The 111812-nt window shown below is 35.5% G+C and overlaps 5 protein-coding genes across 15 annotated transcripts; 3 read left to right on the top strand and 2 right to left on the bottom strand.

The window, feature by feature from the left end:
- Window positions 1-55621: 55621 nt before the first annotated feature.
- LOC308702108 (uncharacterized protein) lies at window positions 55622-85770 on the bottom strand. Of its 5 annotated transcripts, none has more exons than XM_081384765.1 (5): window positions 85640-85770; window positions 84899-85012; window positions 57476-57781; window positions 57105-57239; window positions 55622-56096 (listed from the first exon to the last, which is right to left on the bottom strand). In XM_081384765.1, exons 3-5 carry the CDS (start codon window positions 57747-57749, stop codon window positions 55876-55878), a joined length of 630 nt encoding a protein of 209 aa, XP_081240891.1. In that variant the 5' UTR covers window positions 57750-57781; window positions 84899-85012; window positions 85640-85770; the 3' UTR covers window positions 55622-55875. The 5 variants fall into 5 exon arrangements, with proteins under 5 accessions (XP_081240891.1, XP_081240893.1, XP_081240892.1 ...); XM_081384767.1 differs by having other exon boundaries at window positions 57105-57212; window positions 85640-85741; XM_081384766.1 differs by lacking the exons at window positions 84899-85012; window positions 85640-85770 and adding an exon at window positions 67820-68068.
- On the top strand, window positions 59296-73397 carry LOC308702107 (uncharacterized protein). The gene is made up of 7 exons (XM_081384763.1): window positions 59296-59732; window positions 60568-60906; window positions 61520-61840; window positions 62239-62301; window positions 65319-65435; window positions 66990-67289; window positions 71071-73397. The coding sequence occupies exons 1-7, from the start codon at window positions 59702-59704 to the stop codon at window positions 71271-71273; spliced, it is 1374 nt and encodes a 457-aa protein (XP_081240889.1). The 5' UTR covers window positions 59296-59701; the 3' UTR covers window positions 71274-73397.
- A 3250-nt stretch (window positions 85771-89020) lies between the features above and the next one.
- On the bottom strand, window positions 89021-110013 carry LOC308702642 (uncharacterized protein). 6 transcript variants are annotated; one of them, XM_081385652.1, is made up of 5 exons: window positions 109916-110013; window positions 96791-97096; window positions 96485-96619; window positions 95213-95442; window positions 90468-90936 (listed from the first exon to the last, which is right to left on the bottom strand). In XM_081385652.1, exons 1-4 carry the CDS (start codon window positions 109938-109940, stop codon window positions 95222-95224), a joined length of 687 nt encoding a protein of 228 aa, XP_081241778.1. In that variant the 5' UTR covers window positions 109941-110013; the 3' UTR covers window positions 90468-90936; window positions 95213-95221. The 6 variants fall into 6 exon arrangements, with proteins under 6 accessions (XP_081241774.1, XP_081241773.1, XP_081241776.1 ...); XM_081385648.1 differs by lacking the exons at window positions 95213-95442; window positions 96485-96619; window positions 96791-97096; window positions 109916-110013 and adding exons at window positions 89021-89506; window positions 90312-90419; window positions 91407-91709 and having other exon boundaries at window positions 90631-90936; XM_081385647.1 differs by lacking the exons at window positions 95213-95442; window positions 96485-96619; window positions 96791-97096; window positions 109916-110013 and adding exons at window positions 89021-89506; window positions 90312-90446; window positions 91407-91595 and having other exon boundaries at window positions 90631-90936.
- LOC308702641 (uncharacterized protein) lies at window positions 98696-103067 on the top strand. 2 transcript variants are annotated; one of them, XM_081385645.1, is made up of 5 exons: window positions 98696-99070; window positions 99884-100222; window positions 100611-100919; window positions 101253-101369; window positions 102796-103067. In XM_081385645.1, the coding sequence occupies exons 1-5, from the start codon at window positions 99040-99042 to the stop codon at window positions 102912-102914; spliced, it is 915 nt and encodes a 304-aa protein (XP_081241771.1). In that variant the 5' UTR covers window positions 98696-99039; the 3' UTR covers window positions 102915-103067. The 2 variants fall into 2 exon arrangements, with proteins under 2 accessions (XP_081241771.1, XP_081241772.1); XM_081385646.1 differs by having other exon boundaries at window positions 102763-103066.
- On the top strand, window positions 103676-110945 carry LOC308702643 (uncharacterized protein). The gene is made up of 3 exons (XM_081385653.1): window positions 103676-103956; window positions 106130-106417; window positions 110531-110945. Exons 1-3 carry the CDS (start codon window positions 103788-103790, stop codon window positions 110635-110637), a joined length of 564 nt encoding a protein of 187 aa, XP_081241779.1. The 5' UTR covers window positions 103676-103787; the 3' UTR covers window positions 110638-110945.
- Window positions 110946-111812: the final 867 nt, after the last annotated feature.

The following is a 111812-nucleotide window of genomic DNA, read 5'->3' as shown; positions in this document are numbered from 1 at the left end:
CTTTGTATGAACTTTCAAGTGCCTCTTCAGATTTTCTGCCCTAAGAAATGTTTTGCTGCATTGATCACAGTTATGTGGTCTTTCTCCGGAATGAGAACGCAGATGAAATTTAAGAGTGTATGCACGTGTGAAACTCTTCCCGCACTGATCACATGTGTGTGGTTTCTCTCCAGTGTGGATTTTCAGGTGATCATCAAAGCTTCCTTTTTGTGTAAAACTGTTGCCACATTGATCACATTTATAAGGCTTCTCTCCAGTGTGGATCCTCTCATGTATTTTCAGAGTCCCAGACCGTTTGAATCTCACATCGCAGTGTGAACACTTGTAAGGTTTTTCTCCAGTATGAATTCTTTGGTGCTCAGTCAATGTGTCACGTCTAGTAAAGGTCTTCCCACAATCAAAGCACTTGTGATCCTTCATACCATTGTGTCTTTTCTGGTGTATTTTTAAAGCACTCATCCGTGAAAAACTCTTTCCACACAGAGAACACACGTGAAGCTTTTGCTTTATATGAACTTTTAGGTGCATCTTCAAAGATTCTGCTCTAAGAAATGTTTTGCTGCATTGATCACAGTTAAATGGCATTTCCCTAGAATGAGAATGGAGATAATTTAAGCGAGTTTGCTCGTGAAAAACTCTTCCCGCAATGATCACATGTGAGCCGCTTCCTCCAGTGTGAATTCTCATGTAAGACTTTAAGTCTTTTTTTGTATGAGAAACTCTTTCCAAGCTGAGGCCAGGGGAAATATTCTCTGGCTCTTTTATTCAGTGAGCAACTTGAAGATTTCTCCAGTTTTGACAGGATGATGTTTCTCTTCCACCTTCATCAGGTCTAAAATTAAAGATAAAAAGATTTCATTTTAAGGACTGTAATAGAAAATTTAGATTTTCATTGATTTACAGTATTGATTTTCATTTATTTGCAGTAAGACATTGAAATTTTACTTTTGCTGAGCTGTCTATGGTCTGCAGGAAACTTTATCTGACTGATGGGTGTGTTTTTTTTTTTTACACTGAAAAGTAATGAGACATCAGGGAAGACAGCTGACCCCTAGGGTCAGAGGTGGTCTGATTTAGGACCAGAGAGATTTGTAAGCATAAACTCAGCAGAATCAGATCACTAGCTAAGAAACCTTCCCTTCTTTAGATAAGAGAGCCTGTAAGCAGAAACCTTGAGAAATTATATAAATGGTAGCCTTGTCCTTCCCTGATCGTCGCACTTGCTCCACAGTGTAACTTCTGCGTGACATCTGTGTGGGCAACTGGGCCAATTCTTGCAAGAATAAATGCTTTTTAAAAGACAATTGGATTCAGAGTGTCTCTCACGCAGTGATGATGATGTTCAATACATTTTTGCCACAACAGAACTTTTATTTTTTACGGGCAGTGTTGAGAACACAAGCGCCTCATAACACAGTGCTCACATTTTTCATCTTCATTAATTTGTGGTCCTTATTTAACTGTCTAATACGTTATTAGATACACAAAGAAAGAAAACCTTAAGTGTATATAGCGTTTGCTTTTATATTATTGGTAACAGAAAGGAACGAAATAACATCCTAAACCTAAATGTCCTAAACGGACAAACATGTTGTTCTTAGTGCAAAGAAGCTCGCTAAAATCAGCAAATAAAACAATGACACAATGATGAGCATTCTCTAACATTCACATTTACTGTCAACATTCAGCAAATTCACATCTATGTTATTAAAACAAATCTTTATCTAGTAAAGATTTAATTTCTAATAAACATTTAATTTCACAAACCTTGCATTTTTAATCAAATCCAGGTATAAGATCTTCTGAATTGTGCATTTGTAGCTTGTATTTATTTTGCCTTATGTCTGTTCTAGAGACGTTACAGCTTTTTGATAAAGCTCGAATTAGCTTCCTTTGGAAATATGTTTCAAATTCACACTGAATGCATTTATAAATGTAAAGCATGTATGTGTGTGTCAAGATTATCAATCACTAATCACAATACTGCAAACTTAAAATCGCAATACTGATCAAAGTCTATTTGTCCATATTACACAGTCCTATATCGGACTCGTTCTGAGAAAAAAGTACCATCGGCTGTAGTGGAAATTACAATCTGAATTAAGCGCTATTCTGATTATGCACTGAAGACTTTAGCTTTTTTGGTTTCTACATGTGATCCTGTCCGGTATCGCAGCTTGACTCATAGAAACAGAGAGTCTGGTAGAACAAGGCTAATTTTTTTCTGCAGGTGAGACCAAATTTTGTTATAGGTCGCGCTGGCGCTGCCGCAACATTTGCCCTGCAGCGAATGGTAAAAAAATAAAAAATTGAAAGCAGAACGAAACTGCGCTACTCGTTTGTGCTTACGGACCGTTTATTAGTTCGGACTATTTCAGATATTTCATGAGTCAGGAGGTGTTTTGCATAAATGTTAACATAATATCCCAAACCGTTTCTGTGATTTACTGTATTATATATATATTAGACTACCATAAAATTAACTATTTGTGCAGGTGAGGTTAAAGGGTTAGTTCACCCAAAAATGAAAATTCTGTCAGTAATTACTCACCCTCATGTTGTTCCAACCCCGTAAGACATTCGTTCATCTTTGGAACACAAATTAAGATATTTTTGATTAAATCTGAGAGTTGTTTAACTCCTCCATAGGCTTCTAAGGAACCGAAACTTGCTGGCCCAGAAAATGTATTAAAGACATTGTTAAAGGTCCCATGACATGAAATTTTCACTTTCTGAGGTTTTTTAACATTAATATGAGTTCCCCTAGCCTGTATATGGTCCCCAAGTTTCTAGAAATTTCAATCGGTGTAAATCGAGCTTTTGCTATCTTTCTCTGCCTTTGAGAAAATGGCAGCTCAATCGCGCTGATCTTGAATCTCCTCCTTGTGACGTCATAAGGAGGAATGTTACCTCCCCTGTCTCTGCTTTGCCTGCCCAGAGAATATTTTCCGCCCATGAGAAAATGAGCTAGGAAGTAGGAACGCGCGACCGCGATTTTAGTTTGTCCACGAGAGATATCATGGCTTTTGAGCGAGCGAAGCATAACAATTGCTCAATAATTGGATGTACAAATGAACACCGAAGGGTTAATACAGAGCTGGGCTTGCTGGACGTCTGAAACTTAAGTCTGGATCACTCTCTTTGGCTCAGCTACACACCTCGGAACAGTAAGTCAACTAATGATATATAAGTGTGTTGCTTTACTGTTTATGGTTGCCTAGACTGTTACACGTAGAATGTGGCTGTCACATTAGCTATGCAGTTACTTGCGCTAATGTAAAGGTAGACAGCATCAAGTATGTGTGTGAATACACACACTGTAACGAGAGTGTTGTACACTTCTTTGTTATTTGGATAACCGTTTTCCTGTTGGTTATACGGCGCGCGCGATATCCGCATTTCAAGATCGCAGAGCTTGATGATGTAATTGTAATAAGATAAATTACAGATGTTACAGATCTCTCATGAAAAGGCAACAGTAGGTTAGCGTTAGCTACATGATAATAACTGTAAACCATCCGAATAAAGTACCGTATCCAGACATAATATTTTAAACTAACCATTCGGAAATGTCCTGCTGGAACCGCTGAGTTGTTGCTTCTCCATCCGGATCAGATTCTGGGTCAAACTGAAATGCTTGAACGTGTCTTCGTGCCATTGCTATATCCAACGTAAACATGCACGGACCGGGACCGTTGCGCAAGATGGTCAAGGCCACACCCACCCTCCACCTTGCGCCGCCTTTCTCCTCCTCATTAACATTTAAAGCTACAGACACCGAAACGGCCTGTCTGAAGGAAGCTCATTCTGGGACTGGCTTGTAGTGGCTATAATTTTGCACCGAGGCTGAATTTTTGAAAAGAGATTTCAGATACAGTACTAGGGACCACTAAGGCCTATATTAAAGCCTACAAAAAATAGCATGTCATGGGACCTTTAATATAGTCCAAGTGACTCCAGTGGCTCAATCTTAAGTTTATAAAGCGACGGGAATACTTTTTGTGCGCAAAAACAAACAAAAACAACGACTTTTTATTTCCTTCTCTCTGGGCCTCGGGTCTTTTTACGTAGTGTTTAAGCTTAGCGCGTCTGTGTTGCACGTCACCACGTAGGGTCACTATTGGCCGACGCTGGTCATGTGTGATAACACAGACGCGCTACGCTTAAACACTACATAAAAAGACCCGAGGCCCAGAGAGAAGGAAATGAATAGTGGAGTAAAGTCGTTATTTTTGTTTGTTTTTGCGCACAAAAAGTATTCTCATCGCTTTATAAACTTAAGATCGAGCCACTGGAGTCACTTGGACTATATTAACAATGTCTTTAATACATTTTCTGGGCCAGCAAGTTTCGGTTCCTTAGAAGCCTATGGAGGAGTTAGACAACTCTCAGATTTAATCAAAAATATTTGAATTTGTGTTCCGAAGATGAACAAATGTCTTACGGGGTTGGAACAACATGAGGGTGAGTAATTACTGACAGAATTTTCATTTTTGGGTGAACTAACCCTTTAATGCACAATGAAAATAGGCAAGTATCAGGAAGGAGACTAACTTTACCTGATTCCTCACCTATGGCCTCAGCTTTAAATACTTAAGTAATGCTTTATGGCCGTGCCTTTTTGCATAATGAATATAAATCCTGTCTGTAAGAACGAATCTTCAGTTTTTGATCATATTTGGAATGTATTGTGAGTGTATTATTGTCACTTGGAGGGCAGTTTATGTGCTCTCTATATTAAGGCAGTTAATGTGTTTGGCTCAGGTTTGCTCTGTTACAAAGTTGCTCTCTAAGCATACTCTAAGATTACCAATTTTGTAATCACGTCAGTGAAATTTTTAAAACGTGATTTTGTTTGTTGTACTTGACGAAATTACATTAAGTTGCTATTTTTCTTTCAGGGTCACATAACGAACAGCCATCTGTCAGACCGAGAATTCAGGAATCCTTCTCCAGGCCATCTGGCAGAACCAAAGAGACATTGCATTTGTTTCTTGTTTAATGTCCTTCATAAAGGTTTTTTTTTTTTTTTTTTTTTTTACCATATAGTTATGGTAGTCCTTTCTTACCTTAAATATGTTTCACCCATTTGTTTTTAATATCTCCAGTTCCAAATTCTGCATTATCATCCCAGTCCCAGAGGACACCCCATTTTATGTGAGAACTTTGTGATTTGCCTCTTATTTTATACACAATATACCTTAAATACAAACATAAATTTTTAGAAATAATTGTTCATACAGTTACAAATATAAAGCCTATAATGTCTATCATTGCTCAAGAAAAAGTTAAAGTACAGCCAGCTAATTTTATAGTAACTAATGCAGTATTACACTGTGAAGTGTACATTTGAACATCAGTCTTATCACTTCACAATTAAAAATATGTAGACCCGGTGTACCCTGGTCCTCCAGAGCCACTGCCCTGCTTGTTTTCCAACTATTCCTGCCCTTCCAGCTTCTGACTGACAACACACCTGATCCATTATTAGTCAGCAGGAAGTAGGGCAGGGATAGTTTGGAAACAAGCAGGAGAATGGCTCTTGAGGACCAGGGTTGGCTACCTTGGATCTAGTCATTGTGAATGATTATTATATGGCTACAATAGTTGACTATGTCCAATTGGATTACAAGAAGTCTAAATCTTTGCTACATCCACAAAGTAGTTAAAATAAAACAGTATCGTTTACTGTTTTCATTTAACTACCCTCTTATTTAAGTTTGTGTTTTGTTTTCATTAACAGAATTTCCTAATGTTGTCTTGCCTCTTGACGGCTGCATTCGGGTGAGAGCACAGAAGTGAGGGTATGTGTGTTAATGGTCTTCTCCAGCCATGGGGTTGTCCTATCCAAAATTGAACTTACATTTTACAAATCTTTACATTTTGAAATAGCTGCTGGCACCAGACTCTCAAGAAGCGCTTACCGCATGTCAAGTGAAAGTGAAAGTAATAAATATTATATATTTCTAATTATTGTGAACAGCATGATTTTTTTTTTGTAGGATAAAATTAGAGATTGATTTGGTAAATATGGATGATGCTAAAAGACTGAGCTGGCTGTTCACATGTGAAACATATAAATTAGCCAATTATCTTGAGAAAGCCTGGGAGAAGAGGAAAAAAGCTCTTTATCGAGATGATCTTTAGATGAGGATTTGTTTGTATATGCTGTGTGTGTATGGATATGTTTGTATTCATGTATTTCTCCAAATGATTGGTATATGCGACCGGAAGATGTTTGCTAAATAAGTTTGTGGTGTCTTGTAATCCCATGTGGGATGGGCCAAATGTTTGGCATGACACAGAAATAAAATTTAACTAACTATATATGGTGTTTAAAACACTGGCTTATTTGGAGTTTGTTGTCAACCTTTGTTAGAAGTACAAGTATTTCTGATTATTGATACCATTGTTTTCGCTCGTTGTCAATTCAGTCTCCCCTAAATTGACCTTTACTTGGAATTTTTTTTTTTTTTTTTTTTTTTTTTGAGGTGAAGTAATCCTGTGTAATTTCTTTCACAGAATCATGTCAAATGCCTTAATGGCGATTTTCAATATGAGGAGTGGTGGCCAAATTCAAAAAGTCGCTACATGGACGCTTTGTACAATGTAATTCAATGTAATTTTGGCCTTATGACATAAAAAAAAAAATCTCTTGTTCCTTGTCTAATATTAATGTAATTTGTATTGTTAACTTTTATCTATTCAGGGGACATTCTTTAAAAGACCATCTGTCTTTATCAGAAATGTCCTTTTCACTTTTACAGTTACACACCTAGTGAAGGGTCTTTCTTAAGGGCTCAGTATTGAAGAGGGCAAATGCTGTTTTTTTTTTTTCTTTTTACTATTCGAACACATTTAATGCAGAACATCTTTTATTGGCATAAGATTATTATGCAGTAAAATAACATGGTTATTTTAAAGTACATCATTTACCTAGAAATTAGCCTTTTTTCTTTAAAAAAACAAACAAACATATTCTCTTCCCTCAGATGCTGTGATGAGGTGGAGCCCAAATGCTACAGACTCAGACATTGATGCAGCAGTGGAGGAACACCTGAAGAAAGCTCCAGGAACGGCTGGATTTAAAAAATGAGCCATAAACAAAACAAAAACCATAAAGCCATAAACTTCATAGACTCTAAAAACTTTTATTTATGGCTGTTTAACAGTAATGCAAGACTGACTGAAACTTAGTATACTGCCACAGCTCTGACTTATTCATCAATGATGGAATATTATAGAAAGACTCTAAAAATAGAATGCGTTGAATCTTCCTGTACTTTTGTTATATTCTGGTTTGATTAATGTCTGCTTAACCTTAATGTGAAAATGCCATTACCACAGAATTTACCACATTGTGCTATTTCTAACAACTGGAAGACATTTCAAATGTAATATTCACAATAAAATGTTGTGGTAAATTATAGCACTATTTTTTTGCTTCAGTCCACAAATAATGTGGTGATGTACAGGTGATTTACCGGTTTTATAGACGTTCAGGTCTGATCGGACCGATTTTGGACCTTTTTAGAACCTTTGACAAGTTCAGATGTGTAAAAATAGCCTAATGATTGCCTTTCACGATGTTACACAATATGGGTGAGATTATTTTATATGCATGATATATATATATATATATATATATATATATATATATATATATATATATATATATATATATATATATATATATATAGTTCATAGTTCAAGTTCTTTATTCAGTCATAATGTTACTACAGACACAATAATAACATCACATCAACAAAATAATAACATTCAATGCTGAATAGGAGCATGAGGAAGACCTAGTCTTATAATTTCATGCCCCTTTTTTCAATAATCTAAACTAATTTGAAACAAATGGCTCGCCGTTTTTTTTTTTTTGTTGAGGTACAATATTAATTCACATCTAAATAAATTCAAATTTGTCAAACCTTGGTTCTTAGGCTTCACTGCCTTCATATTTTCTAAGTACATTTTTTTTATACAATTTATTGAATTGAACAATCGTCTTACATGATTTTTGCACAATGTCCAAAGAGTTCCATAATTTGATCCCAATTACAAGAAACCCTTTTTGTTTTTGTGAGGTACGTGAATATGGTACACAAAAATTACCTTTTCTTCTATTGTTACTATCTGTGATTAGCATGAATTTGTTTTGAATATGTATTGGCACCAAATTATTTTTCACTCTCCACATCGTTTGTAGTATTTTAAATTTGACCAAATCTTTCAATTTCATGGTCTGTAATTTTATAAACAGATTGTTTGTGTGATCACGTAAACCTTTGTAAGTCACAATTCTTATCGCTTTCTTCTGCAGTAAGAACAGCCTATCTATATAACTGGTGCATGCATTACCCCACACTTCGATATAATATGTTAAATATGGAACAATTAAGGTTAAATATAGAAGCTGTAATGAAGCTTCATCCAATGTATGTTTAACGTTATAGAGAATACCAATATTTTTGCTAACTTTACCTTTGATATACTCAATATGAGACTTCCAGCTAAGTTTGCTGTCTAGGATAACTCCCAAAAATTTGATTTCTGAAACACATTCAATATTTACATCCTCAATAACTAATTTTGTGCATCCCTGTTTTCCCTTATTTCCAAAAACCATATAATTTGTCTTATCCCAATTTAGAAACAATTTATTACAATCAAACCATTTCTTTAACTCTGTCATTTCCCTTTCAATAATGACCATTAATTCATTTAAATCTGTCCCCGTCTTGAACACAGTTGTGTCATCAGCAAACAACAAAAAATTTATGTATTTGGAAGCCTCAAATATATCATTAATAAATAATATAAAAAGTTTAGGGCCAATTACAGAACCCTGGGGAATTCCGCATACAACAGTTTTATAGTCCGAGACATGATTTTTAAATTGAACATATTGGCTTCTATTACTTAAATAACTTTCAAGCCATTTATATGTCTGACCCCTTAATCCATAGTGTTGTAGTTTTGTTAACAATAGGTTATGATTGACAGTATCAAACGCTTTCTGAAAGTCCAGGAATATACTTACAAGATACTGTTTTTTGTCCATTGCAGCAAGAATTTCTTCAGTTAAATGAATTAGTGCAGTGGCAGTTGATCTATTGGAACGAAATCCATATTGATAATCAAAAAGTAAATAATTTTTTTCCAAAAATAAATCTAATTTATAAGTAAACCATTTTTCTATTATTTTAGAAAACTGTGAAAGTATTGAAACGGGTCGATAATTATTAAACTCGTGTTTATCTCCTTTTTTAAAAATAGGTATTATCTTTGCAGTCTTCATCTTTTGAGGAAAAACACCTGAACTGAAAATATATATCATGCATATATCATAAACATCCAGAAGAACTAAAAAAAAAAAAAAAAAAAACATTCAAACGTCCAGGGACGCGCAATTTTTCAACCATGATGGGACATCTCGGACGGACGTCTTTTCATCGGTCATTAAACGTCCAAATGTTTGCTGGGATGAAATAAACCATCTTTTAAATAGTTAATACTTACAGTAACATGCGCGAAGCAACGTACGCTTTACATCTGTACCTGTTCAATTTCAAAGAGAGCAAAAGTTCAGGATTCTATCCTCGATCAGAATCAGCTTAACATAAGAAAAAGGACAACTGAAACGTGGGCTACGACACAAGAGGATAGAATGACGGTCGCTAACATAGGCTACAGCTAAACAAAACACGAGATAGCTGCTAGCCTATCTATGTTAGCAATTTCTCAAACTCAAAACAGCAAAGTTCTCGACACATCTTGATTAAATGAAAAGTGCACTCATCATAAATTACACAATACAAGATACCATGCATTTAAACTAAAGTTTTAACAGGTATATCTCAAATTTGCATTGCGCTGACGCGAACACATACCTCTCTCAGTCAAGTAGAATGCAGACAGAGAAAAGAAGAACGCGAAAATTCAGTATGACCACCACTCTAGTTCCTATCCAATAGAGGGCGCACTTACACAATAAATAACTCTGCTAATACCTATAAGCTACCATGACATAACTGGACAATATAATATTTTGGTGAAATAAACTCACAAACAATAGAAAATAGAAGATGAAAGGTTGCAAAAATATTTGCCATTCTTTGACCTGTTACACATGCACGCGCGTGCACAAGAGGGAGAATCAGATTCTGTCAGGGAATCGATTTTCGACACTATATGACAGAAAAAAAAAAAAAACCCGCTGGTCAAAAAATTGTAACTTACCTTCATTTAAGCTTGATTTTGGAAAAATGTTAATAATATTAACACATGCGTTTACATTTAGCTGACGCTTTTTATCCAAAGCGACTTACAATTGCTATATATGTCAGAGGTCGCACGCCTCTGGAGCAACTAGGGGTTAAGTGTCTTGCTCAGGGACACATTGGTGTCTCACAGTGGATTCCAACCCGGGTCTCTCACACCAAAGGCATGTGTCTTATCCATTGTGCCACACCACCCACATGCAAGTATATTATCATATTAAAGCAACAATATCAAAAATATCAACAACACAGTGTTTGACCATTTAAAAATTAGGAACAGAATTTGACGGCAAAAAAATAGCTGTCGGAATCCGTTCCCCCTCTCCCCATTTAGAGAGATGTTGATGTAATGGCTTAAAAATGCTGATTTTATTTTTGTTTGTGGATGGAGCTTAACTTGCATCAGTTTAAAGAATATATTTTTTTATACTATAAATAAAGTTTGACGAAACGGGACTTCAACTAGGGTCGCCCAAAGCTAAAAAAAAATATTGCCAGGGCACTGACCGCTTGGCTATTGGGCTGTGTAATTAGCTGAAAAGTGATAAATAGAACCTCATTGTGTAAGAAACATAACAGAATTCGACGGCAACAAAACAGCTGTCGGAATCCGTTCCCCCTCTCCCCATTATGAGAGATGTTGATGTAATGGCTTAAAAATGCTGATTTTATTTTTGTTTGTGGATGGAGCTTAACTTGCATCAGCTTAAAGAATATATTATTTTGCCTTTTATTATGATAGGACAGTATACTATAAATAAAGTTTGACGAAACGGGACTTGAACTTGGGTCGCCCAAAGCTAAAAAATAGATTGCCAGGGCACTGACCACTTGGCTATTGGGCTGTGTAATTAGCTGAAAAGCGATAAATATTAGAACCTCATTGTGTAAGAAACATAGGGGGAACAGAATTCGACGGCAAAAAAACAGCTGTCGGAATCCGTTCCCCCACTCCCATTATGAGAGATGTTGATGTAATGGCTTAAAAATGCTGATTTTATTTTTGTTTGTGGATGGAGCTTAACTTGCATCAGCTTAAAGAATATATTATTTTGCCTTTTATTATGATAGGACAGTATACTATAAATAAAGTTTGACGAAACGGGACTTGAACTCGGGTCGCCTAAAGCTAAAAAAAAGATTGCCAGGGCACTGACCACTTGGCTATTGGGCTGTGAACTTAGCTGAAAAGTGATAAATATTAGAACCTCATTGTGTAAGAAACATAGGGGGAACAGAATTCGACGGCACAAAAACAGCTGTCGGAATCCGTTCCCCCACTCCCATTATGAGTGATGTTGATGTAATGGCTTAAAAATGCTGATTTTATTTTTGTTTGTGGATGGAGCTTAACTTGCATCAGTTTAAAGAATATATTTTTTTGCCTTTTATTATGATAGGACAGTATACTATCAAGAAAGTTTGACGAAACGGGACTTGAACTCGGGTCACCCAAAGCTAAAAAAAAAGATTGCCAGGGCACTGACCACTTGGCTATTGGGCTGTGTAATTAGCTGAAAAGTGATAAATATTAGAACCTCATTGTGTAAGAAACATAGGGGGAACAGAATTCGACGGCAAAAAAACAGCTGTCGGAATCCGTTCCCCCACTCCCATTATGAGAGATGTTGATGTAATGGCTTAAAAATGCTGATTTTATTTTTGTTTGTGGATGGAGCTTAACTTGCATCAGCTTAAAGAATATATTATTTTGCCTTTTATTATGATAGGACAGTATACTATAAATAAAGTTTGACGAAACGGGACTTGAACTCGGGTCGCCTAAAGCTAAAAAAAAATTGCCAGGGCACTGACCACTTGGCTATTGGGCTGTGTAATTAGCTGAAAAGTGATAAATATTAGAACCTCATTGTGTAAGAAACATAGGGGGAACAGAATTCGACGGCAAAAAAACAGCTGTCGGAATTCGTTCCCCCACTCCCATTATGAGAGATGTTGATGTAATGGCTTAAAAATGCTGATTTTATTTTTGTTTGTGGATGGAGCTTAACTTGCATCAGCTTAAAGAATATATTTTTTTGCCTTTTATTATGATAAGACGGTATACTATTAATAAAGTTTGACGAAACGGGACTTGAACTCGGGTTGCCTAAAGCTAAAAAAAAGATTGTCAGGGCACTGACCACTTGGCTATTGGGCTGTGTAACTAGCTGAAAAGTGATAAATATTAGAACCTCATTGTGTAAGAAACATAGGGGGAACAGAATTCGACGGCACAAAAACAGCTGTCGGAATCCGTTCCCCCTCTCCCCATTATGAGAGGTGTTGATGTAATGGCTTAAAAATGCTGATTTTATTTTTGTTTGTGGATGGAGCTTAACTTGCATCAGCTTAAAGAATATATTTTTTTTGCCTTTTATTATGATAGGACAGTATACTATCATGAAAGTTTGACGAAACGGGACTTGAACTCGGGTCCTCCAAAGCTAAAAAAAAAAGATTGCCAGGGCACTGACCACTTGGCTATTGGGCTGTGAACTCAGCTGAAAAGTGATAAATATTAGAACCTCATTGTGTAAGAAACATAGGGGGAACAGAATTCGACGGCACAAATACAGCTGTCGGAATCCGTTCCCCCACTCCCATTATGAGAGATGTTAATGTAATGGCTTAAAAAATGCTGATTTTATTTTTGTGTGTGGATGGAGCTTAACTTGCATCAGTTTAAAGAATATATTTTTTTGCCTTTTATTATGATAGGACAGTATACTATCAAGAAAGTTTGACGAAACGGGACTTGAACTCGGGTCGTTCAAAGCTAAAAAAAAATTGCCAGGGCACTGACCACTTGCCTATTGGGCTGTGTAATTAGCTGAAAAGTGATAAATATTAGAACCTCATTGTGTAAGAAACATAGGGGGAACAGAATTCGACGGCAAACAAACAGCTGTCGGAATCCGTTCCCCCACTCCCATTATGAGAGATGTTGATGTAATGGCTGAAAAATGCTGATTTTATTTTTGTTTGTGGATGGAGCTTAACTTGCATCAGTTTAAAGAATATATTTTTTTGCCTTTTATTATGATAGGACAGTATACTATCAAGAAAGTTTGACGAAACGGGACTTGAACTCGGGTCGCCCAAAGCTAAAAAAAAGATTGCCAGGGCACTGACCACTTGGCTATTGGGCTGTGTAATTAGCTGAAAAGTGATAAATATTAGAACCTCATTGTGTAAGAAACATAGGGGGAACAGAATTCGACGGCACAAAAACAGCTGTCGGAATCCGTTCCCCCACTCCCATTATGAGAGATGTTAATGTAATGGCTTAAAAATGCTGATTTTATTTTTGTGTGTGGATGGAGCTTAACTTGCATCAGTTTAAAGAATATATTTTTTTGCCTTTTATTATGATAGGACAGTATATAATCAAGAAAGTTTGACGAAACGGGACTTGAACTCGGGTCGCCCAAAGCTAAAAAAAAATTGCCAGGGCACTGACCACTTGGCTATTGGGCTGTGTAATTAGCTGAAAAGTGATAAATATTAGAACCTCATTGTGTAAGAAACATAGGGGGAACAGAATTCGACGGCACAAATACAGCTGTGGGAATCCGTTCCCCCACTCCCATTATGAGAGATGTTGATGTAATGGCTGAAAAATGCTGATTTTATTTTTGTTTGTGGATGGAGCTTAACTTGCATCAGTTTAAAGAATATATTTTTTTGCCTTTTATTATGATAGGACAGTATACTATCAAGAAAGTTTGACGAAACGGGACTTGAACTCGGGTAGCCCAAAGCTAAAAAAACGATTGCCAGGGCACTGACCACTTGGCTATTGGGCTGTGTAATTAGCTGAAAAGTGATAAATATTAGAACCTCATTGTGTAAGAAACATAGGGGGAACAGAATTCGACGGCACAAATACAGCTGTGGGAATCCGTTCCCCCACTCCCATTATGAGAGATGTTGATGTAATGGCTGAAAAATGCTGATTTTATTTTTGTTTGTGGATGGAGCTTAACTTGCATCAGTTTAAAGAATATATTTTTTTGCCTTTTATTATGATAGGACAGTATACTATCAAGAAAGTTTGACGAAACGGGACTTGAACTCGGGTCGCCCAAAGCTAAAAGAAAGATTGCCAGGGCACTGACCACTTGGCTATTGGGCTGTGTAATTAGCTGAAAAGTGATAAATATTAGAACCTCATTGTGTAAGAAACATAGGGGGAACAGAATTCGACGGCACAAATACAGCTGTCGGAATCCGTTCCCCCACTCCCATTATGAGAGATGTTGATGTAATGGCTGAAAAATGCTGATTTTATTTTTGTTTGTGGATGGAGCTTAACTTGCATCAGTTTAAAGAATATATTTTTTTGCCTTTTATTATGATAGGACAGTATACTATCAAGAAAGTTTGACGAAACGGGACTTGAACTCGGGTAGCCCAAAGCTAAAAAAACGATTGCCAGGGCACTGACCACTTGGCTATTGGGCTGTGTAATTAGCTGAAAAGCGATAAATATTAGAACCTCATTGTGTAAGAAACATAGGGGGAACAGAATTCGACGGCAAAAAAACAGCTGTCGGAATCCGTTCCCCCACTCCCATTATGAGAGATGTTGATGTAATGGCTTAAAAAATGCTGATTTTATTTTTGTGTGTGGATGGAGCTTAACTTGCATCAGTTTAAAGAATATATTTTTTTGCCTTTTACTGTATTATGATAGGACAGTATACTATCAAGAAAGTTTGACGAAACGGGACTTGAACTCGGGTCGCCCAAAGCTAAAAAATAGATTGCCAGGGCACTGACCACTTGGCTATTGGGCTGTGTAACTAGCTGAAAAGTGATAAATATTAGAACCTCATTGTGTAAGAAACATAGGGGGAACAGAATTTGACGGCAAAAAAACAGCTGTCGGAATCCGTTCCCCCTTTTTTTTTTTTTTTTTTTTTTTTTTTTTTACCTGGTATTCCCAGGCGGTCTCCCATCCAAGTACTAACCAGGCCCGACTCTGCTTAGCTTCCGAGATCAGACGAGATCGGGCGTTCTTTTTTTTTTTTTTTTTTTTTTTTTTTTTTTTATTATAATCATCTCTGCATTCCATTTAATACATTTACAATCATTTTGTAATTAAAAATAAAATAAAATAAAATCATCTTTCCATACATTAAAAGTTGTTCATTCATAAAATCCCCATCTCCTCTTTAACACATTCCTAACACAGATTTAAACCAAGAAACTAAAACTAGACAGGTTCATCCTCTTTTGGCAAGTAAAAGTGCTTTTGTTTAAAAACACATATAACATCTTTTGTAAAAATTTTGTAAAATTCCTCCATCTTGTTCTCCATTATAAAATAATTGTACAACATTTTTACATAATCTTCCACCATCTGTTTAAAAAGCACCCATAGATTTAGAGTAAAATCTCTGTTTTTTACTACATTCCTTCTTTTCCATATTGCTTTTTTCGCCAGCATTAAAATCAAATTTACCAGTTTCTTATTTTATTTGTTCTCCGTCATTCCAAGCATAAAAAATCTCTTCCATTCAGTAACCTCTTCATTTTCTCTTAATTCTTTGACCATTTCTTTCAGTTCATTAAAAAATGGGTTCAGCTTTTCACAGAATAAAAACAGATGTAATATCCCTTCATCATCTTTTTTACAGACTTTACATTGGGCATTTCATTCTTTCTGCATTAAACACAATCTCATTTCTGTATAAATCACATTTTGTCTAATAAAATAATCTAAACATTCTAAATCCACATCCAACCATTTCCATGTTCTATTCTTCCAGATGTCTTTCTCTTCAATTCCATTAAAATTCCTTAGCCAGACCTGGTTAGCCACAGGTTCTTTAAAAACTCTATTTATAAAAAACTCATAAAACATTTTCACCGTGCCCAAATTGAAATCTACCTTCTTGTCTTTACATTTTAAGAACACCATCATTTTGTTTTCTTTTTCTTCTTTTTGGGTAATCTCATCTAGCCATTGCCTTGGGATTGCTTTCTTGACATCTTCATACTGTTTTTTTAAAACCATCACATTAAAATCCTCCTTCTCCTCCTCCATCGCATCCATAATCACTTGGAGCGGTAAAAATCCCTCTTTCAACTCCCATAAAACATCCCTCACTTTTACAATCCCCACTTGTAGCCACTTCTTAAAATAGATATCTCGCTCATGTATCTTTATTTTGTCATTTAAAAACAGAGGCTGATTTAAAATCCTTTCCCTCCCCTCTGGATTAAAATCCACCTCTGTTAAAAAAAGCCTCCAAGCATTTAAAACCTCTTTATAAAACTGTGGAATCCCCTCTATCATCCAAATTTTCAACTTCATCCATAAAATGTTTTCCCCAAGTTTAAAATTCCCACATTTATTTAAATAAAAACCCATCAATTTCTTCCATTCAGCTCTATTCTTGTCATTCTTAAGGAATATATTCTATTCTTGTCAGCTTAAAGAATATATTTTTTTGCCTTTTATTATGATAGGACAGTATACTATCAAGAAAGTTTGACGAAACGGGACTTGAACTCGGGTCGTCCAAAGCTAAAAAAAAAAGATTGCCAGGGCACTGACCACTTGGCTATTGGGCTGTGAACTCAGCTGAAAAGTGATAAATATTAGAACCTCATTGTGTAAGAAACATAGGGGGAACAGAATTTGACGGCAAAACAACAGCTGTCGGAATCCGTTCCCCCTCTCCCATTATGAGAGGTGTTGATGTAATGGCTTAAAAAATGCTGATTTTATTTTTGTGTGTGGATGGAGCTTAACTTGCATCAGTTTAAATAATATATTTTTTGCCTTTTATTATGATAGGACAGTATACTATCAAGAAAGTTTGACGAAACAGGACTTGAACTCGGGTCGCCCAAAGCTAAAAAAAAAGACTGCCAGGGCACTGACCACTTGGCTATTGGGCTGTGTAATTAGCTGAAAAGTGATAAATATTAGAACCTCATTGTGTAAGAAACATAGAGGGAACAGAATTCGACGGCAACAAAAACAGCTGTCGGAATCCGTTCCCCCTCTCTCCATTATGAGAGGTGTTGATGTAATGGCTTAAAAAATGCTGATTTTATTTTTGTTTGTGGATGGAGCTTAACTTGCATCAGTTTAAAGAATATATTTTTTTGCCTTTTATTATGATAGGACAGTATACTATAAATAAAGTTTGACGAAACGGGATTTGAACTCGGGTCGCCCAATGCTAAAAAAAACGTTTGCCAGGGCACTGACCACTTGGCTATTGGGCTGTGAAATTAGCTGAAAGTTGATAAATATTAGAACCTCATTGTGTAAGAAACATAGGGGGAACAGAATTCGACGGCAAAATAAAAAAATCCGTTCCCCCTCTCCCCATTATGAGAGGTGTTGATGTAATGGCTTAAAAGATGCTGATTTTATTTTTTTGTGTTGTAGCATATTCGACTCTGGGTAAATGTGAATTAGCTCAAGAATATGGGGAATTTTGGGAATATTAATAGTTATGACTCATGGTCATAATTCATAAGTCACATGTACATTTATTTTATCATTTATCGAGATTACCTTGTTCTGTAACTGGTCTGACCAACATTTAATTCGTCCAGCAAATAAATGTAAGATCTTTAAGAAGGGGTAATGCAAACAATAAACAAACAAACATATAACCAAACAATAACATAAGTGATCAGAATGAAATGAAATGAAAGAAAGAGAGAAACAGAGAGAAGGGAAAATTAGTAATTATTACATACAGAAACCTTTGTTCACGAGACCCCTGGAAACAGCTTTTATCAGCTCAATATACTTGCAGAATTCTGTGCTCTTTCGGGTGAGGCAGGAAGCGGACAGCGCGGACGGTGTCCTGTTTCTGCTGGGTCTTCCAGTGCCACGAAGCTTAAAAGGCTCACTGAATGTAACGTTACCGAGAAAGTTTAGATTCGTCTCCCGGGGCGGGAGAGGCACGTATGAGCTTAGTTGAAAAGACGGCAGGCAACTCTACATGACGCGGAGGTTTGCGTCCCAGAGGCCAAGGCAAGGCCTATCCAGCTGGAGCAGCGCTGCACGTGGAGAAGGAGGAGGAGGACAGGGACCGGAGAAGCGAGGAAGTGGGATCAGCGGGATCGATGAGAGAAGAGAGCGAGGAAACAGGGTCTCTTGCTTTTTAAAGACATCTGTTTACAATTTTGACTGTTCATAGCAGACTTAGCGGCACCATGCACAGACTGTTGTTTAAGGAGACAACGAAGGATGTGTTTGGAGACAAGGATTTACTAATTGGAACAGCATGTGACCGCATGTCGGGCATTGTCGCTACATAATACATTGTCTTATAATACATTTATTACAATGTAATAATACATTGTGTTATTATACATTTATTACAATGTAATAATACATTGTATTATTATACCTTTATTACAGTGTAATAATACATTATTATTATACATTTATTACAGTCCCATAATACATTGTGTAATTCTACCTTTTTACAGTGCCATAATATATTGTGAAATTATACCTTTATTACATTGTAATAATACACTGTGCTATTATACCTGTATTACAGTGTATTAACACATTGTGGTAGTATACCTTTATTACAGTATAATACATTGTCTTATTATACCTTTATTACAGTATAATAATACATTGTGTAGTATACCTTTATTACAGTATAATAATTCAATGTGTAATTATGCCTTTATTACAGTGTAATAATACATTGTTATTATACATTTATTACAATGTAATAATACATTGTGTTTTTATACCTTTATTACAGTGTAATAATACATTCTTATTATACATTTATTACAGTCCCATAATACATTGTGTAATTCTACCTTTTTACAGTGCCATAATACATTGTGAAATTATACCTTTATTACAGTGTAATAATACACTGTGCTATTATACCTTTATTACAGTGTAATAAGACATTGTGGTATTATACCTTTATTACAGTGTAATGATACATTGTCTTATTATACATTTATTACAGTGCCATAATACATAGTAAAATTATACCTTTATTACAGTGTAATAAAACACTGTGCTATTATACATTTATTACAGTGTAATAACACATTGTGGTATTATACCTTTATTACAGTGTAATGATACATTGTCTTATACATTTATTACAGTGTAATAATACACTGTGTTATTATACCTTTATTAAAGTGTAATAACACATTGTATAATTATACCTTTATTACAATGTAATGATACATTGTCTTATTATACCTTTATTACAGTGTAATAAAACATTGGCTTATAATACATTTATTACAATGTAATAAAACATTGTGTTATTATACATTTATTACAATGTAATAATACAGTGTGTAATTATACATTTATCACAGTGTAATAATACATTGTGTCATTATGCCTTTATTACAGTGTAATAACACATTTTGGTATTATACCTTTATTACAGAGTAATGATACATTGTCTTATTATACATTTATTACAGTGTAATAATACACTGTGTTATTATACCATTATTACAGTGTAATAATACATAGTTATTATACATTTATTACAATGTAATAATACATTGTGTTATTATACATTTATTACAGTGTAATAACACATTGTTGTATTATACCTTTATTACAGTGTAATAATACATAGTTATTATACATTTATTACAATGTAATAATACATTGTGTTATTATACATTTATTACAATGTAATAATACACTGTGCTATTATACCTTTATTACAGTGTAATGATACATTGTCTTATTATACCTTTATTACAGTGTAATAATACATTGTGTTATTATAAATTTATTACAGTGTAACAATACATTGTGTTATTATACATTTATTACAATGTAATAATACATTGTGTTATTATACCTTTATTACAGTGCAATAATACATTCTTATTATACATTTATTACAGTCCCATAATACATTGTGTGATTCTACTTTTTACAGTGCCATAATACATAGTAAAATTATACCTTTATTACAGTGTAATAAAACTGTGCTATTATACCTTTATTACAGTGTAATAACACATTGTGGTATTATACCTTTATTACAGTGTAATGATACATTGTCTTATTATACCTTTATTACAGTGTAACAATACACTGTGTTATTATACCTTTATTACAGTGTAATAATACATTTTATAATTATACCTTTATTATAATGTAATGATACATTGTCTTATTATACCTTTATTACAGTGTAATATACACTGTGTTATTATACCATTATTACAGTGTAATAATACATTGTCTTATAATACATTTATTACAATGTAATAATACAGAGTGTAATTATACATTTATCACAGTGTAATAATACATTTTGTCATTATGCCTTTATTACAGTGTAATAATACATTGTGCTAGTATACCTTTATTGCAGTGTAATAATACATAGTGTTATTATACATTTATTACAATGTAATAATGCATTTTGTTATTATACATTTATTACAATGTATAATACTCTGTGCTATTAAACCTTTAATACAGTGTAATAACACATTGTGGTATTATACCTTTATTACAGTGTAATGGTACATTGTATTATTATACCTTTATTACAGTGTAATAATACATTGTCTTATTATACCTTTATTACAGTGTAATAATACACTGTGCTATTATACCTTTATTACAGTGTAATAATACATTCTTATTATACATGTCTTACAGTCCCATAATACATTGTGTGATTCTACCTTTTTACAGTGCGATAATACATTGTGAAATTATACCTTTATTACAGTGTAATAATACACTCTGCTATTATACCATTATTACAGTGAAATAACACATTGTGTATTATACCTTTATTACAATGTAATAATACATTGTGTTATTATACATTTATTACAATATAATAATACACTGTGCTATTATACCTTTATTACACTGTAATAACCCATTGTGGTATTATACCTTTATTACAGTGTAATGATACATTGTCTTATTATACATTTATTACAGTGTAATAATACATTGTCTTATAATACATTTATTACAATGTAATAATACATTGTGTCATCATACATTTATTACAATGTAATAATACATTGTGTTTTTACACCTTTATTACAGTGTAATAATACACTGTGCTATTATACCTTTATTACAGTGTAATAATATATTATCTTATAATACATTACAATGTAATAATACATTGTGTTATTATACATTTATTACAATGTAATAATACATTGTGTTTTTATACCTTTATTACAGTGTAATAATACATTCTTATTATACATTTATTACAGTCCCATAATACATAGTGTGATTCTACCTTTTTACAGTGTACTAATACACTGTGCTATTATACCTTTATTACAGTGTAATATTACATTGTGGTGTTATAGCTTTAGTACAGTGTACATTGTCTTATAATACATTTATTACAATGTAATAAAACATTGTGTTATACATTTATTACAATGTAATAATACAGTGTGTAATTATACATTGTGTCATTATGCCTTTATTACAGTGTAATAACACATTGTGTAATTATACCTTTATTACAGTGTAATAATACACTGTGTTATTATACGTTTATTACAGTGTAATAATACATTGTCTTATAATACATTTATTACAATGTAATAAAACATTGTGTTATTATACATTTATTACAATGTAATAATACAGTGTGTAATTATACATTGTGTCATTATGCCTTTATTACAGTGTAATAACACATTGTGTAATTATACCTTTATTACAGAGTAATGATACATTGTGTTATTATACATTTATTACAGTGTAATATTACACTGTGTGATATTATACATTTATTACAGTCCCATAGTACATTGTGTGATTCTACCTTTTTACAGTGCCATAATACATTGTGAAATTATACCTGTATTACAGTGTAATAATACATTGTGGTATTATACCTTTATTACATTGTAATAATACATAGTGTTATTATACATTTATTACAATGTAATAATACACTGTGCTATTATACCTTTATTACAGTGTAATGACACATTGTGGTATTATACATTTATTACAGTGTAATAATACATTGTGTTATTATACATTTATTAATATGTAATAATACATTGTGTTATTATACCTTTATTACAGTGCCATAATACATAGTAAAATTATACCTTTATTACAGTGTAATAAAACACTGTGCTATTATACATTTATTACAGTGTAATAACACATAGTGGTATTATACCTTTATTACAGTGTAATGATACATTGTCTTATACATTTATTACAGTGTAATAATACACTGTGTTATTATACCTTTATTAAAGTGTAATAACACATTGTATAATTATACCTTTATTACAATGTAATAATACATTGGCTTATAATAAATTTATTACAATGTAATAAAACATTGTGTTATTATACATTTATTACAATGTAATAATAAAGTGTGTAATTATACATTTATCACAGTGTAATAATACATTGTGTCATTATGCCTTTATTACAGTGTAATAACACATTGTGGTATTATACCTTTATTACAGAGTAATGATACATTGTCTTATTATACATTTATTACAGTGTAATAATACACTGTGTTATTACAGTGTAATAATACATTGTCTTATAATACATTTATTACAATGTAATAAAACATTGTGTTATTATACATTTATTACTTTGTAATGACACATTGTCTTATAATACATTTATTACAATGTAATAAAACATTGTTATTATGCATTTATTACAATGTAATAATACAGTGTGTAATTATACATTTATCACAGTGTAATAATTAGAGCCCTGCACGGGCCTCAAATCTAGGCCCGAGCCCGGCCCTGGCCCGAGACGCTCAGGCCCTAGCCCGACCCGTGTCCAACAGCTCATCAGAATTATCAGCCCGAGTCCGACCCGAGCCCGTTTTTTTTTTTTTTTTTTTTTTCTTCACAGCGGCAGACTGCCATTAAAATATGTCCGTTTGGTTAGTTATGTTTCTTTTCTTTTCATTTCTTTATTAAGCTAATTTAGACAAATGTTGGGAGCATTTTAAAAAAAAATGACGGCCAAGCAAGCCGAGCCAACAGCGAGTAAAACATGTTTGATCAATTTAGCCTCTCAAATCAACGCTAATATTTTACTTAGCTACAATAAAATCCATAGATGTAAAACACTTCAAGCATATCACACAGACAGTTAGTTTAATGTTTATTTATTAAACCACAGTGAATAATTATTTTTTTTAAATACTGAGGCAGGCTCAGGCTGCTCGCAACAGCGCTCGCAAACGAAATGAGCAATAATCAATCTAAACAAATTAAATAAATCAAAAACAAACTTGCAGGTTATCTTACCTCAAAAATGCACCACAGAACATGGCCATTCTTTTTTCCAGTAGTTTCCAACAGTTAAACGAAAATAAAGTCCAATCGAACGAAAAACGAAAAACATCAGACGTTTCCAACAGTTAAACGAAAATAAAGTCCAATCAAACGAAAAGTTAGAATAGTCTCTTACAGAGCATCGTGGAGAAAAAGAATAGCATCCACAGTGGAAGATTTTAACCCAGTCCTCTCTTCTATCACTCGCGATTTTTCTCTTAATATTCTCCATTATTTGCACATGAGGTGAATCGTTGGTTCCGCTGACGGGAAACCACTTGTGTGTGCGCGTGCGTGCGTGCGACTGTCATGTCAATCATATGTCAGTGTAAATAATTATAAGATTATGAAAGTTATGAGGTTATTAAATGTCTTTCTATGTTTGTTTTTCTATCGTCGACGTCAACTTAGACGAAGGATAAAAGAAGGATAGCTCAAAAAAGGCCCGAGGCCCGGCCCGCATGTAAACTGTGTCTTATAATACATTTATTAATAAAACATTGTGTTATTATACATTTATTACAATGTAATAATACAGTGTGTTATTATACCTTTATTACAGTGTAATAATACATTGTGGTATTATACCTTTATTATAGTGTAATGATACATTGTCTTATACATTTATTACATTGTAATAATACACTGTGTTATTATACCTTTATTAATGTGTAATAACACATTGTATAATTATACCTTTATTACAATGTAATGATACATTGTCTTATTATACCTTTATTACAGTGTAATAAAACATTGGCTTATAATACATTTATGACAATGTAATAATACATTGTGTTATTATACATTTATTACAATATAATAATACACTCTGATATTATACCTTTATTACAGTGTAATAACACATTGTGGTACTATACCTTTATTACAGTGTAATAATACATTGTCAAATTATACATTTATTACAGTGTAATAATACACTGTGCTATTATACCTTTATTACAGTGTAATAACACATTGTGGTGTTATAGCTTTAGTACAGTGTAATGATACATTGTCTTATAATACATTTATTACAATGTAATAAAACGTTGTGTTATTATACATTTATTACAATGTAGTAATACAGTGTGCAATTATACATTGTGTCATTATGCCTTTATTACAGTGTAATAACACATTGTGTAATTATACCTTTATTACAATGTAATAAAACATTGTGTTATTATACATTTATTACAATGTAATAATACAGTGTGTTATTATACCTTTATTACAGTATAATAATAAATTGTGGTATTATACCTTTATTACAGTGTAATGATACATTGTCTTATACATTTATTACAGTGTAATAAAACATTGGCTTATAATACATTTATGACAATGTAATAATACAGTGTGTAATTATACATTTATCACAGTGTAATAATACATTGTGTCATTATGCCTTTATTACAGTGTAATAACACATTGTGGTATTATACCTTTATTACAGAGTAATGATACATTGTCTTATTATACATTTATTACAGTTTAATAATACACTGTGTTATTATACCATTATTACAGTGTAATAATACATTGTCTTATAATACATTTATTACAATGTAATAAAACATTGTGTTATTATACATTTATTACAGTGTAATAACACATTGTGGTATTATACCTTTATTACAGTGTAATAATACATAGTTATTATACATTTATTACAATGTTATAATACATTGTGTTATTATACATATATTACAATGTAATAATACACTGTGCTATTATACCTTTATTACAGTGTAATAACACATTGTGATATTATACCTTTATAACAGCGTAATGATACATTGTCTTATTATACCTTTATTACAGTATAATAATACATTGTGTTATTATAAATTTATTACAGTGTAACAATACATTGTGTTATTATACATTTATTACAATGTAATAATACATTGTGTTATTATACCTTTATTACCGTATAATAATACATTGTGTTATTATAAATTTATTACAGTGTAACAATACATTGTGTTATTATACATTTATTACAATGTAATAATACATTGTGTTATTATACCTTTATTACAGTGCAATAATACATTCTTATTATACATTTATTACAGTCCCATAATACATTGTGTGATTCTACTTTTTACAGTGCCATAATACATAGTAAAATTATACCTTTATTACAGTGTAATAAAACACTGTGCTATTATACCTTTATTACAGTGCAATAATACATTGTCTTATAATACATTTATTACAATGTAATAAAACATTGTTATTATACATTTATTACAATGTAATAATACAGTGTGTAATTATACATTTATCACAGTGTAATAATACATTGTGTCATTATGCCTTTATTGCAGTGTAATAATAAACTGTGCTATTATAACTTTATTACAGTGTAATAATACATAGTGTTATTATACATTTATTACAATGTAATAATACACTGTGCTATTAAACCTTTAATACAGTGTAATAACACATTGTGGTATTATACCTTTATTACAGTGTAATAATACATTCTTATTATACATTTATTACAGTCCCATAATACATTGTGTGATTCTACTTTTTACAGTGCCATAATACATAGTAAAATTATACCTTTATTACAGAGGAATAATACATTGTGGTATTATACCTTTATTACATTGTAATGATACATTGTCTTATGATACATTTATTACAGTGCAATAACATACTGTGTTATTATACATTTATTACAATGTAATAATACATTGTGTTTTTATACATGTATTACAATGTAATAATACATTGAGTTATTATACCTTTATTACAGTGTAATAATACATTGTGGTATTATACCTTTATTACAGTCTAATAATACATTGTGTTATTATACCTTTATTACAATGTAATAATACATTGTCTTATAATACATTTATTACAGTGTAATAATACACTGTGTTATTATACCATTATTACAGTGTAATAATACATTGTCTTATAATACATTTATTACAATGTAATAAAACATTGTGTTATTATACATTTATTACAGTGTAATAACACATTGTGGTATTATACCTTTATTACAGTGTAATAATACATTGTGTTATTATACATTTATTACAATGTAATAATACACTGTAATATTATAACTTTATTACAGTGTAATGATACATTGTCTTATTATACCTTTATTACAGTGTAATAATACATTGTCTTATAATACCTTTATTACAGTATAATAATACATTGTGTTATTACAAATTTATTACAGTGTAATAATACATTGTCTTATAATACATTTATTACAGTGTAATAATACATTGTGTTATTATACATGTATTACAATGTAATAATACATTGAGTTATTATACCTTTATTACATTATTATACATGTATTACAATGTAATAATACATTGAGTTATTATACCTTTATTACAGTGTAATGATACATTGTCTTATTATACCTTTATTACAGTGTAATAATACATTGTGGTATTATACCTTTATTACAGTCTAATAATACATTGTGTTATTATACATTTATTACAATGTAATAATACATTGTATTATAATACATTTATTACAATGTAATAAAGCATTGTGTTATTATACATTTATTACAGTGTAATAATACATTGTCTTATGATACCTTTATTACAGTGTAATAATACACTGTGTTATTATACCTTTATTACAGTGTAATAATACATTGTGTTATTATACATTTATTACAATGTAATAATACACTGTAATATTATACCTTTATTACAGTGTAATGATACATTGTCTTATTATACCTTTATTACAGTGTAATAATACATTGTCTTATAATACATTTATTACAGTGTAATAATACATTGTGTTATTATACATGTATTACAATGTAATAATACATTGAGTTATTATACCTTTATTACATTATTATACATGTATTACAATGTAATAATACAATGTGTTATTATACCTTTATTACAGTGTAATAATACATTCTTATTATACATTTATTGCAGTCCCATAATACATTGTGTAATTCTACCTTTTTTACAGTGCCATAATACATTGTGAAATTATACCTTTATTACAGTGTAATAACACATTGTGGTATTATACCTTTATTGCAGTGTAATGATACATTGTCTTATTATACCTTTATTACATTGTAATAATGCATTGTCTTATAATACATTTATTACAATGTAATGAAACATTGTGTTATTATACATTTATTAACGTAATAATACAGTGTGTAATTATACATTTATCACAGTGTAATAATATATTGTGTCATTATGCCTTTATTACAGTGTAATAATACATTGTGTAATTATACCTTTATTACAGTGTAATAATACGTTTTGCTAGTATACCTTTATTGCAATGTAATAATACACTGTTATACCTTTATTACAGTGTAATAATACACTGTGTTATTATACCTTTATTACAGTGTAATAATACATTCTTATTATACATTTATTACAGTCCCATAGTACATTGTGTTATTATTAGAGGTGGGCATAGATTAATTTTTTTAATCTAGATTAATCTAGATTAATTTTGAAATTAATCTAGATTAAAATGGCTCATTTGAATTCTGCCGAAGGCATTCAGAATATGTGTGCTACCCAAATAATGACTATAAAAGTAAGTCTTTGAGAACGGGTTTCTCAAGTCAGGTGGCGCATTAGACCAGGGGCTCATCTCCTGTTTCCAAAATGCATCCCAAACTGCTTGAGAAAGCTGTTCGACTCACTGTAAAGGTTACTACTGTACTGTTACCGTCCGTAGGCAAGGCCTATGTTATTATCAACTACTAGCGATGTTGCCTAAAATCCATATTGTGATATACATTGCAGCCTCTTGCGATAACGATATTATAATAAAACCATTTCAGAACAGGTTACACAGACCCTGCTAAACAACTGCTAAATGTATTTTTTTTTTAAAAGGGTGTATGTAGTTTTGAGAACATATATTGTGCAAAACTGTAAGTATACAACATAATTTTGCAGATAAATAAAATCTAAGTAGGCTACACTAGCTGCAGAGACTTAAGTAGGTCTAATGTTTATTATGGCTTGGAGCTTATGAAACCCCAAATTTAAAATTAGAATATTATTGTCTAACTGATGTCTTTTCAGTTAAAAAGAAACACAACAACGATTCTTTAAATCGGGCGCAGACAGAGATTATGTTCTACACCACTCAGATATATTGGGAATAATACGCACGCGCAGGGCCGGAGTGGGGCCACTTTTCAGCCCTGGAGTTCATGCCCAAGACCGGCCCACTTTTTCCACGGTGGAATTCCAAATTAGCACTTTTTCCAATTTGGATAAATGAAGCAACAGTTCAGTTGTTACTATTGTGTAGTTGGTATTAATACCATAGTTCAACAAATAATGTAAAGGTTAAATAATAATTCACTTAGACTTTATAAGAAGCAATTGCGATTTTATATCACACAATTCAGACTATATCTCGCAATTCTGTATTTCTGACTTTAAAAAGAAGCAATTGCAACTTTATTTCACGCAGTTCTGACTTTATATCTTGCAATTTCTGACTATAAGAAGCAATCGACTTTAATTCACACAATACTGACTTTATAACACGCAATTGCGACTTTATATCTCACAATTTTGACCATCTCGCAATGCTGACTTTATAACACGCAATTGCAACTTTATTTCAGGCAATTCTGACAGTTATATCTCGCTATTCTGACAATTGAGACTTAATATCACGCAATTCTGACCATCTCGCAATGCTGACTTTAACACGCAATTGCAACTTTATTTCAGGCAATTCTGACTTTATAACACGCAATTGAGACTTTATTTCACGCAATTCTGATGTATTCCGAAATGTAAACTCGCAAGTGTGAGATAAAAAGTCGCAATTATCTTTTAAAACGTTTTATTCTGTGACGCAAACAAGCTTCCATACCTCCTGGCCTCTTCCTCCCAGCCATCCTCCCTAACGCGTACCGTTACGTTAGGGCCGGCCAGGCGCGGTAGGCGCCGGCGATGACGCGGACCCGCGGCCGCAGTAGCCTACCTAAAACGTTTTGGAAAAGACTGGCTGTGGACCCAACCAACTCTATAGTAGGGGAGGGGAGAACTCCCTCACATGGTACAACCCATGCAGAGGCTGCGCGCTGCAGTGTCAGAAGGCGGAACGTGTAATGTTACTAACGTGACATTGAAATGTGAAAAAAAAAAAAAAAAAAAAAAAAAATCCTCGACCGGCCCAAAAGTGAAGCGGCCCACCGGGAATTCTCCCGATTCTCCCGATTACCCAATCCGGGCCTGCGCACGCGCTGGTATTCAGTGATATGTTTCGTTTTGAATTTGAGGTGGTAGAACGGATAAGTCACGTTTTAACTTACCGAACTGTTACCTCACACACTCTGTCTATATAGTTTGCTGCTGCTCGTTGCACCGATCTTTTTCACCAGTTTTCACTTTCAGCTGTGTTACAGTGTTTACTTAAGATGACGACGAATAAGATGCGGTGCAGCCCGGTGTTCCTCGCGGCCGCGGGTAGATTGCGTTATCATAGCTTGTGTAGCTTGAGCCAGCTCCCAAACCAACTTGGAGAATAGATTAACGGCAATATTTTTTTTTATCGCGCGATAAGAGTCTCGCGTTAACGCAGCGCGTTATTACACTGTAATACCTTTATTACAGTGTAATAATACATTGTGTTATTATACCTTTATTACAGTGTAATAATACATTCTTATTATACATTTATTACAGTCCCATAATACATTGTGTGATTCTACTTTGTTACAGTGCCATAATACATAGTGAAATTATACCTTTATTACAGTGTAATAATACACTGTGCTATTATACCTTTATTACAATGTAATAATACAACGTGCTATTATACCTTTATTACAGTGTAATAACACATTGTGGTATTATACCTTTATAACAGCGTAATGATACATTGTCTTATTATACCTTTATTACAGTGTAATAATACACTGTGTTATTATACCTTTATTAGAGTGTAATAATACAATGTGCTATTATACCTTTATTACAGTGTAATAACACATTGTGCTATTATACCTTTATTACAGTGTAATAATACATTGTGGTATTATACCTTTATTACAGTATAATAATACAGTGTTATTATATATTTATTACAATGTAATAATACATTGTGTTATTATACATTTATTACAATTTAATAATACAATGTGCTATTATACCTTTATTACAGTGTAATAACACATTGTGGTATTATACCTTTATTACAGCATAATGATACATTGTCTTATTATACCTTTTTTACAGTGTAATAATACACTGTGTTATTATACCTTTATTACAGTGTAATAATACATTCTTATTATACATTTATTACAGTCCCATAATACATTGTGTGATTCTACCTTTTCCAGTGCGATAATACATTGTGAAATTATACCTTTATTACAGTGTAATGATACATTGTGGTATAATACCTTTATTACTGTGTAATAATACATAGTGTTATTATACATTTATTACAATGTAATAATGCATTGTGTTATTATACATTTATTACAATGTAATAATACACTGTGCTATTAAACCTTTAATACAGTGTAATAACACATTGTGGTATTATACCTTTATTACAGTGTAATGATACATTGTCTTATTATACCTTTATTACAGTGTAATAATACATTGTCTTATAATACCTTTATCACAGTGTAATAATACATTGTGTTATTATACCTTTATTACAGTGTAATAATACATTCTTATTATACATTTATTACAGTCCCATAATAAATTGTGTGATTCTACTTTGTTACAGTGCCATAATACATAGTGAAATTATACCTTTATTACAGTGTAATAATACAATGTGCTGTTATACCTTTATTACAGGGTAATGATACATTGTCTTATTATACATTTATTACAGTGTAATAATACACTGTGTGATTATACCTTTATTACACACTGTAAAAAAAAGTGTAATTTTACAGGTAATTGTCTGTATTTTTTTACAGAATTTTACCGTTTTGTCATTATACAGCAAATATCTGTAAAATAAAAGGCATTTGCTGTAATTTAAAGGTCCATTGTTAAATTTACAGGTAATTGCTTGTATTTTGGTTTTACAGCAATTTTACGTTTTTTAAAAGGAACTTGTCTGTATTTTTACAGAGTTATGTGTAATTTTACAGAAATTATTAAGTAATATTTTACAGATTTTTTCTGTGAAATTAGAAAACAAAGAAAAGAAGGTATAACTGCGGAAATCAGCATCTATTCAATATGTTTTCCTTACAGATTATTAAGCATGTGGGGGCTAAAGTGAGTTTTTTTTTAAGGTTAAATAAAAGTATTTGTAGGCCCTACCATAGACTGTGATTTGTACATACAGTACCCTACATAGACTACAGTAGGCCTGAATTATTTTTTATTTCACATTTTATTTTATACTCATTTTGATCATTATTTCATTGTCTTATTCTCCCATAATTTCATGTATATTTTATGAATATTTTTCCAAATCTCCGTTGCTGCACATTCAGGGCTTTGTGTGTTTGTGTGTGTGTGTGTGTGTGTGTTTGAGTGCGCGCGCGCGATGACGCAGGTTCAAATTCATTTCCGCTGTTTACTCCCGCCCACAACGGTTAACGTTCGCTGATCAGTCGAGTTTGGGCAAGCGGGAGATTTGAATTCAGTCTACTCTCGTGAAGTGGATTGTGAGATTAACAGGGGTTCAAAGCAATCGTATTCGTCAAGAGCAGCCGTGAGCAGGAGCTCTGTTTTTAGTCAGTCCGTTTGGATTCTTCGGAAATAACGCCCTTTTCAGTGAGCCTTGTTCATCACAGCAGACATCATGCCAACCGATCACCGGCTGAGGTAAGAGTCTCATTATACTAAGTTACATGTGAACGATATTTTATAGTACATTTGTGTTAAGTTTACAGTTTTCAAGCTAACGTTAGCATTCTTAAATGATGTTCAGTTAACTGGCGAGAGCTGGAGGGCAAAACACTGAAAATGTACGTTAGCATGCGTCTTTACATTTTCCATCTGTTTTAAGAAAGATCAGTTGAACCCACACCTCAAAAGACCTAAAACGAGCTTTCGTAGACTTGTTATACATATCAAAGTCCGTTTAATTGTATATAAAATCTTCGTTAATACGCGATACTATCTGTCAGTAAATCATCTCTTAAATGGCGGGACATTTTGAAACACTGCCTGGAAGCTGAAAACTCTTCTCTTAAAAAATATCCTTGGTTTTAATTATAGTAAAATTATAGTAACCACGTTTTTGGCGGATTTTTATTACTATTTTTAATAACCACAGTTATACTACAAATAGGCCTACCATGTTTGTTTGTTTGTTTCTTTGTGGTTAAACCATAGTTAATTTTCGTAAGGGTTGACGTGGCTATCTAAGTTAGACTGTTAAGAAAACGAATTCAGTAAATACTGTAACTTACTTGATACAGGAAAGCACATGAGACTAGAATATGAACACAACATGATAAATTGCATATTCTGGCTGCATCTGCTTGCCAACACGTAACGTTAGCTATAGAATGCATAGGCCTACATGTGCATATTAGGCTTATAAAATAAAAGTTGATAGATTGTTTGTGTTCTGATGAAGAAATTAACTTATCTACATTTTGGATGAACTGGGTTCATCATAGTAGCCTTTTTCATATGATACTTTTGATCATTGGTTATGAAAATTGCATTGATCAAGATGAACAGAAAGTTAACTTACACCCCTAGATGTCTCAGCTCAAACCTTCACTATTAGCCTTTCCTGCTCAGCTTCCAGATCATAGTCAGTTGAGGTTTTGCATTGTCCCAGTGGAACATATTCTGACATGTGTAAATGTAATACTGAGTTGTTAATTTTTTTTTTTTGTGATTTCAGGTCAAGTGGAAAGCAGAATGATCATGGCAAACAAGGTATAGGAAGAAGTAATTTAAAATATTGTTATGGCTGAGCCATCTGATTCCATATGATTGCACTAAAAGTGGCAGAACATTTAATTTGTTTTATACTGTATTTTCCCATATGAATATTATTCATTTGATCCTTTGTCAGGCCACTGTAGCTGCACAAGGTTTGGTTTTACTATAGTAAGACCACGATTGTGTTAGATTCCACCCATCTATTTATTTATTATTATTATTATTATTATTATTATTATTTATTTTTTATTTTTTTGTAGTGTAACTAGACTCTGTCATTTAGAAACATGACTTTTTCTATCACTTAATGACACATATCTCTACCTTTCATTCCAGCCAGAGGATCTGATGGTTGCTGCTCGCATCTCAGCCTACCTGATGGAAAATTCTTGCTGGATGAATGACCTTCACCTTCAACTCAACCTTGCCAAGACAGACCTGCTTATGGTTTCAGCCAAACCATCCTTGCTATGTGATCCTGCTGATTTGCCTTATACAACACCAGAAAGATCCGGCCCTTCCTATCGGAGCCACACAACTCCTTGTCTAAGCTCTTGTTCTATCCAGACTGGACTATTGTAATGCTCTCCTGGCAGGCCTTCCAGCATCAGTCAAACCTCTGCAACTGATCCAGATGCTGCAGCAAGACCTAAACTCACTGCTTCAGATCTATGTGTGTCTCCAGAAGCTTGTATTCTGCAAGTGTACGGCGCCTTGTGGTGCCATCATCCCAAAGAGACAAAATCACTTTCACTGACCTTTCCCTGGACTGTTTTCTGCTGGTGGGATGAACGGCGCAACTCAACACATTTTCAAGAAACTGCTAAAGATCCATCTTTTCATAAACACTTGACCCAATAATACTAAATCTTTGTTTTAATAAAAAATAAATAAAATTGTGCACTGTGCTACACTAACTGGGACTTGTCACTGCACTTGTTGCTTCTATTGTTCTCTTAATATAAATATAAAGTCTTTTAATGTGGATATTTTTACATGTTCTAAATGATATACTAAGCCTGTATTTCCTATCATTCACGTATGTTGATGCTCAGTGTTTGTTTAATGAGTAATACTGTAAATGTGCAGGTATTCCGTACTTGTACGTTTAGTTAATATAACAGAAATTGATTGTACATTTGCTATTATTAAGTGCTTAATTAGAGATTGGTCAAAGTTGTGAAACTGGATCTGCAAAAAAATAAAAACTGTAAATATACAAACTTTGTATTTGAATTTATGGACTTATTACATTTTTATACATAAGTTCATAGTTATTTTACACAGAAAAACTATATATTAAAAGATAATTACTGTAGATAGACAGAGCATTATTATAAAATAACTTTATAAAACCCTAAATTTACAGTTTAACCTTAAAGTTAAATGTTCTTTTTATGTAATTTGACATAATTTATCTGTTTTTCCACGGTTTAATAAGCCATTATTAACAGTAATGTACTGTAATTTAATTAATTTTGACCGTAAAGTCAATTCTGTATTTTTACGGTTTTTGCCTGTAATTTTGTGAAATGGTAATTTGCTGTAATTTAACAGAACCCGTCTGGAAACTTTGCTGCCAGAGATTTACCGTTTTTTTACGGGATTTTTTTTTACAGTGTGTAATAATAAATAGTGTTATTATACATTTATTACAATGTAATAATACATTGTGTTATTATACATTTATTACAATGTAATAATACATTGTGTTATTATACATTTATTACAATGTAATAATACATTGTGGTATTATATCTTTATTACAGTGTAATAATACATTCTTATTATACATTTATTACAGTCCCATAATACATTGTGTGATTCTACCTTTTTCCAGTGCGATAATACACTGTGCTCTTATACCTTTATTACAGTGTAATAACACATTTTGGTATTATACCTTTATTACAGTGTTATGATACATTCTCTTATTATACCTTTATTACAGTGTAATAATACACTGTGTTATTATACCTTTATTACAGTGTAATAATATATTGTCTTATAATACATTTATAACACATTGTGGTATTATACCTTTATTACAGTTGTAATAAAACATTGTGTTATTCGCTATAACGACCACCTCTCTATACATTATCCCACTTATTACATGGCTACCTACAAAATAAATAATTAATTTGACAAATTATTGATTCAAAAAGGAGTTTGTTTTAAAAACGATTGTATTGCTTCCGCCAAAGAAAATAGTCCGTTCCTCGTCCATAGCAACGCGCTCTTTTGCATGGCAACGGTCTGTTATAGCTCGCAGCGGTCTGTTATCAAGAAATAACAGACCGCATTCTACATTGGAATTCAGCCAAGCCATGTAATAAAATGTAATAACACATTGTGTTATTATACCTTTATTACAGTGTAATGATACATTGTCTTATTATACCTTCATTACAGTGTAATAATACACTGTGTTGTTATACCTTTATTACAGTGTAATAATACATTGTCTTATAATAAATTTATTGCAGTATTATAATACATTGTGAAATTATACCTTTATTACAGTGTAATAATACACTCTGCTACACTCTGCTATTATACCATTATTACAGTGTAATAACACATTGTGGTATTATACCTTTATTACAGTGTAATAACACATTTTGGTATTATACCTTTATTACAGTGTAATAATACATTGTCTTATAATATATTTATTACAATGTAATAATACATTGTGTTATTATACATTTATTACAATGTAATAATACATTGTGTTTTTATACCTTTATTACAGTGTAATAATACATTCTTATTATACATTTATTACAGTCCCATAATACATTGTGTAATTCTACCTTTTTACAGTGCCATAATACATTGTGAAATTATACCTTTATTACAGTGTAATAACAAATGGTGGTATTATACCTTTATTACAGTGTAATGATACATTGTCTTATTATACCTTTAGTACAGTGTAATAAAACATTGTGTTATTATACATTTATTACAATGTAATAACACATTGTGGTATTATACCTTTATTACAGTGTAATAATACACTGTGTTATTATACCTTTATTACAGTGTAATAATACATTGTCTTATAATATATTTATTACAATGTAATAATACATTGTGTTATTATACATTTATTACAATGTAATAATACATTGTGTTTTTGTACCTTTATTACAGTGTAATAATACATTCTTATTATACATTTATTACAGTCCCATAATACATTGTGTAATTCTACCTTTTTACAGTGCCATAATACATTGTGAAATTATACCTTTATTACATTGTAATGATACACTGTGTTATTATACCTTTATTACAGTGTAATAATACATTGTCTTATAATAAATGTATTGCAGTATTATAATACATTGTGAAATTATACCTTTATTACAGTGTAATAACACATTGTGGTATTATACCTTTATTACAGTATAATAATACATTGTGTTATTATACATTTATTACAATGTAATAATACATTGTGTTTTTATACCTTTATTTCAGTGTAATAATACATTCTTATTATACATTTATTACAGTCCCATAATACATTGTGTAATTCTACCGTTATTACAGTGTAATAATACACTGTGCTATTATACATCTATTACAGTGTAATAACATATTGTGGTATTATACCTTTATTACAATGATACATTGTCTTATTATACCTTAAATACAGTGATAATACACTGTGTTATTATACCTTTATTACAGTGTAATGATACATTGTCTTATAATACATTTATTACAGTGTAATAAAACATTGTGTTATTATACATTTATTACAATGTAATAACACATTGTGGTATTATACCTTTATTACAGTGTAATGATACATTGTCTTATTATACCTTTATTACAGTGTTATAATACACTGTGTTATTATACATTCATTACAATGTAATAACACATTGTGGTATTATACCTTTATTACAGCGTAATAATACATTGTGTTATTATACATTTATTACAATGTAATAATACATTGTGTTGTTATACATGTATTACTATGTAATAATACATTGTGTTATTATACCTTTATTACAGTGTAATAATACATTCTTATTATACATTTATTATAGTCCCATAATTGTGTAATTCTACCTTTTTACAGTGCCATAATACATTGTGAAATTATACCTTTATTACAGTGTAATAATACACTGTGCTATTATACCTTTATTACAGTGTAATAATACATTGTGAAATTATATTTTTATTACTATAATACACTGTGTTATTATACCTTGAAATTATACCTTTATTATAATGTAATAATACATTGTGTTATTATAACTTAATACAATGTAATAATACATCTGTAATTATACCTTTATTACAATGTAAAATACATGTGTTATTATACCTTTATTACAGTGTACTAATACATTGTGCAAGTATACCTTTATTACAGTGTTTTAAATACATTTATTTCAGTGTAATAATGCATTGTGTAATTATATCTTTATTACAGTGTAATAATACATTGTGTACTTATACCTTCGTCACAGTGTAATAATATATTGTGTTATTATTAGCGGCACAAATATTTTTAACGGCTGATCAACGCAGCGCATATTTTCTATTTGACCCGTGTCCCAACCCCTAGTTGAAGAAATGGAGATACACAGTCTTGCCAATTTAGCGACATTGCAGACCCCTTTAGCCATTTTTTCCCTTCAAAAAAGCGCCCAAACCTTATTAAGTTTCTGAGAATCGCCGGTACTGCTCTCCCAGCACGCGCGCACCTCTCTCTCTCTCTCTCTCTCTCTCTCTCTCTCTCTCTCTCTCTCTCTCTCTCTCTGCGTCTCGTAGTATCTTTAATTCAGTTAAACACAGATATTATGTTGCTTCTCTAATTTTACATGCAAGTATAGCCGAAATCACAACACAAATATTGTCTTTATCTTATGTGTATTTGATTTCATCAGACGACGGCTCGATTATCAGGATTTTTGTGCAGATTAACGTCTTGGAAGGGAGAGCTGGTTATGTTTATTGGGTTGCATTTCAGTCACTATTTCATATTCATTCCATTGTTTGACAAAAGAAACAGTAAAATATACCAATGAAAACAGTTTTATTCCGAATTTAGCTTCATTAAAATGGGCACAGAGACAGACAAACTAATGTAATAATAAAAAATAAATGTACATTAAGCATTTTCAGAAGAGCTGTTTTCCTACTATATCTATTGGCTTCGGTCTTCACAAATACTTCTCTTCTTATTACTGGCCGATCACAGCCTTTTATGTCTCTTGGTCGATCGGGCCCAAAACATCACACAGCCTATTGGGGCCCAACACATTACCCGGCCTTTCAGTGGTCCCAACACATCACACGGCCTATCGAGGCCATCAGGTAAGATTGACTATTGTTGGTTTATGTAACCCAGCCCGCAGGGTGGAAGTTTCAACCCCAGGGGTGGCAAGGTGGACTTGCCAAGGGAAAGTTGCACTCTGGGTCCGGTTTCACAAAGCTATTTTAGACCGGTCTATAGTGTTAGACAAGTCTAAAACTTGCTCATAGACAGTCTAATGCAAGTTAGACTGTTTCACAAAAATAAAGACTGACTTAATTTAGACCAAAAAAATTAGACACCTTACCCCCAGGCTAACTGAGGTCTAAGACTCTATGTTACCTTGGCAACCAGCAGTAACAATCAGTTACATTACAAACTGCCAAAAGAAAAGTGAAAATGGCTCATAATTTAAACATTTCTTCTTGTTACTAACGTTACATTCCCAAGTAAAATGTCCTTGTAACTGTTAGGGCCGTTACATAGTCAACGCGAGGCGCGAGCAACGATCGACGCGCTTTCTTTCATACGCAAGCGTCACGGGCGATGCGTGAAATGCAATACACCGTGACTGTTCAACCGTCTATTTCGCTTCAAACGCTCACTTTATACGCGCGTCCTATTCGCCTTGGATGCGCGAATGGATTCAAAATGTTCAAGCGTCGAACTAGACGCGATAGACGCGAATTTGACGCTCTATTCGCGTTTGGTTTGAACGCTGCATAATAACAGGCTGCGATGTCAAGATTGCAATGCTGGAATGTGTGTGTGTAGGCTATGTCAGAGAGAGAGATGGCACGGGCGCGATCAAACAGTGGAAACATAAAAACATACTCCGTAATTTATAGCCTACTCCTCCAACAAACACATATTTTCCGCTGGGGTAAACTGCACTGAGCGGTTGAATGCGCTTACTCGACCCGCCATGTTTTTTGTTTTGAAAAGTGTCTTATTTTACCCAGAATGCATTGCAATGTAGTCCTACTTAAGATAGTCAGAGTCTTAAGTGCTTTGTGCAACGGTCTGATTTAGATGTCTATCTGAAGTCTGACTATCTACTATATCTAAGCCATAGTCAAAGTCTATCTTTGTGAAACCGGCCCCTGGTGTCGACATCAACTGTGCTGGAGGAGCCCAGGGCTACACAAGATAGTAATGAAACAAGGTGTTAATTATTTTTAACTTTGAGCTCCACTTTTCAAGGCTCAGCTGACCAGCAATGTGTCGCATGGGTAATCCCTAAAATAGAGACCAATGGCATTGATTCAATGCATGACTCGCTGATTTTTGTTTGACTCCTGCTGGAGTGTGCCTTTACCCTCTAGGGGGCATGGCAGGCCTTGAACCTGGTATGCCAAGACAATAGCGTCCACTATCCAGTGAGATAGTGACAATCCAGTGAGATAGAGACACTATCCAACCTCTGTTTGGAGAGAGCATTTCCCTTCTGCTGCCCTCTAACAGACTGTTACGAACTCCTATGGGGTAACATTGAGGTTGTGATAAAATTTGGTGTGATTAGGGTGCGAAGAGACAACACAACAAATTAGTGTGAAAGAAAAATAATTTTATTATACAGAAGTGAAATTATTATACAACAAATAGTAATAATAATAATGGTGAATATAAGCAATGAAAAAATAGAAAAGCAAATATTTACAGATTAAAAAAAAATCAGATAAAAAACCCAAGAGAAAAAAAAGGGACGCAATTAGTGGAGCCAAAGAAAAGAAAAGAACAAAACAAAACTCATTCTAACTTGTAATTAAATCTCTAATCTAACTAATAAAAGAAAGAAAAGAAAAGACATCAACTCTTCTGCGTCAACGCCCAAACTAAATTACTCTGACTAACAAACACAAAACATACAGAGGGTGCCGTTCACTTTCTTACCTGGGGTATATATACATCGAGTTACCTAGGTGTTGTATTATGCAAGTCACGTGACTTATAACCTGTCCACTTTTTACTCTGGGTCGAACAACGCCATCAAAAGACAGAAAGAGAATGTACACTGTAAAAAAAAAACCTGTAAAAAAACGGTATTATTCCGGCAGCTGGGGCGCCAGAAAATTACCGTAAAATAATGGCAAAAAACAATCACGTTAAAATACAGTAATTTTCCATAATTAAATAACAGATTATATCTTTAATATTACATTAAATCTTATGTAATTACTGGGATTTTTAATGTTTTAAAAAGTCATATACACCTTTAAAACAATTAAATACTGTAAATTTAAGGTTTTATAAAATTATTTTATATAATAATGCTGTCTATCTACAGTAATTTTCTTTTAATATAGTTTTTATGTGTAAAATAACAATGAAATTATGTATAAAAAATGCACACAAGTACATAAATTCAAATACAAATGTTTGTAAATTTACAGTTTTATTTTTTATTTGTACAGATCCAATTTCACAACATCTCTAATTACGTTCTTAATAATAGCAAATGTACAGTCAATTTCTTTTAAATTAACTAAATGTATGAGTACAAATTACCTGCATATTTAAAGTATTAGTAATTGAACAAACACTAAACATCAAGATAAGTGATTGATAGGAAATAGAAGCTTAGTATATAATTTAGAACATGTAAAAATATCCACAATAAAAAGCAATTACCGTATACCTTTACAGTATAACTTATTTTAACATTTACAATTACATTTTATCCAAAGTGACTAACCAATTAAGATAATAATTAAAGATAATAAAAAGCAACAAGTGCAGTGACAAGTCCCAGTTAGTCTAGTACAGTACACATAGAAAGGTGTTTTTTTTTTTTTTTGTAACAAAGATTAAGTATTATTGGGTGAAGTGTTTATGAAAAAGATGGATCTTTAGCAGTTTCTTGAAAATGTGTTGCGTTGCGCCGGTCATTCCACCACCAGGAAACAGTCCAGGTAAATGTCAGTGAAAGTGGTTTTGTGTCTCTTTGGGATGATGGCACCACAAGGCGCCGTTCACTTGCAGAGCACATGCTTCTGGAGACACACAGATCTGAAGTAGTGAGTTTAGGCATAGGGCTACCTTTAAAGACAACTCTTGCTGCAGCATCTGGATCAGTTGCAGAGGTTTGACTGACACTGGAAGAGCTGCCAGGAGAGCATTACAATAGCCCAGTCTGGATAGAACAAGAGAGTTGTGTAGCTCCGATAGGAAGGGCCTGATCCTCCTAATGATAAGGCAAATCAGCAGGATCACAGCAAGTATGTTTTGGCTGAAAGCTGAACCATAAGCAGTTCTGTCTTGGCAAGGCTGATTTAAAGGTGAAGGTCATTCATCCAGCAAGAATTTTCCATCAGGTAGGCTGAGATGCGAGCAGCAACCATCAGATCATCTAGCTGGATTAAAAGATATGTGTCATTAAGATAGTAGTGATAGGAAAAGTCATGTTTCTAAATGACAGAGCCCCACTAAGCAAAATGATGTCCGAAAGACGTCTTTTCAATGTCTTTGTTACAAAAATCAAAGGTTGAAATGCCGTCCACTGAGGAGCCTGAATGAAAGTTATGAAGTCTTTTTTTGACGTGTTCTGCACGTCCGATATAGACGTTCATCGAACCTTCGTACAAGGTTAAAACTAGTTAAAATGTGGCCATTGTGGACATATTTCAACATCATTTATGGTCTCATTTAGACATAATTACTTTGACTATTGCTGTCAGATGATCTTAGTGAGAATTAACAGAGGTTTAGATGTTGATATTCGTTTAATTTGAAGTGTCACCATTGTGGCGATCCGTGTTTGCTTTAGTTGGGCTCTTGGTCCCCGTTCCTTTTACTTTAACTTTTCTTTGGCTGCTGTAACAGTGTGTTTGTGTAACACAATTGTTGTGGCAGAGAAAGCCTAGAAAAAGTTTGAGGTGTTATCAGTTCAATGTTGATGATGACATAATTATCACAAAAATGGGCCTTTAATATTGTGTTTAAAGTTTTGTGTTTATATTTGCCATTAATAACCAACAACCTTGTGGAACTGCATTATTGGTGAAGGTGTATTTATTTGAAGGTGTGTAAAAAGCATGTGCACATTATGTTTTGAGCAAGAGTATCATACAGTCACACACAGACATCAAGATTGTGCATATGATTTCCAACAATGGTGACAATTAAAAAAAAAGCTTCATGCTGCAATGCATGATGGGTAGCTTTCATAGTACAAAACTCATCCTTAATTCCCAAGCTTTTTTTGGTTGTCACCGTTGTTGTGATTCATATCCAAAATCTTGATGTCTGTGTGTGACTGTATGATACTCTTGCTCAAAACATAATGTGCACATGCTTTTTACACACCTTCAAATAAATACACCTTCACCAATAATGCAGTTCCAAAAGGTTGGTGGTTATTAACGGCAAATATAAACACAAAACTTTAAACACAATATTAAAGGCTCATTTTGTGATAATTATGTCATCATCAACATTGAACTGATAACACCTCATACTTTTTCTAGGCTTTCCCTGCCACAACAATTGTGTTACACAAACACACTGTTACAGCAGCCAAAGAAAAGCTCAAATAAAAGGAACGGGGACCAAGAGCCCAACTAAAGCAAACACGGATCGCCACAATGGTGACACTTCAAATTAAACTAATATCAACATCTAAACCTCTGTTAATTCTCACTAAGATCATCTGACAGCAATAGTCAAAGTAATTATGTCTAAATGAGACCATAAATGATGTTGAAATATGTCCACAATGGCCACATCTGAACTAGTTTTAACCTTGTACGAAGGTTCGATGAACGTCTATATCGGACGTGCAGAACACGTCAAAAAAAGACGTCATAACTTTCATTCTGGCTCCTCAGTGGACGGCATTTCAACGTCTGATTTTTGTAACAAAGACATTGAAAAGAAGTCTTTCGGACATAATTTTGCTTAGTGGGTAGTTAAAAAAATAATAAAAAAATAAAGAAAGATGGGTGGAATCTAACACAATCGTAATCTTGCTGTAGCAAATCCAAACCTTGTGCATACTTTTAGTGCAATCATATGGAATCAGAAGACTGTTATGAACATATGGAATCAGAACCGTTATGATTTTTATGTTTTAATGAATTCTTCCCATACCTTGTTTGCCATGATCATCTGCTTTCCACGTGACCTGAAATCACACACACACACACACACACACACACACACACACACACACACACACACACACAAGTTATTTTAAAACTCAGTATTAGATTTACACATGTCAGAATATGTTCCATTGGGACAATGCAAAAACTCAAATGACTATGATCTTGAAGCTGAGCTGGAAAGGCTAACAGTAATATTTTGAGCTGCCATGTGATTTTAGCTAAGTTACATTTATAGAAAGTAAAGTTAAATGAATATGATTTACTGTGACCTAGCTGCACACCTAGGTCCTAGGGGTTCATCATGTTGTATTCATATTCTAGTATTCCTGTTCTAGGCTTTCCTGTATCATCAACAAGTACCTTAAGTTACAGTATTTTGATTTCTTAACGGTCTTAATAAAGTTAGTCATGTTAACTATTACGAAATAAACAAAAGAAACACGGTAGGCCTATTTTTAGTAAAACTGTGGCTATTACAATGGTAAAAAATCAGCTAAAAACGTGTTTACTACAATTTTATTATAATAAAATAAAGTATTTTTTTAAGAGAAAAGTTTTCAGCTTCCAGACAGTGTTTCAAAATATCCCGCCATTTATTGATTTAATGTTACTGACTATCATAACGAAGATTTTATACACAATTATGGACTTTAATATGAATAACAAGTCTACTAAAGATTGTTTTAGGTCTTTAAGTTAATAAGTAGAGATGTGGGTTGGGTTCAACTGATCTTTCTTAACACAGATCGATAATTAAAAACGCATGCTGCATTTTCAGTGTTTTGCCCTGACCCAGTTATAACTGAACATCATTTAAGAATGCTAACGTTAGCATGGAAACTGTCTAACCACTTAACACAAATGTAATATAAAATATCGTACACACATGTAGTATGAGACTCTTACCTCAGCCGTTGATCGGTCGGGATGAGGTCCGCTGTGACGACGAACCAGGCTCACTGAAAAAGGGCGCATTATTTCTGGACTGACTGACAGACTACAAACAACTAATATGTGTTCAGCGCTCCTGCTCACGGCTGGTTGCTTCTGTCGAATACGATTATAGCTTTGAACCACTGTGATCACAATCCACGACTACTTCACGAGCGTAGACTGAAACTTCAAATCTCCCGCTTGCCCTTGACACAGATCGACGACAGAGACAGATCTGTAGCTAACTGTTGTGGGCGGGACTAGCAGCAACGAAACGTAATGGCGGATAATTTGAATCTGCGCGCGCGCGCGGGCACACACACACACACACACACACATACATACAAACGCACACAAAGCCACGCAGATTTGGAAAAACGATTCATAAAAGACATAAAATATAGGCCTAAATGAAATTTTCGGGCAAATAGCCTACAAATGATGATCAAAATGAACATCTATTTGCAAGACAAAATTAAAAGACTATAAATAATTAAATAGGCTTGCCTAATGTGTGTACAAATCTTAAAACTCACTTTAACCCCCACATGCTTAATAATCTTTAAGGAAAACATGTTTAGTGACTGCTGATTTCTGCAGTTATACCTTATTTTCTTTGTTTTCTAATTCCACAGAAATAATCTGTAAAATATTACTTAATTTTTTATGTAAAATTACACATAACCCTATAAAATTACAGAGAATTTCCTTTTAAAAACGTAAAATTAATGTAAAACCAAAATAAAAGCAATTACCTGTAAATTTAATAGTGGACCTTTAAATTACAACAAATATCTGTAAAATAACAGGTATTCACTGTATAATGACAAAACGACAAAATTCTGTTAAAAAATACAGACCGTTTCCTGTAAATTTACAGTTTTTTTTTACAGTGTACAGGAAAAAACACACAACATTATTCAAAAAATGAGATGGCAGCAAAAATAAACAGGGTTATGACAGTAACAAAAAGAATAAGCATACAAAGTAAAAAAAAACAAAAAAAAACAGAGCGACAGAAAAAAAGTTGCTTCCTCGTGTTGTTCCGCGTCTTTTATTGCTGCTGGCGGGAAACTTGATTGGCCGAAGGGGAAGTGATGTCACGCCATTTGATAAAAACTGACAGCTCCCCAAGCAAACAGCATACCAGAGGTGGAGCGCACCTAAGAATATATCAGAGAGAGAGATAGAGAGAGGTAGAGAGATACAGCCACGCACAAGCACACAGACAAAGAGCTGGTCTGAGGTCCTGAAACACTGCGTTCTGCCTAAGTAAGCGCAAAGGGCGCGTACTGGACAGAGCAGTGCCAAGGCTACTTCTGCCTCCTCCAGGGGCAGCGCTTGCAGGTTCACCACCTGATCCCTAAAAGGAGTGGTGGGAACCTTGGGCACATATCCAGGCCGGGGTTTCAAGATCACGTGAGGCCGAGGTCCCCTACCTTCTTGATGGAGGCCAAAGCAACCAGGAGTACCACCTTCATAGAAAGGTACTTAAGCTCTATTGATTTACAATGGCTCGAAGGGAGCTCTCTGCAGCGCAGATAGTACCACTGCGAGCCCCCAAGAGGGCATGAGTAGGGGGCAAGGAGGATTTAACCTCCTCGCCCCTATAAGGAACCTGACGACCAGGTTATGCTGTCCTACCATTTTTGACTCCACAAGGTTGTTGTGTGCAGAGATAGCAGCCACATAAACCTTAAGGGTGGAAGGAGACAGCCTTCGTTTCAGCCCTTCTTGGAGGAAGGAGAGCACAGACCCGATTGGGCATTTTCTGGGATCTTCTCGGCGAGAAGAACACCAGGTGACGAAGAGGTTCCACATCAGAGCGTAGGTGTGTCTCATGGACAAGGGTCTAGCTGAAGTGATGGTAGCCACCACCTGAGGTGGTAGGGTACTCAAACCTTCCGTGTCCCGTCCAGAACCCACACATGCAGGTTCCACAGATCGGGACATACCTACCTGTGCATTGCCGAACTGTTCCCAAATCAGCTGAACCTTCTGGGGATGGAGTCTCCATTCCCTGGAACATGAGCGTTGTCGTGAGAGCTCATCAGCTACATGATTGAGCTCGCCCAGAATGTAAATGACACAAAGCGACCTCAGACACTTGTGACTCTATAACAAGAGATGGCGGGCGAGTTGCGACATACGGCTGGAGCGTAGACCACCCTGACGGTTGATGTATGCTACTGTCGCCGTGTTGTCTGAACGGACTAGTACATGCTTGCCCTTTAGCAACGTACGAAAATGGTGCAGAGCTAAGCGTACTGCCAGCAACTCGAGGCAATTGACATGCCAAAGGCGCTGGGGTCCTGTCCAGGAGCCCACGGCAGCATGTCCATTGCACATATCACTCCAACCTGTGGCTAAGGCATCTGCTGATACAACAACATGCCTGGGCACTCGTTCTAAGGGCACTTCTGTGCTCTCTTGCCATGCCCATCCCGGCACTCGATCGCGAAGCCAGTGCTGAAGCGGGTCTCATATGAAGCAGTCCAAGTGGCGTGACTGCCGCTGCTGATGCCATATGCCCCAGGGGACCGCACTCTTGCCCTCGAATTGACTCAGGCAATTCAGCAGTGACTGCACGCGCTCGCTCATGAGCTGCGCGTACATGGCGACCGAGTCGATTTCCATACCAAGAAAAGAGATCCTCTGCATGGGGGAGAGTTTGTTCTTTTCCCAGTTGACCCGAAGGCCCAGACGGGCGAGGTGCCGGAGCACCAGGTCCCTGTGCTCGCAAACTCGTAACTTAGTTACTTTTGATATGACACAAAGTCTCAGCTTCAGCTCAGCAAAGTCTCAACTCAGTAAAGTCGCTCTTTGATGTGGTGCGAGAGAACAACCGCAGAAAGACGTCAATAAGACAGCTCGTAACAATGTCACGTAACTCAGAAAAGCCATTCGTTTAACATTAACTTGATAGGCAGCAAGAGCACACTCGCTACCAAGTGGAAAGGGGTGAGAATTAATCCGTAACGTTAACCCTAACAACCATTCAACGCTACTGCGCTTCTCGATGTTACTTTTACGGCTGTTTACTTTACGTTATTAGGTTAACCACTCTCAAAGGTCTGCCGAAATACCACTAAAGACGTGGATCATTGCGAAAGAAAGTGGAGAAGTCATTACAGCTCATTGCAATTGCATGGCAGGGTAAGTTATTTTCACCTGTATTTTGTATAACTGTTAGCTGTTAGTCTTGATGTTCTATTTATTGTTTTAAGCATATCGCCAGTGCACACCCATAGGTTAACCATGCAAAATACAATGTTGAATTTGTGGTTAATTAAGAAATGTCTATTCTATTCTTTTCTCAGATTGTCAGAGTCCTGTTCACATGTAGGGGCAGTTCTTTTCTCCATTGAAGCTGGTGTTAAGATGCGAGATACAGCCTCCTGCACAACGGAAAAGTGCAAATGGCTGATACCATCATATGTAAAAAAGGTATTCAAATGTACTGTACATAACATTTCTTTTGTTTTGTACCCTACTTTACTTGACAGTGACAGTGACTGTCAATTCCTAAAACATGCTGGTGCAGGTAACTCAGGGAAAGTATGATCTGACACTGCAACCAAAATTCATATGGTTTGTCTTAGACTAATACAAACAACACAAATTGCAGTTGCAGTGTCATATCTTAAATCATAATCTTCCATGTTATGGACCACAGAAATTTTTTTGTCATTTCCAGTAATAGGGCAGTACTTTATGTTCTTCATGCTTTTAATTTTTTCCAAATTACTGATGCTCCTGTAGCTCTTATATATGGAAGCTTGTTTCCGCCACTGAATAAAACATTTTAAAAGATAATTGCGAATTCTGACTTTGTTTCTCGCAATTGCGACTTTATATCACGCAATTCTGACTTTATATCTCAGCATTCTGACTTTATATCTCAGCATTCTGACTTTATATCTCAGAATTCTGACTTTATATCACGCAATTGGGAGATATAAAGTCAGAATTGCATGATATAAAGTCGCAATTGCGTGTTATAAAGTCAGAATTCTGAGATATAAAGTCAGAATTGCGTGTTATAAAGTCAGAATTCTGACTTTTTTTCTCGCAATTGCGACTTTATATCACGCAATTCTGACTTTATATCTCAGAATTCTGACTTTATATCTCAGAATTCTGACTTTATATCACGCAATTGGGAGATATAAAGTCAGAATTGCATGATATAAAGTCGCAATTGCGTGTTATAAAGTCAGAATTGTGAGATATAAACTATTCTGAGGTAAAAAAAAAAAAAGTCCGTCTTTTTTTCCCCCCTTAGAATTGGACTTTATATCTCACAATTCTGAGAAAAGATGTCAGAATTGCGAGATATAAACTCGCAATTATGTGTTATAAAGTCAGAATTGCGTGATATAAAGTCAGAATTCTGAGATATAAAGTCAGAATTGCGTGATATAAAGTCGCAATTGCGAGAAAAAAAGTCAGAATTCTGACTTTATAAGACGCAATTGCGACTTTATATCTCGCAATTCTGACTTTATATCTCAGAATTCTGACTTTATATCACGCAATTCTGACTTTATATCTCAGAATTCTGACTTTATTTCACGCAATTCTGACTTTATATCTCGCAATTCTGAGAAATAAAGTCAGAATTGCGAGATGTAAACTCGCAATTGTGAGATAAAAAGTCGCAATTATCTTTTATTTTTTTTATTTTGTGGCGGAAACAAGCTTCCATACTTATAGGCTTCTCCTCAACAAAATCCAAAAAACAAAAACTGGATGATGCCATCGCTGGGAAATCAACTGAACAACCTAAGGTTGTGAACCCACTTCAATGTCCAAGAGTGAGGAAAGGGTCAGAAAAATATGCTAGGTTTTTTGAGTCCTGAAGCAGAAACTGTCCAAGGAGTGCTGCACTGATGGCTAGGGAGAATTACCATAAAAAAAAATTGTCCCCAAATCTTGTTTGCTGCCTAAAACTGTCCTTGAATACAAAACACCAGAGACTCTGCAGCTACCCCCCAAAGAGCTTGGAGAGCTATGCTAGGATTTCCAGCTAGAAGAGTTAACCCCCTCTCAGGTCCAGGCTGTAGAGAAGGCAACTCAAAGCCAGGGTGCATCCAGGATCTGGTTTCGACAAAGAGCTGGACGCATAACTGCCGCTATGCTGAACAAGTTCTTAAAACTAATCCTCTGAATCCATCCAAGAGCTTGATAAAGGCCATATGCTACCCAGAGGCACACAAGTTCACCACAGTTGCGACAAGATATTTAGGGATGAATAAGGATAAGACGGAGGTGAGATTTTGGGTAAGAATACCACAAGGGTAAACATAAGGCATAGGCTTGTTAGGCAGAAATAGGGTTAGTTAAGTATAGGGGTTAGGATAATGGTACATATACCATTGTCATATGCCATTGAACCAGCCTGGCTCAACACTAAGTGACAAGATCGGGAAACCACACAGTCTGCAAATAATATTAAATGCTTTAATTAGTGAAATAAGCAAAAATATATAAAAAAGTTCATGTTGTTTTCACTGTGAATTTTAGTGCCCACACTGCAAGGAAGATGAAGGAAATTTACGCCTGTGTGCTGGAGACAAGGGATTCTGCCTCATTAAAGATGCGGATGATGTTACACTGGACAGGAGCCATGCTTACTACTTCCAAGTCCAAGTCCAGGCACAGCTTCACATTGTGGATGCTGAGTATCAGTGTTGTGCCTGAATGCATTCATTGAACGATAGTTCATGAACTCGTTCATATTTTGGGTGAACGTGAACTGAACGTACCGCATTACTACCTGATGAACGTTACTGTGAACTCGTTCATTCTGGTGTCTGTGAACGGCACGCTCTCTCAGTTTAACTTTGTTCAATAGAGTGCAAGATTTCTATAGAGCCTTCCAGGCGAAAACCCACCTAAAACCCACCGTAAACCAGCCTTAATATGTAGCGGAAAAAGACACCCAATCTGGCAACACCAGCCACCAGTGTCTTCTGACTCTCTTGTTCGATCTCGATCATCAAAATGAACAAATCTTTTTTCGAGTCATTTCGTTCACTTAAGGGGCTTTAAATGTTATACTATTAACTGGAAAATTCCCAGAACACATCCACCTACACAATCTTTATCATATTCTAAATTAAGAAATCATTATAATGCAGTCAAAAATCGTTTACAGGGAACATACATAACTACAAAAATGCATTTCCGGAGGAACTGCAAAGTGTGCTTGCTCGGGTGCAGTGCACTAACGTTAGAGAGATGCGAGATGCGAAAAAAAAAATGCGAGAATGCGAGAGAAAAGATGTAAAACTGTCTTTTATTTTTGAATTTAATTCCTCAATCAGCGCTGGACCGGCATTTTCTGTCTTCCGCTGAGCCCTGGCCGTAGACAGATCATATGTTTTACCCTGTCAATGCAGTGGTCTGCGTTGCGCTGATCTTATTCACACTATCGAGTGTAGGTGCAGCATTCTAACATTGAGTCATAATGAGCTGTTTGTGAATAAATTATCCGCTTCCAAATTATGTCATTTTAATCACGAAATTGAAACATTAAAAAACAATTTGCTCTTTATGGTGTGCGAGTGATAGAGCGCGGCAGCAACGAACCATCAGCTTGCAGCATAACAACATTGAATGTTCGGCCGAAAAGCTGATCATAGCTGCCTTATTATTTTTCATCTCCATAAATATATCTAGTAGTAAAGCTAATGCAAGGGCTAGAAATCTATTAATATTTTGCTGATACTTCCTTAGCTGTGTCTGAAACCGCTCACTCGTTCACTAATCCCTACATAGTGAATGGCAGTTGAGTGCACTACATCAGCAAAGAATTCGGACGCTGACATAATTATCACGCGCCAGAGAGCTCAGACAATTTGTCATAAACATTACCTACCCATCTTTAATAATTCCTTTTTTTGGCTGTATGAATTGTATGTAACAATTGTATGTATGTATTTTTCACGTTTATTGCGTTATTTGATTAAAAAAAAAACTTGCTTGTCATATTTATTTACTTTTTACATTTATATGTGAAAATAAAAGAGAACAAAACACTACACAACACATTTGATTTTTCAAATATAGATATAACGGTATATATAAATAAATAACCAGGCGTCTGGTCTTAAATGATTTTCTAACTCACGTGCACCGTTGCCATGGTGACATTTTTGTTTATTTTTCATTCGCGCTCTATAGCCTTATCGTGTTGGATTGTGGGAAATAGTGTCTCATCAAGTGTACATCGTATGTACACTCGAATTCAGAGAGGATTGGGTAAAAGTATGGAGGGAATGATGTCGTTCACTCAGAATTCGGACACCTCTACAAAATGGCCGACACCCTAAATAGTGCACTATATAGTGGATAGGGAGCGATTTCAGACACAGCTCTTGTCATCATGGAGAGTGCAGTTCATGGTTGCATAGCAACGACAGACGCCACAGGAGAACAAGCGCTTGTGGAAATGAGACAGCGGCGCGCTCGCGCTTTCCACTTTCCACTTGTTTTTACACATCTAATGTGCGTTCCATTCGACAGGGTCCATATGCAGTGTTCACTGCTCCCCTACTCCTTGAGCACAGTATATCAGTTGAAGTGGACTTCACTGACAATAACCGCTCATTTGAAACGCCCTGCAAATGACATTAAGAAAGTCAACGACGGAGTCGCGCAGATTATGATATAACATAAATATATATAGGACTACATTCATATTTTAATTTTTATTATTATATTATATATTTACAATTATATTGCACTATTTTACAACTACCTAAAATAAAATCACTTTACTTCACAAACTAGCTAAGCTGGCTGCATTCACTGAGGTAAATTATAATCATCAAAAATAGTATAATATTCACAACAATAATGGTTAAAATAAAAATACTGTCATTTGTATAACAATGGCGAAATGTATTACTTACACACATACGTAAACTCCTCCATCGTTAGTTATGACCGCTCTGACTGGTGGTGACGTCGTGCGCGAAATGACAGTTGGGTGTGTGATCATCGCTCTCCACTTCCTGTGAAGTGATGTATCGATGTTCCCTTATTCCCTATGCCGTGCGCAGTGCCCTTCGAACTGAACATGTTCGCTCCCTTCGGATTAGAATCTAACTTAAGATGGCGGAAAACCCTGTGAAGTCCACTTCGCTGTCCACAACGCACCTCTAGAGCGACGTTGTTGATTGTTTGAGCATGTGACTGTGCGTTTCTCCTTGTTTTCTATTGTTATGCGCAGCATATTTCCCGTGCGCACAAACACAGCCACAGACAATGAATTGTTTGTTTGGTTATCGAAAAAGAGCATGATATATATATATATATATATATATATATATATATATATATATATATATATATATATATATATATATATATATATATATATATATATATATATATATATATATATATATATATATATATATATATATTGTTATTAACTGCTTTGAGGATTGGAAATGCACAATTCATGCATACAAATCTGTAAATACAGATGATTAAAAGACCAATGCAAAAAACGAAATTCATGCCTGCATTTATTAAGACAAACCTAGTAAAAACGAATGCAGTCTATACACTGACTTGGCTGCTCTGTGAAATGTAATACAACAGTACCACCTACTGTCTAAATGCATTAACATTAAAAGGTGAAACTCTTGCATAGACATACAGTGCTATGCATAAGTTTAGGCACCCATGCTAAAGTTGACTAAAAAGAGGAATAAAAAATCATCTTTTGGAAATTGAACATAATGCCTTAATTTAAAAAAAATAGGAAAAATCCAACCTTTAAGGACACCAATTTTCTTTGTGAATGAATAATGTATCGTAAATAAATAAATGTTCTTCCTTAAAATACAGGGTGCATAAGTTTGGACACCCCTATGTTAAATTCCCATAGAGGCAGGCAGATTTTTATTTTTAAGTATTTAATTTTTTTTTTTTTTTTTATGATACTATGCATCCTGATAAAGTTCCCTTGGCCTTTGGAATTAAAATAGCCCCACATCATCACAGCCTTCACCATACCTAGAGATTGGCATGGTTTTATTTCAGTTAGCCTAATAGCTAGTTTGATTTGCATTGAGAGCAATGCAAATCAAACTAGCTATTAGGCTAACTGAAATAAAACCAAGAAATGTTTCAAGAAATGTGTCTTAGCAATTGCGAAATACTGTATTAGACATGATGTACATACTCACACAATAAAACACTTGATGATAGGCCATCATCTGTACAATCGCTTTTTGTGTATGACATTTCCCACTATTTAAGTGCCAGGGCCGGATTAACATAAGGGCTAGGTGGGGCTGAAGCCCCAGGGCCCGCGGGATTAGGGGGCCCGTGATTGAGCAAATGAGATTGTTAAATCATATGTGGTTGATTTGTGTATAATAAAATAACAAGAAGTTATTGTAAAATGTGCCTGAATTATATAATTTACCACCCAATCAAATTAACTCTACAATTTGCGCCATGACATTGGGAAACGCCTCTTTTCGTTATGCTTTCATGTTGAACATGAGTATAAATCGCTCGCTGACGCTGGAGTTCAAAAATGATGAAAAAAAAAAAGTGATAGTGGTGCACAAAAAAGGAAAAACAAACTCGAAAGGCAGAAAAGAGGATGCAAAAATTCCTAAACTAACTAACTACTTTGGATCACTTTCATCTGTGCCCATGGAAGACCCCGAGTGCAGCGGCAGCAGCCCACAGTTAGCTTCACCCTCCCGTCACCGATCCGCTTGTTTTATACGTCGAAGAAGGTAAGCAAGCAGCTGTAATGAGTTAAGCATTATTTGGATGGTAATTGTTTCTCGTGGAGTCGTAAGGTATTTTCAAAATTTATAGGGGCTAATAGTCGGTGATTTAGGCTAATTGCAGTCTGAATCCAGAATGTCAGTGTTTTTTCTCCCACCACCCACCCGCGTAAAAATCCCCGGCCGAATTACTGTTTTTTGACGAGCATCAAGGTCCAATATCCAAGGAGGAGAGAAGAAGCAAGTTTGTAAATGTCAGTTCAAAAGTTCATTCTTAACCCTCTACTGCATGCATTTTGATGGAACATGATAAAAATTATTCCACGTCATTTCTTGGCTCATTTGGGAACATTTTATTGATTTATTAAAAGATGTCCCTCCCCCTACTGCTCCCCCCCAAAATATTTTTGTGTTGCCTGAGGGCAACGTTGTGCAACAATGGTAAATAATCATAGAGAAAATGATCATTATACAATTCTCAGAGAGCAATATAAAAATAAATATGAAAAAAATGTCAAGACATCATTTAAGTAAAAAGGGAAAAACACTTGAAACATCAATATATTTTATTTGATACAGATCTGTATCAAATAAAATATATTGATGTTTTAAGTGTTTTTCCCTTGAAACACTTGAAACAATTACTATAGTAATTTCATAGAAATAGAAAAGAGTTCCAGTAGCCTAGCCTACAAATCCGAACTCTGCATAAGTTTGCACAATTCCTATTAATCAGGTCTGTTGCCTATACACAAATTTAACTGTTTTTTGTTTCCCAATATCCTTAATTTCTCTACTAGCTGAACTCTTTCACAGACAGTTTGTCCATCCATCAGATCAAACCACAGCTGTGCAGATGTGAATAACTGAGACCACAAAAGGTTTCGACTCACAATCTGGAGCTGCTAGTGTGTCACATGAATTCTGTCAATCACATACAGCCTATATTTGAACTATATTGTTTAAGGAAGGATAATAAAAGTGGACAATAGTTGTTGTAATACTAAATCTTTATTAAAAGTCACCAAAAACATTCACCTAGAGTAATTTCAACAAAGCTTATGAGATCATTCTAATGCATACAATGTGGTGCTAATTATTATTTTGTTTAGAAGCCATGAATTTAATTGAATAGATCAATAAAAATATATATTTTGTGCAAATACAATCAATAAAAGTACAATTGATGAAAAACAATCTGTTAATAAACAGCTGTGCAAGTATAGGAAATCATAATTATACCAGTAAACTTCAGCAAACGTATCTGGAACTAAATCTTCTGCTCAGTTCACACTGTTGGTCTGATCTGACTCCAGAGGTCTGACAGTGATGTCTGGTCTCTTCTTCTCTGATCATCTCACTTCTTGTAGATCTGATGTCATAAACCAGCACAGCAACAGTAGCCACGCCCACCAGAGCAGAGACAACCAATCGAATCACAGCTTCAGTGAAACCACAACAGTGGATGTGGTCTGAAATAAAAAAAGAAAAACACTGAATCAGTGAATTTACAGTAGTTCCTTTTTTCACTTCTTTGTTGCTAGTATTGTTTAAAATAATGAATATAATATAATTCTAGAGTCTAGAGCTTCAGCCCCTTGTTTAACCTCAGCTCTTCTGGAAACCTGTGATTATCTTTTTTTGCACTAATGTTTTCTAATGCAAGAGCCCACTCATGCTCACACACACACTCTCTCTCTCTCTCTCTCTCTCTCTCTCTCTCTCTCTCTCTCTCTCTCTCTCTCTCTCTCTCTCTCTCGCTCTCTCTCTCTCTCTCTCTCTCTCTCTCTCTCTCTCTCTCTCTCTCTCTCTCTCTCTCTCACACACACACACACACACACACACACACACACCTGCTTCATGTCTCTGACGCTCTTCTGCGGTCTGTTCTCTGTTCCAGTTAAATCACAAAAGGAAAAACAGCAAATGAAGAATTCAGATGCAAAAGCCTCTAAGTGCTATCTGCAATTTTCTTTTAAAATGAGCATTTTTATCAAGCTCGAATATTTAGGTTCAGTAATTTCACTTTAATGACAATTAATAGGTCATTTTAATTGCCATTAAAGTGAAATAACTGAACATAAACATACAAGCTTAATAAAAATGATCATTCTAGAAGAAAATTTCAGATGGCACTTAGAGGCTTTCTGAAGTCTTCAAATGCACTTGTGTGCACAAATAGTTCAATCTTTCTGAATGCATGAACTGATCAAATGTAAACCTTGAATGCAATGTAAGTCGCTTTGGATTAAAGCATCTGTGTCAAATGCATAAATGCATTGTTAATAAAAATCTTGCAATTTTAATTGGTTTATGTGGTTGATGGTTTAGCACCCATCAGCAGGAGCAAAACAACACCTATGAATATGTTTGGTCACAACTGCACGAGTGTTTCCATTCTGACATAATCTGTTAAAGCTTTATAGGAACTAACATCGCACTGACTGAAAACATTAACAGAGTAAGAGTGAGTGATGTACCTGAACTTGGCTGATAGAGTTCAGTAATGTTGCTGTCCTCAGTCTGATTGATGGTTGAATTGTTCACAGCACAGCTGGACGAGAATAAATTGGGGCATGGCGATCTTTCTGATGATGAAGAATATTGTGGAGTCACTGATAATGACAGATGTTACTGTGACGTTAGTCTCACACACTTATGATCTTATTTTATAGTAGATCCATATTTTAAATGGAACTAAAGCCATTGAGACATCATACAATTATGGAATAGTGAAAAGAAAAGAAAAGAAAAGAAAAGAAAAGAAAAGAAAAGAAAAGAAAAGAAAAGAAAAGAAAAGAAAAGAAAAGAAAAGAAAATTTAAAAAATATTACTATTATTCTCTACTTACCATAGACTTTGAGATTGAAACTCTTGTATTTGGTCTCTTGGCCGGCAAGTGTTAGTTGATAAAGTCCAGTTTCATTGGTTCTGGTGTTTGTGATGGTCAGAGATCCGGTTTGATCCAGTTTCAGTCTGTCTTTGAATCTCTCATCATACGTAGAGTTTGATTCCATGGCTCTGTCAAATTCAGCGATTCTTGTGCTTCCAAACGTCCACTGTATCATCAAATATTGCTGTGTTTCAGTAACATCAGAGTTTAGAGTGACAGAATCTCCCTCCATCACTGACACTGACTTCACTGCATCCGTCACATCTACAGAAAAAGGGAACATATTTTGTAACAGACATGATGTTTGTTATTAATGAGCAGACTTACAGTTATCAGTGATTTTAGTGTATTTATAGACATTTTCTTTAGTGAATGTTTAATTAATTGCAGTAAACTTTTAAAGAATAACAATAAAAGTTCAGGAGTTCAATGTCAGGTGATTTTTCTCCAGCACTCACTTTCGTGTGCAAACAGAAGTGAAACTACAACAATTATTTCTGGATAAGACTGATTTAAAACTAAATATATAATTTTGTTTTGGAATTCCTTCCACTAAAAATCGCATCATGTCACAGAAGAACTAATAAATTACGTTTGTAAAATATTAAAGAGATAAGAAACTGAGAAACGTTTAACGAAAACCAACGTAATGCGAAGTGTTTATTTATAAAATAAAATAAAATAAGGGACATCATAATTCTCTCATAACTTACCAGCCAGACGCCACAAGCACACGAAGAACAAAATAAAAGCATTAACCATATTTCTTGTCCGTATATCTGCCACTTTAAACACGCAGTAAAATCGCCCGTTCACATCACAAGCGACCACCTTGTTGCTGGTTGTTGTACGTCGTCAAATGTATATATGGTCTATAGTAGGCGTTCCCATTGGTTGCCTATAGCGGATGTCATGGCATGTTGTTCTAACCGTTTAAGATAGGCCTAAACGTTTTGTAGGAGGAATATTGTACATAAAATATATTCATTATTATTAAAATATATGCTCTTGAGTCTTTGTCAGTAGGCTACCCTATTAAAAATAAAGATTCCAAAAGTGGGGTTTCATTGCGATGCTACAGAAGAACCATTTTTTAGTTCCCCTGTTTCAGTGAACAGTTTCTAAAATATTTATTTTTTTCTTGGCGTGAATAATATTTGCAACCTGGAAAAAACGTATATAAATAGGCAAATAAATGAATAAATCCACAAAACTCCTGCATACAATTCCTGCATACAAATATATAATTTAATAAATTAAATAAATATAAATAAATTAATGTGCAAATAAATGCATAAATACAACATATGCCTACATTAAAATATATAATTTATTTGATAAATATAAATAATTAAATAGCAACATCTGGTGGTCACACTTTTATGGTTATGGTTTTCTCCACCATATCTAACAAATCAACAAGAGTGGAATCAATCTGGGATCAATACAGTTCTATCAAATTAGATAAATCATCTAAATTAATTGTGCCAATGAGACCACAACTCGTGTAGCCTGGTGAACGGATTCACATGTTGATCGATAATATAAAATATAGCCTATGTGATCACATTTAGACGTGAGTAGGCCTAGTTGAAAAAATATTTTTGGAGTTCTGTTTTTTTTTTCTTTTTTCTTCAATTTAAGTTATAGAGAAGTAGTGTTAAATCCTTTAAATAAATGTATGCCTTCATGCCAGCTGTGAAAAAATGCGTCGAAGCATCAGAGCCCCGGAATCAATCGTCCCATTACGTAAAATACGTAGGCTACGTTACGTTTAAAGTACAAGGTGTTTTAACCATAGACTAGAAACCACGTCATGCCACGCCCTGTGCTCGCCAGGACAGATTTATTTTTTACAGTCAATGGGACAGATCGACATTTCTGCTGTATATTTATTTCAAGTAGCTATAACATTAACCTGGGTCTTCTTTAAACGTCATTCACACCTTCGAGAAAAGTCTACTATATCGAACAGTCAAAACTTGGAGTCTTGTTTTTTGGGGTTTTTTTTTGCTGTTTTTTTTTTGGTGTGTGACTGTTTTGAGTTTAGTTTTCAGGCTTGTCAGTCTGTTTTGCTATAGCTTTAGGACGACAAATTCGGAGAACACAAACATATAGAAATCTCATTGATCATATTATTCAAGTCAGATTCGTCACAGCTCTACAAAAACATTTGGAACGAACATGTTCCTCGTGCTGTTCTTATTGATGTACGGTAAGTTATGAATCTCGATTTCCTTTCGGTTTAGATTTATAGACATTTTTCATAGACAAGGTTTTAAGATGATTTCAAGATTTAATGATGACAGAAGAACTAACAAATCCAACAGAAATAACATACTAAAAAAAATCCTATTCATGATGAGTAAGCTATTTTTTATGCTGAGACGAGATGTATTTAACGTTAGGCCTATTTGAAAAACAACATAAGCATTAATATTAAGCTATTGGTTTAAGAATGTATTTTTTGCAATACATACACACAGTCGACGAAAACAAGTCTTAAATACAGTGTTGATTCTCAAGCCTACATTTATCTTGTTAATGTTTAGCTTGGGTGTAACGTTATATGGTCTTACATTTTTATTATTTTTTCCGTCACAATCTAAAAAGTTAGCCTATCCAATCTATTTGTCATTTCAGCAGATCACACAAATATTTCAATCGAATTCAATTGACTCTGGTTTTGTAGTACCCCTGACAGAAAGTATGTAAATCAGTAAAGACTCAAAACGCGATGCTTTACAATCACAGCTTTATAGAATGAATGAAGCGAGAGCTCCATAACTAGAACACGCACGCACGCACGCACACACGCGACCAATCAGATGCAACCATTTTAACAGCGTTAGTATTTATATTAATTTACTTAACATATTCATTATTTCATATCATTTTAAAGTATTTGACAACATATGAATATTTAATAATTATTCAAACTGATTAGCCTACTACTGAAATGGTCCCATGAATTAAACCTCAGAAAACACTTTACAGTAACTCTTCAGCATATTACAGTTTCAGTAAAACTTGTTCTGTTTGTTTTCCAGGTGTGTCTGGTACAGAGACGGGTGAAACTGAGCCTGTGTCAGTGATGGAGGGAGATTCTGTCACTCTAAACACTAATCTGACTGAACTACTGAACGATGATACTATTCTGTGGCTGTTTGGACCAAAACACTCTCTTATATCTAAAATAACGAGAAAGGGCGACTTGACTTCATTTTCTTTCACCGGTGAGGATGTGGGATTCAGAGGCAGGTTACTAGTGGACGAATACACTGGATCTCTCACCATCAGAAACACCAGAATCACACACTCTGGACAATATAAACTCTCCATCTCTAGAGAAAAGATCACGATAAAGATATTTAATGTTACTGTCAGTGGTGAGTATCTCAAGTCTTTTATTGTAACTTTAGTTTCTCTTCCACCGTTGGGCCTAACCGCTCCATTTGCTTAAGCTAGTTAGCATATGGTTTATGGATACGGAAACAAGTTTCTATAAATAGCGTGTTTAGTAAGCTACAGAGAAACTGTCAGCCAGGCCACAGACAAGTGACCAATCATGAGCAGCGATGTGACGTTCCACCAGCACGATTAGCCAAACATGCAGAGAATTTCAGGCTGAGAACGGTTTGTAAGCGTGCCATGCTGAACCATGCTCAAGTCGAAATGTGAACCGTTAATACCGTTCTTAGAACCGTTCGGCCTGACGATGGAGAAGCAGCTAATGGTCCGGGTTTAGATCAGTGTGTCAATAATTTGGTCATTCTGAACCCTGGATTATTTCACACTATTCATATTTACCCTGGGTTGGGAATTATGGTTATTCAAGTTTCATAATTTTAAACCAAATTTAAATGATTGTGTAAGCATTTATTGAGTGTGATTTTCCAGATTTTGCACCACACAATCAGGTTTTCATGATGGGACTAACTCTTTCAAAATTTGTGATATGTCATGAAACACATTTTTGTTAATGTTCTGCTTGTTTTGCAGACATGGTTGGTGAGACGGAGGCAGTGAAGTCAGTGTCAGTGAAGGAGGGAGAGTCTGTCACTCTAAACACTGATGCTGAAATGCACAAAGATGCTCTGATGCTGTGGAGATTTGGAGATAAAGGCATCATCATAGCTAAAATCGATATTGAAACTAATAAAATCTCATTAAACAATACTGATGAGAAATTCAGAGATCGACTGCAGCTGAATCAGAATGGATCTCTGACTATCAGAAACACCAGAACCACAGACTCTGGATTTTATGAACTACAGATTAGAGGCAGTGAGAGCTCACGGCGATTCCTTCTTTCTGTCACTGGTGAGTCACTCTGAGTAACTGAAAGAGTGTGAGTGAGTGAAAGAGTGAGTAACTTTCAGTGTAATGGCATATGGCAGGGTTCCTCAAATCCGGTCCTGGAGGGCCACTGCCCTGCAGAGTTTAGCTCGAACCCTGTCAAAATCACCTACCTGTGATTTTCTAGCGATCCTGAAGACTTTGATAAGTTTGCTCAGGTGATTTTGATCAGGGCTAAACTCTGCATTGGCACTGGCCCTCCAGGGCAAGATTTGAGGAACCCTGGCATACAGTATTATTAGCATATATTTGAAGTCATTTAAGATCATCACATTGACTGACACTTTCACTGTCTCTCTTTATAACCAAAGACACAGGTCTTCCTTGGGGTGCTATAGTTGGAATTGTTTTTGGTGTTTTAGTTCCTGTTCTGCTGCTTGTGGCTGTGATTTACCATATAATCTCTAAATTAAAAAGGCAAACTGGTAAGTATTACAACATTTAAAAGAGAATTTCCATTTCCTCCATAATACTGCTAAAACTTTTGTTATATTGTTTACACATTACATTATAGTCGTTATTTTGAGCGACTCATCTTTCCATTTCTTTTAAAATCAAACCACTCATGGGGGAAAAGAAGCTCCAGCCCAGCGCTAACAAACCATAATGAATTGAATCTTCACAATAGATAATGCGTTACAATGAACTCTGTTAGAGAGCTATATATGACAATTTATCTCTTCAGTAAAATACCTTACTGACCTGTTAGTAATAAAAAAAGCATCATCTCTGCATTGCTTTTACAGCATTTCAAACCCCTCAGTTCTGGTCATCTCCGTAAAGCCAAGCCGATGTTGATTCTTGTTTTATTACGAGCTCTGTCAAGTTCTCTTTTTGCCAACCGTCTCGCTCTACATTATCCCGCCTATTACATGGCTACCCACCAAATAAATCAATAATATTGATTTAAAAAGGAGTTTATTGATTTAAAAACTCTCATTTGTTCGCCGTATGTTTAAAATGGGTGATTCCCCTGAGGCTGGAGATATAGAAGCTCCATGACAAACTTTCACGCTCGTTTTGACAATTTACCTGTGACCATGGCCGTAGCCAGCTATGAGGTCACCGAGGTCCGGACCTCGGTCATTTTTTTATATTCAAAAATAAAATTTCAAGCTCTCTGAATGATTAATTAGCCGTTTAAACCGCGTCATATGTGTGTTTGCAATTTATGTCGCTGCGAGAAGGTAGATCAGTGAACGGGGCTTGAGAGCGTGTTGTGAGCATAGACTGTAAAAAATGCGGCAGAGCGCTTTATGTCACTTTATTATAATTTATAAATAAAGCGCAAAAGAAACTACAAGCATGATGCAACAGCATCGTAGTTGATGTCAATTTGAAAGTCATGAAATGACCAAAAAGTGCCAATAAACTTTTTTTTCTTTTACATTTCCGATAATGGCGCGTATAATTTGCACTAAGTGCCTGTCTTTTTAGCAAAAAAGGCACCCACAACTAAATAGCTACAGTTGCACGGGTCGTTGGGCGTGCGTGAGGTGCTTGAAACTCAGTAGCTTTTGACGCGTTCGACTCGAGTTCGAATCCGCCTTTTGCCGAACTCGCTCTTCTCCCTCTTCTCCCTTTTCCCAATACACATGAGATGTAAAATGTATAGCCTAACATAAAGGTCTCTAGCGTTATATTTTGCCAACGAACTAATATCGAAACCGTGATATGGTTTTGTGCTTTATAAAACAGCACAAGACTTTAAGTATCCTATATAGGCATTATGTTTGTGCTGCGTGATTTAAAGAAAAGTGCGCACTTTGCTCACGCGATCAAAGGGTTTATTTCTTGCAAGTGAAGACATTAGGACAAAAGTATTGTAATTTTCCTATAGTGTAATGTAAAATATACTTTTGAAATATTCATTTTCATTTATTAGGCTATATGGATTTTATGTCATAGGAATAATTATAGAAATCATTATTATATTATTATACTAATTGTTTGGCATACTAAAACACCAGTTATAATGTAATGTAGACTGAAACTCCATATCATAACTAAAAAATATGTTTGAGCCCCCTTTAATGTCCAGGTACAAGTCAATGTTTTTTATTTGTGCACAGTTCATGGGTTGAAGCCCGTTGAAGCTCTTAATTTTGAGCTCTCAAAGACCACCAGATTGATGCATTTAACCTTAAAATGTACAAAATTTTCTTGCGGGGGAGCATGCCCCCGAACCCCCCTAGAGGGACAGAGGTTTACCCAACATAGTTTTACAAAATCCTATATGGGAAAGATCTATCATTTATGAACTTTACTCCAGCATAGTACAACAAAGTTCCTTTTAAGTCAGTAAACTAAAACTCTTAATGCAAAATTAAAATGTCCTTGGACAAACTATACATTAGGCCTGCCTAAGGGGGGGCCTACAAGACATTGATTGTGCCCAGGGGCCTCTGAATTCTTAATCCGGCCCTGCACCTCACCTCGGACCTCACTAATTTTCAAACCCTGGTTACGGCCTTGCCTGTGACACCCCCACTCGACTCAAAGTACCCTAAAAAATATTCTAAAATGTATTTGAAATACATTTATTTTATGAATACATTGAACATATTTATGTACTTGATATAAATACACTGCAATTGCACTTTTGTTAAATTGGAACAACTCATTTTGTACTTAATGTACTTAAGTTATCCAGAAATAGTGCTGAGATCCAACTAAAGATATACTTAAGTATATTTGATTGTGATACAGTGGAACTATTGCAAGTAAACTTTAGGTACACTTTAAATATCTTGCATTTAAAAAATGATATTATGCAGAGGTCATACTGTCTTTACCAAGAGTGATATTAAAACACAATTTAGGCTTAATAATAAGAAATGCGCATTGTGGAATAAAGGTATAGGTTTTCTTCACTAGAGTAGTCAGAGTAACTTCTCCAACAATCTCCAACTTTTCGCTAGTGTTACAACCCTTTCCAACTACTATTTCACTCAAAAATGGAACTTCTCCCATCATTTACTTAAGTCATGTTGTTTCAAACATGCTGTTGTTTATGTCACTCTTTTCCATTCAACATTTCATAGTGACCTCAATGTTTAAGCTCTAAAAAGGAAAATAACCAAAAATGCTCTATTGTGTTGTCTAAACAATTCATGCTATATATTCCAAGTCGTCTAACGTCAGATGATAACTTTGTGTAACGGACACTGTTATTCACTGATAATCTTCCAGTTTTCCAATGTTCTGCCAAAATTATTGAAGTGCTGCAGTAGGTTTGAGCAATGAACAACTGTGAGTGTGCAGAACAGAGAATGAGATTTGAGATGTGTGGCATTATCAGTATTTTTTCAGTCTGTTCCTCACTCAGACGACTTGGAATATAGTAGAGTCATATGGACTTTATGGTGTGGTTGGTATGAATGTATAATTGAGATGTTCCCCTGCAGACTCATGAACACATTTCTGTTCTGTTTCTGTGTAGCTGACGAAGCAGAGACCGTGACAGAGGTAGAATCTTTTACTGAAATACAGTGGGACTATAAACCTGAAGACAATCTCTTTGCTGAAATCAATAGAGGGAACATCAGGACAGTGGCAGGTGCTGCACTAAAAAAAATGATATGTTGGCTTTAATTAACTTTATGTCAACAGGTCACACATAACTCTGTTACGTTAAACAAACATCATTTGTTCATGTTACTTCAACATCATGGAATTAAGTCATTTTAAGCAAAATGTTTAGTTTGTGAAACTATTTATTTTAATAAATCTTTAAATCATTCCATGGCCTAAACGTTTAAATACTACAGCACATTCTGCTTTATGATTTGTAAATTCATCTTTTGCTCTGCTATCTGACTGCTTTATGTTCATTATATCTTTATTCTTAACTTAAACTTAAATTAACCATAAAAATCTAAAAATATAACTTTGCTCTGGTAAAAAGCTTAATATAGGCTAATTATCATACATTTACTATAACAACATTCCTATGAGAGCTGTTGTTAATCTAAAAAAAAAAAAAGCAAATTCTATGGAAGCCACAAAAATGTGTTTTGCGGGAGTGATACAAGTTTTTATGCACAATTGCATTTTCAGTTGAAGCCTTGTCACATAAATTATATTAAGTGTGTATACAAACAGTGTGTCTTCTCATTGAACAATAAAAAATATTGTAGTGTTGTAAAAATGAATGTGTTTTTTTTCAGTTGTACAGTACACATATTTAACACAATTAATGTAGCATCCGTATTTTCCAATATTTTTTAAAGCCTAATACATTTGAAAATGTATAGCTTTCAGTTATACTGTGATGTTGAATGGCTATAGTAATTTCATAGAGACATCAGTAGCAGTATTGGTATCGGTGATACTGGCCTTTATTCATAAAAAGAGGCCATTAAACAAATCATTAAAATATATGGTATAGGCTTCTGTCTTTGTTGTTTCTACATGAATATTATCACTATATATATATATATATATATATATATATATATATATATATATATATATATATATATATATATATATATATATATATAAGGAATAATGTAGAACGAGGCGGTTGTTATAGCAAATACAACCCCGACAGGCTGATCGGGACTTGTATCAGCCTGAAGGGGTTGTATTCGCTATAACAGCTGCCTCGCTCTACATTATCCCACATTATGACACAAAATATTGATTTAAAAAAGAGTTTATTGATTTAAAAACGATTGTATTACTTCCGCTAAAGAAAATAGTTGTTTCCGACTCTACGGTTAGAATCCTGCGTCCATAGCAACGCTGTTTTTCATGGCAACGGTGTGTTATACTTAGCAGCGGTAATAGATATATACAAAGAACAAAATGTGCGATTTTAATTTGTTAAAAAAAATATTGATTGACAGCACTAAAGTATAGACAATTTTGCATATATCTCATAAGAAAAAAAAATAGTAAAATAGATGGTTCTGCTCATGACTATTTAGTTTTCTTGCACCCTTATGGGATTAAAAAAATGAAAATGAGGTTCATGTTCAGGAACATGCCAAAATAGTAAAAAAAATATATATATAATCTAAATGTATTATTTCAAATGTATTCAAAATGAATTCAAACATTTGTTTTTCTATCTCTCTCTGTTTCTGTGTGCTGCTGTGACGTGAAGTGAGTTCAGTGTCAGTGAAGGAGGGAGATCCTGCCCATCTCCCGACTACTGCTAAGATACAGCCAGGGGATCTGATACTGTGGATGTTTGGAGCTGGCGGTTTGAACCGTCTTCTACTATATAAAGCTGATCCAAAAATAACTGATATTAATGAGAGATTTAGAGGCAGACTGAAGCTGGACAAAACGACTGGAGCTCTGATCATCAGAAACACCAGAACTACAGACTCTGGATGTTATATTCTACAGATCATCAACAAAGAACAGATCACATTCAACAGATTAAATGTGACGGTCACTGGTGAGTAGAACAACATTTATTAAAAAACAGTCCTCAGCGGTTTTCCAACAGTGCTTTCCCGTTCCAGATTATGTGAGCAGTGCGAATCACTAGTTAGGCCTAAAAAAAAAATTTGTTTGGTTCCGGTTTCCGACCGACCCTGTCAATTTATGTGCGACCCAAATTTATTTTATGAGACTGGGGAAGAACGGTCTTTCACACATCGTTAATTAAATTACAGTTTCCTTTAAATGCTGTTTTACACTTAAGTAATCCGTTAAAAACCATTAAGTATTGCATCAAAACCCTTTAACTGTCAATTCCTAAAGTGAGCTATAACTTAAGGTTTGGAAATCGTAACATTAAGAGAAACACGGGGGGGAGTCAACAACATATCGCGGAACAGAGAGGGCACCGACAACATGCTGACAGAGTGACAGACAGGACATAGTTAACATTACCAGCTTACTTTTAATATGAAACAAAGTCTCATTTGGTTATTTCACCTTTCAAATGTGGTCATTTTTTAAAGAAATGTAAACAATAAATACCGTTTTGAGGCTCTTGAATGTGTCGAACAGATCGCTGTAAGTTAGATCATCAGTTAAAACTAACTGATCGTCTCTTGCTTCTAGTTAATTTATAGCATCAAAATCAAATAAACCACATAAATGAACATAACAAAGAATGTTGTTTGACTACAAAAAGATGTCTGCACACTCCGTTTTTCAAGTTCAAATCCTCCATGTTAATCTACTATGAGATCGCCTGTCAAACTCCCGCGAAGGCTTTTTGTGTGTGCGTGTGTGTGTGCGTTTTGCGTGTCTATGGCAACAACAGACTTTAAACGGGAATACAGAATCACTGTCGTAAAAGTTTGATTCGCCCGCGTAAATTAGTAATATCAAATACAGTAGCGTAACTTTAGCCTAGTCCATATCAACATATTATTCTTTCTTTTGCAATGATGGACATGTGTAACGTGATAATTATTTGCCCATGCAACACTAGCATGTCAACCAAAATTGTAAAATTGGGTTTAAAAACATTTGAAACCGTGCTTCAAGAAGTCAAAAAATGCTCTTGTAGATTCGTATCAGCTGCCGGCAAAGTCGACTGAGCTGAGAAATGGACAGACCTAGCAAGCGATGTGGTGTGTCGACACCAACTCACCAGCTTGGTTCGGTTGTCAGTGGTGTGACGTCCTTATTTCAGTTCAGGTATTTAGTGAGCAGAGTCAATGGCTGCCATAAGTTTCCTTAAGTTCAACGGTTTGAATTGTTACATTTTATTTTGAAGATTTTCTGAGAAGATTTGTATTGAGGTTAATACTATTAAAGATATTAGATGAAACATTGCTTGAGATGTCTGGTTTTTAGTAGAAAAAAGTACCGGTACACACATTTAAAATCAGCGCGCGTGTGTGTGCATGTAAAACTGCCACTGGAGGAAAATAAATAAATAAAAAAAATAAAAAAAAATCCCTACCGACCCATGACCTCAACTGACAACCAACCGGAACCAAACTTTTTTTTTTTTTAGGCCTTACCGTAAAACTTCAAATAATAGCCCGGGCTTTTAGTTTCCTAAATCATCGAACTGCACTGGCTTGTATCTGAGACAGGCCTTTAATTTAGTGTTGAGACTTCACCCTGTGCTGCAATATACATTTAGTTTTACATTAATTTACAAAAATCAGCTGTTTGAATGAAAATGGCTGATGTTATTGGATTTTCAGGTGATTCTCAATTCATTCAGTTAAAGGTGAACTAACTGAACAGCTTCAGAGTCATTGGAATGGTTATATTACTTATTTCGGGTTGAATGGTGGTTGTCTCTCACCCCCCTATTGCCTGTGAGTGGAAAAACCACCCTTGCAACTTTGAGCCGGCGGGCCGCCGGCCGCAGCGTCAGGAAGTATCGCGTGATATCAGGTCTTGCGATGTAACGAATTGCTTTACGGTAAAAAAATCTGCTAAGATTCTGTCATTATTGCGCTCCCTCACGCTGTTCGAACCCGAATGAAGAAGACGTTTTAAAGAATGTCCCATCTACTTTGATGTCGTTGATCTACTAGCCTCTGGTATCTGAGAGTCGCCAACAAGTTTTTCGACAGTGTTGTCAAATATCTATTCCGAAGCTGTAGGGGGAGCTCTAGAGAGAAACCTGCGAGCAAAAAGCGAAAATACAGCGAAGAAATTCCCGAAACTGTATAGCCCTGCTTTAACCAGGGGGGTAATCCAGCACCCGGAAAGCGTACCATCCCCGGGAGCCGCCATTGGCTAACGAGCCAGCACCTGCTGTTAGCATTCCATTGACTCCCATTCATTTTGGCGTCACTTTGACAGCGAATAACTTTACATCTGAGGCGTTTAAAGACTCCATTTGTCCATTGATTATTTCTAAAGAAACACGACAATGTATAAAAGGCTCCATTACCTTGTATCTTACGTTATGGCCCCGTAGAAGCAGTTTTTGTAAAAATAGGCTAACGATTGCGTCATAACCACGCGACTCTCTGGAAATTACCGTAGAGACAGGAGGAGAAGCTCGCAGTCAATCGGGGGGACGTGGAGGCATGAAGTCCGATAAAGTCAAGGGAGAAGCCCATAGAGAGTCATAAAGTTGCTCCTGCTCCTAGCTCATGGACAGCTCCTCACGCTCTCCGTCTCTGCAAGATTCGGAAGGGAATGATTCAGATTTCTCTTGGCACAGCTACTAGAAGAATTACAACTGTCAGACAGGTTGCTCACGTCACATCTACGTCATCAAGCTCAGTTTGAGCCTGCGCAGTACGCTCAGCTATCTGGAAGTGAGTGCTTCTAATTTGCTTCACTTTTCTCCGTTGAAGTCTATGGGGTCGCTGTGTCCATTTCTTTTACTGTCTATGGCTTTAACGGACGCTCTGAGATCAAGTGAATTCAGACTGCAGACTAAGCAACGATTGTATTTAATTGTATAGTACAATCATAACATAGTACAGACATGATCTTAATTCCATAATGTCCTTAAACATAACAATATTGCTGGCCATAAACTGACAAAGTGCGCGTCCGGTGTGCGATACCTCGAGTTGTCATAGATGCGACGCGCACTAACTCTTTCTGCTTGCCTTGCTTGCGCTAACAGCTCCAGCCCAGATGCACAGGGCTCTCTTGCGTGCGCAATCTGCACCATAGAACTGGCTTAAACAGACGATCTGATGGGTTTTAGAAGATTAAATACAACCCGAAACAAAAAAAACAGAACCAGGCCTCTATTTGAGACCGGCCTTTATTTATCCAAACCTGTATTCACACCAGGCGTGTAAAAGAGACAGGTGTCTATTTGGGACTCGGCTGTTATTTGAAGTTTTACGGTAGTTAGTGCGGTTCATTTGAATGAGTGTGAACGCTGCCATCCGAACCAAACAAGCAGATCGAGACCACTAAAAAGATGGGTCTCGTCCGCTTCCAAACTAACTCTGGTGCGGTTTGAATGAAATATGAACGCAACATGGACCAGTGGCATGTAAACGAACCAAAAACCGGACATGATGTGACCCTAAAAAGGACCGAATGTTTTGCATACCTGTTTTTTTTCCGTCATAGTCTAGAGGAAGCTAATATTGCCCATCACAGTTCAGGACAGGCATTATTCATATTGTAAAAATATTAGCTATATTTGTTTTTGTTCAGTGTACATGTTGAGAAACTCTTGAGATTGTGTAGCTTTGACATCATCCATATCTAGATGTAAATGCAGCAAAATCATTTCTTTCTCTTATTTTATTTTCTGTGATTGTCTCTTTATTTTCTGTCAGATTCCTCAGGAGACCGAGTGAATGAACCAATGGCTGAAAGGTCGCCTCTGTTGAATGGAGATTTTCCTGATGGAGAGAATGATCAGCAAGATTATCCTGATGGAGAGAATGATCAGCAAGATTATCCTGATGGAGAGAATGATCAGCGAGATTATCCTGATGGAGAGAATAAGCAGCAGAATGAGCAGCAGAGTTCAGTATGATGCGATAAGACACGCCCAACACCAGTGTCAATCACTGTGACATCATCAACAATCGAGCTCAACAAAATATTTCTGCTTTTATGAAAGGGAGAAATGAACCTGTGTGCTGAGCACATGACTAACAGCAGGTTACAGAAGACACGTGTTGAGGCGAGATACTGACACTTCTAGGGTGACCAGATGAGATTGGCTGAAAGTTGGGACGGTTTTCGGAGTGGGAGGGCGGGCTGAGCAGCCGGCTGCAGGACGACTCAACCTCCACGGACAGTTTTTAATGTTTTATCAGACAATAACTACTCAAGATTTTGCTTTAGTATAATCATCGGGACAATTAGGGCCAGATTTGGGATTCGGGACAACAGCAGCTTAAGATTTCGGGACTGTCCCGAATTTTTCGAGACGTTTGGTCACCCTACACTAATCTCACTGCTGAAGAACTACTGAGAACTGATGAAGCACGAGCACATGTGCTGAAGAGTAATGTGTTTTTCCTGAGGTTTAATTCATGGGACCTTTTCAGTTCATACAAAGAGTAATCAGTTTTAATAATTATTAAATATTCATATGTTGTCAAATACTTTACAATTAATTAATATGTTTAGTATATAATCAATATGCATTAATTAATATCTTTAGTAAATTCATGTGATGTTAAAAATCTTAATGTTAACGCTGTTAAAATGGGTGCATCTGATTGGTCGCATGTGCGTGTGTGTTCTTGTTATCAGAGAGCTCTCGCGATTCGCTAATAGTTCTCAGTAAAGCCAGAGCTCGTCTACGGAGAGCTTGGCCACTCCCTATTAAGTCCTATTGTACCGAATTTTGATTGTAGTTCCACCAGAGTTCCACTGGGGGCGATCGGCCATGAGTGCAAAATAAATGGGAGTCTATGGGGCTAGACGGCTAAATTTGTCTCTTTCACCCGATTGCCGTTGAGAAATCAACGTGGATTATAGGTCGAAAGTTGAATGAACGAGTACTTATGTCCTTTCGATTTCTTACAGGTTGAGTTGTTGTTGCCCATAACACGCTAGCATTCTGCTAATGAACGCTGATTGGTCAGTGAAGGACTGATTAAGAGATACCGCTTGATGGCATTGTGTGTGTGTGTGTGTTTTCTGCGTGGTCTTTTAAAACAACAAAACAAAAACTCTTCTAGCACGTGTATTTACCTGTGTCAGCTGTGTTGTCGATGCCTCGAGAGAAAAGAAAGAGCAGAGCGCGAAAGCACCAAAGTGACTGAAGGATTGCCGTAAAGCAGTATCTCTGGTCGTACGATGTGTATGACGTCATTGACACTTTAAAAGACTTTTTAAAGCAAATAAGTGACTAAAAAATCTAACACCCAGCAATGTGTAATTTCTTTGCATCTCCTTTCAAATACAACATTCACATCCACATCCAACAATTCTAGCACATGTCCCAGTATGATTTAATGCCTAACAAACAGTTAAAGATTTTTTTTTAAGAAAAAAAAAGCTAACTGAAGGAAACCATATTAAGCCAAATTATTACCCCCCTCATTGAAGTCAGTACCTGATTGCCTAATCCTAACCCCTCCCCCACAACTAATCCTAAACCTACCAACACTAGGGGGGGTAATAATCTGGCGGGGTCGAAATTCGACACAACACCGGATCAAGCAAAACAAAATGTTTTTAAATATGTTTTAGTCTTAATATGATGTTCAATAACTGGAATCCAGTCTGAGACGTGTGGAAGAAATTTAATATGTTCTATATGTTTGCATTTTCTTATATTCACAGAATCTTAGAAATATGATGATAATCAGATGAATGTAGTGTTGATATATATTCTTATTAATATATGTATGTCAATTACCTTGTATTTGACCGGACAAAAGTTAATATGACTGAATGTATGACCGAGACACAGAGAGTCTCCATTCAAGGGTGTAATATGAATAAATAAGATAGACAAATCTAAACAATATGTTAGTTATGGCTAAGATGTATCTTGATGTAGCCTCGGGAAAACAACCTTGGGGGAGGAACAACTATAAAGAATGAAGGATATACCCCCCACTCGTTGTCACACTCTGCAGGCACTTTGTAATGACTGTATGACTGCTGACCTTTCCTTGCAAGGGAATAAATAATTGTTAAAGACAATTGATACCTGTTTGTCTCTAATTCAGTGATGTAAAATTGTTTGCCACTACAGACGTCAGTTTAAGGGAAAAAATGTTTCAGAATCAGGAGGTGACATGACTGAAAACATTTCTGAACATTGCTTGAGGACAATGAAAATGTTGATGAATTAATATAAGAAATATTCAAAGAACCAAAGTGGTGATTAATGTTTCCTCATTTTAGTCTCGGGTGAAAAATCATTGTTTCCATATTCATATAAACATGGTCATCTGCGTTAGGAGAGTCATGTACCTGTACACATTTTTTTGTACATTCATTTGGTCCTATTATTATTCACAAAACTGTAACAATATTTAAATATCTGTACATGTTGGTTCTGACTAAACTGTCGTGGCAAATTCACGATCTTTGGTTCAGGTCTTCAATGTCTGATTCAGGTCTGTCGTGGATTTTTCCCTAAACTAATTACCTGGCTCTATCTTTTGGGTCTCGTTCCTGACGTCCCCACTTTATAGATCACCTGTAACTGACTACCTGGCTCTATTTTTTGGGTCTCGTTCCTGACGTCCCCACTTTATAGATCACCTGCTATTCTGACTCGTTTTCCCTAAACTAGTTTTCTTAAACTAACTTCCTACCTAAACTAGCTTCCTGCGCAGGAATAAATTGACAAACAGACCTGCAATTGTCCTTTAAATGCTTTAATCACGGCCAGGAGATCTTCCCGAGCAGTTCTCAGGGAATCTCTCCCAAGAAGCAAGGCCGGAGGATCTCAGACAAATTCCATTGAGAATCCCACCGAAAAACACATATACAACAGTTTTTATAGTATAGAGGTATGGCAAAATTTCAGGCTGCATTACATAATTTCTCCACTATTTGATTGGTTCTTCATATGCAAACCCCTCTGTTACTAGGTAAAGCAAACTCTGATCTTGTGATTACTTATCACAATGTTTTAATGATGACTTAATTTGTTCTAACAGACTTGTCTAGTTTCACTTCCCATAACTATGTTATTTTTACCCATAGACACATAGCCTACTCAAAGTCACAAGTTTTCCCCAAAGAGTTTGGACACATTAAAAGTATATGAATGTTATTCCTGCAAGAAAAACAAATGTTAGTTGATTAATTAAAGTTGATTAATTAAAATTCATTCAAAGGTCTCAAAAGAAATCTTTCAGAGTCGAAGTTTCAGGTCTCAGAAGAATGAACTTTATTGAGCAGTTCAACAAAGTGAGATGCCAGCTGTTCATCTGATCTTACAATGGTCTGTACCCAAGTCTTATATCTTTTTCTTATCGCTTGGTGTCCAATTAGCGTTCATATAGTTATCTTTTCCTTTTTGCTCCTCCTCTAGAAACACCTGCATCAATGTTTTATTTTTATTGGTGGCAAGTCCTTGCGCATGTGCTTCATATATGGTTTTTAGGTACTTTTCCTGTCTTGTCTTCTCACAACCTTTGACCTAATTTTCGTCTTCACAGGTTCTGACCTGTTTTCTCTGTCTTCCCATACTCTCAGGCCTAGTTCTCCAACATTACAGCATTTATTTGGACCCATGTATGAGACAGATGAAATTCTCCAATAAAACAGTATCTGTGTCTATTTTTATTTTTACATTTTATGAAGCTTCTTGTTTTATGTTTATGTGTGTACTGGAAGCTTCAGTACCAAGGTAACACTAGCAAAAAAGATCTTTCTGATTTTCAATCAAAATACATGAATAATTTACACATGAAAACTTCTTCAATTTAGTAAGATTTATTGTGCCTCCAGATAGTGTAGTTATCTACAAGTACGCCATGCTAACCAGAAGAGAAGAGAGAAAACAATACACACATGAACCACTGAAAATACATATACTTTGAAAATCTTCAAAATGTACAAAAGTATTATGAATATCCTTGTATTTTAAAAACTCACTATCACTGGGACGAGACCATTTCATGAATCAATCACTTTCACCGTGATAAATATTAAAGATTATTATTATTACTTTGATTTCGGACAGCTGGTTTTAGCATGACGGCGTAGAGAACTTAACTGAGTGAAACGTTTCCTACAATGATCACATGCAAAAGGCTTCTCTCCACACTGGGTCGTCTCATGTGTTTTTTCTCTAGAGTGAATTCTTTGGTGCTTTTTCAGTGCCTCAGCTAAAGTAAAGGTCTTCCCACATTCGAAGCACAAGTGATCCTTCACACCGCTGTGTATTTTCTGGTGTGTTTTTAAGTTACCCAGCTGACTAAAACTCTTTCCACATGAAGTGCAGGTGTAAGGCTTCTCCTGTGTATGAACTCTCATGTGGACCTTCAGTGTTTCTGCCCAAGGAAATTTTTTACCGCATTGATCACATTTATAGGGTCTTTCTCCAGAATGCAAACGCAGATGTGATTTAAGAGTGAATGCATGTGTGAAACGCTTCCCGCACTGATCACATGAGTACGGTTTCTCTCCAGTGTGGATCTTCATGTGTGACTTAAGGGATCGTTTTAGTGTAAAACTCGTCCCACATTGATCACATGTGTGCGGTTTCTCTCCTGTGTGGATCATCTCATGATATTTCAGAGATCTAGAACGGGCGAATCTCTTGTCACAGTGTGAACACTTGTAAGGTTTTTCTCCAGTGTGAATTCTCTGGTGCAGATTCAGAACAGCTGCAGTAGTAAAAGTATTTCCACAATCAAAGCACATATGATCCTTCACACCGCTGTGACTTTTCTGGTGTATTTTAAAATAATCCATTCGTGAAAAACTCTTTCCACACAAACAAACGAAAGGCTTCTGCTTTGTATGAACTTGCAGGTGCCTCTTCAGGTGTTGTGCAATAAGAAATGTTTTGCTGCATTGATCACAGTTATATGGTCTTTCTCCAGAATGAGTACGCAGATGAAATTTAAGAGTTTTTGCATGTCTGAAACTCTTCCCGCACTGATCACATGTGTGTGGTTTCTCTCCACTGTGGATTTTCAGGTGATCATTAAAGCTTCCTTTTTGTATAAAACTGCTACCACATTGATCACATTTATAAGGCTTCTCTCCAGTGTGGATCCTCTTATGTATTTTCAGAGTCCTAGACCGTTTGAATCTCTTGTCGCAGTGTGAACACTTGTAAGGTTTTTCTCCGGTATGAACTCTTTGGTGATCTGTCAATGCGTCACGTCTAGTAAAGGTCTTCCCACAATCAAAGCACTTGTGATCCTTAACACCATCGTGTCTTTTCTGGTGTATTTTTAAAGCACTCATCCGTGAAAAACTCTTTCCACACAGAGAACAAAAGTGGACCTTTTGCTTTATATGAACTTTCAGGTGCATCTTCAAAGATTCTGCTCTAAGAAATGTTTTGCAGCATTGATCACAGTTAAATGACATTTCACCAGAATAAGAATGGAGATGTAATTTAAGCGAGTCTGCTCGTGAAAAACGTGAGCGGCTTCCTCCAGTATGAATTATCATGTGAGGTTTAAGACTTGCTTTTGTATGAGAAACTCTTTCCAAACTGAGGCCAGGGGAAATATTCTCTGGTTCTTCTATTTAGTGAGCAACTTGAAGATTTCTCCAGTTTTGACAGGATGATGTTTCTCTCCCACCTTCATCAGGTCTAAAATTAAAGATAAAAAGATTTTATTTTAAGGACTTTTATTTTGACGGGCAGTGTTGAGAACACAATTCTCCATTTTAATTAATTTGCGGTCTTTATTTAACTGTCTATATGTTATTAGATACACAAAGAAAGAAAACCTTAGGTGTAGTGTTTGCTTTTATATTATTGGTAACAGAAAGGAAAGAAATAACATTCTCATTTACGTCCTAACGTCTTTTTGTCCTAAACGGACAAACATGTTGTTCTTAGTGCAAAGAAGCTCGCTAAAATCAGCAAATAAAACAATGACACTATGATGAGCATTCTCTAACATTCTCATTTACTGTCAACATTCAGCAAATTCACATCTATGTCATTAAAAAAAATCTTTATCTAGTAAAGATTTCATTTCTAATAAACATTTAATTTCACAAATCTTGCATTTTTAATCAAATCCAGGTATAAGATCTCCTGAATTGTGCATTTGTAGCTTGTATTTATTTTGCCTTATGTCTGTTCTAGAGACGTTACAGCTTTTTGATAAAGCTCGAATTAGCTTCCTTCGGAAATAGGTTTCAAATTCACACTGAATGCATTTATGAATGTAAAGCATGTATGTGTGTGTCAAAATCAAGATTAAAATCGCAATACTGATGAAAGTCTATTTGTCCATATTGCACAGCCCTATATCGGACTCGTTTTGAGAAAAAAGTAGCATCGGCTGTAGTGGAAATTACAATCTGAATTAAGCGCTATTCTGATTATGCACTAAGAAGATTCCACTTTAGCTCTAGAACATATATGCAGTATATTTGGATGATGAAGAATCAAGAATAAACATCAAGTCAAGGCGGTTGATTTAGGAGTTTTTTGGTGTCTACGTGTGATCCTGTCCGGTATCACAGCTTGACTCATAGAAACAGATTATTTGAGTTAGGAAATGTATGCTGAAAACTTTTAAAACTCATATTTTTCTACTGTTAAAGGTGCAGTGTGTAATATTTAGGAGGATCTGTTGACAGAAATGCAATATCATATACATATAACTAGGGACGCTCATATTGACCGTTTAACCGTTAACCGAAAGTATTAATACTATCAGTTAAATGGTTTAAAACGTTTTTAGTTTGCTGTAAAAATAAATAAAAAAATAAAATACAACATAGTTTATATTTATTAACTCATGGAGCGCGTGCTCGCAACCACACACGTCTTTAGCGAGACGTTACCTGTGTATTCCCGGGACATCCGTCCCATCGGAGAGGGTGTTTTCTGCCGCGGGTCTAATGGCGTGTTCACACCAAACGCGAATTTAATTATTTGCGTGAGTAGATTACATACAAAGTCAATGCAAAGACGCGAATAGACGCGAATTTGCGGCGGGAAAAGCTCGATGTGAAATCGAAATCACCTCAATCGCGTCTTCCGCGCAAGTTGGAAAATTTCAACTCGTGCGGAAAATTCGCATGAAGACGGTGAAATTCACAGAGTTGAGTGCGCCTCTGGATGGTGCTGTGAACCCAGACACGTCGGCGTTTGGCTTTCCTCCGTATCTGGGACTTCAACAAAAAGTACAGAGCAGCAATATAATTTATTTCAGACATGACGGAAAAATTATGGCAGAAAGAAATTGTGTTGTTGTTGATGATGATGACACACTCCTTTTCGCGGGATGTCGAGTAATCTAGAGCGAGTAAATAACGCGATGCGAATATACACTTCGCGTTTGACTGTCAACAGGCTGCGCTCCAAACTGACCCCATATCACGTTGATATGTTGCTTTTTTTTAAATAAAAATTAGACGAGGTGTTGAGGTAGGGCTGCTATTTTTATTTAACGAAAAATATTAGTCTAATGGGAAAAAATTGCCGGTTTTTGAAAGCTTTGTTCAAACGGATTCAGTGTTTTCTTTTTGTCATCTTAATTTGTTAATTATTTAAGTTTAAAGAATATATTTAGTGTAGGCCTATTTTGTTTTTTATTTGTATTATTTTATTCTGTTTTTCTCTCACTGTCAGAAATGCTGCAGGTGCGTGAAAATTTAAACTGAATCCAGGTTCTGTTGTTGATCTGTTCTGTATGCTGCTGTTTGCACTTTGCACGTTCAAATAAACCCTTTGATAAAAAATAAAACTTTTTTTTTTTAAAGGGTCACAGATACGCATCAATTTTATTTGTATTTAATGCCAATTCAATATTATAATATTATCAGTTAACGGTTAATAATCGATTAACAAGCGGCGGTTGTCGGTCGGGAAAATTAATCGAAATGAGCATCCCTACTATGTTTTCAGTTGTGTATAAAGACTTTACTTAATGAACCGTTATGTTATTACCTTAAAATGAGCAGTTTCTATCTACAACGCGGGTCCCCTTACATTGAAATGCGTCGACATGTTTCTACATGTTCAGAATCTAAACATAGCTCGTTTTTCTAATAACTACATTCACGGCGATTTACACCACATGCGTATTGGCAGGTGTTATTTTAAAGGGGTCCTATTATGCTCTTTTACGAAGTTTGATTTTGGGGTGTAAAGAATATGTTTTCATGCCTGATTTTTATTGTTTGTCACATATTTTACACTATTACAGCTAGGGATGCACGATATTGCATTTTGGCCGATATTCGATATGCCGATATTTTCAAACAAATTTTGTCCGATGCTGATACCGATATATATACACATTTTCCCCCTGATATATTTACACTTTAATTTAAAATTTTTAAGTTCAAACTTCAGTCCTTAAGTGTAAAATAAATAAAAATAAAATTTCAAATAAAAAATGTACATCTTCTTAGTGCTGGGCGGTTTGACCAAAAATCAACATCACGGTTTTTTTCTAAATTATACCGGTTTCACGGTTTTTACCGTTTTTTTTTTTTTTTTTTTTTTTTTAAGCATGATGGGTGTTAACCACATTTTCTACTGAGTGAGAGAGGAAATACTGGAGTAGATTTACTAATAATGCCCAATTTTATTGTCATGAGTTAATATTATAGAAAAAATCCACACTAATATTAATAATACAGGTTTGCAAGGCTGTTTACAAAGAGGTGCCAGCAGGACGCGCTTTAGGAGCGGCAGAAACAGTGGTTTCCCCGGTAACGGCTGTACACAAAGCAGCAACGCACATAAACACTGCTTTATCAGGAAAGATAAAGAAAGATTCAATCGTAATACCAAAGAAACTTTTCTAAAGACCGTCAGTTCACTTCAGATACGTTAATACAGTATAAAAACACGCGCGCCGCGAGAAAAAAAGACACTCTCACCCCCACACGTCTCGTGCCCATTCTAGTCAATGCTTGTGTTTCAGATCGAAGCTTCCCAGAAGCGGCTCTCCGCACCGCTTCGCTAAATATAGGCGCCTAGTCTATTTTGACGCACCGCGTGGAGGACGGAATAAAACCTTGTCGCAGCTGTAATGCGCCGCAGTCTCCGCAGACGTGTGTTGTAAATGAGGGGTGAGACTGTGTCGCGCTGCGCGCAGCGCCGCGTTCCGATTAAAGCGACATACACCGGTATTGCGGTATATTAAAAATTCATATCGTAACAAAAATAAACACCGGTATTCGGTTTGAACCGGTAAACCGCCCAGCACTACATCTTCTACTTGAACAGGTCTACCAAATGCTCCCCTGTTTTCGGTGCTGATGCAGTGTCGACCCGTTCATGTAACATGTAGCCTAAGGATGGCGCTGCCAATAAAGCAACTAAAAGCTGTCACAACGAACCGCAAAAGTAATGATTATGAATATGTCAAATATAGCAAGGAGACATTTTAATTAAGGTAAAAACATTTAAACAAGTGTTTCCTGTGTCGGCTGCAAAGATGAAGTTGACGATGACTCGCGATCTTCACAGTAGTGAACGCCACAGAGAGAAATGCACATTTCGGATTAAATAGTTTTCTTTCGTTTTGAATTGTTCTGTTTAAAAATATGATTTCAAGCGTTCTGTAGATAATATATATATATTTCTCAGGTCTGTGAGGCAAGTAGCCTAGGCTATGCTGAGTTTCGTTTCATTTATGAGACTAGCTCCAGTTCAATCGTGGGCGCCTCCGTGTCATGATATCTATTATCTATTATCTGCTTTACATATTATTTATTAAGTCCAGGCAATTGGTTGATAAAACATTGATTAAAATCAAGATACAATTAATACAAAACGAAATTTGCTTACAAAACGAAATTTGGAGCATATCGGCCGATGCCGATGATGGTCATTTAAAGCTTTTATCGGCCGATACCTATGTTGTGCCGATATCATCGTGCATCCCTAATTACAGCTCCTCTCTCCCCAGTCTGGTTCGAACGATGATACAAAATGTGCTGTGATTGGTTAGCTGGCCCCTTGTGTTGTGTGATTGGCAGCGCTTAGCCCGTGTTTATGAAATGTCCCGCCCCTTCATAACCGGAGCTCTACTCAGATGTAAATATTAACGATGGCATCAATTTCAAACCAATCTGAGCTGAATGTTAACAAACAAGAGGATCGTTCAGAACGAATTTCAAGTACGGACTTTGCAAGCACGGATTTCCCAGGACGTTTCAGAGTGTAGTTACTTTTGGGTAATTTTCTTATTGATAAGATGTTCTCCACTATTTAATCATATTTGTTGGAAAACTATGGTAATTCAAACAGTTATCGATCACAGTATCATGGATAATTTTTCTAAGGGATGGTGAACAGCCTAGGGCTGGGCGATATATCGATATAAAAAAATATAGAGATATATTTTGAAATGCGATATGAAATAAGACCATATCGCATATATCGATATAGGTCAAATTTTCAAATAGTCCGCCCCTCCTTCCACTCTGCGTGCATGTTTAGAGCATGTTATGTTATGAGAGGCGAATCATGACTACTTCAGAAAACTCAGCACAATAGGAACTACCAGGCAGTGACATAAGTGTACGCTGAAATAAAGTTTTTCACCTCAGAAACACGGACTTTCTTGTCCTGTCAGCCGTTATACTGTGCTCGGAGCGCACCGCACACTCTTCAATTGCACACGCAAATGTGGCGGCGCGCGCTGTGTATCGCTTCACTGCAGGCTATATAAAGTGTAAAAGAAACTACGAGCATGCAACGCCGTTACGTTGTAAATTACACGAAATAAAAGTAATGCAGGTATGATTTTCATTCTATTCACCAGAACAGTTTCAATGTTTCATTAACAGTTATTGTTAATATTGTGTATTCACCATAGTAACTGTCGTTGCATATTAACCCCAAAATGCCACTATTTTTCTTTGTGTCATTTTTTATATTATTAAATGACTGTAGTGGCTCATACCAACATTGTATTAACAAAAACTAGTTTGGGACTGCTATTTAATAGCTTTAGCATAGGCCTAATGTTTATTTATTAGTACTAGTCTTTACTATTAGTCATATTTTTACAATTTATGTTAAGTAAAGGGGAAAAGTAACTTACTTGTGTATGTTAACAAATTTTGTGTAAATGTGTTATAATTTGCCTACATACGTAGGCTATATAAGCAAATTATAACATGTTTTCACAAAATTTGTTTATATTCAACGTAAACTTTGAAAATCATAATTAATAAATTACAATTCCAAGGGAATAATAGAACAATTATTACTTTTGTCATAACCCTAAGGTGAAGAAACCTGTTTATAATTTATTCATTTGATTTTGCAACTGTTTACTGAAATAGCCATTTCAATAAAACTACTTGTGACATTGTTGTTTGACTTCGACTGAACATTTGCTCTCACTTTGCGGAAAAAATATTGGGATATATATAGTATATCGATATTCAGCCTAAATATATCGGGATATGACTTTTGGTCCATATCGCCCAGCCCTAGAACAGCCTAACAAAAGCTACAGTAAACATCATACTGCAATGTTAGTTAGAAGGCTAGCGGAGGCAAAGCTTTGCCCATTGTTTACATCACACCTATCATAGCAACTACACAACACTTATAATTGGAACTGTTAATAGAAAACAGTTTGTAATAAAAAACTACAAATAAGAAGATATACATGTTGTGATCCATAAACAACAGATTGTTTCACTACCAACAAAATTGGAATGGCTACGTCTTCCAGAGGAAGGTTTTGTGCAAAGTTTCTGTCCGTCTGCTGGTACTTCGGTACCAAGTTGGTACTGAAATTTTAAAAATTTGACACTTTGAGTGCTGTTGAGTGGAATCGTAAACACCTCTGATTGGCCATTGTGTTAAGGTGCTCATCAGATATGTCTGTGATTGGCTAATATGATCAACGCACGGGAGAGTACTTTCAAGCGTGTATCTATGTAAGCACTCGGTGAAGAGCGTCATTGATGTATATTTACAACATGTTTTTGAAGCGCTGATCATTGTAGCCAATCACAGACACATTTAATGAACATGTGAGTACGGTTGTGGCAAAAATGTCTTGAACATCATCATCACTGCGCAAGAGACACTGAGTCAAATAGTCTTTTAAAGTATTTATTCTCTTGCAAGAGAAGGTCAGACAGTCATACAAACATTCAGAGCCTGTCTGCAGAGTGTAAGACAAGGAGGAGGAGCTGTGCGACACCTTTTATATTCTTTACCAAGGTCTCCTTCAGCTGTTGCTTTTCCTAGTAGTTTTCCACTAACTTTGACACTTTTGCACATGCTCCTACTGTATTCATCACTACTTCTGACACCAATTTAGATGCATCCTGACCCCTAAGGTCAGAAGGTCACTCTTCAGCTATCCCCATCCTGGCTCACTCTTGTAATGGAAATTTTACATTTAGATGTGTTTTTTACTTTTAGATGTGTTCTTTTACTTTTAGATGTGTTTTTACTTCTGGGTGTGTACAACTTGTATTAACGTTGAACATTTATTTTTACTCATAAGCATTTAAAGAAATATAATCATATAAGCTAAAGCACTTTATGGAACCAAGCTTTTAGAAATGCATAAGTTAAGATAAGCTTGCAGGAACAAAATGTTCTGGGTTATAGGAGACTAAGTAGCAAAGAGACTATGTGTACTCCAAGTGACCTTTTGTGTACTTCAAGTGTGAAAAATATGTGCGCAGCTTTGATCGAATGAGAGATAGTCAAAATTCGAGCAGCAGCTAAGAACAGGAAACTTCTGCAGACATGGTATTGTTCTGTCTAGATAAAATTTATGTTAGACAAGAGATCTTGAACAAAGATGTTTCCTTTTAAGGAAACCAAGGCGATCTTTTGAGACAGATGCAGCCTACCCAGGATGTGTTAAGGGTATATAACCTTGGCAAAGGGAACTAACCCCTTCCCTTCTCATACCAGATGCTCTCTATATGTGAATGCCAATTTCTTGCAAGAAATAAACATTTTGATACTTTGACTTTTCAAAGGTTCGACTTGTCTCCTTCCTCCTCACTTTTCGAATAGAATTATTTCCACAACACTCTGCACGGAGACAGATGTACAAACATAGCCTATATCCTGCTCACATTCAACAGTATAGACATGTGACACATTACTTTGCGATATGTGTTGAAGATCATTGGAAATAATTTTTTTTCCATTACAGTACAATAGGCAATCAGAGGTATTTAGCGCTCAAAGCATCACATTTTAAACAATTTCAGTACCGACTTACCAAAGTCAGTATTTTTGACAACACATCAACATTACACACCAAGTAAAGTTGAATGAGCATAATAGGACACATTTTGTGTTTCCGCCTTGTGATGGGTTTAAAAAAAATAAAAAAATAAAGTCTTATTTACAGGCTCAATATAAAGTATTTTAGGATTAACACTTCAAATACATATTTTAATTTTTACGATGTTTATACCGGTAATTGTTTTAATCTACTCGCATTAAATTCAAAATACATTTTTATGGACAAGTTACTGGATTTTTATGGACATGTTACTGGATCGTATATGAGTTTTTGAACTTACCTCAGAAGACTCAACGCTGAGGCGAAGTGAGCGTTGAGCGCTAGTGGTGATGACTACTTCTCTTCAGTTGGCAGGCAGACCAGCTTTAGGTGCATTACCGCCACGCGCCACCCACTGAGAAAACAAGTTTATTAATCTAATTTATTTTAGTAACTTCATCTGTAGACATGTGTATCATATTGCGTGTTATCTGTTGTTAATAACTCTGGGCTTTTAGCTCACATTAACATTATGCAACATGAAATACATTTCTATAGTCTTCTTTCCAATAGTTAATTTGATACAGTAGCATATGCGCGAAGCAACATGTACATGCTTTACATCTGGGCTTTTCAGTGCCATTGAACATTAATCAATACAAAAAAAAAAAAACGTTTTAAATGAACACATTATATCCTTAACCTGGTATTGGGAGTAACGTTACGTGCCTGTTCAATTTCAAAGAGAGCAAAAGTTCAGGATTCTATCCTCGATCAGAATCAGCCTAACATAAGAAAAAGGACAACTGAAACATATGGGCTACGACACAAGAGGATAGAATGACGATCGCTATAGCTAAACAAAACACGAGGTATAGCTAGTTAGCAATTTCACAAACTCTCAAAACAGCAAAGTTCTCGACACATCTCGATTAAAAAAGTGCACTCATCATAAATTACACATACAAGTTACCATATGCATTTAAACTAAAGTTTTAACAAATATGTATCAAGTTTACATTGCGCTGACGCGAAAACATACCTCTCTCAGTCAAGCAGAAAGTAGACAGAGAAAAGAAGAACGCGAAAATTCAGAATGACCACCACTCCAAAGAGTGTTACTTCTATACTCTTTGACCACTCTAGCTCATATCCAATAGAGGGCGCACTTACACAACAAATAACTCTGCCAATACCTATAAGCTACCATGACATTACTGAACAATACAATATTTTGGTGAAATAAACTCACAAACAATAGAAAATAGAAGATGAAAGTTTGCAAAAATATTTGTCATTCTTTGACCTGTTACACATGCACGCGCGTGCACGCGAGGGAGAGTCAGATTCTGTCAGGGAATCGATTTTCGACACTAGCCTATATGACAGGATTTATTTTATTTTTTTAAATCGAAAAGCTTCATTTAAGCTTGATTTTGGAAAAAATGTTAATAATATATTAACACATGCAAGTATATTATCATATATAATGCAACAATATAGACAACACAGTGTTTTAACATTTAAAAATTAGGCCTAGTGTTTACATTTCCTGAAAAACAGAAGTTTTGGTCATACAAGTGTTCCAATCGACAGCGAGACATTGGGGGCCCACAATTTTCTTTTGCCTAGGCTATGTCACTATTTGAGGTAATCCGTGAGGTAAATTGTGAGGCCTGGCTGACTGACAGATCCACTCACAGATTGTTAAAATACACATGACAGAATATCTCAAAATTCAATAGACAGTGCTGTAGTAAACAGACTCATTAATGTAATGAACTCAGTAATGTGTGGGGGAAAAAGAGGTCGAACATGAAATGGAGTATGATTTAGGCTATTAAGCAATCAACAGCTTTAGAAATTAACATGGAAGTTAAAAAAAAAAACAATTGTGGTGCTTGCGCCAAACTTATGAGATTGATTTTGATGCAAGTAGAATCAGTAAACAATAAAAACAATCAAAAAGTCATTGATAAAATAAGAAATGATTTAAATCAAAGAATTGGTGAAGCAACTATATCAGATGAAATCAGGGAGGCCCGCTACAGATCTTGAAGATGAACTTAAACTGGTTAGGATATTTATATGAAAGAGAGCTTGTATTGCTCAATGTGTTATTGGGTCACATTTGATGAGAACACAGAAAGGCATTTGAAAGTGTTGGATCTGAACATGAACTTTGATTTCAAGACAGCTTTTTTTAGTATGACGAAGTAAAGATACTAACTGAGTGACTATTCATACAGTGATGACATGTATAAGTCAGTGGCACGTTTTCCTGGATAAATAAAATTACATAAGAGAGATTAAATACAATTTTGTTTTGTATTTTTACACTGTGTAATGTTTTAATTATTAAAACCAAGTTTAAATTTCATATTGTTTTTATGCATTTTTGGCCTGGCCTGTGTCAGATAATCCTAAATGCTAATATATCCTGAACTTCATCTCCAGCGTAGCGTTGGATCATTGCCGTTTTCCTCGTGTCATCTTTGATGTCCATGGCCAGTAGAAAATTCTCAAAACGTATCCATTTTTTTTCCATCTATAAGGGGTGGTTTATTATGATTTAAATTTTTTTTTTTACTTTAGTTAGTGTGTAATGTTGCTATCTGAGCATAAACAACATCTGCAGAGTTACAATGCTTTAAAGTTCAAAGGAATGGGAGAATGGAATTAGAATGTAATTCTATTACAGTTCATTTTTTAAGGACTACAACAAACGGCTGATAGGGACTACAATAAGCTTCTTCACGGGTTAGTGACCTCACTAACCCTAAAACATAAACCCTGCCCCCAGGAACACGATTTATAGATTATCATGACAGAATATGCTAATCAATGACTTAAAGATATAGTTAACTCCACATCAGCTACAAACATAAATCAACTAACCATTAAGAAATTCCCGCATTCTACATGTTGTCACTTCTTCTTGAGTCTTTCAGTTGCCTCAAAATAGCAATGCGCCGATAATGCGCCTGAACACACCTCTTTTTCAGACCAGCACGTCCATGGAGGCACAGATGGGTGAAAATGCATTTGCTATTTAAACAACATGGTGCAGGACGTGAAAATGATAACTGCGTCGGGCTGCAACTAGCAAAACACACTTGCGTTGCGCCTGGCGCGGCATTGTGCCGAGTGTATGATAAATGTCTATGTTAATAGACTGCCTGTATGATTGTTAGATTGCCAATAATATGTGGTTGAAAACCTTTATTCTTTATGAAAATGAGTTAGATATATAATCTTTGGTCACACTACATCAAGTCAAACCTGAACTTTAACTGGCATGTTACAGTAGTTACAGGTTACATAGTGTCATACTGACGGCTGAATGTTGAAGCTTTCATTGGCCAAGGACCACGCAGAAGCCGTCTGACTGACATGTAAAGCAACCAATCAAATTTCGTTTTGATCTACGTCATGTTAAGGGGCATGACAATGTAAAGTTGATGTCCCTACAATAACAGAATGGCGTGCATGTAATAAACTATTCATTCCAGAACGTTGTGCAAGTTTACTGCAAAAGTGGTGCTGCTAACTTCACATGCTTTCTAAAATCCAGCGTTTAGTTGATCCTGATAAGCGCTCATTGTCACAGTGAGAGTGTTTGGCATCACGATTGCTTTTTTCCAGGTGGACCGTTAAAGAACTGCTCTCTGCAGAACAAATGGGTGGAGCTAAAAAAATGAACCATCACTGAATTCACTTAACCTGGACTATGACGCTATTTTCTTCTAGATCTGCTGTACAGCAGAAACCAACTTTGTTGCATTATTTTCCTGTTATTACTGTAAAGCTTTGAAACATCTGTATAGAAAAAAACGCTATACAAATTAAGGATGACTTGACTTGATATGGCAGAAATAATAAAGAGTAGCTCCTAGTATCCGGTTCCGAAATTGTGTTCTGCACGAAAGTTTCCTTAACTTCTATTAATAAAGCCTGTAGCTTTTAAACAAATTAAACTGTTTTTCATTTCCCAATGTCCTTACTTCTACTATAGCTGGACTCTTTCACAAACAGTTTGTCCATCCATCAGATCAAACCACAGCGGTACAGATGTGAATAACTGAGACCACAGAAGGTTTCAACTCACAATCTGGGGCAATTTGCATAAACTTAGGCATTATGTTAAGACAGTGTCTTAAGATCAAATATTACCCACTAGCAGTTACTCAAGGGATGGTTAGTCTTACTTTTTGTTACCAAATTAGTCCAATCTATGTTTTTATGTAACTGACTTAAGTTTTGAACAATCTAAAAGAAAAAACAAGTTGACTAACTTGTAAGACTAGTCTTAGCGGTTTATGTAACCGGCCCCCGGAGCTGCTTGTGTGTCACGTGAATTCTGTCAATCCCATACAACCTTGAACTATATTGTTTAAGGATGTACTAAAAGTGGACAATTGTTGTAAAACTAAATCTTTATTAATGGTCACCAAAAACATTCACCAAGAGTCATTTCAACTGAGCTTATAATTATTATCATGCATCATGTGTTGCTAATTATTATTTTGTTAGGGTAATTATGTTTGGAGTCATGAATTTAATTGAATAGATCAATAAAAATTATATTCTGTGCAAATACAATCAATACATTTTCAATAGCTGTGTAAGTATAGGAAATCTGTCTAGTATTAATGCATGTTTCATTTTCATGACTATACCAGTAAACTTCAGCAAACATATCTGGAACTAAAGCTTCTGCTCAGTTCACACTGTTGGTCTGATTTGTCTCCAGAGGTCTGACAGTGATGTCTGGTCTCTTCTTCTCTGATCAGCTCACTTCTTGTAGATCTGATGTCATAAACCAGCACAGCAACTGTAGCCACGCCCACCAGAGCAGAGACGACCAATCGGATCACAGCTTCAGTGAAACCACAACAGTGGATGTGGTCTGAAATAAAAAGAAAAACACTGAATCAGAAATGTGCATTTAGTTCCTTTTTTACTACTTTTTTGCTAGTATTGTTTAAAATGATGAATATAATATAATTCTAGAATTTAGTTCTAGTTCTTTAACCTCAGCGCTTCTAGAAACCTGTGATTGTGACTGTTTCTCCAAGATCTTTTTCTGCACTAATGTTTTCTAAAGCAACATCCCACTCACGCTTACATTCACACACACACTCTCTCTCTCTCTCTCTCTCTCTCTCTCTCTCTCTCTCTCTCTCTCTCTCTCTCTCTCTCTCTCTCTCTCTCTCTCTCTCTCTCTCTCTCTCTCTCTCTCTCTCTCTCTCTCTCTCTCTCACACACACACACACACACACACACACACACACACACACACACACACACCTGCTTCACGTCTCTGTCGCGCATCTGCGGTCTGTTCTGTTCCAGTTAGGTCACAAAAGAAAAAACAGCAAATGCACATTTTGCAAATGTGCAAATATAACTCAGTCATTCTTTCTCTATGAATGCATGAGCTGATCAAATGCAAACCTTGAATGCAATGTAAGTCTCTTTGGATAAAAGCATCTGTGTCAAATGCATAAATACAATGTAAATAAAAATCTTGCAAATTTAATTGGTTTATGTGGTTGATGGTTTAGCCACCATCAGCAGTAACAAAACAACATATGAATATGTTTGGTCACAACTGCACGAGTGTTTCCGTTCTGACATAATCTTTTAAAGCTTTATAGGAAATAATATCGCACTGACTGAAAACATTAACAGAGTAAGAGTGAGTGATGTACCTGAACTTGGCTGATGGAGTTCAGTAATGTTGCTGTCCTCAGTTTGATTGACGGTTGAATTGTTCACAGCACAGCTGGACGAGTAAAAGTTGGAGCTTGATGATCTTTCTGGTGATAAAGTACTTTGAGCAGACTCTGATAATGAGAGATGTTACTGTGAAAATAGTCTCATCACACACATTTGTGATCTTTATTCATATTAGATCCACATTTAAATGGAATTAAAGCCAGTAACAAAATAAAATGTACATGTAAGGAATATCAAAAATTAAAAGATATACCAAGAATGGTCATGCAAACACTGTTATTCTATTCTCACCATAGACTTTAAGATTGAAACTCGTGTAACTGGTCTCTTTGCTGATAATTGTTAGTTGATAAAGTCCAGAGTCTGAGGTTCTGGTGTTTGTGATGGTCAGAGATCCGGTTTGATCCAGTTTCAGTCTGTCTCTGAATTTCTCATCATACGTAGAGCTGGTTTGTGTAAGTCTGTTGACTTCAGCGATTCTTGTGCTTCCAAACGTCCACTGTATCATCAAATATTGCTGTGTTTCTGTAATATCAGTGTTTAGAGTGACAGAATCTCCCTCCATCACTGACACTGACTTCACTGATTCTGTCATGTCTAGAGAAAAAAAGGGAACATTATTTTGTAACACTTAAAAAAAAAAAAAAAACTATCAGTTATTAGTTAAAGAGATTTGTATTATGCAGACAATTTCCTTAATGCATATTAGAAATCTTATTAGAGACAAATAAAGTTACAGATTCTGTTTTGGAATCCCTTCCACTAACTTTCTCAACTTATATTAAAATATATTAAAGAGAGAAGATATTGAGATACTTTTTATGAGAACCACTATAATGCAAATTGTTTATAACTTACCAAACAGACTCAAAGAGCACAAAAAGAACCAAATAATAGCGTTAACCATATTCCTTGGCCGTTTGTCAACAACTCCAATAACGCGGTAAACCACTCTACATTTCACATCACATCACATCTTAGTTCACATCACCAAATCGTAGGCGTTCCTGTGGGTTGCCTATAGCGGATGTCATGGCAAGTGGTTGATAATGAATAAGTTTTCTTACCGTTAAAAGTAAACGTCTTGGAGGGGGAATTGTGTAGCCTATATAGGCTATAACTTGAATAAGTCCATAAAATTGACATGTTAAACGAACTAGGAAAATGTGTGCTCTTGATTCTTTGCCAGATGGCTTTTACGCGTCTAAGGAACTCGTCTTGAAGACACTTCATTCCGTTCCTACTCTGTATGGTCCCTGTGCAGTGTTCACTGCTCCCTACTCGTTAATCAGGGGATATCAGTTGAGGTGATCTGTCCAGTTAAAAGAGCAGCGGGTGTCGCGTGACAGCCTACAGCCATTTCTAACCTTAAAAAAGCTCTGAAGATGTGAAAGAAATCAAGTTGAGAATAAAAATTGTATTGGTTAGTATTCTGTTTAGGCTACATTACGTAGCCTATAAAATGTTTTACACTTTGTCCTAGTATTTTATGAAGTTGCAATTTCATATGAATTTGAACGATGCGAGTCTTAACACGTCCAGTCACGGGGATTCTTTACGGTTAGTCTATTTTTTTCCCCTTTCGGTTTCGAGACCGGAAGCCATAATTGCCAAATGCATGGCAATAAACAATGAACATTTGTGAATAATGAGTCAAATATGAGATCCGTGGTCATCGAATTTGAATCCACTGCTGCCGAAATTGACTATAGCCTAACAGTGCTTCTCTGCCAGGGGTCTGTTGTAAAGATTAAATTCACAGATCGAACTTTCACAGTTCACAGATTAATAACTCATGAGCTAAATGTTGTTACTACACAAATAACACCTTTTTTTAATCGTAGTAACGTAGACAAGCAGCTACCTAATTTCCTTGAAACGAGCTTTCCTTAGCAGTGGACAATATACATTAGCTGTGTCCCATGTGAAGGCTGCATCCTTCAAAGGACGCAGACTTCGAAGGATGCAGCCTATGTTCTTCGAAGGACGCACCATGTAGCCTTCGTAGGATTTCCTAATTGCGCAACCAGGTGTTTCTGATCACCGCTTCTGGCGCCAAGCAAGGGTGTGAGAGGACAGCAGCTTTTGTTGAAGAAACCTATTTGCCTTAGCTACTGCTTTTCTTATTGTTGTGGGCTTTATAGGGTGAGTGATATTTCGTCACGCCGGAAATAACGGCCTGGTTGTTGTTGGACAGGAGAAATCACGTTTTTGCGCTCCGACGTCTTATCTCCATGTCAACTACACAGCCTAATTTTACAGTTCTATATTCTGATATTGCGTATGCCACCTGGGCGTTAGACAATAGATACATCATGCTTATTTAAATGATGTATACAGTTGTACATAATAATACATAATGTTCCATTTGAACTAAGATTACAATTTTAACACATAATGAAAATGTGCATGAGTTTCACATCAATTTACAGGTTTCAATATTCATACTATGTTTACATATGACTCAAGCCCTGACATCCGGTTCTATTTATCTAATGAATCATAATGCGATCGTATTATTAAACGTGATATTATTATGTTTAAGACATCAACCACTGCTCGATGACCATAATGTTTGTATAAACTGTAGGTTACAGCTGGTAAAATGTACATCTAGGTCATAAAAAACGTAATATTTTCTTCTCAGCCATATCAACAATTGTCCGTGAGCGAAATCTCCTCCCATCCGTTGTCTGATTGGCCTTTTGCAAGGATTCCTGGGTAGTTAAAGTGCGTGGAGCCTGCATCTATGCGGGCTTCGCGGAAGACCGCTTCAAGGGTACAAAGGGGGCGCTGCTGAGCACACTTCAGAGCGTTAAAATGCTGAATGGGACGGCCTACAGACTTGTAGACTCAGCGAGCACGCGCAATTTAAGTCCACAAGACCGAAAGTCCTCATGAAGTGCGCCATTTGGGACAGGGCCTAGGGATCCTTTCATGGGAAAACGAAGGGTGCATTTGGCATTGCTTTTGAATCAGGGTAGCCTTCATCGCATCGTGATGATGCAACCGGCCTTCGAATACAGCCTTCGAAGGATGCAGAAGTGAATTGGGACAGCCTTCATCGCGCCGCGGTGACGCAATCGGCCTTCAAATGCGACCTTCCAAGGATGCAGCCTTTGAATTGGTACGTCCTTCGTCGCGCCGCTGTGACGCAATCGGCCTTCAAATACGGCCAATCTCTCTTCAAATACGGCCTTCGGAGGATGCAGCCTTCACATTGGGACACAGCTTTTTTCTTTCACGTACTGTTTTCGCCTACTATATAGGCTAGGAGGAAAGTAGGCATATTCGAACGCACTATAAGTATACGTACGTCCGAATCTCACGATAATTAGTATGTCACCCAGGTAATTCTTTTATGAATACAGAGGATTCGTACATACTTTTTCGCTTGCCTACTCTTTTTCCCCCACTATATAGTAGGGAAGTATGCGGTTTTGAACGCAGCCATTCCCTTCACTCGCTAACTTCCCTCCGTCTCGTTCACTCGGATGTACGTCATTGCTTACGTTGCACGAATGCCCACTACTGGCGGAAACTGCAATGGGCTGAATTGGAACGTCCTAAGCCCTTGATTTTTTCCCTTTAAGAATTTGTTTAATGAAGCATCCAAATGTATATAGGTGTGTGTGGGTTGTTTTAAATTTAAAAAAATATATAATTAATATATCATAGAGTTGTTTGTTGTGGTGATCAGACGGGATTTGTGGTGACGTCACATTCGTGCTGCATTGTGGGACATATAGATGCCTGAAGTGTACATATGAAGTAGACTCGCTCCCTCTGTCAAAATCGAGGGAACGAGGGTCTGTCCATATAAACTTCCCTCGTCCACTTCACGAAGTGGAACGCACTTCAAAATGGCGGCATGGATTCCCCCGAGGGGAAGTGCTTAGGGAAGTTTGCAAGTGCGTGTCTAAAAGTGGACTGGAACGCAGCATCTCAGTCCAAACTTCGCAGACTTCGAAGGATGCGACCTTTGAATTGGGACACAGCTATTGAGTGACCATGCACATTTTATTATTACACATGATTAACGTAATATGAGGGATTTTTGGACACAATGTTTTTGGATTTGTGGGATAAATTAAAGTTTTTATTTTTATCTTTTTAAGTTAAAAAATATACTTCATTTACCATTTTTCTATGTTCATTTAAACATGTAAAATTCACGAGATCGCCAAGAACAGTAATTCGATGATCTTGTCTGCCTTATGCTGTGTTCAGGACAGGTGTCTCCTGAATTAAATGACGCTGCTGGAGCTCCACCTAGAGGCTGTACGTAGTAATTTCATAGAAATAGAAAAGAGTTCCAGTAGCCTACAAGTCCGAACTCTGCATAAAAGTTTGCATAATTCCTATTAATAAGGTATGTTGCCTATACACAAATTTAACTGTTTTTCGTTTCCCAATATCCTTAATATCTCTACTAGCTGGACTCTTTCACAAACAGTTTGTCCATCCATCAGATCAAACCACAGCTGTGCAGATGTAAATAACTGAGACCACAAAAGGGTTCGACTCACAATCTGGAGCTGCTAGTGTGTCACATGAATTCTGTCAATCACATACAACCTATATTTGAACTATATTGTTTAAGGAAGGATAATAAAAGTGGACAATAGATGTTGTAATACTAAATCTTTATTAAAAGTCACCAAAAACATTCACCAAGAGTAATTTCAACAAAGCTTATGAGATCATTCTAATGCATACAATGTGGTGCTAATTATTATTTTGTTTAGAAGCCATGCATTTAATTGAATAGATCAATAAAAAATATTTATTTTGTGCAAATACAATCAATAAAAGTACAATTGATGAAAAACAATCTGTTAATAAACAGCTGTGCAAGTATAGGAAATCATACCAGTAAACTTCAGCAAACATATCTGGAACTAAACCCTCTGCTCAGTTCACACTGTTGGTCTGATCTGTCTCCAGAGGTCTGACAGTGATGTCTGGTCTCTTCTTCTCTGATCTGCTCACTTCTTGTAGATCTGATGTCATAAACCAGCACAGCAACAGTAGCCAAGCCCACCAGAGCAGAGACGACCAATCGGATCACAGCTTCAGTGAAACCACAACAGTGGATGTGGTCTGAAATAAAAAAAGAAAAACACTGAATCAGAATTGTGAATTTACAGTAGTTCCTTTTTTCACTTCTTTGTTGCTAGTATTGTTTAAAATAATGAATATAATATAATTCTAGAGTCTTCTAAGAGCTTCAGCCCCTTGTTTAACCTCAGCTCTTCTGGAAACCTGTGATTATCTTTTTTTGCACTAATGTTTTCTAATGCAAGAGCCCACTCACGCTCTCTCTCTCTCTCTCTCTCTCTCTCTCTCTCTCTCTCTCTCTCTCTCTCTCTCTCTCTCTCTCTCTCTCTCTCTCTCTCTCTCTCTCTCTCTCTCTCTCTCTCTCTCTCTCTCTCTCTCTCACACACACACACACACACACACACACACACACACACACACACACACACACACACACACACACACACACACACACACACCTGCTTCATGTCTCTGTCGCTCTTCTGCGGTCTGTTCTCTGTTCCAGTTAAATCACAGAAGGAAAAACAGCAAATGAAGAATTCAGATGCAAAAGCCAAGTGCTATCTGCAATTTTCTTTTAAAATTAGCATTTTTATCAAGCTCGAATATTTAGGTTCAGTAATTTCACTTTAATGACAGTTAATAGGTCATTTTAATTGCCATTAAAGTGAAATAACTGAACATAAACATACCAGCTTAATAAAAATGATCATTCTAGAAGAAAATTTCAGATGGCACTTAGAGGCTTTCTGAAGTCTTCAAATGCACTTGTGTGCACAAATAGTTCAATCTTTCTATGAATGCATGAGCTGATCAAATGTAAACCTTGAATGCAATGTAAGTCGCTTTGGATAAAAGCATCTGTGTCAAATGCATAAATGCATTGTTAATAAAAAATCTTGCAATTTTAATTGGTTTATGTGGTTGATGGTTCAGCACCCATCAGCAGGAGCAAAACAACATATGAATATGTTTGGTCATAACTGCACGAGTGTTTCCGTTCTGACATAATATTTTAAAGCTTTACAAAAACTAATATCGCACTGACTGAAAACATTTAACAGAGTAAGAGTGAGTGACGTACCTGAACTTGGCTGATGGAGTTCAGTAATGTTGCTGTCCTCAGTTTGATTGACGGTTGAATTGTTCACAGCACAGCTGGACGACAATAAATTGGGACATGGCGATCTTTCTGGTGATGAAGTACTTTGTGGAGTCTCTGATAATGACAGATGTTACTGTGACGTTAGTCTCACACACTTCAAATCTTATTTTATAGTAGATCCATATTTTAAATGGAACTAAAGCCATTGAGACATCATACAATTATGGAATAGTGAAAAGAAAAGAAAAGAAAAATTTAAAAATATTACTATTATTCTCTACTAACCATAGACTGTGAGATTGAAAATCTTGTATTTGGTCTCTTGGCCGGCAAGTGTTAGTTGATAAAGTCCAGTTTCATTGGTTCTGGTGTTTGTGATGGTCAGAGATCCGGTTTGATCCAGTTTCAGTCTGTCTCTGAATCTCTCATCATACGTAGAGTTTGATTCCATGGCTCTGTCAAATTCAGCGATTCTTGTGCTTCCAAACGTCCACTGTATCATCAAATATTGCTGTGTTTCAGTAACATCAGAGTTTAGAGTGACAGAATCTCCCTCCATCACTGACACTGACTTCACTGCATCCGTCACATCTACAGAAAAAGGGAACATATTTTGTAACAGACATGATGTTTGTTATTAATGAGCAGACTTACAGTTATCAGTGATTTTAGTGTATTTATAGACATTTTCTTTAGTGAATGTTTAATTAATTGCAGTAAACTTTTAAAGAATAACAATAAAAGTTCAGGAGTTCAATGCCAGGTGATTTCTCACCAGCACTGACTTTCATGTGCAAACAGAAGTGAAACTACAACAATTATTTCTGGATAAGACTGATTTAAAACTAAATATATAATTTTGTTTTGGAATTCCTTCCGCTAAAAATCGCATCATGTCACAGAACTAATAAATTACGTTTGTAAAATATTAAAGAGATAAGAAACTGAGAAACGTTTAACGAAAACCAACGTAATGCGAAGTGTTTATTTATAAAACAAAAATTAAAATAAGGGACATCATAATTCACTCATAACTTACCAACCAGACGCCACAAGCACACAAAGAACAAAATAAAAGCATTAACCATATTTCTTGTCCGTATATCAGCCACTTTAAACACGCAGTAAAATCGCCCGTTCACATCACAAGCGACCACCTTGTTGCTGGTTGTTGTACGTCGTCAAATGTATATAGGGTCTATAGTAGGCGTTCCCATTGGTTGCCTATAGCGGATGTCATGGCATGTTGTTCTAACCGCTTAAGATAGGCCTAAACGTTTTGTAGGAGGAATATTGTACATAAAATATATACATTATTATTAAAATATATGCTCTTGAGTCTTTGTCAGTAGGCTACCCTATTAAAAATAAAGATTCCAAAAGTGGGGTTTCATTGCGATGCTACAAGAACCATTTTTTAGTTCCCCTGTTTCAGTGAACAGTTTCTAAAATAGGCTATATATTTTTTTCTTGGCGTGAATAATATTTGCAACCTGGAAAAAACGTATATAAATAAATAGGCAAATAAATGAATAAATCCACAAAACTCCTGCATACAATTCCTGCATACAAATATATAATTTAATAAATTAAATAAATATAAATAAGTAAATGTGCAAATAAATACATAAATACAACATATGCCTACATTAAAATATATAATTTATTTAATAAATATAAATAATTAAATAGCAACATCTGGTGGTCACACTTTTATGGTTATGGTTTTCTCCACCATATCTAACAAATCACCGCAGAGCAGAAAAAAACAAGAGTGGAATCAATCTGGGATCAATACAGTTCTATCAAATTAGATCTATCATCTAAATTAATTTGTGCCAATGAGACCACAACTCGTGTAGCCTGGTCAACGGATTCACATGTTGATCGATAATATAAAATACCTACAAGTAGGCTATAGCCTATGTGATCACAATTAGACGTGAGTAGTTGAAAAAATATTTTGGGAGTTCTGTTTTTTTTTTGTTTTTTTTTTGTTTTTTACAATTTAAGTTATAGAGAAGTAGTGTTAAATCCTATAAATAAATGTATGCCTTCATGCCAGCTGTGAAAAATTGCGTCGAAGCATAAGAGCCCCGGAATCAATCGTCCCATTACGTAAAATACGTAGGCTACGTTACGTTTAAAGTACAAGGTGTTTTAACCATAGACTAGAAACCACGTCATGCCACGCCCTGTGCTCGCCAGATTTATTTTTTACAGTCTATGGGACAGATCGACATTTCTGCTGTATATTTATTTCAAGTAGCTATAACATTAACCTGGGTCTTCTTTAAACGTCATTCACACCTTTGAGAAAAGTCTACTATCGTAGAGTCAAAACTTGGAGTCTTTTTTTTTTTTTTTTGCTGTCTTTTTGTGTGACTGTTTTGAGTTTAGTTTTCAGGCTTGTCAGTCTGTTTTGCTATAGCTTTAGGACGACAAATTCGGAGAACACAAACATATAGAAATCTCATTGATCATATTATTCAAGTCAGATTCGTCACAGCTCTACAAAAACATTTGGAACGAACATGTTCCTCGTGCTGTTCTTATTGATGTACGGTAAGTTATGAATCTCGATTTCCTTTCGGTTTAGATTTATAGACATTTTTCATAGACAAGGTTTTATGATGATTTCAAGATTAAATGATGACAGAAGAACTAAGTTAACAAATCCAACAGAAATAACATACTGAAAAAAATCCTATTCATGATGAGAAAGCTATTTTTATGCTGACTATTTAACGTTAGGCCTATTTGAGAAACAACATGAAGCATTAATATTAGGCTATTGGTTTCAGAATGTATTTTTTGCTTCATACTGTACACAGTCGACGAAAACAAGTCTTAAATACAGTGTTGATTCTCAAGTAGGCTACATTGTTAATGTTTAGCTTGGGTGTGTAGCGTTATGGTCTTACATTTTTATTAGTTTTTCTGTCACAATCTAAAAAGTTAGCCTAATCCAATCTATTTGTCATTTCAGCAGATCACACTAATATTTTAATCGAATTCAATTGACTCTGGTTTTGTAGTACCCCTGAGAGGGAGTATGTTAATCAGTAAAAACGCGATGCTTCACAATCACAGAATGAATGAAGCGAATCGCGAGAGCTCCATGACAACGAGAACACGCACGCACACACGCGACCAATCAGATGCAACCATTTTAACGGCGTTAGTATTTATATTAATTTACTTAACATATTCATTATTTCATATCATTTTAAAGTATTTGACAACATATGAATATTTAATAATTCTTTAAACTGATTAATACTGAAATGGTCCCATGAATTAAACCTCAGAAAACACTTTACAGTAACTCTTCAGCATATTACAGTTTCAGTAAAACTTGTTCTGTTTGTTTTCCAGGTGTGTCTGGTACAGAGACGGATGAAACTGAGCCAGTGTCAGTGATGGAGGGAGATTCTGTCACTCTACACACTAATCTGACTGAACTACTGAACGATGATACTATTCTGTGGCTGTTTGGACCAAAACACTCTCTTATATCTAAAATAACGAGAAAGGGCGACTTGACTTCATTTTATTTCACCGGTGAGGATGTGAGATTCAGAGGCAGATTACAAGTGGACGAAAACACTGGATCTCTCACCATCAGAAACACCAGAATCACACACTCTGGACAATATAAACTCACCATCTCTAGAGAAAAGATTACGACAAAGATATTTAATGTTACTGTCAGTGGTGAGTATCTCAAGTCTTTTATTGTAACTTTAGTTGCTCTTCCACCGTTGGGCCTAACAGTTCCATTTGCTTAAGCTAGTTAGCATATGGTTTATGGATACGGAAACAAGTTTCCATAAATAGCGTGCTTGGCCAGCTAATGGTCCGGGTTTAGATCAGTGTGTCAATAATTTGGTCATTCTAGTTTCACACTAGTCATATTTACTCTGGGTTAGGAATTATGGTTATTCAAGTTTCATGATTTTAAACCAGATTTAAATGATTGTGTAAGCATTTATTGAGTGTGATTTTCCAGATTTTGCACCACACAATCAGGTTTTCATGATGGGACTAACTCTTTCAAAATTTGTGAAATGTCATGAAACACATTTTTGTCGATGTTCTGCAGACATGGTTGGTGAGACGGAGGCAGTGAAGTCAGTGTCAGTGACAGAGGGAGAGTCTGTCACTCTAAACACTGATGCTGAAATGCACAAAGATGCTCTGATGCTGTGGAGATTTGGAGATAAAGGAATTCTCCTGGCTAAAATTGATGTTGAAACTAACAAGACCTTATTAAACGATGCTGATGAGAGACTGAGGCTCGATCAAAATGGATCTCTGACTATCAGAAACACCAGAACCACAGACTCTGGATTTTATGAACTACAGATCAGAGACTGTGAGAGTTCACAGCGATTCCTTCTTTCTGTCACTGGTGAGTCACTCTGAGTAACTGAAAGAGTGTGAGTGAGTGAAAGAGTGAGTAACTTTCAGTATAATGGCATACGGTAGTGTTCCTGAAATCCAGTCCTGGAGTTTAGCTCAAACCCTGGTCAAAATCACCTATACCTGTGATTTTCTAATGATCCTGAAGACTTTGATAAGTTTGCTCAGGTGATTTTGATCAGGATTGGAGCTTAACTCTGCATTGGCATTGGCCCTCCAGGGCAAGATTTGAGAAACCCTGGCATACAGTATTATTAGCATATTATGTGAAGTCATTTCAGATCATCACATTGTCTGACACTTTCACTGTCTCTCTTTATAGCCAAATATCCAGGTCTTTCTTGGGGTGCTATAGTTTTTGGTGTTTTATTTGCTGTTCTGCTGCTTGTGGTTGTGATTTACTATCGCCCAGGAATCTCTAAATCAAAAAGGCAAACTGGTAAGTATTACAAAATTTAAAAGAGAATTTCCATTTTCTCCATAATACTGCTAAAACTTTTGTTATACTGTGAACACATTACATTATAGTCCTCATTATAGACATTATATTACATTATCTTTCCATTTCCTTCAATATCAAACCACTCAATGGGGAAAATAAACTCCAGCCCAACGCTACAACAAACCATAATGAATTGAATCTTCTTCACAATAGATCATTAATTACAATGAACTGTTAGAGAGCTACATATGGCAGTTTATCTCTTCAATAAAATACCTTACTGACCTGTTAGTAATAAAAATAGCATCATCTCTGCATTGCTTTTAAAGCATTTCAAATCCCTTAGTTCTCGTCATCTCCGTAAAGCCAAGCCGATGTTGATTCTTGTTTATTACGAGCTCTGTCGAGTTCTCTTTTTGCCAGCAGACTCTAATTTTTTTGGCATATGTTTAAAATGGGTGATTCCCCTGAGGCTGGAGATATAGAAGCTCCATGTCAAACTTTCACGCTCATTTTGACAATTTACCTGTGACACCCCCACACGAGTACCCTAATAAATATACTAAAATGCATTTGAAGTACATTTATTTTATGCTAAGTATACTATAAATACATTGAACGTATTTATGTTCTTGATATAAATACACCGCAATTGTACTTTTGTTAAATTGGAACAACCCATTTTGTACTTAATGTACTTTAGTTATCCAGAAATAGTGCTGAGATATTTAAGTATATTTGATTGTGATACAGTGGAACTATTGCAAGTATACTTTAGGTACACTTTAAATATCTTTCATTTAAAAAATCATACTACGCAGAGGTCATACTATCTTTACCAATAGTGATATTAAAGCACATTTTAGGCTTATTATTAAGAAATGTGAAATTAAGGTACATTATAGTTTTTTTTCACTAGAGTAGTCAGCGTAATTTTTCTCAATTTCCTGGGTCTGACGAGACATGTACGGGCGAGTGACATATATATGACATATGTATGTTATGATCCTGTCGTGATCCTGGCTTTTCCTTCCTTTTTCCTCTGTCTCCCCCTTTTGGTCACACACACACACACACACACACACACACACCCACGCTTTACACGCATTCATTCATGCCGCTCCTTTACACTCTTATCATCCCCAGCTGAATCCACTCGCAACTCATTGTCTCTTCATTACTTTCTCACCTGCTCTCTCTTTCACTAATAGGTCTTCCTATTTATAGTTCTGACCGTCCTTTGTCTTGTCGCCAGATTATTTCATGTGTTCGTACATATGTACTCTGTTCAGTCCCTCTAGTCTTGTCGAGTCTGGTCTACGAGTTTCTTACGGAGTGATCGTGTCTTGTCAAGAAGTGTCTAACTGTGTGATTGTTTGCTTACCTCAAGCTACTCTTCTCCATTGAGTTGTACTGTGTGCAGAGCATCCTACCGATGACCGCTCACCATTGCTGTCCTTGCCTGTTTACTGGAGAGAATCCGTGAGCTCAAACTACTGGGGCGAGTACCTCAGGCGCGCACCTTGCGCAGCGGGACTTTGAGTATTCTTTGTGTTTTCTACCCAGAGTCTACGGAAGAATTTGTTATCTGATTTCCCGAAGTCTACGGAAGAATTTGTTTTTCTGATTATTGAAGATTTCTGTTCTTACCGATTGAAACAGCCAACATCTTTAATTAAAGACTGTTAAATGCCATTACTGCTTTTGGGTTCTTTTCTACACCTCATCACAATGTATTAATTTCCTATGAAAACTATACCGACAGGTTTAAAATATAAATGCTTATAAGTTTACCATAATGAAAAAAAAGACAAAAAAAAGACATTTGACACATTTTTTATGCATTTGTTATTAATTCTAAGTTTTCTTTCGTCAAAATATTTTTTTTCCATTTTTTGAATTCACATTTTTTAAATGAAATGAGTGGAGTTAAAGAAAAAAAATGTAAACATGTTTTGTATAACAATACTGATCTCCAACTTTTTGCTAGTGTTACAACCCTTTCCAACTACTATTTCACTCAAAAATGGAACTTCTGCCATCATTTACTTAAGTCATGTTGTTTCAAACATGCTGTTGTTTATGTCACTCTTTTCCATACAACATTTCATAGTGACCTCAATGTTCAAGCTCTAAAAAGGAAAATAACCAAAAATGCACTATTGTGTTTTCCAAACAATTCATGCAATATATTCCAAGTCTTCTAACGTCAGATGATAACTTTGTGTAACGGACACTGTTATTCACTGATAATCTTCCAGTTTTCCAATGTTCTGCCAAAATTATTGATGTGCTGCAGTAGGTTTGAGCAATGAACAACTGTGAGTGTACAGAACAGAACGAGATTTGAGATGTGTGGCATTACCATTAATTTTTCAGTCTGTTCCTGACTCAGAAGACTTTGAATATAGTAATATGGACTTTATGGTGTGGTTGGATGTTCACCTGCAGACTCATGAATACATTTCTGTTCTCTGTTTCTGTGTAGCAGAGGAAGCAGAGGCCATGAAGGAGAGAGATAAGATAGAGTGGGACTATGCAACTGAAGACAATCTCATTGGAGGGACCAAAAAGCCAGTGGCAGGTGCTGCACTCAAAAAAATAATATGTTGGCTTTAATTAACTTTGTCAACAGGCCACACATAACTGGGTTACGTTAAACAAACATAATTAGTTATGTTACTTCAACATCATGGAATTAAGTAATTTTAAGCGACCCAATTTAAGTAGTCTCAAAGTGAATTTTTAAAGGCTAACATGATTCAGGTATCAATAATATTTCACTTATTTTAGTGATACATAATTAAATTGATAGACTATAGCTAGCTATTTGCTAGCAGTAGCACATTTTAGCATCTTAGATGCTTACATGCTCCTTCAACCAAAGCAGTTGAGAGTGATTGAATCAGTCCACATCCAAACAAAATGCTCCACTCTTCTCCACAATGGTAACCCACTGTAAGTTAAATGGTTCTATCTCAAAAAAACATAAAATAACTCTTCATTTTAACATTTATTCTCTCTTAATTCAACCAAATGCAAAGCTGGGAACTAACAAGCACCGCCCAGTTTCAGTTAATGCAACACAAATCCTTCATGTAATCCAACACAAACGGATTAAGTAAACTTAAATTTTTACATATATTTAAGCAGATTGAACACAATCAAATTAAGTTAGGGCAAAATGGCAGTTGGTGTCGCACTATACTGCCACCCTCTGGATGTAAGAATTGTTTACTTAACATAAATGGTTTGTGTTTAGACAATGGGTTAGGATTTTGTACTGTTAAGACAATTATGTGGACCTTAATAGAAAAAAACAACAACATTTCAAATCAACAAACATAATTATTATTTTTGAGTGTGATGGGAGATTCAGTAGCAAACTGAGGCTGGATAAACTAACTGGAGATCTCACTATTGGTAACATTAGAACCATTCACTCTGGACTCTATAAACTAAAGATCAGCAGTGGCCGAAGAACCATATACAGTCTTACTGTCAATGGTAAATCAACTCTTCCAATGTTTTAATAATCATGCACTAGTAATCAGTTTTGGTGATCTGAAACTAAAGCTTTTTCAAAGTTCTCAAACTTGAATTACTTTTAGATTACTTGCAAGTACAGGGCCACATTCAATTCATAATGTTATGTGAATATACAATTAGGAGATTCAAATTGTAATATTGCATGAATAAAATGGGTAAATTTTAGGAGAATCAACTCACATAATGAGAAAAGGCATGATCAGGAATCATAGATAGTCAAAGAGGCTGGTTTGACAGTAGCGATTTCCCAATTTGAATGAATCTTCATTTCCTGAGGCTACATTACTAGCGTTTTCAAGCTTTTTCCAAATGTTGCTTATCCACACTAAGATGTCTGAAAATGCTTAAATCACCTTACTCACAATAATGATATACTGAGTGGCTGTAAATAAAAATAAATCTATAGAGGAACATTTTGCAGTATAATAAAAATTCTTTAGGCTATATTTTTACTTGACTACCATAGTAATGTGTCTGTATGTTTGAATAAATCTGTAATGAAAACAGAACTTTGACGCCTCTTTTTAAATGTTTATATTTAACAAATTGAAGTAACAGAAGTAGCTTATTTTATTAAAAGAAAATATATAAAAATGTTTCAAATTTAAAATGTTTATTTACAACTTTGGTATTTGACTGTTGATTATTATATCTAAAAAAATCAGTCTTTACCAAGTGAGACATCATTATTTTGATATTTTCCTTAATAAACATTGACATGCTGTTCTACATTAAATATTGTGAAAAAGTGAAATAATTAAAGTGAACTGAATCAAATCATGAAATGCCCAGCCCTATAAAATATAGTTTGTAGTTTGTGAAATTATTTATTTTAATAAATCTTTAAATAATTCCATGGCCTAAACGTTTAAATACTACTGCATATTCTGCATCATTATGACTTTATTCTAAACTTAAATTAACCATAAAAATAAAAAAATATGACTTTGCTCTGGTAAAAAGCTTAATATAATTATCATACATTTACTATAACAACATTCCTATGAGCTGTTGTTAGTCTAAAAAAACCTGCAAATTCTTTGGAAGTCACACAAATGTGTTTTGTGGGATTATTTAAAGTTTTTATACATATTTCCATGTTCAGTTGAAGCCTTGTCACATAAATTCTATTAAAGTGTGAATTCAAAATGAATTCAAACATTTGTTTTTCTGTCTTTCTCTGTTTCTGCTGCTGCTGTGATGTGAAGTGGGTTCAGTGTCAGTGAAGGAGGGAGACTGTGCCCATCTCCCGACTGCTGATACAATACAGCCAGGGGATCTGATACTGTGGACGTTTGGAGCTGAAAACCGTCTTCTTGTTAAAGCTGATTCAAGAACAACTGTTAATAAGAGATTTAGAGACAGAATGAAGCTGCAAAAGACGACTGGATCTCTGATCATCAGAAACATCAGAACTACAGACTCTGGATATTATAAACTACAGCTCATCAACACAGAACAGACCACATTCAGCAGATTAAATGTGACGGTCACTGGTGAGTAGAACAACATTTATTAAAAAACAGTCCTCAGCAGTTTTCCAACAGTGCTTTCCCGTTCCAGATTATGTGAGCAGTGCAAATCCCTAGTTACCGTAAAACTTCAAATAATAGCCTGGGCTTTTATTTTCCCACATTGCCGAATTGCACCGGCTTGTATTTGAGACAGGCCTTTAATTTAGTGTTGAGACTTCACCCTGTGCTGCAATATACATTTAGTTTTACATTAATTTACAAAAATCAGCTGGTTGAATAAAAAATGTTCAGGTGATTCTCAATTCATTCAGTTAAAGGTGAACTATGCAGGTTTTTTTACCTCAACTGAACAATCATTGGAATGGTTATATTACTTTTTTGGGGTTGAATGGTGGTCGCCTCTCAACCCCCCCCCCCCCCCCCCCCCCCCCCCACCCCCCCCCCCCCTCATATCCTGTGAGCGGAAAAACCACCCTTGCAACTTTGAGCCGGTGTTGTGCCGAATTTCGACCCCGCCAAATTATTACCGCCCCTACTGTTGGTAGGTTTAGGACTTGTTGTGGGGGAGGGGTTAGGATTAGGGGTGGGGTTAGGATTAGGCAATCAGGTACTGACTTCAACGAGGGCGGTAATAATTTGGCAGGGGGTCGAAATTCGGCACAACACTGGTGGGCCGCCGGCCGCAGTGTCAGAAAGTATTGGGTCATTCTATATTTAGGGGTACATTTCATGTCAGCCAAAAAGTCAGGAAATAAATTCTTTTTTTATCAGTAAACTAGGTGGTTAAATAATATGCCCTTAATGTGCTAAATTTGTTATTTGGCAAGCTTAGGCTCTAATGGTTTTTTAAATATGTTAATGAAAATTAACATTTGATTCAATATTTTGTCAACTGTGTTACGGACAAATGCTGTGTCAAATGAAACATGAATTAAGTACTACATGTTTGATAACACATTTATTTGAAGGTTTTTGAGTCTATTCACTAGAGTTTTTGAGGTTATCTGTCTAACTGATTTGTAAATATGAATTTGGGGCTTCATGATGGCCGTTGTGGGATGATGTCATGAAGGATGAAACTTTTCCTCAACATAACTTCACAGTATGCTGCATTTTAGTATTATTCATCATCCTTACCCAAGATTTCCATCTCCAGAGATATAGTTCACATTTAAAAGATTTATGACATAAAAACCACACATAATTACAGTTGACAGAGAAAGTAACACAGTTGACAGGAGTAACACAGTTGACAGGACACATTAAAAGGAAAAGAGAAAACTTTCTTTAAGATGATAACTTTCTTTTTATTCAACAAATATATATTATAATGTTAGTGAATATTTTATATTATTATCAAGTTAAATTAAGTTTTATAATAAATCATGACACTTTGGGTTCAATGGGTTGTAAGGACTGATCAGTCATGACTAAGCAGAAATAGACATGTCATTGTCAAATCTATAATAATATATAGGTTTAAGTCAATCATGAGGAATTCTGAATGCTTTATAACCCTTGACAAATGTGAATATATAATAATGTGTATATTATGTTGTGGATACTGAGTTCATAGAAAGTGTGGCCGTGATGAGATCAGTTTAAGTTTATCCATTGTAATGCAAATCATGGTTTTAGGCAATTTGTAATTTTGTGTAATGTAAATGTAATTTCCATATAATGTAGTGTGAGCATAAATTGAAACTGAATTGCCAACATTGTCAAATGTGTTAATCCTTGTCAACTGTGTTACAGTTGATGGGTAACACAGTTGACGGGTAACACAGTTGACGGGTAACACAGTTGACATTTCGGCCATTTTAGAGCCTTGTGCAAACTGCTGGCCTTGGACTAGTTAGTAGTTGACCTTGATTAATGTTTTTATATTCTTTCTCACACATTTATAAATATAACATGTGACACAAGTTCACCAGAACATGTTGATAACACAGTTGACGATCAATTAATCTACTCTATGCGCAGACAATAATATAGATAATATATTGAAGAGGAGAAGTTATGATTTACCACACTGTCTTCACATTTCCCTCCAAAAAAGGAATTGCATCAGAGTGATGTTGGACATGTGACTTTGGAACAAACCATTGCTGATTTATAGGGGGTTTTATAGCGAGTAACACAGTTGACACTGATTTCTCTGACATATACAAAATGGATAATTTAATGTAGATGCATGAGCAAAATATTTTTTTAAACACTTTTCTCACAAGTTAATGATTATTTTGGACAAATATTTATAAGAAATATACAGAAACATGCATTCTAGAGCTAATCTGAAAAGCAAAACCTCACATTTACCAAATCGGACAGCACAAAAACAGCAACTTCCAGTAAAGATATAGAATATGCCATTTTTGCAAGATAAAAGATGGGTATCTGTTGGATTTTTGTATTAAATGATTTAGAAATGTCCCTTGATATAAAAGTGATCATTGATTGAAGTGAAAAGTTCATGATTTTTTAAAAAAAATTATAAAAGAGTCCATGGACATGACATGTACCCCTAATTATAGAATGACTCTATTGCGTGATATCAGGTCTTGCGATGTAACGAATTGCTTTACGGCAAAGAAATCTGTTAAAATTCTGTCATTATTGCGCTCCCTCACTCTGTTCAAACCCAAATGAAGAAGACGTTTTAAAGAATGTCCCATTTGCTTTGTTGTCGTTGATCTACAGTACTAGCCTCTGGTATCTGAGTCGCCAACAAGTTTTTCGACAGTGTTGTCAAATATCTATTCCGAAGCTGTACGGGGAGCTCTATAGAGAAACCTGTGAGCAAAAAGCGATAATACAGCGAAGAAATTCCCGAAACTGCATTAACGCCTGCTTTAACGGATGCTCTGAGATAAAGTGAATTCAGACTGCAGACAAAGCAACGATTGTATTTAATTGTACAGTACAATCATAACATAGTACAGACATGATCTTAATTCCATAATGTCCTTAAACATAACAATATTGCTGGCCATAAACTGACAAAGTGCGCATCCGGAGTGCGATACCTTGAGTTGTCATAGAAGTTGCACTAACTCTTCCTGCGTTGCTTGCGCTAACAGCTCCCGTCTGATGCGCTGGGCTCTCTTGTGTGCTCAATCTGCTCCATAGAACTGGCTTAAACAGACGATCTGACGGGTTTTAGCAGATTAAATACAACCCGAAACTAAAAAACAGACCAGGCCTCTATTTGAGACCAGTCTTTATTTATCCAAACCTGTATTCACACCAGGCGTGTAAAAGAGACAGGCGTCTATTTGGGACTCGGCTATTATTTTAAGTTTTACGGTAGTTAGTGCGGTTCATTTGAATGAGTGTGAACGCTGCCGTCCGAACCAAACAAGCAGATCGAGACCACTAAAAAGATGGGTCGCGTCCACTTCCAAACTAACTCTGGTGCGGTTCGAATGAAATATGAACGCAACATGGACCAGCGACATGTAAACGAACCAAAAACCGAACATGATGTGACCCTAAAAAGGAACGAATGCTCAAACATACCTGTTTTTTTTTCCATCATAGTCATAATATTGCCCCTCACAGTTAAGGACAGGCATCAGAACCGAGTCTCCTCGCAGCAGATCTACGTTTGTGTGTGTGATGGAGGGATTGCTGCACCTGTTTTGAATTATTTACACATTTGTTCAAAATACCGCCATAGTTTCGGCTGCGGACACACAACGAGCGCGTTTATCCCAGAACACAGCATTGGTTTGGATGTTTGGTGAGTGCTGTCTCAAAATATACGTGATAAAAGCCAACCAGTCAGATTGTGAACATATTCCTATGCCTTTAGGTTCAGTGTTAAAAATGCCAATGTGAACTCTAAGCGAACCAGGACTAAATGTTTTTTTTTTTTGGTCCGGACCAAAAGAACCAAGCTAATCAAACTACAAGTGTGAACAAAACCTAACATTTTTCTTTACGTTTTTCAAGGAAAAGGATGTGTAGTTATTCATATTGTAAAAATATTAGCTATATTTGTTTTTGTTTAATGTACATGTTTAGTGTACACGATTGTGTAGCTTTGACATCATCCATATGTAGATGTAAATGCAGCAAAAGCATTTCTTTCTCATTTTAATTTCTGTGATTTGTCTCTTTATTTTCTGTCAGATTCCTCGGGAGACCGAGTGAATGAACCAGAGATGTCCCCGCTGTTGAATGGAGATGTTGCTGATGGAGAGAATGAGCTGCAGAATGAGCAGCAGAGTTCAGTATGATGCGATAAGACACGCCCAACACCAGTGTCAATCACTGTGACATCATCAACAATCGAGCTCAACAAAATATTTCTGCTTTTATGAAAGGGAGAAATGAACCTGTGTGCTGGAAAAAGTTGGAATGAGTTCTTGTGTGATGAGCACATGTCTAACAGCAGGTTACAGAAGACACGTGTTGAGGCGAGATACTGACACTAATCTAGGGTGACCAGATGAGATTGGCTGAAAGTCTGTACGGTTTTCAGAGTGGTAGGGCGGGCTGCAGGACGACTCAACCTCCACGGACAGTTTTTAATGTTTTATCAGACAATAACTACTCAAGATTTTGCTTTCGTATAATTATTGGGACAATTAGGGCCAGATTCGGGATTCGGGACAACAGCAGCTTAAGATTTCGGGACTGTCCCAAATTTTTCGAGACGTTTGGTCACCCTACACTAATCTCACTACTGAAGAACTACTGAGAACTGATGAAGCACGAGCACATGTAATGCTGAAGACTGAAGAGTTGCTATGTTTTTTTTTCCTGAGGTTTAATTCATGGGACCATTTCAGTTCATTCAAAGAGTAATCAGTTTAAATCATTATTAGATATTCATATGTTGTCAAAAACTCTACAATTAATAAATTTGTTTAGTATATAATTAATATGCATTAATTAATATGTTTAGTAAATTCAAGTGATGTTAAAAATCTAAATGTTAACACTGTCAAAATGGGTGCATCTGATTGGTCGCGTGTGTGCGTGTGTGTTCTCGTTATCAGGGAGCTCTCGCGATTCGCTAATTGCTTCATTCTCAGTAAAGCCAGAGCCCGTCTACAGAGAGCCTGGCCACGCCCTATTAAGTCTTATTGTACTGAATTTTGGTTGTAGTTCCACCAGAGTTCCACTGGGGGCGATCGCCCATGATTGCAAAATGAATGGGAGTCTATGGAGCTAGACGCCGACTAACTGTCTCTTTCACCCGATTGCCGTTGAGAAATCTCAGATTTGATTGTAGGTTTTGCAAGTTCAACATGGGTTACAAATCGAAAATTGAATGAACGAGTACTTATGTCCTTTCGATTTCTTACAGGTTGAGTTGTTGTTGCCCATAACACACTAGCATTCTACTAATGAACGCTGATTGGTCAGTAAAGGACTTGAAAGGCTTGATGGCATCGTGGCATCCGAA

Source organism: Scardinius erythrophthalmus (genome assembly GCF_964197995.2).
Source record: "Scardinius erythrophthalmus genome assembly, chromosome: 14".
Lineage (NCBI taxonomy): Eukaryota > Metazoa > Chordata > Actinopteri > Cypriniformes > Leuciscidae > Scardinius > Scardinius erythrophthalmus.
This window is presented reverse-complemented; position numbering and strand designations above follow the sequence as displayed.

Coding starts and splice junctions, on each gene's coding strand:
- LOC308702108 (XM_081384764.1), bottom strand. CDS start 58,279: ATGGTTAATGCTTTTATTTTGTTCTTCGTGTGCTTGTGGCGTCTGGCT. Junction 57,213..57,475: donor TTTCAATCTCAAAGTCTATG/GTAAGTAGAGAA, acceptor CTTCATCATCAG/AAAGATCGCCATGCCCCAAT. Junction 56,097..57,104: donor ACTCTATCAGCCAAGTTCAG/GTACATCACTCA, acceptor TTTTTATTTCAG/ACCACATCCACTGTTGTGGT.
- LOC308702107 (XM_081384763.1), top strand. CDS start 59,702: ATGTTCCTCGTGCTGTTCTTATTGATGTACG. Junction 61,841..62,238: donor ATTCCTTCTTTCTGTCACTG/GTGAGTCACTCT, acceptor TTGGTGTTTTAG/TTCCTGTTCTGCTGCTTGTG. Junction 67,290..71,070: donor ATTAAATGTGACGGTCACTG/GTGAGTAGAACA, acceptor ATTTTCTGTCAG/ATTCCTCAGGAGACCGAGTG.
- LOC308702642 (XM_081385647.1), bottom strand. CDS start 91,572: ATGAAGTGTCTTCAAGACGAGTTCCTTAGACGCGTAAAAGCCATCTGG. Junction 90,937..91,406: donor CAAGACGTTTACTTTTAACG/GTAAGAAAACTT, acceptor TTTTTTCTCTAG/ACATGACAGAATCAGTGAAG. Junction 89,507..90,311: donor ACTCCATCAGCCAAGTTCAG/GTACATCACTCA, acceptor TTTTTATTTCAG/ACCACATCCACTGTTGTGGT.
- LOC308702641 (XM_081385645.1), top strand. CDS start 99,040: ATGTTCCTCGTGCTGTTCTTATTGATGTACG. Junction 99,071..99,883: donor GCTGTTCTTATTGATGTACG/GTAAGTTATGAA, acceptor TTTGTTTTCCAG/GTGTGTCTGGTACAGAGACG. Junction 101,370..102,795: donor TAAATCAAAAAGGCAAACTG/GTAAGTATTACA, acceptor TACTGTGTGCAG/AGCATCCTACCGATGACCGC.
- LOC308702643 (XM_081385653.1), top strand. CDS start 103,788: ATGGACTTTATGGTGTGGTTGGATGTTCACCTGCAGACTCATGAATAC. Junction 103,957..106,129: donor GACCAAAAAGCCAGTGGCAG/GTGCTGCACTCA, acceptor TGTGATGTGAAG/TGGGTTCAGTGTCAGTGAAG. Junction 106,418..110,530: donor ATTAAATGTGACGGTCACTG/GTGAGTAGAACA, acceptor ATTTTCTGTCAG/ATTCCTCGGGAGACCGAGTG.